Source organism: Acomys minous (genome assembly GCF_964271855.1).
Source record: "Acomys minous genome assembly, chromosome: 13".
Lineage (NCBI taxonomy): Eukaryota > Metazoa > Chordata > Mammalia > Rodentia > Muridae > Acomys > Acomys minous.
The window spans coordinates 27,302,844-27,447,022 of record NC_140495.1 but is presented as its reverse complement, the minus strand read 5'-3'; the positions used below and the strand labels follow the sequence as shown (position 1 = coordinate 27,447,022).

The following is a 144,179-nucleotide window of genomic DNA, read 5'->3' as shown; positions in this document are numbered from 1 at the left end:
AGGCCTCCGCATGACTCTCCTAAGGTAGAGTCTCTATTGCTGTTCCAAATCCTGAGGACATGCTTGTAACCAAAATAGATGCGGTCTGCACTCTTTGTGGGGCCTCTCATGCGGCTCCTTCGTGCCTGGTAAGCCAGTCGACACCCACGCTGTCAGACCAGCCCTGGGAAGACCGGGACAAGAGGAGCCCAAGTGTGAAGACAATATAGACGGCACGGGGAATTCCAGGGGAGTCTGAACAGAGAGAAGGGAAGGGGAAGAAGGAAAGAAGGAAGGAAGGAAGGAAGGAAGGAAGGAAGGAAGGAAGGAAGGAAGGAAGGAAGACTAGACCACTCAGTGGGAAAAATGATAGTCGTGCAAGTGTGAGGACCTGAGTTCAAATCCCCAGACCTGAAGTAGAAGCTAGACACCTAGTCAAGTGTCTGTAACTTCAGCACTCCCACATGGAAGTGGGAAGTAGACAGGCATCAGAGACCCTGTCTTAAAGGAAAAAAACCGTGAGGACTGACATTTGACTTCTACACCTGCGCTATGGTGTATGTGTGCCCTCCCACTCTGAAAGAAAGGAATTTCTGTCTGTCTGTCTGTCTGTCTGTCTGTCTTTCTGTACACAAACACATATAGATAAATACACAAAACAAAGCAACAACAAAAATAAAACAGAAAGGAAAGAGAGGAAGAAAAGGGAGAAAGGGAGAGAGAGAGACAGCAAAATACCAGGTAAAGTGTGAGTCATAAGGAAAATAAAATATAGAAGATGGATGTGACGCTGTGCATTTATAATCCTGGCATTCAGGAGGCTAAAGCTCAAGGAACGGCCCACATTCTCAAGGCAAACGTGAGCTCTATAACAAGACTCTTTCTTAAAAATGGAGAGGAGGAGAAGGAAAAGAAAAGGAGGGGAGGAGAGGAAAGAGAAGGAAAAGGAAGGAAAGAAAGAAAAAATGGAAGGAATTCACAGCGGGTGCCTGTGCGCTCAGAGAAAACACTCAGTGCATGGGTGGCCATAGGACACCTGAATGGCCAAATGGAATGCCCTGACATGGTGAAAAAAGCAGCCCAGGCAAGGATGCTCCAAGGGGAGTCAGTGCCCTGACCCCTCCCTATAGCCCACTCAGACCCACAGCCATGCCACGTCCCTGACAGCCAGGTCTCCAGGGCAATCTGGAGTGTGCGTCACACATGCCCTATCGGCTTCTTGGTGTAGATGTAGTGAAAGGAGATTGGAAAGACGCCGATTCCCAGGACGGTAGGAAAGTGTCGGTGCTGTATCCCAAATGCACAGAGTGAGCTCTTCATGGCATCCACCGGCAGCACCACGTGAATCAAAGCACAAGCGGAAAGGCCAGAGATGTCCGGAAGACAGCAGGCTGCATGTTTGATTTTGACGTGTTCTGAGGGATTGCACACCTTGTTGTCTGGAGTTGGCTGGGCCAAGCTGCCTTTAGAGTTCACAGCGGGTGTGTCAGGTTAGAGTGCATGGCTTCTGGGACACCATGTGCCTTCCAGCTCCTGAAATACCAACGCGCTCCATCAAGTGTGAGATGGTCAGGCCACTTCACGTTTCTCTGTAAGTTCTCTTAATAGGTAAGGAAGCATGGAAACTTAACAGGACAGTTGGTCTTAGACATTAATCTTGCATGCCCCATATAACTTCCAAACTTCATTGTATCCTGGCAACTACAACTGTATTGATCCTGGAAATTGCCAGTGTAGTCTGTTTCGGATAAAAGTATAAAAATCTGATGGCTATCAATAAAATTGTCACAGCCTCACTTGTACTGCGGCCCCTCTGAGCTGGCCTGATTTAATTCCTTGAAGCCATATCAGATGATCTTGGCCCGGTAAGTAAGCACAGGTGCTTATGGTTGTCAAGGCAGCTGATCTGGGTTAATCATAAGTTTTCTAAACTTCTCCTGATGGCCACCAGAGCTCCCTTTACAGAGCCATCCACCTCAACAGCAAGAATCAACAGGAAGGCCAGTCTCCTTGAGCCAGAAGAGAGTAGTTGACTTCCTCTATACCTCGGGCTCTCACTGAGAAAACGCTCCTGCTTAGGGTTGGGGCGGGGGTCGGGGCTTCTTGTAGCATCATGTTGGGTCTTTGGTGCTTAACACAGAAGACTGGACCAGATCTTGCCTTTGCAGAACACAGTGTTAAGTCAAACCTCTCACAGGGTAGCATGCTTCTGTGAAACAGTCACTTGGAGCATACAGAAAGCCTGTGAGATGCTGGGTGTCACTGCTTCCCTTCAGGAAGACAGTGTCTCCACAAGGTCTCCGCAAGCATCCTACTTAGTTGCCCCTTTTGAACAGTAAAGAGACCCAAAAGGAGTGAGTTCTATGCTGTTTCTATAATAGCATCCCAGGTGGGAGCATTCAGGAACTGGGCATCTTTTGTAAAACTGGCTCAAGGCAACTGCAACCCCCAAACTGCATCCTAAGAGACTAGATGGGTTTCCTCCTGCTCCTCCTTCCTGCCCCCTCCCTCTCTCCAGCTTGAACTTTTCCTTCTTCAACTGTCACTGGTAACAAAGTGTATCAAGAACAACATAGAAAATTCCTTGTATAAGAACTGAGTGTTCTGTCAGAATGGCTAAGATCAAAAACTCAAGTGATAGCACATGCTGGTGAGGATGTGGAGAAAGGGGAACACTTCTCCATTGCTGGTGGGAGTGCAAATTTGTACAACCACTTTGGAAAGCAATCTGGCACTGTTTCAGAAAATTGGGAATAGTGCTACCTTAAGGCCCAGCCATACCACTCCTGGGCATATACCCAAAAGATGCTCCACCACACAGCAAAGACATTTGCTCGACTATGTTCATAGCAGCCTTATTTGTAATTGCCAGAAACTGGAAACATCGTAGATGTCCCTCAACCGAAGAATGGACAGAGAAACTTGGTACATTTACACAATGGAATATTATTCATTTAATTCCAGGATTAATATTCATTTAAATATTCATTTAAAACCAGGAAATCTTGACATTTTCAGACAAATGGATGGAACTAGAAATGATCATCCTGAGTGAGGTAACCCAGACCCAGAAAGACACACGTGGTATATACTGACTTATAAGTGGATATTAGCCCAACATAGATGTCCTCTGAGAAACTCCACCCAGCAGGGGATTAGGGACAGATGCTGAGACTCACTGCTGGACTCCAGATGAGAGTGGAATGGAAGAATTGGGGGATGGAAGAACTTTTGAGTTCAGGAGTCCCACAAGGAGACTATCAAGGCCAGCAGATCTGGACCCAAGGGGGCCTGCACAAACTGTTGCACCAGCCAAGAACAATGCATACAGTAAACCTAGACCCCCTGTTCAGATCTAGCCAGTGGACAGCTCATTCTCCATGGTTGTGGGGAGAGCAGGGGACTGACTCTGACATGAACTCTGGTGCATTCCGATTTGATCACGTCCCCTTGGTGGGGAGGTCTAGTGGCACACAGAGGAAGGGGAAGCAGGCTATCCAGATGAGACCTGATAGGCTGTGGTCATATGGTAGGAGAAGATGTTCCCTTCTGTCAGAGGTCAAGGGGAGGGGAAGAGGGAGGAAGGGAGGGTAGGAATGGGAAGATACAAGCCAAGGGATAACAACTGGGATGTAATCTGAATAAACTATAATAAATTAAAATTTAAAAAAAGAACTGGGTGTTCTGGCTTGTATGATGGCTCTAACTGCATTGCCCACATAGGAAATTGTGGCTAATCAACATGGTTGAATTGTGTTCTGAGAATTTCTTACCAAACTGTGTGAGTGATTTTGATGAAGAACCCAGAGAAAATGAAATGAAGACATCCTGCCCTGAAACAGAATAGTTCTTGCCCTGGCGGATTGGGTCTTGGTGCTCATAAATTACCTGCTAATTATGCACATAAGTGCAGTATTCCTGCCGGGAGAGATCATGACAGATGTATTACCAAGCCATAAATTGAAACTTTGACCAAAGCTTACATTTGTGGCAACATTGTTGTTTTAAAGGATAAAAAGCTTTGTAGGCTGTGACAATGCCAACAACTGATCAGTCTGGTTTCTGTTGCCTCTGACTGAGCAGTGCTGTGAGTAAATGGCTGGCGTATTTGTCAGCTTGACGTCGCCAGAACAAAGCCTGGAGCCAATCAGGTCACTGTGGTCTACAGGATTGAACCTCAGACCGCGTACATGTTAGACAAAGGGTCTGCCATTCAGTACATCTCCAGCTGAGATAACCAACCTAAAGAAAGACTATGCTTATTTGGGTTCAGAGTTTTAGGGGTTTTAGTCTGTGGGTGATTTGGCCTCCTTCCTTTGGGCCTGTGGCAAAACAAAAACCACATTTCTCAGCCAGAATGAAAAAGGAAGAGACCAAGATCCCACAATCTCAAGAACATGCACCTTGGATCTATTACTTCTGATGGATCTCTCTCTCTCTCTCTCTCTCTCTCTCTCTCTCTCTCTCTCTCTCTCTCTCCCTCCCTCCCTCCCTCCCTCCCTCCCTCCCTCCCTCCTTCCATCCCCCCTCCCTCCCCCTCTCTCTCCCTCCCTTCCTCCCTCCCTCCCTCCCTCCCTCCCTCCCTCCTTCCATCCCCCCTCCCTCCCCCTCTCTCCCCCTCCCCCCTCTCTGTTTTTCAGGACAGGTTTTCTCCACACTCCACACACACTGGCTTCGAATTCATAGAGTTCCACCTGCCTCTGCCGTCCACATGCTGGGTTTAAAGGTGGGTACCACCATTGCTGGGCTTTGAATCTCAAAATATCCGTGATGCAATATCTGACAGAAACAACTTATGAAAGAAAAGAGACAGGAAAAAAATAACTTGGCTCATAGTCTCGATCTATCGAGAAAACAGAGTGCGCAGAGGCAGGAGCCTGTGAGGGAGGTTCCCCTTACCATGGGGGTTCCAAGAAGCAGAAAGGATGCCGAAATTATTACCTTCCAAAGCCTACTCCTGGCAACCTGTTTCTTTCAGCCATGCCTCACAAAACGACACCACCAGAGGGGAGGGCAAACACTCAGAACATGAGCCAATGAGGGACAGTCCAGATTCAAACTATCACACGTCCTGTTACCTAAGTAGCTCCAATTAGGTTCCACCTCTTAAAGTTTCCGCCCCTTCCCAGTAGCATCAAGCTTGGAACCAAGGCTTGGACATACTCTAGATCCAAACTAATAGCACTGAGGAACTGAGTCGGGGTTCAGTCTCTGCACGCCAAATGCAAAAGTGTAGAATCAGAGGTAGGTTTTCTTGAACCCAATGTCATCTCATTTATGCCCACAATACGTTTGGGTTGACTAGTCCAGGAATTGTCAGAAGAGTAAATATTTAGTCATAATTTGCTGCTACACGGTAAATGAAAGTAAATATGTATCCTGTTATGCTGTAGCTGTCAGAGTGGCAGCATTTATCTAGACACCTCACAGACTGCAGAAATAAATTCACAAGACAGAAGGAACTGAAAGGAAAAGAATGAAAAACGACAGCACCGGTGAGCCCGCCTCTACTGAGACGTAAAATGGTTCTGCCAGAATGACAAGATCCCTCTCCCAGATCTTGATTTATAAATGCCACTCACCAACCAAAGGAATGGGGGATCCTGGGAAAAAGGACTGGGTGCAAGTCAGTAAAACATAAATCTCAACTATTTTCAGCTAAGAGGTTAAAAAAAAAAACTACAGACACTAATGAGGATATATTAAGATGACACAGGAACCAAATGCCCAAATCTGGGACAGTTTCTTCAGTAAAACAAGTAATGACAAATACATAATTCCCTATAGGATACAATAAAATCCACTCATCCATACTGATACAAAAACTAAACTGACAAATAAATATGAGAAGAAAAGGATCTGTCTTTATGGTAGAATTTCAATTAATAAATATGGAAGGAGCAATAATCATTTGACAAGTACAATAATAAATTATTCCAGCAAGAATTATCAGCGGGTGCTAAAATTAAATGGGTACAGATAGATTGTCTCAAAGTATCTCCTCATGAAACACTTACAAATTACAAAGGGGGAAGAGAGTAGCTTTTCAATGGAGAACTCTTTTGGGTACCACCAGTATCAGTTAACATCACCAGTTAGTGGACAACTGGGCATGGTGCTGCACACCTATAATCCCAGCACTCAGGGAGGCAGAAATAGGCTGATCTCTGTGAGTTCGAGGCCAGCCTGGTCTACAAATCGAGTCCAAGATAGCCAAGGCTACACAGGGAAACCCTGTCTCAAAAAAAAAAAAAAAAGGTGTGTATCAGTTGGTGAATAAACTTCTGTGCTTCCTGATCTTTCCTGATCTGAAGGATGACATCAGTTCTGGGACATTTGCGTCCAAAACAAACCGCCAGAATTTACCCATCATGAAACATTAGACAAACTCTGATTAAGGGACTATGCATGAAAACAACTGGCCAGTAACTTTCAAAGGTTATCAAAGGTCATACAAAATAGAGAACAAACTCCTCTGTGAGGCTTTCAGACAAGTTCTTCATTATTCATTTATAAGATGGCCCAATAATAGCAGCCAAGTCGCATGGCTCAGGTGAAGGGGGGAAGAAATGACACGCCAAGCCCTTGCCGACACAGAGAGCTCATGATAAGCATTGGCTGCTCTTAGCATCTTCAGCATTGTTGCCGTTTTACATAGAAAGCAATACAGACGGCCTCACCTTGAGAGTGGCGACCCTGTCCAGATTTGTCACCCGTGGAAGAAGAATCCTGCTACTGCTGACCTCTTGAATTATTTAAAGCACGGACCTACTTGCTATGACAGACGCAAATTACCAGTGAGTTACGCAAAGGCAGGTTATTTTTGTCACGTGCCCACCTAAGCATGTCCAGACCATGGCTATTCATATGTCTTGGTTGGGGCTATTGCCAGAAGGCTCATGATGTGATCCCTAGTCTAATTGGTCCATGAAGAAAAAAAAAAAAAGGATGAGGAGGGAGGGCATACCCCTTAGGAGTGTAGGCCTGAGCCACACCCACTTGCCAGGAAGGTTGTGTGATGGAGTCTTTCTTCTGGGAGGCCAAGGGATTTGCTAAAGCATGCTGGTCCTTCCACTGTGGATGAATGGAGACCACTATTTGGAAGCTGCCAGCAGCCCTGTCCACTGCTCCAGATGACGCACTTACCACTCCTGCCTGATTCACTAGCCTGGCCCTCAGCCTTGCATGTTATAGACTCCCTCTTTTTTCCTTTTGGTACCCGAAGAGATAGATGTTCCTTTCTATGCTGAGTCTTCCTAAGCACCTGGCCACCTCCCAGGAGGGATCAGCTTCCTCCTGCCCCCTCCATAACTTGTCCAGCAGTGGCATTTAGCACACTGTACCTGAACCATTTATTAGTGTTCCCACTACATGATGGCCAAGAATAAGTTATACAGTGTCCCTAGGACACTGTAGCACTTTATATTTCTGCTGAGTATGACGTATACACTTCCAAAAGTCCATATTTGAATTTCCAAGCTAATGTTGCTCTGCTTAATGGAAGAATATTCTTGGCATAAATATAACTGCCTCACCCCAGATCTGGGTAGGTGGTAGAGAGAGTATTAGTGGAGCCAAACCCATGGCTTAGGGGGAAAGAAAGAAAACTCCAGGTGTTGCGTGGCCCCACAGAGCCCTGGAGACGCGTGGCCTGCTCCTGGCTTACGTTTGCACCTGCTGAGCTGAAGGACAACACGTCCCCGGTGCTTCCTTCAAGGAACTCAGCCAAAGCTGGAGCCACCTCCAGCCTGGAACGGCACACACCAATCTCCTGAGCAAAAAGAGCTTGCGACAGCATTGGTTGAAGACACAGCAGCGATGGCTTATGAACATGAAAAAGCCTGTTTAATGTTTAAAAGCCTCTGATTTTTTTCCCCCACATTAATTTCTCCTTTGGTATCTTGTGAGCAGTAGGCAAAACCGTATGAGCCAACGAAATGAGGCATTTCACCCAAAACACTTAATTTCCTTGGCTTCCTACCCTTTCCTTCAGTTCCAAATCAAAACCTTAAATACACATTTGTGGGTTGGGGTTTTATTTATTTAGTGAAAGCGGCTGAAAGATGCTTTTTAGGATGCTTCTCTTGCCCAGGGTTCAAATACAAAGAAGAGAATGGGTAAACCACAGAACCGTGACAGAAAAACAAAGAAAGGGGCGTCTACTGGATTAGAGGAAGCCTAACTGGACTACTACATCACACCCAGGGCTCTCTACCCTCTTTGCATTCATAATGCCTCACCTCTCATCTCCAAAGCTGAATCTTTGTATTATTATAATTTATTCACATCCCAATTGTAAATGCCTTGCTCTTATCTTCCTGTTCCCACCCTACTCCTCTCCCCTAGACCCCTGACAGGTGGGGTCCTCCTCCCCCACCGTCTGACCACAGCCTTTCATGTCTCATCTGGATAGCCTGCATCCCTTCCTCAGAAGCAGCAGTTAATGCGTTGAAGGTTTGCACTCACTTCTCTGCAGAAGTGAATGCTTACGGCATCAGGCCACTGAGGATTCTGTGTTCCGCTATCTTAGGAGTTCCGTCCTATTTGATACCTACCGAAATTCTGTTTCGGGGCAGGTTAGAGTGGCACCTCGCTGATGAATAAGACTATTTTCTCACCTAGAAAGAGAAACCAGACTTTCTTTTTCTCCCTCTGGAAACTCAGGAAAAGTTAACAGGTAGCCAAGAACTCTTTCATGAAGAAGTCGTAAACCAGAAGATCGTTTGGGACCATTGGCCTGTGAGTCCACGATGTCATCATCTGCCAATGCCACCATCACGGATCCTTGGACCTCCTGTTGTGTGCTGGTTGTTCTGTAGGCACAATGCTGAACCAGGTGTGTGCTCCTCGGCTATCTCCCTGACAGTGAGTACTGTGCTGTGCCACGAGTCTCTGGGAGTTGTCACACACTCGTGTATACGTATATGCACCCACAGGCAACATCCTAACCCTTCTTATTAACTTTTTATTTTATGTGTACGTATGTTTTGCCTGTTGTGCATCTGTGCACCGCTTGTCTCCACACCTGGTCCCTGGGGAGATCCGAATAAGGCATTGGGGGACCCTAGAACTGGAATTACGGACCTAGCAGCTGTTGTGTGGGTCCAGGGAATCAAATCCTGGTCCTCTGGAAGAGCAGCCAGTGCCCTTCGTTGTCAAGCATCTCCCTGGTCCTTTAATTCTTACTTTTAAGAGCATCCATCGTGGAAGATGTCAGGCTTAGAGTGCTTATGTCCCAGGCTACTCTGAACCCACAGGATGTCTTCATAAATGCCTTGAAGACCCAGTCTCTAAAGCACACTACCCACCTATAACTAAGTTTCAAATGTGTGCCTCTGCTGGCGACAGGCCACTATAGGTCAGAGCTGGACTTCCAGTTAAGAAAACAGGCAACTACGTCTCCTATAGTCAGTCGATACCAGCTGATTAGAAGTCATGCCAAACAAAAAAGATCTCTTTCCCCAGTCCCCTTAAAAGGACATTTCCATTAAAGTTGATAATTTGGTCCCAATTTATACATAATGATGCATAATGATGATTCAAATTAGAAATTACATCCGAATTGTGCGTTTGGATTGGATCACTTGAAGTGTTCTTTGAAAAAAAAAAGTAAAAATAGAAAGCCAAGAATCACTCAGTAATTACTCGGATGAAAGGAAGGAGGTATACCATGCTCTCCTCTTCTTGTCAAATGACCACACCAAGTTCAGGTCTTTTATTTGGCAGGAGCTGCTACTGTAGCCGCGTTGATCTAAATGAAAACAACTATCCACTCTTTATCTGGGAGACAGAGTTCAGGGGAGACATCATGTCTCTACCAACTACTAGCTGTGTGACCTTGGCATGATACTTCACATCTCTGACTGTTATCTGTAGACAAGGTTATGAGCAGTGTTGAACTCAAAGGCTGCTGCGTATCTATATTATTCAGTCTCTCAATGGAAGGATGAAACAATTCATGGCCAGTGGCTGGGCCCATGCAGAGGACCAAAGTTACGAATTATCATCCTCTGGATACCAGAGGATGCATGATCTTTCCATTCATCCATTGTAAAACATAAAGTTGATCCTGAACAATGAATGAACCACCAGCTTAGCCAATGTAAAAGGGCTGGTGCCTTTCTCAGGGGAAAAAAAAAGCATTTAACTGTACCCCACGCGTTGGATGCACTGAAACACTTTTGCTCGGTCTTGATATTCTGTGAGGAGGCATCCTTAGAAGCACACACAGACATACACATGCACACACATATGCATACACAGACACAGACACACACACACACACACTCACACACACAGCACAGCACAGAATACTCTTGCTCCCCAATGTTGACTATCTCCCATAATGTCTTCTGCCTAATATGCAATGGTTTGACTCTACAATTTATTGGAGTTGTAAACCATGTGACTGTCAAAAATATGTATAAATGAGGGCACCTGCCCCTCAGCAAAGGGACAAAGAGAGAGAACCTTAGTGCACCGGGACATCCCAGAAGCCCTCTGTTATTGGAGTGGGAGGCATAACGACATTTCTGTCACCAAGAGAACTGACTCACACCCAAGAGTGTGGAAGAGCCCAAGGCTAGAGGTCTGGAGTCATGTCAGGTGTCCTGAAAGGCCCAGCAGAATAGCTGCCATTGGCAATGCCACAGGGACAATGCTGAGTCAGTCATGCCCCACTTCAGCAGATGGCAGCCACAGGGCCACGAGAGTGTTCCTCTTCTGCCTCTTGTGGCTTAACCTCTCACATTCTAAGCTACGGAAAAGAAGTGACTCATGGTATTTGCCCTACATTCATTAGATCTGTACAAGTCATTTCTGTCAAGTGTACATGCATATAAATGTGCATTTGAGAGCCCTAAATGAGACCCTGTCTTTGCATCCAAGACTCATGTGTTAGGTTTGAGTGTAAAACTCCTTACAGCAGAAGTATATTCTCAGTGGGTGGACTGAACAGAACTCAGGGAGAATTTTCAAGAATGAGCTCTGTTTGTTATTTAGAGCCAAGTTTTGGTCTTGGAGAGTGTGACAAATGTAACGTTGATCACCTGAAAACAAGCTTTAAAACAAACATATTATGGTCTGGGGGCATGTTATAGTGGGTGCACTGACCACCATGCAAGTGTGATGGCCTCAGTTCAAATCCCCAGAATCCCCATAAAGCCAGGATCAGCAGCATGTGTCTGGAGTCCCAGGGCTATGATGGCAATATGATAGGGACAAGCAATCCCCAGAAGCTCAAGACCAGCTAGCTGGTGGGTCTGCTTCAAAACAAGGTATAAGGTGGAGGCAAAAGCAAAGTGTTGTCTTATGACCTCACCACGTGTGATCACACACATATATTATACACGCATGCACATATACATACACAAATAAAAATAAAGATATCCACTATTTTATGTTCTTTATATACTGCTCATTGGCCTTCAACCCTACTGACAATACATGCACAGAAATTTGTCTGAACCTCAAACTCAGCCACATGGCAAACATGGCTCAAGATAGAAGCCTAGGGCCGGAGAGATGGCTCAGTGGTTAAGAGCACCTTCTGCTCTTCCACAGGTTATGACTTCAATTGCCAGCAACAACATGGTGGCTCGCAACCGTCTCTAATAGGATCTGATGTTCTCTTCTGTCATGCAGGTGTACATGCAGATAGAGCACTCATACACAATAAATAAATAAATAAATAAATAAATAAATAAATAAATAAGCTAGAAGCCCAGCATTTATTTAACATGTAGCATTCCCTAGCCACTGACTGAATTTTGGTTTCAGTTAGCCTTCTCCAGGCTCCCAAAACCAAGAGGAACCTGGTAGGCTGTTGACATACCCATGAATAAGTAGATGCTATCCTGGCACCTGTCTTCCGGCACACAGAGCCAGAGAAGGACCAGACATCCAAGGGCTCCTTTGCCTCCCTCATCCCATGGGCAGAGACCAACCTCAGATGCCACGCCTAGCAGAGCATCTTCCTATGTGCACTCACAGAGCCCTAGGAGCAGATAGCATCTGAGAGAGCCTTTACTGAACTGGCATACACCAGCACAGCCTCTCCAGGCCAGGTGCTTGCAAAATTAAATAGACTATAGGTCTCTGGAGGAGTCCTTCCCCAAAACACAGGAATCCCAGAAAATCGTTAAAATACAGATTCTGATGAGGAGGTCTCATGCGTGGGCTCTGAGACCTTCGTTTGAGTTGCCCTGCTGAAACATGACACCACTCCACTCACAATGAAATAAACATAGTTTGGACACAGGCCAGGTAACCAGGCACTGGGCCTTCTGCTGGAGGCTCACAGATAACAAGGCTCCTGCCTTAGAGGAATGTGGCTGCTTACCACACACAAAATACATTCTGCACTGAATACCGCCCCTCACATCTTTCCCCATAATAAGTAAGCTTGCAGCCACCCCATCATGACACATGCCTTTAATCTCAGTACTCGGGAGGCAGAGGCAGGTGGGTCACTATGAGTTTGAGGCCAACTTGGTCTACAAAGTGAGTCTAGGACACCAAGGCTACATAGAGAAACCCTGTCTCAAAAAAACAAAAACAAAACAAAAAAAAGTAAGCTTGCTTCTCCCAGAATCTTTAACCAAAGCCTCTACTGGCTCAGGTGTTCAACACTTAGCCAATGACTGTGGTCTTAGGTAATCAAACCTCCAGCAGCAAACCTAGGGTTCGGAAGAACTGTGAGCACCAAGCCCGCAGAAGGCATGGGCTCCCTCAAGAAAATCATCCACTCCACAAAAATTTCACTCGCTATTTTGTGCGCAGATGATATGAAGTGGAAAGCATAATCTAATTGCTCCCAAGGAGATTACAGTCACACCGGAGTATAGACCATATCAACACATATCAAATGATTTGAAGCCAGTTACAAATGACTGTGCAGCCAGGTGCACGGAGGAAAGAGCCATGGGACATTGGCCTGGAATAGAAGCTTCCACCGGCATGGCCTAGCAGATGCAGTAATGAGCTGGCTGGTGCATTGAGACATGAAGAGACTAAGCCAATTGTAAGACAGCACATTGTTATCCTCAAAGAAAAGATGGCGGCCAGCTGAAATCCTTTGGTGCCTCTGCTATGGCCTCGTCTAATATGATCCATAACTACCATAGCCAGTTTGGGCATCTTGTCATCTGGCCTCCTGACCTTTCTGTTTATGATGGCCATCTTCCTTCCAACATATTCCCTCTACTTAACTCTTGACTAACAAATGCCTTCACATGTCACAAGTGGAGGTTTCTGGAATTCCTGATGCCCACCACGTCCACTTTCTTTTCTGCCAAAAACAAAGATGACAAATCTGTCGTCTCATGCTGCTTCCAAGCCTGTATCCCTCCTGCTTCTCCACTGTGCGCCATCAGCTGCGTGTCCTCTGCACACAGCCTAAAGCTGAAGAATATAACTAGGGAATAATTGACTAACCTTACAATTAGATGTAGCCACAAATGTCCAGGTAGTGATACCGACACTTGGTATCACTGGTACCAAATGGTAGTGATACCATTTATTAGTACCAATTGGATCTGACTATGAGGTCTCCTTATTTCTGGTACTGAATCAATAAGTGTGCAGGCTTATTTGGCTTAATTTATCTCAGTATTGCTCAGGAAAAGTGCTTTTGGCAATGACCAAGCTTTCATTACAAAAGACTGTTGGGAACAGGGAAAAAGACTCAATCCTGCTTTCCTACCCCAACCAAGATCTAGTAGTATTCTATAATTATAAGGAAATAATGGCAGAAGTCCTCCTTCAATAGTCTGCTCCCTCAACCATATTGACTTCAGGCACAGTCCCACAACCACATGAGGACTTCTGGCCAGTAGAAAGAGCCACTTTGGACATCCAAACAGAGCCTACTCTGCATTCTGTACTTGAAGAGCCCCTCAGCTTCCCCAAGTCTTGGTCCTCCCTAAAAGAAGACTCACAGTAACATTTCCACCTCATCATTACAAGTCTCGAATAGCCAATAAGATATCACCAGTGAATCTAATAGGAGAGATCCTTAAGATTGCGTTTGACTGTAACAGAAAGCTGGTAGCTACAGTTTAAGCAATTAGGTGTGTGTGTTTTTCCTACATCACTATTATTCTGGAGACTAGTGGTTCATGGCTGGTGTGGAGACCTCAGGACATCAAGAGCCCTGGCTCCCCCATCTTTTTTAAAGCTTCCACACTCAAATCTGTAGGCCATCCAAAAACAGGAAGAAAGAGAAAAGAAGGAGGGAGTGAGGAGGAACAAGAGGGATGGGAGAGGGGGCTGGAGGAAGGAAAAGAGGGCAAAATACAATATTTGAAAAATGCAAATGTCCCTAGCAGACTTCCACTTATGCCTCCTTTCTGTCATGTGATCATTTCGAACTACGAAGAAGACTGGGAAATATTTTTAGATAAGCATATTGCGTTCCTGAACAAAATTAAGGTTCTGTGAGTAAGAAAGAAAAGAAAAGAAAATGCATAGTGGGTGGGAAGCTGGCACTATCCTTGATAAACAACAAAGTACTGTGAAGTATAAGGTAGAGTGATTGTAAAACCTTGAAGAAAAATCTATCATGAAATATAGCACCATCAGGAATTTTATCACGTGAATTCCATCTGGCATGCCGTTTATCTGCTTTACTTGGGGACTAAGCAAATGATGATCTTATATCCAATAAGCTTGGCAGCCCAATTAGCTAACGGGGCACACACCTCTGCCCACAATGCAGAACACAGCTTGTGCATATCAGACTCCAAAGAAGATAAGGCCCTGGTTATTCGTGGCACAGAGAATAGTAACAAAACTGCGTGAATGAACATGAAGCCTTCGTGGGTTTAAGACCACCTGGCATCCATTTCACACGTTTAATTATTACAGCTCCATCTTCCTGCAAGAAAGCACTTCCCAGGCATGAGACACAGACTGATGGGACTATCAGGTGCCCTGCTCAGGTGCCCAAAACAAACACCTGAGCCAACCCCAATCAACCCAAGTCTGTCCCCAGAATGGCTGGACGTCCGAAGCAAGGAAGAGGAAAAGGTAAAAGAAAGCAAAGGGGAAGAGATGAGAAGTAAAAAAGAAAGAAAATAAATAAAAGAATAAATGAATGAACAAATAAAGGGAGGAAGAAGGGTAAGAGAGGTGGAGGAAGAGAAAAAGAAAAAAATTCAGCCTGGCTGGGCGGGGTGACGCACGCCTATAATCTCAGCACTCAGGGAGGCAGAGGCAGGTGGATCTCTGAGTTCGAGGCCAGCCTGGTCTACAAAGCAAGTCTGGGACAGCCAAGGCTACACAGGGAAACCCTGCCTTGAGGGAAAAAAATCAGCCTGGTTCTTTGTCTCTCCTCACTGGTGGGCTCCCCCATTGTTTTCTTGTTCTTCTCAACCAACTTGAGTCACTATGATGACCAATGACTTCAGACAGATGTTCTCAGAGCTGTCACAGGTGTAGGCTTCCAGGCAGACCACATTGCCCCCTAAAGCCAAAATAATCTGAGAGCATTCCTCTAACCCCCAGGTATTCCATAAATTCATCAGGAAATACTGGCACTGTCAAAAAAAAAAAAAAGGCTGCTAGAACCCTAAGAATAGAAAGTGTCCAGGCCATCAGAGAGTTCCTGGCCAGGACTTCAAGCTTTGGAATGCGAATCTGCACACATGACTCATACCTCAGCCTCCTCACCTGTGAATGGCAGCTGTCACCGTCGCATTAGCTTGTATAACATGACAACATGCCTCCTTCTGGCTCCATCGCTGCCTGCCGTTATCTTAACCTCCTGGTCAGGCCCTGCCCCTGGAACTGCACCAAGACCACTTCACCATTGGCTCACCATTTACCCACTTATTCTCAGAGTGGGAGACTTTCTTGGTCCTCCATAGGCCCAGGGTGAGCCCATACTCTTTTGTTTGGTTGTGAGTCTAGCCTTTAACGGCTGAGCCATCTCTCCAGCCCGGGTCCATACTCTTTACACAGACTCCAATTCTGGCTTTCAGTTTCCAGACAAGCAATAATGCTATTCCTCTCTGTGTTCTGCCTCAGTGGAAACTGCCCAGCACACAGACACCATCATGGAGGTTTCCTAAGTGGCTACATTGTGCCTCAGCCAGGCAAACAACTCCTGTCCTTCAAGACCCCGCCCATTCTTGGCATCTCCCTGTTGAGCTGCAACATTCTATCTTGTCCCTATTTTTCCTTCTTTTATCCAACCCCAAAACATCCTGTCCAGGTTTTCTGTAGTGTTACCTTCCACTCCCCAAATGGCCTGTTACAGTGTCTGTTAAATAAAAGCCATTGTAAGAGAAAGTTCCACCAGTGCCTCAAACAGCAATGACCATTTCCTTCTGTTATCTGTGAATGCTTCTCCAAAGAGACTGGCCCTTGTCCAAATGCAGCAGGCACTCTGGCTTCATCCCTCAGAAAGCACTTGGCTAGAACTGAGAGGGGAAGAGAGGGGTTCCCATTTTGATGGTAACACTTAAACTGCAAACAGTATGACCTCAGAGGTACTAAACAAGAAGAAAGCTTGCCCCTCGCTAGTGACCTTGGAAGTGACCAGCCTGCACCTGTATTTCCTTCTGTTAAACGGAGAGCCATCATGGCACCTGTCTTATAGACGCCAATGGACCCGATTTACAGGACATTTTTGCACAGTGCCTGGCACACCATTTCTCTTGACCTACAGGACATCAGAAAGTGAAATGGGACCATTGGTAGGAAGTTATAAAGAGCATTGTCCATGAAGGAGTCATTTGAGAAATGTGAAAGTAATAATGGAAAACTACATGCGCCAAAGGGAATTCCCAGTCCACATCCTTGGGAGAATACTGGTCTCACCAGCTAATAGGACTGCTTAAATAACAGGGCTAAAAGCCAAAGGTGTGACTGTCACCTCATGGAGAAGATGTTTTTTCATTTCTGCTTCTTCTTTTAAGAGGTAATCCCCAACACTCATGTAGGTGCTAAACACAAATATAAGAACAGGAAATGTTTTAATTCCTCCTAGAAGGTAGTTCAATCCTGAGAATTTTTCAGAGCTATTGGGATATCTCAAAGTGGCACTGTAACATTTCAACCTCAATAGTTCTCGAAAATTTTTCCAGTTCCTAAAATGCTTAAAAGATGATCCTATTGGCTTCAACCTCTACAGGTCACAAACACACAATAGCAACCAGCATTACAGTGACACTACAGCTGCAGACTTTAAAAGTTGTTATCTTTTTTTTTTTTTTTTTTGTAATTCACTTGTTATTTTTCTTTGGGGGAGCATTCAAATTTGTTTATTTAGAACAATATAGAAAAGACGACTACCTGGTTCCTCCTTGGGAGTTAACTTGCTGTTCCTTTTCATTCATCTTAGCTCTTCTTGCTCGCTCAGCTTCTGTTAGTTATGCAGCAGACGGCTGAGACAGGGAGGAATAAGGCTGGACTAAGTCTGAAGCCATTTGACAAATTCCCTGTCCCCAAATCTTTCTTCTGTTCTGTTTTCTTGGGCTGCATCTTTTATTTAGCACTCCCTTAAGAAATACCTATGTGGCCGGGCGTGGTGGCACACGCCTTTAATCCCAGCACTCTCGGGAGGCAGAGTCAGGTGGATCGCCATGAGTTCAAGGCCAGCCTGGTCTACAAAGTGAGTCTAGGACAGCCAAGGCTACACAGAGAAACCCTGTCTCAAAAAACCAAAAAAGAAGAAGAAGAAGAAGAAGAAGAAGAAGAAGAAGAAGAAGAAGAAGAAGAAGAAGAAGAAGAAGAAGAAGAAGAAATACCTATGTGCACGTTACTCCCAGTTGCTAGGAAACACGCACATATACTACTAAGATCCAGTCTCTTCCCTTCTGATGGAGCTGGCCTAGGGGAGGAAAGGAGGCCTCCCAGCAAGCCCAACTTGCTACAAAACACACCGGCAGATCTGTGCACCATGTGAGACTAGGGAACAGGAAGACATTTCTACATCTTGGAGCCGTGTTGATATATACATATAAAAGCTTCCAAAGACTCAGGACCTTCCATAATAAGCAGGGATTCACAAATAAAGAGACTGAGGCAAGAGGAATTCCAGACCAGCCTGAGTTACATAGCTCAGTCTTTGTACGAGAGGGCAGGGGGAGAAAGAAGCACAAAGAGTAGTAAAGACTAGGAAAAAAAAATGGTACTCAAGAGAAAATGTAAGATATATATGTGTATATACATAAATAGATAAATGAATGTCTCAAACCTATAATAGAAATAATCTCAGTCAACTGTCCAGAACACAGTAAAGAGGCATACCAGTTGCCTCAGTACACGTCATACCTTTGCCTTTTGGGTACATTGTAACTTGTGCTTTGCTTTTCCATGCTTGGCCATTCTGTCTATGCACGGTAAGCATACAGGGAGAGAGAGAGCCCTATACATGTTCTAGAAGGAAGGAAATATTATTAGCAAAACTTGCCAGCATCCTTGTTCTTCGTCTGGGTGAGAATTCTGGGTTGTCCTTGTAAAAAATGAACACAGAACGTGACTTGTTCTGTCAGTCTCCAAATGGAAAATCTTGAGTGCCCTTAAGCCCCACCAATGACTGAAAGGGCTTTGCCTGTAACTTGCCATAGTCACCAAGGGAGATTTGTCACGTGTACATTCAACAGCTGCTTAGAAGTTCATCAGCAGGGTGTGCTGACACGTACTGTCACACGTAGGGACTCGCATTTCTGCGGTTCCCTTTGCCTTGATAATTCATCTCTCTTGTAGCTAGACATGTCATTCTCTACTTCTAGAAACAGGAGCTGCAGGGGCATACGACCTGTACAACTAACTGCATGGTGCCACGCGCTCAGAAAGGCTTCGCGGTTGGCTTAATCTCCTGCAGTTGTCATCTTGAAAGGCCTACTAATATTGTTAGCAAGGAGAACTGCATTTTCTTTTTACACTGAACACTGCAAATTAAGCATCTGCTTCTGTCCAAAAAACAGCCCACTTCGGGGTGAATTCCTATGAAGCCTGTCCATCCGCCTGGCCTGAGAGCCATCACAAGGTGGTTCTGAGCCCACTTGTGTTACAGTGATAATCCCAGCCATCATTCGCTTCAAAGCAGAGTGATTGTCACAAGCCTGGGAGTTCAAGCAGCCCCCCTGAAATACTTGTGACATTTTGTTACAGTAACTGATGTTTGCCATGTGAGGCTTTGCCCTTGACTACATTTTATCATCCCATTAGGCACAGCCAGGCCTTTCTCTCTTCAGAGTTCCTTGTAAACACCTGCATGGCCAAACACTGGCTCACATTTTCCCATGGTGTACTCGCAGTGTGCTAGGTCTAATTTAACACTTTTTTTTTTTTTAAAGCACAATGTGGTTAAGGGTGTGCAGGGTTCTGATAATGTTAGGCCTTATGGCAGACTCCTCCCAGGCCCTGGAAACTGAGCTGGCCAGTGGCTCCTTCTTCAGTCGAAAAGGCAGCAGCTGAACACCCACCAGGGAGGGAAGTTACTTCCTTAGCCTTGACAATTCGAAAGAGCCTTCCTTAAGGTGAGTGACAAAGGAGGTCTGTAAACTGCATTTATCTCAGGACATCCCGTCACACCTCAAGCCATTTCTTCAGCTGCCATTGTCATTTTCCTACCTATCCGCGTTGGATCTTGACATAGAGCTGTCACCAGTTCTGATATAATGACCGCTCACTGCCTCTCCAGAGGCCTGAGATCAAAAGTGAGCTCATCGCATATTGTTAGCTGGTATTAAAGCATCCTCTTGAGGGCCAGGGATGCAGCTCAGGCGGTACTTACCTAACATGCACAAAGCCCGGGGTTTGATTACGCAAACCAGATGCAGTGATATACAACTATAATCCCAGCATTTGGGAGGTGGAGACAGGAGGTCAGACCCTTAATAATGAGTTTAAACCAGTCTGGGTCCTATGAAAACTTTTCTCCAAAAAGGAAAAAAAATATATATATATATGTGTGTGTGTGTGTGTGTGTGTGTGTGTGTGTGTGTGTGTGTGTATGTATGTGTATGTATACACACACACACATACACACACACACATTCAGCTTGGAAATATGGGTTCACAGTAGAGGGTTTGCCCTGGTCCTGCTGGGTTCAATCCTCAGCACCAACAAGAAAAAAAGAAAGAAAGAAAGAAAAAGAAAAAAGAAAAAGGAAGGAAGGAAGGGAGGAAGGAAGGAAGAAGATCTCTTCATTAGGAGCGCTCAAAGGCAGCTCAGGAAGTCAAGTATTGAGCATAGCATGGGCCTGTATGCTGGCAAAGGATGACAAGAGACACATCGTCCTGATTTACTGTGACTAACAGAAGCGGCACACATCTCTCTTCTCTGCTGCTCCTCCTGAACTCATGTCTAGAGACTGTGTTTCAAAGGTGATCTTTATTTAATCAGTTCCCAGGGGATATTAACTTAATAGTTTCACCCAAATTCACATTCATTTCAAGCCAATAGCATAATCCAGCCTCAACTATACAGTGTGTGACAAAAAACCTTGGACAGAATTTGCCTCACTCAGCATCCACGGTGGGATGGACCTTCCAACAGCGGCCGTTGCTCTCTGCCGGGCCACAGTCTACACGGTGACTCTTCAGTCTACGCATCTACAGCACTCAGAACAGTAAACATCGCACAGTTCCTTTTTAAAAAAAAATGAACTTCACAGACCACTCCCAGGCACCCAGGCAAGTCTGATCTACGGTCATGTGTGATCACTGCCCTTCTGTGTTTGTATTGTTTACAAAACTAATGCTGAAGGTTGAATTCCTTACTTTGAAATTTTTTTTTGTCTCCCCACATTAAGAAATTCTGCAGCTCTAATTCCTTGGTGGGAATTAAAGATCTGTATCACCTTGGAAACGCTACGGACGCACCATCGATTGCTCCGTGTATCTACTCAGGGCCTAAGGGCCACAGCCTCACCCAGAAGCCGGGCACTTCCTCTGTACAGGCTAGCACAGTCTTCCTCTCTTTCCCTCCAACTAAACATTTCCAGTATTTGTTACACATGTTGTTCACTTATTTAACAAGTATTGACCAAACACTCACCAGTTTCCCCTTCAGTGTGAATGGAGTCCTTGATTGGTGCTCAGACTCTTGAGACTCAAGCACCCAGCCTGTGGCTCTGTCTTGGTCCAAACTCCTATTTGTTGACTCAATGCACTGCCCGGATTTCATTCTCTACATGAGGCTTTCTAATTAAAAAAAAAAAAAAAGTACGTTCCAAGCTCTACGGGTTAAGCCAGGTGCTACCAGTGAGGCAGAACTTAACAAACAGCATCTCTCAGATAGATGAACTGCTCGGAGGAATGTTCCCTCCCACTGCTGGCCATCCTGCCAGGTTGGGAAATGTGAAAGGCTTGCTTTCATACACATTGCCTCAGAAATGGTCAGAGCTCTGTTGCAGTTTGTCGTGGCATGGGTCTGCTTGCACCAGGGGCTGACAAGAGCTTGTTAACGCAAAAAAAAAAAAAAAAAAAAGACAAAAACCGCTTTCCCCCTCATCCCAAGCTCCGGCAGCTAAATGTCACTGATACGGCTATCTCAGCCTCTAGTGGAAACAACATCCATCTCACTTTCCTAGAATGCAGCTAGGTACAAATCTCCAGGAGCAACAATTCACCTTTTCAAATTGCAGAGCCCAGGAGTGGCAGAGTGGAGAGAATGCAGCAGCTGCAAAACAAGGAAAATACAGACAGAAAACGTGCAAAACTGAGGAGGGGAGGGGGGTTGTTGGTGTTAGCTAAGACTTTGCTCTTAGCAGAGGCCAGGAATGTCCTGTAAGCTTCAGGGCTCTGTCAAGCATCCAATAAGTTTTAAATACAAGATCCAGATACATAATTCTACTCTAGTGCAATCCAAGTGTGTGAATATATACCAGAGAAGAATGAAGTCAACTCCGTAAAAATCTTTTGCTCAACCAGAAATGAATTTCACAGTGGCTGACAAGAGCTGATCCTGATGCCATATAAAATTTGTTTTTAAATGGTTATTTTATCCAGAGTCATTGTTTTTTAATGGCCCTACCTTAATTTGCTGCTAAGCCTTTTTTCATCTATAGGCACCCAACATTAATATTTATTTTGTTCATTTAATTTTAAGGTATTCTTAAATTAGAGCACTTACAAGGACTCCCCTGCTGCTGAAGGCACTACCATAAAAATATCATGGAAATCTTGATCACTGCCATCATGCAGTCTAGCTCAATAACAGCACATGGGAAACAATTTCAGTAGATTAGAAATAGCCATTCCAATACACCTTTTATAAAATGTGCTTCTTCTCCTTGATTTTCACATTGTAATGAAAACTAAACTCAAGAATGATCTCATGTTAAAACATTTCCTATGTATATAGTTTGTTTGTTTGTTTGTTTGTTTTTTAAGAAACTCCTCAGCATTTAACTCACATTTGTTGTCTTTCCGGGATCTCATGATAAATTACATTAAAATAAAGCAGCAACGATACTGGACTTGTACCGTATTTAATATAATATACAATATACAACTATACTGTCTTGTTTGCCCTATTTGAGCTTAATAATTTCTTATCGTAACATGACACCATACAGAATACTTCAGCACAATAAGAGTTCAGGACAGAGGAGAATCATAACCATTGCCAGGAAATTCAATGGTTTTTCTCACGGAAAAATACCAAATTTCAAAATCATACACGCTAATGCACTTTCATTTCCTCTTCCTCATACATTTTAGTATCTAGAAGTTCTTAGCTAAAGCCCTACACTGTCTACAACATGAACTTTGTTTTGCAAATTTGTCTCTAGGAAATAAAGAGAATGTCATATTCCCCAAGACAACCCAAGTTTCAAGCAAACTATTTCAAATTCCTGTCCTTTAGTATTATTAACTTGGATGGGACATGAAGAGAAAAGAAAGAAAGAAAGAAAGAGAGAGAGAGAGAGAGAGAGAGAGAGAGAGAGAGAGAGAGAGAGAGAGAGAAAGCTGTGAGTGCCCTTCCAGGCCTCAGTTAAAACTTCTTTGCTTTTATATGCCTCAGATCAGTGTGTCAAAGACAAAAACACTCCAGACAGACATTCCTGTTACTCCACTAATTACACAAGTTGCTGCTACCACCACCAAGACTGTTAACTCCCTTTTGAAACTTGTACTGTAGTCATCAAAACTTTTTTTTTTTTTGAGAAATTGTATGCTTTCAGATTTTCCTTTCTCTCCCTGCCCCCACCCCCAGAACCAACTTCAGAACAAAAACACCAGTCTCTGCTTTTGAGGTACCCTGTCTCAACTCAATACAGTAGTAATCAAAACCGAATGCCTTCAACTCTCAAGGGCATGTTTCTTCCTTTCTGTACTCAATGCTCAACAGGAGAGTTGTGTGTGTATGCTCTTTCTTCTCTGCCCTGTTTGGGTTTTGCCTGTAGACCATTTGTTCCATCCTTGGGCACCTGACAAGCAATGGTTTACACGTGAGAAAACAACTCTTCAATTATCCTGAAGACAGAGGTTCCTCCCAGCTTAGCTGTCCCCCAAGTAGACGGCTCGGAATGCAGGGAGAGGAGGGGAGCAGACTCCACCCGAAGCTACAAAAACAAGTAGCGCTGGTAAATCCAGAGTAATGGAGGCAAATATTAAAAAAAAAAAAAAGAAGAATATTATTTATTATCTTCTTTATTAATGCTCACATGTAACCTTTGCTGTTTACACAAAAGTCTACCTTTGAATAATGCCTCCTCGGTTTACCAGCCCAGTGGGGGCTTTCTGCTCTGGGGATCACTCCCCTTCTCCACCCACCCCACCCCACCCCACCCCACACATTCACAGATACCACGAAAATTTTGTAAACAAGATTTGGGTTACTGGAACTTGATTTATCAACATTCCACTTCAATATGGGGGGCGGAAAGGATGAGAGAGGGGGGAGGGGGAGAAGAGGCAAGGGCACAAGGCAATTTGTCAGAATGTTCAAGTCTTGCCTTTTCGGAGGTGTGTGTGTGTGTGCGCGCGCGCGCGCGTGCGCGCGCGTTGAGTTGAGTTGAGGCTGTTCCTTGAAATTCACTACCTCAAAATGTTGACAGCAAGTGCCTGTGTGGTTATTTATATTATATATCTATAATAGAATATGTAGGCTTCCTCAGCTTGGGCCTGGGCTGTGTTTGTTTGAACACAACAAAATCCTCTTTGTGGGTGTCTCCAGAGGGCGTCAGATCTCTTGGGAACCCTTCTCAAAGCCGGGGTTTCCGAAGCAGGGTCTTGCTGAGGTCTTTGACCTCCTCAGGGCTGTTGACCCGCTCATAGCCCAACACAGCCATGGGCTGGTAGCAAAACTCCTCCACCTGTTTGATCTGCTGGAAGGTGAGCGCGGTTCGCCAGGCATTGGCGGCCTGAGTGGCATTGCGGGCTGACACCACGAAAGGCTTGGAGGAGGAGCCCGAACCACTGGTCATATTCAGGGCAAACTGCTCCATTTCGGGACTCACCGTCAACCCCACAAAGTCGTACACCCTCCGTAGGGTCTTCACCGGGTCTCCCACCAGATCCTCGTACCTCACCACTAAGTAGTGTCCCTGCAGCCAGTCAGGGGGCTGCAAGGCTGTCTGCAGCGTTTTGGCCATACTGTTGCAGATGACCTCCATTGCACCCAGAGCATGGTAGTCTGCTGGTCCACCCATACCCTCCTTCTTGGCACTCAGCTTATGGCCAGCAGCCTCCAAGAAGGGCATGCGATGGGCTCTTGGATCCCGGCTTCGCACCACCTGTAGGCTTTCCCGGATGAGGCCATGGCGCGAGCGGATGCGGGAGCTGGCAACAGCACGAGGATCACGCACTAGGTGGATGACCTTGAGGTCCAAGGCTGGATCTCGAAGCAGTGGCGCTAACACAGCCACATCGAAGACACGCACGCCCTTGATAACCAGCGTGCGGTACTTGCGGCACTCCTCCTCGAAGCGTGCCAGGCGTTGAGGTGGGCACTTCTTGCACACGCGGTCATCCACAAGCCCGACGACCTCCTTGCGGTAGGCGGGACAGAGTGGCGAAGAGCATACCACCTTGTTGGTGGCTGCCCCAAAGATGCCCAGAGTGGTGAGGTTGCGCCCCCCACTGCCGGCGGGGCTATACAGCTGGAAAACCGAAAGATCGCAGCGGTAGAGTGCGCTCAGCATGTCCCGCGCTGCCCCCTGCAGGGAAACCGCGTCCCCGGGGTACAGTTTTTGCCACACGTGCCACACAGGCTCGTAGAGAAAGAACACCTCAGGGTTCTGGTTGAAGAGCTCGCCGAAGAAGGACGAGCCCGAGCGCCACGTGGTGAACACATACACCAACTGCCGCTTGTCCCCTCCACCCCTGGTGCCTCGGGTGCCATTGCCCGGGGAGGCCGGAGCTCCCACACCCCCAGCCGCGGCTGCGGGAACTGCCCCCAAGCCGGCGGCAGAAGGTCGGTACGGGGTGCGGGGGTCCATGCGAGGGTGAGCGCGGGGTTGTGCAGCAGGAGGCGACCCTGGTCGGCCCCAGCCGCCCCCGGCCGGCCCTGCCAAGGCACCCAGAGGCCCGTCGGGGTTGCACTGCTGCAGCGGCTCTTTATGCCACTTGTAGTCCAGGAGGTTGAGCATCGTGAGCACCAGCAGCAGTGCATAGCCCGCGCACAACACCAGCGCCTTCCTGCGAAACACCTTCATCCCGAGCGGGGACACAGGCCAGCGGCGTCCTGCGCGCCGGGGCCACGGCGGGAGCAGGGCCCGCTGCACGGCAGCAGGCGCGGCCGGCAGGGGCCGGGGAAGCGCGCCCGGGGGCAGAGCTCGCGGCGAGCTGCGGCTCATCACAGGCACAGCCGGGGCCGGCGGCGCGGCGGAGGCGGCCCTGCAGCCCAGGAAGGGGACGCTGCAGGCCGGCTGCGGGCGCCGGGACTGGGGCCGCGGATCCGAGGCGGGCGCGGCGGCAGAGGCGGCTGGTCCCCGGCGCCTAGGGCTGGCTCTCCCATGGCAGCGGCTCCGAGAAGGACCTGAGAGGAGAAGAGGAGTGAATGGGTGAACCCAGTCTTCCGCCCAGTTGCCTCCTCCGCCTAAGTAACGCCCACCCTCTGGTCTAGTCTATGGGTTTCCCCTACTCACCTGGAGCGGCTGGTGTGCCCCAGAGCGTCGCCGGATCACAGACCGGTGGACTGTCCGGCTAGCACTCTCCTCGGTTTCTCTCCGGTTCTCTTCTGCCTGAGGTCTCCAAGCCTTCGAGGGAGCCGCGGGACTCCGCTGCCCTAGCCCTAGGTAGAGTTTCCCAGCAGCGGGCGCCCTGCAGCTCCGGAGGGGAAACTTTCACCGGGCCCGGAGCTCTGCTCTGCGCTCTATCTAGCGCGGCGCGTCCCGGCTCCAGCGACGTCTCCTCCAGTCTCTCGGGACCGCAGCTTTCCTCCCGGTTCTGGGGCACGATGCAGGCTGGAGGCGACGGTGGGGGCAGGGGGGTGGCTTATATACGTCCCAGCTCCAGACTAATCTGCGCTCCATCGCTCGCTCTCGGCCTCCACATAGCGAACCTTCCCATCCCTTCGGCGGCGGCGGACGGGGTGCAGCGCGGCCCCGCAGCGGTGGCTGCTTCTTCCATCACCCGGAGGATGTCCGGGCGGTCGGCGCAGGCGAGCCCTGGCGCTCCGTGGCCGCGGACTAGCCCAGAAGGACTCTGTACACGTAGATGGAGGCCAAAAGAAAAAAAGGGGGGGACCTCTGGCACCGGCCGCTTCTGCCCAACGAGGTCCCGAGGCAGAGGAAGCCCCTGCCGCGGCCGCACTAAAGCGGCGCCCGGGAGGATGCTGCTACCCGACTCCCCTTACGCCGGGCGGCTGCAACGCACTCTCGGGCCGGCCTCTGCGCGGCTCCTGCCAGCCCGCTCGGGGTTGGTGCGCGCCGCCGTCTGTCGCCCCGGCTCCTCCCCTTCGCCGCGCTACCCTCCTCCTCTGCTTGTCCCACACCCGCCCTCCTGGCAGCTCCTGACTCCCGCCAGTACCTTCTAAGGGGCTAGAGATGCGACCGGGTTCAAGGCGGCGCCGCTGGGGCGGCCATCTCCTAGTCACAGAACAGAGCTCTAGGTGCGCGTGGCCAGAGCCTGATTCGCAGCTCTCCTGCACAGCTGCATGACCGGGCTCCAGGATTTGCTTTTGAGTAGAGTAGGTGATAAAAGTTTGGGCAGAAATCCCCCAGCAAACGCTTCGTTCGTCCCCAGCGGTCAGCACTGTTGTCCCCTCTTAGGGCGGGAGCAGCGCCCCTGAGCAGCCCTGGGTGTACCGGGAACACAGTTCTGAGGCTTCGACCCTGGTGCTCGCCCTTTCCAGCTGGTTTGTGGTTTCTCCCACAAAGAGGAAGTAATAAATCTTTCTGGCCCAAGGGTGACTGAAGAAGCTTCAGCGTGTGCCTCTCGGCACCCTATCCAGGTGCCCTGGACTTGGACAAGGCCACTCGGTTTCGATGACCGCCACCCCCACCCCCACCTCTCACCAGCAAATGCTCTAGGCTTGCGCTCCTATCGGAGCTACCACCTCTCCTGACATCCTCGGAGACCAGCTGCTGGGGGAGAGGTGGACGCTTCGTTTTAATTTCTGGTAAAATACTTGTCGGGTCCCTTGGCTTAAAAGAGAAATAAAGAGACCGAAGAACTTGATCGCAAAAAGAAAACGTCTTGGTCGTTGAAAGTTACTTTTTAGTTTGATCTGTGTTGGTTTATATACTTTTCCTTAACTGGTGAAAGAATAGATTGTAAAAATTGGACAGCTACAATAACCCTGGGAGATGACAGGATGGGTGAACGTTAGAGGGCACATAGGAAAGATTGTACGCCAGTTTCCACCTGGAAGAGCAGAAAGATGAGCCGTTGTGGCCCGAAGATTCAGCTCTGTGGTAAGCTGGCATCACTGGGAGACTGATGACCTCCTGTTCCTTTGAAGCTTTTACAAGTAGAATAATACAATTACTATTATTTCAAGGACCGTGCATGGTGAGGACTTAGACCCTCTCTGCTCAGATGTAGTAGATAGGCAGCACAGTCTCCTTGTGGGTCCCATAATATGGAGAGAAAGGACTACCTCTGACATGGACTCTGGCCCATACACGTTGATCACTTGCCCTTGGCCGGCGTTCTTTCCAGGCCACAGAGGAAGAGGATACAGACAGTCCAGATGAGACTTGATAGGCTGAGGTCAGATGTTAGGGGAGGAGGGCTCCCCTTCCTGAGGACCAGGGGAAGGAGGGAGGGAAGGAGGAAGGGAGGGAGAGGAAATGAGGGAGGAAGGTGGGACCAGGATGCTATGAGGGAGGGGGCTACAATCAGGATGTAAAGTGAACAATTTTTTTAAAAACTGCAAAATTATCATAATCTGGAGTAGCCTCCCTCTAAATTTAAAGTGTTGCCATTGATGACTTTTCCCTTTTTTTTGTTTGTTTGTTTTTGTTTTTGTTTTTGTGGTGTTGTTGTACAGAATCTTCTGGGTACAGAGATTCTTGGAAAATGACTTAATTCAATTGCCCTCTGCCTTTAGCTAGTTTTGTTTTGTTATGGTTTGGTTTGGAGTTTTTTGTTTTCTTTTGTATGGGTTTAGTTTCAGGGTTTTAAAGTTAAAAATAGTAAGATGTAGGACCAATGAAATGGTTCCCTGGGTAAAGGCTCTTGTACTGAAGCCTGAGCTCGGATTTGAACCCTGGAATCCACATGATGGGAGGATGGGATCGATTCCTACGCGTTGTCCTTTGAAATCCTTATGTGCTCCCTGTCACATTAGGCCTCCATTCCTACACATAGAGACAAATAAGTAATGCAAAAAATGTTCATGGTCTGACTTGGTCCTATTTTCAAAAAAAATCCAAAATGTCATGAGTAAGGTTCTAATAATGTGGATAAGACTTTCCTAGAGCAGATTTTACACATATTGAGATGGAAGAATGGAGCTTAATTTTTTTTCATAATTTGCTTATTTAATCACTTTACAGCCTGATCACAGCCCCTGCCCTCCTCTTTTCCCAGCCCCACTCTCATACTTCTTCCCCATCCCCTCCTCGTTCTCTGAGGAGAAGAGGAGACCCCACCCACCCACCAATGGGTACCATCCCAACCTGGCACAGCAAGTCACAGCACTAAGCACATCCTCTCTCACTGAGGCCAGACGAGGCAGCCCAGCTATGGGAAAGGTGTCCAAAGACAGGCAACAGAGTAAGGGAGGGCCTTGGCTCCAATTCTTAGAGGCCCCACATGAAGAACAAACTGCACATCTGCTGTGTGTGTGTGTGTGTGTGTGTGTGTGTGTAGAGAGAGAGAGAGAGAGAGAGAGAGAGAGAGAGAGAGAGAGCGTCTAGGTCCAGCCCATGCATGCTCTTTGGTTGGTGGTTCAGTCTCTGTGAGGCCCCTGTGGGCCCAGGTTAGTTGACTTTGTAGCTCTTCTTGAGGTGTCCTTGACCCCTCCTGCTCCCTCAATCCTTCTTTCCGCTCTTCCACAAGACTCCCTGAGTGGAGCTCAACTTTTTAAAAGATTCTTAGGTGCAGGGAGGTACACACAGTGCCAGTGGAGATCAGAGAACAACAGGCGGAAGCCAGCTCTTCGCTGTGTAGGTTCTGGGAATGTAACGCTCGTTGTTTGGCGCAGTGGCAAGGACCCTTTCAAGCTGAGCCCTCTCTCAAGCCCCTCAAATTTCACATGTACTGGTCTTAAGTAGATGCCTCGTCACATCCCTCTGGGTACAAGTGAAACCTGTAAATGTTGCCAACAGATGCTAAATGTGTTGCCTTCCATCTTCCCTTTTTACCCTCCTCCACCTCCTTGCAGTGTTGCTTCAAATACTTCCCCCCCCTTCCTTCCCCTCTTTCCCCCACAAAACCTAAAGCTCTATGTTTGAATGGCAAAAAAATCTGATGGAGAAAATAGGAATAGTGAAAAGCGAATAACACACCTACGGTCTCCATCATCATCCCAAGAGAAATACCCTCTAAGAGTCTGAGGTTAATATCTGGGTTTGTGCTTACCGAGAAAGCACTCGATTGCAGCTATTTGAGGTAAGGACCCTTTGAGAAAAAAAAAAAAAACAATTGTTTGCATAGAAACGGTTTTGATGCAATTGTGTAACACTTTCCTGAAGTTGGCAAAATAGTGACTCCATTTGTCAGCCGCCTCCACAGTGATGCTCCGCTGTGATGCTCGGCTGGCCTAAATTTATAGATTCTGGCTTCGCCACATCTCCCTGCTTGCAAATATTTTACCATTTGCACAGTGTCTTGATTAATTCCAAACTTTGTGACAGCTAATGATATCCAAAAACTAAATGATGCCTTTCCACCTGCATCTACCCAGGAATTTCTCTCCTTTTGGTCTAATAATGACCAGATTTATATGTGATAAATCATGTAGCCATCTCACTTGCAGAGGAGCCCGTCATGCCACAGGGCTGTCGTAAGTTTCAACATAACTTTTCAGTGCGTTATAATTTGATCTCTTCCAAGATGGCCTTTGAGCTGCCCTGTCTGCTGCTCCTTGCATGGGAAAGAGACTGCTCCTGGAAACATTCTAATACTCTGTAGTGTGGGAGGCAGAAGCCAGCCTGGGGGATGTGACAGAAATCAAGGGTTTTCTATCAGAATCTGAACTGGGGGATGGGAGGGAGATGTGAGGCTGCACTCAGGTGCTGGTACCCAGCTAGGTGTGTGTGTGAACACAGGGGGGCAGAAGATCTCCCTTTGGGAAAGGCTCTTCCTGGGCACTAAAATTATTTCCATCCTTTGTATTGTCAACAATTTACAAGTTTCCAGAAGAACTTGAGTATACACAATTGTTTTTTTTTAAACCTTTGGTTTAAGGCATACATTGTCCTCATTTGTCCAAGTGACTCTCTCATTTTATATGTTTGAGAATAATAGAGCTACATATCCGTTACATAGACCAAGAAGGCCCAAAGGTAGCCCCTCCTACTAAGTGTAGATGAGAAATTTAGGTGAAATGGTCACATCCCAAGGAGAACTTTAAAGAATGTTTTCCTTTACAATCTCAAAAGGAAATAGCATGAATAATCTTGAGATTACTAAGGAACTGGGGCAGTCACTTAAAATGTTCCCACGAGAAAAACAATGGGTCCAGGGGGATTTAATGAAAGTCTCTCGACTCTTTCAGAGCCTAGGGGCCTCTGTCTTAAACAAACTGATCCACGCAGGAGCTATCTGCCCCGCCCGCCAGCTCACCCTGAGAGGATATTTTCCAGAAGGAGACAGGGGAGGGAAGAGGGAGCATATGAGTGGGGATAAATACATACATGATTTGTATTATCGTATGAGAAGTAAGTCTAGTCTAACTGGGGAGGAGGCCGGTGCTCTGTAGCCAGGTTGAACTTATCCCAGAAGTATAATGTCCACTTGATGAATGTCAGGCGCTGGCCAACTTCCGCAGGATCCAAGTGTGGCGCAGACAAGCCTGGTCTCCACCCTCGTGGACCATAGAGGACACCAGGGCACAGGCACTTAAAGAAGTAATATTGTTCTCAGAGAGAGTGCTGTGATAGTAACCGCAAGCAGCTACTTTACACACGGAGGAGATGACCTCTGCAAAGGAGAAGGGATCCTTGCGAGGAGCCAGGATGGGAAACTGAGGAGGCTGAGAAGAGCTGAGGGGGGTGACCCAGCTAGTACAAAACCATGAATGGGAGTAAGGCCAATATCATTGAAAAGCAACAGGAGTGAGGCTGGAGATAGGGTTCCGGGGTTAAGAGCACTGGCTGCTTTTTCAAGAGGACCTGGGTTCAAGTGTCAGAACCTACGTTGGCAGCGCACAACCACCTGTAACTCCAGTTCCGTGGTATCTGGCGCCCTCTTCTGGCGTCTGTGAATACTACACATTCATGGTACACATACATCCAGGTAAAGCACCAATACACATAAAATAAAAATAACTATGTAATAAATAAATAAATAATAAAGCAAGCAACAAGCATTCTAGTTGGTCCAGAATCCAGTGAAGGGGTCATAGAGCCCCCCCTCATTGGGGTTTGCCTGGTTTGTGATACAGAATATTCTTTTCAACCTTAAACTTTAAAATGCAGCCTAATAAGAAGCCTTAAATGGATGTTGGAGAAATGAGCTCTGATTTACTTTTCTAAAAACATGTAGCCAGTCTCTCCTGGTGCTGTCCTTATTTGAGTGCACTCCTTCTCATGCCTCCTGGACATGCTCAACCGAACTGAACTTTTCCCGTTGTGGCCAGCTGTCTACCTCCTGGGCCTCACTTAGCACTGAGGGGTTAGCAGCGAAGCCTTGGAGTGTCGTTCTGTCTTGTTTCTGTTCTGTCCCTTCTAGACCAATGGTTCTCAACCGGTGGGTCATGAATGAGCCTTCCACGGGGTTTACGCCTGAGATCATCAGAGAACACAGACATTTACATTATTCATAACGGCAGCAAAAAAATTATGGTCATGAAGTAGCAACAAAAATAGTTTTATGGTTGGGAGTCACTACAATGTGAAAAACTGTATTAAAGGATCACAGCATGAGAAAGGTCGAAAAGTAGCTTTTAAACACTTTTTCTCATGACCCCTTTTTGCCTGAGAAAAATCTCATATAACCCCAGAAACACAGGCATATAAAATAGTATGCAAGTCAAACATTTACTGGTAGCAAATAACAAAGAAATTTATTTTAAAACAATTCTCTGATACACATAAAAGTAAATTTGCATGCTGTATTTGTTACGAGTCTTGCTTGGACAACCCTGACAAAAACAACTGAAGGAAAAAAGGATTGATTTCTGTTCACAGTTCTCAGGTACAGTAATGGCAGAGAAGGCACATGGGCAGGACCTGGAAGTGGCTGGTCACGTGGATTCCTCAGTCAGGAAGCAGAGAGAGTTAAACACTACCATTCAGTGCCTTTTCTTGTTTTTATTAGGTCCAATATCCCATCCCGTTGAGTGATGCTACCCCATTTAGGATGGATTTTCCTACCTGTGGAAAATCCCCCACAGGCATGCTCAGATGATGATTTCCATGGTGACTCTAAGGCTCATCAAGTCGACAAGGAAGGTCAACCATCACACACTAGCCATCTGTGACCATTTGTTTTTATAGAGAGCATTAAGTTTTGGCCTACTCTATACTGCAAGATAGACTGCATCGTCAACAATCTTCTGAGCTGATCAATATTTGTATCTTATGATCATCCATGCTAAGAAGCAGCTGCCTCTCTCAAATACATAATACAAATGGCAGAAACCTGCCTAGGACCATTTTAGAAACTACTAGAAACCCTGTCCTAATCCCAAGGCAAAATGACTGAACAATATTTTATGGTCAGCAATTCAAACAGCAAGTTTTAATATCAAACACTGTAATATAATACAAAGAGAGACTGATTTAATATATGCTGAGGAATGATGGTAGGGAAATTCTGTCTTTGTTTTTCCATAATGACAATATTCTTGTGTAGGAGCAGAAAATTTTTGCTATGCCGTAGAAATACTGCCATTCTTAACATGGGACGGTCTGAAGGCTGAGGAAGCTTATTTGAGCCAGCACTGGCTGGCATTGCATGAGGTACCTGGAAAGTGCTCAGGTTGTGAGTTCAGAGCCAAGCCTGCAGTGAAGTCACACAGAGCGACACAGACAGGTGCTTCTAGGAACACCTCGGATTCAGAAGCCGTTGGCTCTGAATTCTTTTTCGGTCACTGTACTTTGTGATAAATTTTCTTGTTGCCAAAAGTTTTGTGACTACCACCCCTATACAGAGAGAGAGAGAGAGAGAGAGAGAGAGAGAGAGAGAGAGTTTTGCAACCCACAGTTTAAGAAGCTGAGCATGGGGGAGGGGAGGCAGAAGCTAACTCACCAGAACCAGGAATGTTCCACTGCCAGCATCAGAGCCCTTGTGCTCATCAGTCTGGCAGCCATGCCCTGCGCTGAGGTGAATATCCCACTGCGGAGTGCTCCAAGCCCAGCCACTGTTCTCCCTTCCTGCAGTGGGTGGAACACCCTTCTCCGCCCTCTTGCTTTGGTGAAGTCTTTAGACTAGGTAGACAGGTGTGTAAAGACTGCTCAAGTCAGTTAGACGTTCTCTCCGCAGACCTTTCATTCATCCATCTCTTTACTCATTCATTCTTTCATCCTATATGTAGGGGGCTTCGGTCGCATGTCAAGCAGGGTGACTCTTCAGCGATGAGACCAAAACATGGGAAATGGTTACTTCTTTCTCATTTAAGCAAGGGAACCCTGAGATGGTGTTCCGACAACGATGTATTCTCAGAAAGGACTGAGTCTCTTTTAAGCCTGTTCACTGTTTGTCCTTTAGGCTCTGCCTGCTCCCTTGAGTTCCCTTCCTGTGCCCCCTCCCTTCCACTACACTCCAAAGGCCCATGCCTGTTACTGTCAGAACTTCCTAAGTGGCCTGCTGTTTGCTGCCTAATTAAAGACTTCGTTTCTGCCGTGCTATTGTTTCTGTCCCTTTTCCCAACTGTCCTTACAGTTGTGCCTTCTCCCTGAGCCCCCAGCGCCCCCCCCCCACCTCCTTAAGTTCTGGTGCTCTCTGCTCCAGCCCCACATCACTATCAGTAGCATCACCTCTGGCAACTTCCCTTCCACCCTGTTTCTCAGCAGCCCTGGCCCGCTGCTCCCTAAGGCCCTGGGCGTCCAGACTTACCTCACCTAACAGCATATTTTCCCAGCAGTGTTTACTTCCCAGGTGTAGGGGGAGGGTGTGACCGTAAAACATCTCACCACAAGTCTCTGCTCTCTGTCCCACAAGACTGTTGAGATCTCTTATTACTTAACTAAAAACTCCTGTTTAAAAAAACTTAAAAAAAAAAAAAAAGATAGGAAGGGATGTAAGGTAGCCCACAAAGACAAACCCAGGAAAACGTCATGACAGCAAAGGCATGGCCTATGCGAGTTCAGCCCATGAAAGCCTGAGCAATTGCTAGAAGTGAGGTATAAAAAAAACCAAAAAAAAAAAAAAACCAAAAACAAACAAACAAACAAACAAACAAACAAAAACCTTGGCTCTGAGCTTCCTGGGAAGTGCAGTGAAAAGGCAAAGGATCTTACAGGGTTGACAGCATACAGATGCAAGAGAGGGGAAAAAATCCTTCCCAAGGCTCATTCATGCGGTTCCTTTGCTCACTGCTTTATTTCCAGCAAAGGGAGACACAATGTCTAGCAAATAGATGTGTGACAAGTGCTTACTGCCCGGTTTATTGGGTGTCCCTCTAAATGACTTACGTAGGATAGAAAGCAGACTGTGTCCTTAAATATGTGTGCACAATCAAGTCAGTCCTGGGATGGAGAAGGAGGTTCTGGGTCTTAGAAGGCAAATGAATGCGTCACTGCCCTGATGGCGTGCAAACTCTTATCTCAGTTGATTCTGGTAGAGTGGGTGGGAAAGACTTCCTGGAGACACTTCTGCCTGGACGCAGGGGTTCTGCCTCTGTCGCTTCTTCCCACGTCAGAGTAGCTGTGCGCTGCCAACCTCAGCTACAAGTAGTCTTGAGGCATTTTGAAAAACCATTTCATTTCCCCCTGGACTCTCCTCCAGAACCTCCTCCATGAGTTGTGAGCCTGCTGTGTGGGGGAGGGCTGTCGACAGACTATGTATGTAGTGTGCCTCCCCACAGAGCTTTGGTCTGTAGGATTCCCTCCTAGAGGCGGGCTTCTGTCTCCTGTGCACCTGTCCCTGGCTAGGGGTGCTTAGAAGCCTGGCTTCCAATGCCCTGCACAGAGGTGGTGGTCCCCTGGCACTGTGAACATATTGGATCATGCTCCCCACCTTGATCCTGTCACTTAGAAGATACAACTCGGTATTTGGAGCCCAACATTTGAGTACCTGTGAGAACTTTGAGAGTGAGACTTCAGTTTATGATAAAAATAAATTAATTAACTAAGGTTTTGAACAGCTGGAGAGATGGCTCAGAGGTTGAGAGCACTGACTGCTCTCCTGAGGTCCTGAGTTCAATTCCCAGCAACCACAGGGTGGCTCGCAACCATCTATAACGTGATCTGACGTCCTCTTCTGGCCTGCGTGTGTACATTCGGGTAGAGCACTGTATACATAATAAATAAATTAATTAATTAATCTTTTTTTTAATGCTTTGAAAGCAAGTAATGCACTAATTGTCCCAAGGAAGTAGAGAAAATGTCGCCCCAGTGGGAACTCCATGACATGTTCCATGACCATTGGCTCACAAAAAGAGATGTCTGTTTAAGCCAGACATTTCCCATGGCACCCCCAGCCTTCAGTGTCCTACAGAACCTTCAACAAGTTGTCAATAGGAAGCTTCTCTCTATTGACGGAAGACATTAATGTCCTTACATTTTAGAAGCAAGCTGTAGATGCTCGCTGGCAGGATTGGGAATCAAAGGCAGCGCTAACTCCCTATGAGTTAACCTTCTAGATCTATGTTCTAGGCCAAAACCTGATCTGACACTGAGCCCGAGTTTCTGTCTGTAATGAATAATAAGAAAAGGCCTCACACAGGATGGCTGGGAAGAGCTGGGTGAGAACAGATGGCCTCGGGGTTAGTTAGTCAACAGCACTTCTTCTCCTATCCGGAAAAGAACAGGGAAGCCCCGTGCTGTCCAGGGAAGAGGGAAAGCAAGGGAAAGAAGGCACAGGGTCTCTCAGGCAGTGGGGTGTTCCAGCAACTTCTTTGCTGTTTCTTACAGGGACAACAGTAATGGTTTGGGACAGTTTCTGAGCAGCTAACTACTAGCTCTTGCATGGCCTCGTAGAGTTGAAAGGGATCTGTCCCTCTCTCTCTCTCTCTCTCTCTCTCTCTCTCTCTCTCTCTCTCTCTCTCTCACACACACACACACACACACACACACACACACACACAGATTTCTTAAAGCTCCACACTACTGTGAGAAGACAGCGAGAAGCAATTGGCTTTCAGAGCCACTTGCTTCCTACCCTAGTGTTGGGGGTACAAGACCCAACCTGTACAACAGTATGAGGCCCTTGATTGAAAGGCGTGCAAAACAAAGCTTGCAAATTCTCAGAGCAGTTCTGTCAGTCTCAACTTCCCACGTGTATCAAAAGCAATAGAGGCGATTGCTTTGCCCGCATTACATAGAAAGAAGGGGAAGTTATAGCGGCATTTATCTGTGGTCACGAGGCATGGCTATACCACTTTCCTGCGAAGAAAGATGTTCCTGCATGCCCTTAACCACAGAGTACACATGGCCACACACAAAGGCAAACTCCATTCCAAGCAGTGTTCCTTTAGTTCTGGAAACTTACATACAGATAAATCACTTGCTTTGCAGGGACAGACCTCTATAAGACACCCCATGCTTATGTGTCCAATTCCTATGAAACATGCATACTCTGTTTTGATATTATAAGAGAGAAAAAAAGGATGGAAGAAAGTAAATGCTCAGAGGTTGGAGAGATGGCTCAGTGGTTAAGAGCGCCTGCTGCTCTTGCAGAGGACTGTAGTTCAGTTCTCAACACCCATGTACAGAGGCTCGAAATTGCCTGTAACTCCAGCTCTGGGGTGATCTAACCTCATGTGCACACACACACACACACACACACACACACACTCAAACACACACACAGAGAGAGAGAGAGAGAGAGAGAGAGAGAGAGAGAGAGAGAGAAGAGAGTAGTTACATTTTTATTTCCATAACAAAACACCATGACCAAAACAACTTATAAAAGAAAGCATTTAATTTGGGGCTGATAGCTCCAGGTTAGAGACCATGGCCGTCATAGCAGAGAACATGGCACCAGGCAGGCCAATGTAGCACTGGAGCAGCTGCTGAGAGGTTACATCTGGTTCACAAGTACACACAAGGCACAGGGACAAGGAGAGGGAGCTAACTGGAAAAGACCTGGGCTTTTGAAACCTCAACACCTGCCCTCAGTGACTCAGCTCCTTCAACAAGCCACGCCTCCTAATCCTTCCCAAACAGTTCCACCAAGAGGGGACCAAATATTTAAATATATGAGCCTCTGAGGTCCCTTCGCATTCAAACCACCCACACACACGTAGACATAATTAAAAAAATAAAGCAAGTGCTCAACCCACAGGGTCTTAGCCTGTCTTCGTGGCTCTCTTGTCCCTTTCATCTTCTGCCTCAGTCTCTGGCTTCTCATTTCCCAGAGTTCTATGTCAACTCTTCCACTCAGATCTTGCCTTAGTTACATGCCAAAAAAAAGCTGGGTGCATTTTCAGTTCAAAACATAGATTCCATTTGGGGCTGATGCGCCCTCAAACAGCAGACCTTTCTTCTCCATCGCGACAGTACATGTGGTCCCACTTCCCTCCAAAGGGCAACCTTTCAGCCCACGTGTGGCTCCTGCCTCTCTCTCTCTCTCTCTCTCTCTCTCTCTCTCCCCCGCCCTACACCCCCCTCTGTCCTCTCTCTCTCTCTCTGCCTTGTTACTATTTTTGTGCCGCGTTTCATTGTTAGGACCCAGCTTCTTCTGCCACCTATTTTCTACTGCAAACCCATGCCCCACTTAAGAGTTTTTGGGAAACCATCTGCATTTTTTTTTTAAAGCCAGGGGTCAAATGCTAGGTCAACAAACACCTAAGCCCCTAGGCTCCCCTGGGAAAATATTTTGTTTTTCTTCATCTCCAGCCAATGTCCAGTGTGTAACTTATTTCAGAATCGAGCTGACATGGTGAAATGTCCGTGCAACGTAAGAAACGGGGAGTTTTGTGACACTTCGTTATGTTCTGATTTGTATGACAAGCATCTGGCCTCATCTGGATTCGCTTTCCTGCTATTGTTTTAACAATGGCTGTTTTGCTCCCACCCACCCCGGACTCCATCTTCTCTGACCAGTGGTCCTTAGGCTTGTTTTGGACCATTGCTTCATAGTCATTATGGAGAACAGTAAAATATTCCTTTCCTGGCAACACCTGGATCCTGCCTACAGAAGGCAGACTTAATATATAACACTTAGCATTGTGCCTAACAGCTGACAGTCACAACACAGAGACAGAGGGAAGATCTGCCCTCTGTCTGCTGATGAGAACGACATCTCCTGGTCCACATGGCCAACACTCTTCTAGAAGCTCTGACCCGACCCCCCCCCGACCCCCTGGGCTGTTCAGTTCTGTCTACAACAATGCTGACGTCATGTCTTTACATATTTGCAGGTCAGAGATACTGGGGACCCATCTCTCAAATGTGGCCTTTCGGCTTGGAGTGCCCTGTTACAGAGAAACCTAGGAGACATGGTGCCATTTGGGACGCTTTGGCTAAATGACGATTTCAGCAAGCAGCTGGCCTTGCCAGCCATGTTAGCCAAGAGTTTGGTGGTTTACAGCACTTGTGAGAATCCCACAGCACTCAGGCAGTCGATCGCTTACTTATGTTCTTCTGGAAACCTTTAGAAATGTGTGCTCAGTAGTTGCAAATGTGCCCACAGTTTGTCCACTGTCCCAGCCTGGGTCAGCAATCCTATATCCTCAAAACCAGCCCACGCTGGCATCCCCAAGCAGCATTCTCCATCTGGTGGTTTAAAGCAAAGTGCTGACTGTGCACTCTGTATTTGGGGCTCACATTTGGTTTAATCCCATGCTCCCTCCTAATTTGAAAAGTCTTTATTTACCCAGAAGCCCTGCCCACCCACCCCCACCCCCAGCACTGGATCGTTCTGCCAGTGCCAGGCAGACAATGACACCTACTTGCACAGCCATGGTTTACTCTCAAAGCAATTTACAGATGTTAGGCCTTCCAATTTCCCACTAGAGAAGGATGGAAGTTTCAAGAAGCTAGGAAATGTGCTACTAATGCTGCCCATATATAGCCAGGTCCAGCAGAATTTTAGCATCTTCATTTCACAGTGTCCTCCAGGGAGCAGTGAATGCCTAGCCATGTGCGAGGCTCGTGTGCGGAACACAGAAATACTAGCCTCCTGCCTCCACACATTCTGCTCCCAACGGCTCCCGCGGAAATGCCGGCTAATCGTAGCAAATAGGCAGGTGAGTCTCCTGGGCAGGATAAGGAGACAGAAACTTCCCGAAACAGCCCACCACTGCTCGCAGCCAAAGGCAGAGGAGACAGGAAGTCACCCAGCTGTCTCGCAAGTAGAAGACCACTTGCAGAGGGGCCTTCAGTGCCTTCAGCCAGCCCTGTGGGGCTCTGAACTGATCTTTGAGATGTGCAAGTTCTTTCTCTCTAGAGGTTCCAGGACGGGCTCAGAGCGAGGCTGGAGTGCTCCCCTCCCCCACCCGAATCTTCATCCGTCCTCCTTCCGCAGTCATCCTTGGCTCCCATGGATAGCCACTACTCACCTTACTGTGTGTTTGCTATTTGCTTTCATCTGACTCACCGGCTGAGCCTTAACCTAAATTGACTTTAAGTAAAAGCTATAAACGGGAAAGCATTACTATGTTACAGAAATAAAGGTAACTGTGAAACACAGAAATAGCGAAAACAAAGGGAAGGCATTAAATTGTGGGTTGACTTCACGGGCGTTCCCTGCGCTGTTTTGCGTTTAAAGGTAGAGAGGACGTTAGCTATTGGACAGTGACAAGAACACACAGTCGCTGACTGAACCGTGAAGCACGCTCAGGCAACTGAAAACAGTCTCCCGGGCCTTGAGTAGAAGATTAGGGAACTGTTCTTTGAGAATCATGCTCCGCAAGTTTAAAGTTTCATCAAAGACAAGGGTTAAGTGTTCGGGGGAGACGCAAGGATGGAGAAGTAGCCAGCCAGGTTGCCACAGAAGGACTCAGTGGCAGCACTGGATCCCGATGTGCGCGTTCCTAAGGCTGTCTCAGGAGCCAGCGTGAGCGCTTTGCATGCGGAGTGCGGTGGCCAGACATTTGTTGAGGAAACAAACACGCAGGCTGTAAAATTGATTTTGTACCTTTTCTCAGTTTAACTGCTCCCTCAACCACTAGCAGTTAATAGTTTCAGTGTTTCCTTAACACAACACAAAGTCTACCCTCACAGTTGCTGCTTCGAGTGTCCCGGTTCCCGGAAGCAGCAGGCAGCAGCTGATTTGCGTGTGGTGAGGTTGCAGCCCACTTGGTCATTCACGGAGGCCCTAGTGGTTTTGTTGTTTGTAGATCGCATTTTCTGTTTGGAGTGTCTCTACTCTTGTTTTTTCTTACACTGAGTCCACACGGCCCCAATATCCACCACCTGGGTTTGAAGTTTGGGTTTTTGGCTTAGGCCCTGACTTTCAGTTGTGTCTGATACCAGTCCTGCATTGCTTGTTTCATTAGACCTGAGGGTTGGTGTTTACAGAGAGGAAACTTAACATGATTTCATTGCATCTGGAGCCGGGACTCCAGCTTACTCAAAACAATCTCTCCACTGTTTGCTTTGGTTTTTTTTTGGGGGGGGGGTGCTTATTTGTTTTTTAGGCCACATCTCACTCTTGTGGTCCAAGCTAGCCTGGAACTTGCTATGTAAGCCAGCCTAGCCTTGAACTCACAGCAATCCCTCTGCCTCAGCTCTCGAGGGCTGGCATTACAGACACGAGCCATGACACCCAATACCATTTTCTTATTGTATTAATTTAATTGTAAATAGCTTCATTCCTGGCTCATGAACGTTGTAAAAGGTGCTAGCAAGCTTCAAGAACACTATTTTGAAATGTTTGTGTAATAAACACAAAACCTGGTCCTCATTTTGAAATGCTTGAGTAAACCACTTACTCACAGTCTTTTTTGGTTGTGACATTAATAGTTACAAAAGAACTTTTTGTTGTTTTGTTTATTTGTCTGTCGTCCGTCTGTTTTTCAAGACTGATTTGTAGCCCTGGTTGTCCTGGAACTCACTTTGTAGACCAGGCTGGCCTTGAACTCAAAGATCTGCCTGTCTCTGCCTCCCGGAGTGCTGGGATTAAAGGCGTGTGTCACCACCACCCAGTAAAAAAGAACTTTTCAACACGTGCACTTTGCTTTGCTTCTCAGTGTGTCTAGACCTTCTCTGCAGAATACTTTATAGTCAGTTGTTTTCTTATTGGAGCCACATAAATGTTAGTCTTTTATGAGCTGCTATACAAAAGCCCAGATACTGCGGGACTTAAACCACAGGTTGCTGCTTCCCATAGTCCTGAAGGCCGGCAGTCCAAGAACAAGCTCACTGATGAAGCTTCCAACTGGCTTGCAGGTGACCGCCTTCTCTGTGCCTCTGCCTCCTAGTGCTGGGATTAAAGGCGTGTGCCATCACTGCCCAGTGAGATAGATAGATAGATAGATAGATAGATAGATAGATAGATAGATAGATAGATAATGATATTATATGTATCATATATACATGTAACATATCATATTTTTGAGAAATTATTATGAGAGCAAACTACATACAGTCCATATACAGTCATTTCTTTCCCTTAATCCTGCTATAGTCAGCTCCTGGCGTGAACGACGGTCACCTTCCCAGAGGCTCATTTGCTGTGACATGTCAAAATCCTTGCAAACATTTGGCTCATTTTTAAGCATTTTTATATCCTACAGCTGTAGTTTTCACTTTTGCTAACATCAGAAGCATTTGTTCAGATTAACACACAACGTGTTGTATTATACAAAGGCCAAGAAGAGCTAAGAGAACATCTTGCTTTTAAAACATAATTTCCCACTTATGTGTACATGTCAAAGAACATAACTAGTTATGTGTTGGGGACCGGAGAGACAGCTGAGCAGTTAAAAGCTGTTCTTACGGAGAACCCAGATTGGGGTCCCAGCACCCATGTGCTGGTGTACAACAACCTATAACTCCAGTTTCGGGGACATCTGATCCCCCCTTCTGATCCCGGTGGGCACCAGGCATGCACATGTTGCGCATACACACACACAGGCCAAACACTCATATACAAACATAAATTCCTTTCTGAAATGCAGAATGTGCTTGCCACAAAAATCAGATCGTAGGAGGGGGTGCTACAGAAGAGCTTGGAGGCAGGAAAGAGAAGGGGAAGTGATGTAATTATATTAAAAATCTCAAACATAAAAACAAATAATTTTTTAAAGTTTGGATAGTGGCTTCCTTTGCAGACTTAGTAGGTGGCTGTATGTGACTGTTAATCGGGGCCGATTACTGGGTGTGTTTTCTGTGTAGTTCTCCCGTATGTAGCATGGTTTACAAGATAAAAAGGAATAAAGGGAGGAGGAAGGAGGAGGGGCGGAAGGGAGGATATGACAGAGGGAAAAGGGGTTACGGAGAGGGAAGAGGCAATAAAAGAAACGAGAAATAGAAAGACTAAGGCCTCTGATGAGCACCCTACTCCAGACACTTACACAGTAAAGAAAGGCTGTGTCTGAAAGTCTGAGCAAAAACGTTACAAGATTCTCTAACAGCTGGTAAGCGGAGTGACCCCCAAATTCAAGACCAAGAAAGCAAAGAAGGTCTAGGCATCATCAGCCCAAGGTCTGGGCAACAACCAGCAAAGGGATTCACTAGTGTGGTGGCCACAGAGACACACTTCCCAGATGCTGCGCCAGGCCGGGCTGCAGTCCCAGCTTCAGATTGCCCCTTCAGCCCTCGGGCTCCTTCAAGTTTACTTAAGCCCGTCCAGTCAGTAGAAGACAGTAGTAGCGCCCTCTGGGAACAGCCTTGGCCACCGAGTGTCCACACGCAGCACAACTGCCCCACCAACTTAAATTTCCGTCCTCTTACGTGCCAATGCACGTATGTCACTGCAGCTTCGCTTACGACGACCATCTACAGTTCAAATCGGGACATTCCACATTAAAAAGTCCGGTTTCTAGCTTGACGATCTGAGGAGATACCAACATGAAACTTTTTATTCATTTTATACGTTATGTATCTGAGGGTTAAGTGTGTGTGCATATGTGTTCATGGGTGAGGGGTGCATGCACACGTGCATATGTTTGTGGGGGGGGGGAAGCAGAGGTCAACACTGTCTGTCTCTATTGCTTTTGACTTTTTCCCTGATTTTGAGACAAGTTCTCTCAGTGAGCCTGAAACTTGCTGATTAGGTTAGACTGAGATCAGCAAACTCCAAGACCCTCTTGACTTTGCCTCCCTAGTGCTGAGACTACAGGCGCGTGTCACTCGCGTGATTTCTTTATGTTAACGCTTGAGATCTGAACTCAGGTTAGGAGGCCTACTGAACCAACTGAACCATCTCCCTGGCCCCCTTGAGCATTATTATTATTATTATTATTGTTCTTGTTATTATAAAACACACTGCTAGAGCTGAGTGGTGGTGTTTATTGGGGGGATGGAAGTCAGGTGTTTTGGAGGACAGTTTCTTGGTTGGTTTTTGTTTTGATTTTTTTTTTTTTTAAAGCAAAGTCTCAGGTATCACAGGCTGGCTTTGAACTTAATAGGTAGCCGGAACATAGCCTTGAGCTCCTAACCTTGTGCCGTCACCTCCCAAGTGCTAGGAGTACAAGAGTTCACCATTTGCGCCTGGCTGAGAGGCATTTTTTTTTTTTTTAAAAACCTAAACAGTTTGTATAGACACACACACACGTAAGTCAGTCTGTGAGAGGAGCATATTGTAATATGGTGCCACAGGTAGACTCACAGACAAAATTAATTAATACCCACAGTGACTGACCCAAGATCACAGATTAATCTAGCTGGGGCCTTGGGGCGGCGTTCAGCTCTCAGTCAGCATCTTTCTCCCTCTGTAGCTGCCAGCTGAGTCCTTCCTAACCATCCTCCCCGAAACGCTCACCTTGCCTCACTTTCCTGAGGTAGAAACGCTCGCACACTGCTTTTGAGCATTTAAATTGCTGCCCCCTTTTAAAAATATAAGCACCAACATGGTCTTGCATACTTGTTTGTTTTGTGCTTTTTACATCCTGGTGACAGGATTCAGCGGGCTACTAGAAGGTCGGCACCTCAACTGCCCTTTTATAAGCAGCCTTAAACTGTCTGTCGGTGGTCTTTTGGGGAAATGCGGCATTAGACTTATAAAAAAAAAAATGACCTCTCTTCCCACGTTTGCATTCTGGAAATCAGTATCCGGTGAAACAATAGCTAAAACTCTCTCTTCTCACCGCTTCCGTTCTTCAGCTGAGGGAAAGGAATCAAGTTCAGGCAGTTAAGGTCCAGCTGGGCCCCAATCCGTGGAGTGTGCAACCCGCAGGCAGTTCCCACACACAGGAGGCCCAATCCCAGCTCAGGCTCCGAGTTCCTCAGCTTTTGTCGGTTTAAGTTAGTGCTTTAATGCAATTTTAATAGGTAGCGATTTTATTTTGTATCCAATGAAACCAACAGAGCATGAACACAGACATCAGAATTTGGAAGATAATGAGTCTGTTAGCGCTGGAGAGCGCGTTGCTGAGCGAGGTGCGGCGCTTAAGGTACGGAGAATAGACTGCTTCCGGAGAGGTCTTTATTGGCTTCATTAGAGTGGTCATCAAGTGAATGATTTCATAGCAGATCTAATTAGCTAAATAATGTGCAGCAGTAGCATCTTCCTCCTGCTAATTAGGCATCTAGACACCAACACGTACCAGCTACCTTAAAACTCAGTCTGTAGGTATCCCTGACGCCCTCTGGGGGGAGGCGTTTCCCAGGGTGTTTAATGGTGGAACTAACCGGAACTAACCCTAGAGGAAGAACTCCCAGCCCGGGGCTCCTTAAGATGGGTCTCCGCGTTAGTACACCCACAATGTGCAACGCCCTTCCCTTACCACCAGGAAAGGTGCTGCCCTCAATCGCAGGCCAGAAACTGGAGGAAATTCTTGCCAGAGAACTTGGCTGAGGAGAAAAGAGGGAAGAAATGGCGGGGCAAGATAGTTAGGGCAGGTTGTATGTGAGAGAGTTCTGCCACAAAGAGCTGTTCTGCAGCAAGTGACAGCAGGGACAGTCAGCTCAGCAGTGCGCTGCCTTGACTGCAGAGGAGGCACATGGGTGACACTGACTGAAGACCTCCTGATGCTGGCAAATGGGGCCTCCCAGGAGCCCTACCTGTCGATGCCGCTCTTGCCGCAGTTTATTCAGGATCCTGGACTACCGGAGTGACCCCGGGAAAAGCGCCCACAGAACCTTTATAGTGTGCCTGGTCCTATCAGAGACTGCCACGTTGTTGCTCTTGGTTGGTGCGTTCGGATCACGCCACCTCACGCTATGCCTTGTTCGAATCACGCCACCTCACGCTATGCCTTCAGGCATGCGCATAAGGGGCTTGCTCAAAGGCGCACTGCACATGCGCATAAGGGGCGCACTGCGCCAGGGAAGCAGCAGGGGGCGCTGCTATCTGTGGCGCTCCACACCTACCAGACTTCTCTTGTCAATGTCCCTATTACATCGCACAGGCTCCCACTTCAAGGAAGCTCAGACGTCTAAAGAATAAACACGTGCCAGCTACTGGGTGCTGCGAGAAATGGTCAGTCTGAAAAAGAGAGAGAGAGAGAGAGAGACATTGACAGTTAAGTGTATGACCAAAACGGCGGTGGTGGCTCTTGCCTTTCATCGTAGCACTTGGGATGTAGAGGCAGGCAGGGTAGAGCTCCAGGACAGCCCAGGGGTATATAGTTGGACCTTGTCAAAAACATAAAAAGGGATAGATAGATAAATAGATAGATAGGTGGATCTTAGGAAAAAAGAAGGGAGGGAGCAGAGAGGAAGTGAGGAAAAGAAAAAAAGAATTAAAACACAGCAAGAAAAGTCCAGACATTAAAAATATATTCAGGAAGTCAGACAGCTATCAGATAGTAATTCTAGTAAAACTATGCAGTTCTACCCAAACAGAGGAGGGGCTGACTCAATAATCTAATGGAAGCTAATTTTCTACCAAGAATGTTGTACCTTTCTAAATAGTGAGTCAAGTATTAGAGTAAAACATAGTCCAAGTTAAAAACCAAAAGGCTGCTTCCATATCTTAGTTGAAAGAACTAAGTAAGCAAAACTCAGTGAACTAAAGCAACGCATATACGGTGCAGTTGAGCACACGCTTGTGGGAGCAAAGGGAAGTTTAAGGGAAAATTCACTGGGTTGAGGATTGGGGGAAAGTCTCCTTCCGCTGCAGAGAGGGTTGCTGTTCTGATTTGTTTTTATCCTTGATGGAGTTTTTCTTTTCTTGTTTCTTTTGCCTGGGTGTTTTGCGGTGATAGGAATTTAACTTGGGGCTTCATGCACACAGGCACATGTTCTAACTCTGAGCCACACCCAGCCCTGAAAGGTCGTTCCAGATTGTTGCTGTTGTTGTTTTGTTGTTTGTTTTTAAGATTTATTTTATTATTATGTACTACAGTGTTGTCTGCTTGTTTACCTGCAGGCCAGAAGAGGGCACCAGGTTACATTATTGATGGTTGTGAGCCACCATGTGGTTGCTGGGAATTGAACTCAGGACCTTTAGAAGAGCGGGCGGTGCTCTTAACCACTGAGCCATCTTTGTTTTTTAAATGATTGCTTTCCACTATGTGCTTCAAGTCATAGCTGGTTACAGTGGCTGGTACTTACATAACAGCGTTGTTTTTTTTGCTTTTGTTTTTGTTTTTACAAAGGCCGTTGGCAGGTTTTCACATTCAAAGTGAGGACAGGATGGAGATCTGTGTTTGAACCACGAGTGGAACACAGCCTTTAGTGAAACATGGTGCTATGAAGATGACAGGCATGTACTGAAACTCAGAGAGGGAGCGAAGAGGGGAGGGAGGGAGGGAGGGAGGGAGGGAGGAAACACTGTGGGAGTCATCTCAGATGACAAAGTCAGTCTCTAGAAGAATCAGGCAGAGTAACAAGCTGTGGTACTCATGATCTAGAGTGTACTTTCTTTTTATTTCTTCTTCTCCTTCTCCTTCTCCTTCTCCTTCTTCTTCTTCTTCTTCTTCTTCTTCTTCTTCTTCTTCTTCTTCTTCTTCGGTTTTTCAAGACAGGGTTTCTCTGCATAGCCTTGGCTGTCCTGGACTCGCTTTGTAGACCAGGCTGGCCTCGAACTCACAGAGTTCCACCTGCCTCTGCCTCCCAAGTGCTAGGACTAAAGGTGTGCGTCACCACCACCCAGCTCTTTTTATTTCTCATTTAAGCTAAAGAACAAATTTAATAGGCTCTGCCTTGACCTTCTCATACACACACACATCCCTGTACTTTCTTCCTGTTTGCTCCCATTGTCCTCTGAGCCTTCCTTCTTGGTAAAGGGACATTAAAAGTCTCCGTTTAAGGCTCATAAATCAAGAAATAGAGGCACAAACATATCACAGCAACTCATGACAGTAAATACTGGAAGAATTTAGGACAGAAACTACTTAGTGTTTGCTCTGGGGATAAACTCTGGCGGCTGAAGGAATTCTCCACTTTCCATCTTTCACTCTTATATATGTCTAAAATATATTATTTTACCATAGTTGTATCTTTCTTGTGGAATTCTTTTAGTTCGAAGGCAAATGCTCACCTTCATGGCATTGTAGTCTTTGGGGCTACTTTTTCAAGGCAGCGAATAGGAGCATATTGAACAAAATGCTGCACGGCTCTTACCAGATTGTAAACCCCACTCATCTTTTAAAACCTATAATTAGCTTGATGTAAAAGAGCAAAATAAAATCTCACAGGCTTTTCTCTTAAAAGAAAAAAAAAAGAGTTGTTTGTGTAAGAACGAACTCAAAGAAATGGACACAATACTATATACTTTTAATATACAGTATAAGAATCTCCAAAGTTGTTACTTCTGTCCCAAATAGCACATCATCATCATCAAGGAAATTCATAGGAGGAAGAGTTTATTCCGTCTGAAGTTTCCAGAGGGAGATTCCATCTTGGCAGGGAGGCGTGACCGCAGGCGTGCATAGCAGGAAACTGACAGGTCGCATTTTCAACCTCAAACAAAAACAAACAGAACTGACCAGAAGTGGGGCCAGACCGTGAGTTCTCAAGCACCCACCCCCCCAGCCCCAGTAACTACCTCCGCCAGCAACGCTCCACCTACTAAAGGTTCTACAAGACCCGCCCCCCCCCCCCAAACAGCATGGCCAACTGAGGACCAAGTGCTCAAATATCTGACCGAATGGGACGTTTCTCCTTCAAGCCACCACAGGGGTAACACTCCACACCCATCACTTTGTTGGAAGCAAGGGCATCTCTAAGCTCCCCCACCCCCACCTCGTCACAATTACCACTCTTAGCTGTTCGGCCAGCAAAGCCACAAAGGCCTGAGCTGGGGATGGGAGTGGTCGGGGAAACACATTATGACAAAGGAAGAGAAGAGGGTGAGGAAGGAGGGAGGAGAGGAACGTAAGGTGCCCACGGAGGGTTCTCAGAGCACCGCTCTCTGCCCTGTCCCCTTGGTTGTGCTATGCCCTTCAGGTCAAGGAGCAAGACAGTAGCAATAAAGGTGTAGTTGCATCTAGCCCAGCATATTAATCATGGTTGTTATTCTTATATTAATTCTCTAGAGGAAAAGAACCAACAGAATGACTAGCATCTGTTAAATCGGCTTGGCTGGTGCATTCTGGGTAGTCCAGGATGGCTCTTTATTACCGTAGAGGCTGAGACGCTGGTACGTGCTGCGTCCACAAGGCTGGAGGCCTCAGCACTCCTGATCTGGTGTGGGAGAGATAATGGAGGATTCCTGGAGTTCAGGTTGGGAGCCCAGAAAAGCTGAATCATTACCAGCGGAAGGATTCAGAGGTAGTGGCAGCAACAGCAACTGAGTTGATGAAGTCACAAGAAGGGTAAATGAGAGATGGGAAGGCAACCAGGCAGAAGCTAAAAGATTTTCCCTCGGACCTCCTTTGGTCTAAGTTGCCACCAGAAGGTACCACCCACACTGAGTCTTCTCACTTCAATTAACCTAATTAAAAAAAAAATCCCTCCAGGTGTACGCCCATAGGCAAGTCTCCTAGGTGATTCCAGTTAACAGTGGAGATGACAGCAGAGATTCACCATACATTAGGTCCTGAGGCAGATTCTCAGCACCATACAAAGGGATGTACGAAGAGTCATCCGGGGGGGTCTCATAGAAGTTCAAACCAGCTCAGCTCTGAACCTTGGACTCTCCCCAAGCCATGAGAGAAGCGCCCCCCAGTTTTGGCTGCCTCCAGTCTCTCTCTCTCTCTCTCTCTCTCTCTCTCTCTCTCTCTCTCTCTCTCTCTCTCCTCTAACATCCCTGACCCTGACAGTGGCCCAGAGAACATCCCTAAGCTAAATCTAGAGTTCTCTTTCTGATGTAGTTGTGGCGGTACCCCAAGATCTTCATCCATCAGATTTGCATTCCCCCTACCTGCCCCGGCACACTTCGTGATTTCCTCCAAAACAACATCTTAAAACCTCAATACATGATTTTTAAAAAGTCATTCTAAGCAATAATACCCATGATATTGTGGACTTCATGTGCTGGTTATAGGGTCTTATTTTTTTAGTGTGTCTTGTGATAATTATATAATTGCAAATGTGTTTATTGTCTACCAATGAGAGACCATGGTTCACATCTTCCCCCAACCCCTGTCAAGAGTCTATCAGTGAGAACAGAAAGTGCATTTGATTGGCAGATGGAAATAGATTCTGTTGAGGTGCTATGGGGAGGGGGTCACATCACCAGGCAGAAAAGAGCACAGCAGAGCCAAGCTCATGGAGGACAGAGTCAGGAAGTTTACTCCAGGTAGAGGGTCCAACAGGCTGCCCCAGGCCAATGCAGATACAGCCAATGGCGAGAATGACAGCTGAGTGTTGTCTGCCTTATGTCACTGTCTGATTCATCTTCCACAGAGGAAAAGCCTATCAACATATTCAAGTGCCCTGCCACCCCACCTTAGCTTGTTGGGGCAAGTACATTCATAAAATGAGTGTGTTCTAAAATGCTGAGTGGGTGGCCTTCTGGGTCCAAACACGGTGCTCTGAGCCAAGAGTCGCTCTGCGGACAGCAGCCTTGTGGGTTTTCACATGATTCCATTTCTAAGTCCACATGTCTCTCTTTTTTTCCTGGACTTGCTTTTAGGCAGTATTCTTTGCTTCTGAAAGCTTGAGTGCAAGTTTAAGTATGACACATGACAAACTGTGAAGTGTAGATGATGTCAAAGATGGTAACGACCATGAAGATGACTAACGCTGAGTCTACGCACGGAATGGAAAGGAACCGTGGCTTCTGGGAGCAGACGCCAGGAACTCCTAAGACCCGCGCATGAGGAAAAAGCCCTTGAAGCAGCTTGACCAGTGTAGCAAACCAGAAACACAACAGCAAGGTGGTCCCCTGGCTCTGCAGGCTCAGGGTAGGCAGCCCTGCTCCTCCCTGGAGTTCAGCAGCTGAGCACAGACCCTGTAACAGGCCAACCCACTTAGAAGCAAATGCTTCAAGGCTGGCTCTGTCTACATCTCCCTAATGACAGGTTGTAGTGAACGTTCAATACATTTCAACAGATGTGGTAGGAAAAACCAATTGTGCAGTTTAAAGCAAGCAGGCTGAAATTCTAGATCAATGAATTCCGGGTTAAATGTTTCTATTAAAAGTGCAGATTCAAATAACGAGCTCCAATTGAGAGGCCGCTCCTTAGTTCTTTGGGGCTGTGGCTTTAGAATACTGTCATTCTTTGAAAAATCAAAACGCACCAAGTAAGATTCTTTTATTTCCAATTACTCAGTAAAAACGAAGATGAAGGCATTCATGGCTGTACCCGCACCAGGCATTTCCAGATAACCCTACAAAACACAGCAGCACTCCCAACGAACATTTTAATCTGAGAAATAAATATGCTTAATATCAGCTGTATGGTTTGGTAATTAACTGGATCTCGTCTCTTAAGCTATTCATTGTTTTTTCCAGAAATTCCTCCAATGCAGATGAAAGGGGGAAAAAAACTTCCCAGAAAGAATAAGAAATGCAATGAGTTATCAACTCAAGAAAGTAAGGGGGAAAAGATTTGAAAAGACACTTCATTAGAAACCAGCACCTGTCTTGTGGGGAAATGTCATCAACACGCTAGAGCAGAATCCATCCGCCACCAACCCGCCCCTCCCCCATCTCCCCACTCAATAAGACCAAAAGGGGCTGAGAGGCTCCCGGCCTTTGACCTCAGCCTGTCTGGTCCCCGGTGCAGAGACCCGAGTAGCAGAGTACGGAACAAGCAGAGACCTTGAGAGTCTGTGGGGATAGTATCTGGAACTCTGCCATTCTCTCAGCCAGGCTTGCCCCTTTCCTAGGGATTGGAGGGCGCACTGAGCAGATGTTAACAGGAAGCACACGATAGTGACTGTTGCACGCAGTGAAGAACCCTAATTCGTACAGTTTCAAACCGTGTTCACCCACTGGGGTCACTGCGCCTTGCTTTTCCACCTAACATGTGCACCTGCTAACACTAACTTACTTCACTGAATTCTCTTTAAAAAAAAAAAAAATCAATTCTGGAAAAAAAAAAAAAAGAACCGTGGCATCGTTAGGTGACTCGGATGAAGCAAGTCTGTGCATGTGGTTTTGGCCCAGCTTATTTTACGGAAGAGAACACAAATGTAAGAGGCAGAGGAGGGAAGACTCTGCTACACAGCCCTCTCCACGCGGCAGTTCTTTCTGGCAGTAAGTGGGAACGCAGCGTGCAGCGGCCCGCTTGCCCTTCAGGATTTATAGGCACTAACTAGGAGAAGAGAAGGGCATGCTCCCTGAGCTACAGCTCTGCAAAGCTCGCTTGTTTCAGCTGCGTCTACCTGTATGTATCACAGGGCACCTGTTTTCTCCGCCTCGAATCTCTTCCTTGCTGGGGTCCGCTACAGGACCCCAGTTAGGATTTCATCTGGCAAGTCGTTTTCTGCTCACCAACTGCAGCCTCCAGTGATAGCGTCAGAGGCAGAGGCTGGGGACCTGTTAATCGCGTCCAAAAATAAAAAATAAAAAAGAGAGAAAGGAAAAGAATGAGTCCAAAAGGAGGAAAAGCTGCTAACGCAAGAAGCCTGTTCCTGGAAGAAAAGGTCACTCCATGAGGGGCTCGGGCGCGGGGGGAGGGTGTGGCTGGGGGGGGCCGTGTGTGAAGGAGTGTATCTCAAGAATATTCCCACAAACATTAGAGACTATCACACACCTTTCGCTGCAAACAGCATCATGTCCCGTCTCCCTGCACATGCACAGAAGATGAACAAGAAAGGTCTCTGGGCTGGCTGGCGTCCACAAGCAGGGAGCTCACAGCAGCTCCAGTTACAAGACCAGAACTTGCTGCTCAGACCGAAGTAGTGTTCTGTCGCCCGCCTGATGCCAGGGACTTGGAAAACCAATTCTGCTCTGCCCAGCCTTTGCCATCTACTACAGCACTTTGAACTCATCTTCCCCTCCCCCGCTCCCCCCCCCCCCCCCGTCCTCACCTGCAGCTTAGAGAAAATTCTGTCAATCAGCCTTTCACCCAGGCACCCTTGCCATGCACCCTTGCCTTCAACGTATCTCCAGTGGGCACAGATGTAGCTCTGGCCTTCTGGCCTCAAGGAAATTCAGAGATTTATTTTATGGGAAAGTGCTACCAAGAAAACCGCAAAATAGGATGCAGAGATGGAGCCCGGGCAGAGGGGCCGTCTTCGTGATCCCCGCAGAAGTAGAGGATGCCTGTTCTCTAGCTCTGTATGCTGTCTGTTCAGCATCCTGCCTCAGGGAGAAAGGTCCAGCACAGCTCATGTGTACCAGCAGAGTTAAGGCACGGGGGCGGGAGGGGAGGGGGGTGGGGGGAGGTCTCACATCCCCTCACACACAGCCCTCCACACAGCAAGGAAATATACAGGCAGAAGTGCTGGCCCTGCCATTAGCCTCAGGCCTACGCAGGGGTCTGGGGTTGCCCTCACTCTTGTGGTAGGAGAGGCTGGCCACGCCACATTTAACCTCTGCTTGTGCCACCGTCTCGGAGGGCAGTGAAAGGCCTCTGCCCACTTAGACTAGACGGCCAGTTTCTCTAGGCAGGTGGCCCCCGAGTTCCAGCTGCAGGTCCCAGCAGCATCTGCCCTGTCTACTGGGTGGAAAACCTGCCGACCTGGCTCATCCACCATGCCCCGCAAGCCTCAGGAATTCCATTGTGCACAATGCCTCCACGGCCCATTCTGCTAGGCCACAGCACAGCGGGCTAACTCCTTGGAGAGTCTCAATCATTTGTGTTAGCATTTTTCAATATTATTCCTAGATGAGACAAGACTTTATTACCATCTCAAGCTGCCCTTTTCAGTTCTAATATTCTCATATTCCCCGCATCCCATGAGGCCCCTTTCCTGACAAAGATATTTACCTTTGATATGTGTAACTTCCTGGACTCTAAAATACGATGGTAAAGCTATTAGCGAACCCGGTGGGTTTTATCTCCTCCGAAGCAGAGCTCAAACCATTTCTAAGACCGCTAGGCGATTCTTCTTTGCATGGCTCTCCCGTATCCCCGTATGTGGGAAGTGCTTATTAAAGCCTCTATCTTGAATCCACCAGGGGACCTACAGAATGAGGCCTGCGTGGCATTTTATTAGCCCAATAGATTACCTTCCTGACGGAGAAGAGGAAAAGCAAACTGACCTCCCAGAAGACCTTGGCACACCCACAGCGCCCTTTCCCACTGGAACAGGAGTGGGAAGCCCAGGCTGGGGAAGAGATATGTGCTGTTCCCAAGTCACTTCTGCCCCCAGAGAGGGCAGAATACAGACACTTCTCTGGAAATCAACTCTGCTGTGTCTTCCCCTCGCCCCCACCCCCACCCCCTCACCCTCGCCCTGGACTCTGGTGCAGACGGTTAGTTCTCAAACTGGAGCACTTCTTGGAGACACCTAGAGGACTGGGTTGCTGGTCCCTCTTGAGTTGTTGGCTCTGTGAGGGAATAATTGTTTCCCACGGCTGGTGCTGCTCCTAGTCTGGGGACCACACTCCAGAACTAGCGGGGTTCCAAAATGGAAGTTTGGGGAAGTCAATAAATGCTCTTGCCAACAAGCCAGTCAAGCTGCTCCCTGGCCCTCGGTGCCAAGAGCGCATGCTGAGAGCATCCCTCTCCTTAGGAAGTCAGCCTTCCCAGGAGGGGCCCAGGACCATTCGCTGTGATTCAGGCCAAGTATACCAAATGCTCATTACCTCCACCCTCAACCCTTCTTCTGGTTGTTTTAGCCTGTGACAGGATGAGCTACATAATTTGAGAATATCAGTGCAAAATGAAGAAGAAAGAAAGAAAGAAAGAAAAGACTCCAGAGCCAACTATTCACAAAATTAACAATTTCAATAAAGTGATAGTTGAATATTAATCAAAGATGTGTCCTTCCCCTTCAGGCTTGGTTCTTTCTCAGCTCCATCGCCCTGCCTCGTAGCCTCACGCATCAATTCCCTCCTCCCTCTCTCTTACCCCTACCCCTCATTTAAAAAAAAAAGAGTATTGGCATATTGGAAGAGGGAAATTTACAAGCCTGTCAAAACTGCAGAATGTCCCTACTGTTGAATACAGCAGTTCCACCTGGAGGAATTTTCTTCCCACGGATCCATTCCTTGCAGTGCTCTTACGATGCTCAAAGCCTGTTCATTGGACCACACGTGTTATAAAAACAAAATGGAAACAACTTAAATGTCTGTCAGTAAAGAACAAGGCAGATTTATAGGCAATGCCAAGAACATAGATCCCAGGCATTGTAAGGATAAAAAGCAAGTTAAGTGTGTAGGGGGAGGGGACCCGAGGAAGGAGCTGAGGGGGGCGGGAGGCTCAGTGATTAAAGCGGATGCATGGGATCTGAGCCCAGAGCCCACACCAAAGCCGGGCAGAGGATCCAGAGAGAAGGTTCAGAAATTCAGAGCACTGGCTGCTCTTCCAGAGGACCTGGATTCAATTCCCAGAACCCACATGGCAGCTCACAATTCCAGGGGATCCAACACCCTCTTCTGGCCTTCTAGGGAATCGGGCACATGCATGGGACACCGGTATATGCATATAAAAGGCTCATACATATAAAACAAATAGATAAATCTTTTCTAAAAACTGGGTATGAGTTCACTGTCTAGCAGGTATAGCCATCACACACACACACACACACACACACACACACACACACACACACACACATTTGCTTAAAATTTTAAGAAGTTAAACTTAGGGGCTGGAGAGATGGCTCAGAAGTTAAGAACACCGGCTGCTCTTCCAGAGGACCCAGTTTAATTCCCAGCAACCACATGGCGGCTCACAACTGTCTGTAACTCCAGTTCCAGGGGACCCAACCCTATCACAGAGACATACACGCAGGCAGAACATCCATGCGCATAAAAGACAATTTATTTATTTTTATTTTATTTTATTTTGGTTTTTCAAGACAGGGTTTCTCTGTGTTAGCCTTGGCTGTCCTGGACTCCCATTGTAGACCAGGCTGGCCTTGAACTCACAGAGATCCACCTGCCTCCGCCTCTCGAGTGTTGGGATTAAAGGCGTGCGCCACCACCGCCTGGCAAAGACAATTTTTTTTTTAAAGAAAGAAGTTAAACTTAAAAAATAAACTGTTTCCAACCAGAGACCCGGACTACCAGGCAGGACCACCCCCCTTCACGCTGTGACAAGTCTATAATCCTCATCCTGTTGCCATGAAGCCTCCCCCGGGAGGCTCCCTCTGCATATATCAGGTCTTCCAAAAAAGTGGGGCTCCTATGGAACCCTCATAAAAATACGTAAATGAGAACAGCTGTGCCCTCACCAGCACCCTGGTCCTTCTCTGCTCAGAGCTGTTAACCTCTCCCACTCAGTCACCTGCCCAGTATCTTTTGCTTTGTTTACTTTTTCACTCTAAGTTACCAGGTGGAGTCGTCTTCTCACGTTTGGACTCGGGGGCTGAGGCGTTTGGGGTTCTTTCTCACCTAAATTACAGGTCAGTTTATATCACTTCCCTTGTTCAAAACCCACGTGGTGCCTATAGAAGGGCATTGGAGAGGCTCAGCCTGCCGTTCCCGATGCTCTGTACCCAGCTTCCCTGCTGCCTTCCCATCCTCACCGCCACGAGCACCCTTCTCGCCAAGAAAACAAAACAAAACAAGCAAGCAAAAAAAAAAAAAAAACAACAACAACAACAGAGAGCTATGTGCCCTTAAGAAATTGCCATGGAGTTGGATCAAGTAGACAGGAGTAAGCTGGAGGCTGTATGTGGGCTTCTCCCCTTCCTCCCCTGAGCTTTGCCACAGGTGTCACCTCAGTCTAAATGGAGAAAGGGGAAGGCAGGGGCTCCGGCTCTTAGGAGGGCAATGCGAAGCAACACAGCGCTGGAGACTGTGTTCGATATCTAATCATTAAAGGGCAAGCCACAGCATTTAATCCATCACTACCATCCATTCACTACCCAGCGCTTTTCTATGCCAGGCTGTACAATCACCCCACTGCCAAGCCCCAGGGCAGACACGCTTGGAGCAAGACCCATTCCTCAAAACTCCACAGGGATGATGTGCCTGTGATACCCAGTGGGGACAGGAAGAGACAGAAAGAGCTAAAGTCACACTTGTAGCACAGGTGTGTGTGAGCACAGGGCAGGCGGGCTAGCGGCACAGCTGTGCCCTCACCTGCACCCTGGTCCTTCTCTGCTCAGGGCTGTTAACCTCTCCCACTCAGTTACCCACCCAGCGATGCTCCGTGTGCTGTATGCGCCATCCCAGACACCTGTTCTTTCCAAATTACATAGGCAGTAAATAAATAAAGTGGACTTAACAGAATTTTAAAATCCATATTTCAGTCAGTTGGCAAGAAGGAAAAAGGAAGTTAGGGAGGAAGGAGAGAAATCATATATATATATATATATATATATATATATATATATATATATATATATATGTTACCCTATGGCTATCACTTTGATATACTCCAGTTAAAGTTTTTCATATGTATATTGTGACATAACATCATAAATATCGGGCAGCACAGTCCTCCTATGCATTACTTACTGGTCTCATAATATTCTTTCCAGCAACCTCTCAGCATTCCACCAAACCACTTCTGTGCTTTTTGGCTGTTTGAACTACATGTTTTTATGGGGTTTGTTTTGTTTTTGTTTTGCAGATTCAAAGTGAAACTCTGATGAATTCATGTTTTTCTGTATTTTTTTTCCTACTCCTTTCTGAGGCCTACCTTTTAAAAATGGGATTTCTAGATCAGAAAATAATTAGGATGTGGAACCTATACCCATACTTCTTTTTATTTTTTTTAAGATTATATCAGTTTACAAGGCAATAAGCAAAGGAAAAGAATATACAAGTCACATATAAGTTTTGGCTTATATAAATTTAAAAAAATAATTTAAACTACATTTTTTGTAGCCAATTAGCAGGAAAGTCGATTGCATTATGTCCAATGCAGTCAATTATTATTTTGGAATAGGCTGGAGTAGGAAGTCAGATCCAACCCACAGTCCTTAAACTGGATGTCCTGTCAGAATCACCTGAGGAGTTTGTTTTTGTGGTGTGTGTGTGTGTGTGTGTGTGTGTGTGTGTGTGTGTGTGTGTGCGCGCGCGCGCGCGCGCAGGTCCCCCTCCAGATTTGCTGGACCAGGGATCTGAGTTTCTGAGAGCTGTGTGATTCTTATGGAGTTTGGCTGTGGGCTAGTGTCTGGGAAATTGAATTGCCCATGCTCAGTTCGTGGGAGAACCTAGGCCACCTCACTCTGACCCAGAGTCCTTAGTGACATAGCCGCAGGTACCCAGGAACTTTCCATTCCTAAGAAACACGATGCTTTGACCCAGCTTAAATGCACGCATCCAGGTCTCCCCGGAGTTGTCTGGCATCTTCTATCACCCCTGAAATCATCCTCATGTAGTTGCTTGATCTGTGGGGACCACGGTGTCTGCCATGTGTACAGGGTGACTCACAGGCAGATGATGCTAGTTCCAAACAGGATTACATAGGGAGGTCACAGCCTTGCTAGCCATCCTCCAGCGCCAGTGTGTAACTTTAGTGATACTTTTTCCGTATCCTCATCTTTTATGGGATTTTCTTCAGATAAACCTTTTTGAGGTTAAGGAAGCAGAGGGTTTTGCCAACAATGCTGGATTTGGAATCATGGACAATATAGGGAGTCCCATTGGTAATTGGGACACTGGAGATGAGGTGACAAAAATTGATTCAGTCTTAGTGATTGTCTTAGTTACTGTCCTGTCACTATGAAGAGACACTATGACCAAGATAATTCTTATAAGAGAAAGCTCGCTTATAGTTTCAGAGGGTTAGTCCATGATTATCATTATGGCAGGGAGAATGGTGGGTTGGCAGGCAAGCATGGTGTTGTGGAAACGTCAAAGCCCCACCCCCAGCAACACGCCTTCTCCAACAAGGCCACACCTCCTTAACGTTTCTAAACAGTTTCACTAGTGGGGGCCAAACACTCAAATACACAAGCCTTTGAGTGCCATTCTCAGTCAGACCACCACCACAGCAGTGTAATAAACAGGTTCAGTTGGTTCATGGAGAAGAAAGCTGAGCCCAATTAATCCTAAGAATGAGCTTCATTATGAGAGCAAGACTCACAACCATGGGACCACGATCAGGGCTTGATTTGGAGAATGCCACATCCTACTGGGACTCGAGGTAAGAGAAATATAGGAGAATGGGGAGATAGAAGGATCCAGAGGGTCCTAGAAACCTACAAGATGAACATCATGACAGGTGGATCTGGGCCCAGGGAGGTCTGCTTACACTACTGCACCAACCAAGGACAATACAAGCAGTAAACATCGAACCCCTACTGTGATCTAGCCAATGGACAGGACATTCTCCACAGTTATGTGGAGAGCAGGGACTGACTCTGACATATTTGACCACTTCCCCTTGGTAGGGAGGCCTGGTGGCACTCAGAGAAAGAATAAACAGGCTAGCAAGATAAGACTTGATAGCCTATGACCATATAGTGGGGGAGGAGGTCCCCCTCGGTCATAAACCTAGGGGAGGGGAATAGGGTGATGAGATAATAACAATTGAGATGTAATCTGAATAAATTAATAAAAAAATTAGAGAAGTAATAGCTTAAAAGAGCAGGAGAGGGAGCCCTCCTGCACAGCATGGGGGCAGGCAGGGAAAGCCTTCAGGGGACTCCCCAAGGAGACTTTCCTGACTCTCACATATTTTCAAGGGATGATGGGGAATTTTCCATTGCATGACTTAGTGTAGCATAGCCTATATGCCCAGGAGCCAGGTATTGGTAGAACCAAACATTTATCTTGTAGCTATACAAGGGAAAGGCTGAGCTCGTGCTACTAAACCACACCTTGAGAGCTGTGTCCTCTGACCTTCACAGCAGGGCCTGTGAGTGGCAAGGGCTGTGGCTTGATTTGACAGTGGCCCGGACCTAATAGGAAGAGTATAGGGACACAGTGATAGACCAGGCTGTGAAAAGCCGTGACAGGAAAAGGAGGTTTGAATGTCTGGTTTTCTCATGACCGCTGTTTAATGTGAGGGTCCCTTCTTGACTTTTGACAATGGGGATGCCACTATTTCTCTGATTACCTGACCACTATTTGGAAAGAGGGAACCCACACCAAAAGCTCTGTCAAGCTTGGGGTCGGCTCGCTCATGATGAAGGGAGGGATGCCTTCCTCCTCCACGTGGCCTCATTTGATGCTCGTTCCTGGTACTCTGTAGATAGTAAACACAAAGTAGAACTTGGAGGTAAGAATGTATGGTGTAGTTTCTGATGAGCTCTTAGTGGAGAGAGGCCTTGGAGCATCCCACCTCGATCTTCACTTAGATGCTCAAACCAAGCATCCACAGGTACACAGTACAAAGCTGGAGACTCAGCTGAGGGCTCTCTTTGGAAGAGGACAGATACTGCTGCTCAGCTTCGTCTTATTTTTTAAACTTAAGAAACGTCTTCCTTTAGCCCTACCTGGCAGCACACACATACATAGAGTTATATATATTTTCACATACACAAGATTAACCCGGCAAAATTACACGTGAAAATTGGAAACAGGTAAAGTCACTCAAAGCCTTGCACTGAAGTCATTGTATATTTTCTCTCTGTTCTATAAATAGTACAGTGGTTAAAAAGAGGGGAAATGGGCTGCCGAAGACTCACACTGGGTGTCTTCGGCTTTGTGCCCCAGCTGTCAGAGGAAATCAGTGAGCATCTCAGGACACAGCTTATGCAAGTGGGATTACTTTCTACCCACAGATCTCTCCAGATGACGAAACCAGTTGCCTCACTCATCTAGAGACTGCCCAAGCCTCCCCCAGCTTCATAGAGTGCAGAAATCGCCCCGCCCCCCCACCCCACCCCCCACCTCCCGAGGAGAACAAGTAACCTCATCCAATCTGAGTTCCTTTTTAAAGCAGTGCGTCACAAGTTCCCAGGACTGGCAGAGGTGTGGTAAATACTCATTTCTCAGCACTACAGGTCTAAAACAATGGTACTTAGAAAGAAATTAAGAAAGAAAAAGGAAGGAAAGGAAGGAAGGAAGGAAGGAAGGAAGGAAGGAAGGAAGGAAGGGAGAGAAAATCTGACAACATGCATCACTGAACTTTAAAATGTTTATATTATTTGACCCAGTAGTTCCATATCTAAAAATAGCTCCAAACTTTTTATGTGTGCTAACAAAGATATCAGACATAGTGACCGTCGTCTTGGCATTATAGAGAATGGAAAGAAAGTAGAAACAACCCAAGTTGCTAGCAGGGTATTGGCAAAATAAACTACAATAAATGATCTCATCATAAGTAAGTTCTCAACATTGATGGCAGGGGGGTGGGGGTGGGGCAGGGAGTGCAGTCCCTTCCTGACATCTGAACATCTAGCCAAGACAGAGACTAAAGAATGGAGCCTGAACCCTTCTTAGTGGGGACCTTCCGGCTTGTCACTGTGACTGGTTCTTAAGCCTGCTGCTCTCTCCTGTCCTGCAGTGTCTCACATCTGATTTTCCAGCTGCACTGTCAATCCTCTGCCCTCAAACAAGTCTTCCCAGAGAATCTTTTTTTGTTTGTTTGTTTGTTTATTGAGACAGGGTTTCTCTGTGTAGCCTTGGCTGTCCTAGACTCGCATTGTAGACCAGGCTGTCCTCGAACTCACAGGAATCCACCTGCCTCTGTCTCCCTAGTGCTGGGATTAAAGGCGTGCGCCACCACCGCCCGGCCAGAGAATCCATTTTTAATATAGATAGAGACAGTCTGTTTTTAATCAAAAGACACTCTGATACTTGTCCAACCACACAGTTCCAGAGTTTTCCTAAGTGTGTCTAGTGGTGCTTTAGCCTCCCGAAACCAGGGTCGGAATGCCATCGTGTGCGTGAGGACACACTTGCACACATGCATGGTCTTAAGAAGGCCTTCTGTAAAGAAGCCTGCTTGGCCCGACAGATAAATCCCACAACTCAGCTTTCCAAATGCTCTCTAACCCTCTGCAATGCGGCAGGAGGTGGTGGCCGCAGAAGGCAGGGAACCGAAGTCAGAATCATTGTGCAGTGTACAGCAGTTTCATCGTTTCCTCACGAGCCAGCAAGAGCAACAAACCCTGCTCATCTGCTGGCAGATCTCTTCATAAGGCAGCAAATGAAGTCAATCTGGGTGAATACTTAGCCTCTGTTGTGGGCAGGAACCACAGGATCCAAGGAAATGAGGAGAGGGCTTAAATTATTTAGCTGAGAGCTGCTGCACATTGGGGCGGGGCTAGATACCTGACTCACACGATCACATTTAACCTGCATAGCCACAAGCTCCTCTCTGGTTTCCCGGCTGCTCGTGTCTCTTTCCCAGGCTGCCTGCACAGTGGTCAGAGAGACCTTTTCAATTTGCGTCTCAGTTCCCTTGCAGGCAGGCTATACCCGGCCTCATCCATTCCTCCTGTACTCAGGCCTTGGTGCATCCTGTGTGCCAGTGCCCCATTAACACATGCTAACTTAGCCTGGAATTCTCTGTTCCCACCGCCAGCCCAGCCCAGGACTGAAGCCTTGGCTCACATTACCCTTTGACCACCTATTTTTTTCCTTACCTTGCTGCTTTCCATTTTCCGAACATTATGCCATCCAAAGCCATCCTGTGCAATTGTGGGCCTGGTCCCTGCCATTACTGAGTTCCTCCACAGTAGACTTCTCTGTGGGAGCCCATCTATACTAAGGCAATAGAAATCTTAAGTATAGCAACCAAAATCACTTTACATATGAGCTACCCAAAGAACTCCAGAGTTCTCAAGCCTGACATTTGGGTTCATCCATGCATGAAATCATGAGAAGCGCTAACTAGCCCTTCCATGCCTTACTCCAGTCTGCTTGCAACGGTCAAAGGATCTGTATACACTCAGCAGGTAAGAGACAATCCTTCTAGCCAAGACCAGGTAGTTGAGTCATTTTCCGCTTGTTTGCAACACACTCTGCAAAGAAAAGAGCTAAATGCTGCAAAGAAAGAAAAGCACCATGTAGGAATCTGAGGACAGGGGAGCAGGATATGTTTTCCACTGCCCCCAAAGGTACGGTAGATACATCTTTCATTTCAATGGAGATAACGCATGAAGTCACAGGAGCTTTGGCAAGGTTATCAAGGACCCGCAATTCTCCAGTGGGTGTTAGGCAAAGACACAGTATAAACTGACAAAGGGAGCAAGTGTGGCACCAGACACCAAATTAGATTACAGGCTTTCTTCCTGTCATCTGAGTTCTTCAAGGAGGTAGAAGGTTCTTGGAAAACTGGCAGTCTGTGTCCACTGTGGAGTCTTGGTACCAAAAGTCACCTGAACTCTTTGCTGCTTAGGAACTGTTGGTGTCTGTACCACGATTATAAAGCAAACCAAGGATATTTTATTTATTTTAGAGATGGCGATTGCAGACAGCCAAGTTCTGACACTTAAGAATAGGTGTGAAGAACGGAGGAGGCATGATAATTCTTACCAAACCCTCTCCCATTCTCTACACATTGTTAATTCTGGTTTTATCATTCAATATTCACCAAATAAAGGTTCCACTAGATCTTATTCCAAAATATATGCAAATATTCTGGGAAGCTTTAACGAGTCCTTATGTCAATCATGAGAACAAACAAGTAAAATGATCATTGCCACTTAACGACTTTCTTTAACATACCTGCTATTTAAGTCAAATTAAGCCCGATTTCAGGGCAATCAATTCAGAATTAAACCACTATTTTTAGACATGGATGTAGATGCTTCTTGGGAAATATTTGATGAGTGGTTATCTCTGCCTTTTGACACATACACATAAAGAACTGGTAGTGGTGGGCAGGCATACTGCAGATCTTTCTGGAGGAAACACATTCTTAGAATACATCCTGTGCATCCTGTAAAGCCTAAGCTTCACAGGCATGTCATTTTGAAACTTACAGGGCTCATCCTCATGTTAGCTAAATACTATGACAATTAGAAGATAGCGCCTTATTAAGAAAACACTTCCTGGTATCTAATGCCTCACTACACCCTGGGAGAGGCCTGTGAGGACTACACCAGCCTTTATTGGGACGGTACAGCAACAAACCTGATGAAAGGCAGTTTCCTGAGCCCTCCTTCGCTAGACTGCGCATCCCTCGTAGCTACTGCACACAGTCGTAAAATACACTGAAACCAAGCAACCAAGCAACCAATGTCACTTCTCATAGTGGAAATGTTCCGCTGCTATCTGCAGTGAAGTGTTCACTCGGTGAGGCGTTTCGCCTGCATGAAGCCACCACACAATGTTTTTAACCAGTTATAGCCTCTTCCAAATTCAGGTGTTATAGCTTTGAGAACTCCAAAGGAGCTTTACCAAAGTGCTAAGGACATTACCACAAAGCTGTTATTTCTGAATAGAATTTAAAGCACAATTTCCTTTTCAAATTCCAGATAACTACAGATCTACTCTGTAGATCTATAAAAGAGTAGTTTTAGGGCACATTTCTTCTTGCATAATCTGAAACTATATATATATTACAAGTGTGACCACACCCGCTTGGCCTTTTTTTTTTTTTTTTTTTTTTTTTGTTTTTGTTTTTGTTTTTGTTTTTCGAGACAAGGTTTCTCTGTGTAGCCTTGCCTGTCCTGGACTAACTTTGTAGACCAGGCTGGCCTTGAACTCACAGCGATCCGCCTGCCTCTGCCTCCCAAGTGCTGGGATTAAAGGCGTGCGCCACCACCGCCCGGCTTTTTTTATCTTATTGTCACTTTTATGAAAAGTGCACATTGTTGCTCAGCTGTTAATTTGTGTAGCCTTTTTAATTTTTTTTTTTAACTTTAAATTTGGACAACAAATCCCATGCTTCAAGATTTCAGACTATTCTTCTCCAGGTTCATCCCACACACCCTATTGCAGCTGCTCAGGGACAGATTTCCTTCCCGAAGTCTTGACTGGTGGAATTCCACAATAATAAACAACAACTGGCAGAAGGTATTTTTACTTTATATTGTTGTTATTTTGAGTTAGGAAACTGGCTGACCTGGAACTCACTGTAGACCAGGATTGCCTCTAATTCAGAGATCCACCAGCCTCTACCTCCCGATTGCTGGGATTAAAGGTGTGCGCCGCCACTACCAGGCAATAACAAGAACTGTTTTCTTCAAAAGGAACTGAGAACCAACTGTTATCCTGGGCTAGCAGATTCCCAGTGGCCAGTAAGTACTGTGTAACACAGATCACAGAGTTTAAGAAAAGTTAGCCACATGTATGATTTTTACTTCTAAAATACTTGAGTGCTTTTGAATGTGTGTTTTTATTGAACTACAGGATGCTTCCACCATCAGTTCCAAGGAACACTGAATGCTTACTTAAGGATCACTAACTCAGCCCTATGCTTATTTCCTGGTTGTACCCTTACAGTAACTAAAGTTATCCTCATCAGTTCCTAGGTGAAAAGAAACAAAACACGCACACCCAAGCATCACTCCACAGCCAGGCTGCTGCTCTTCCTCTACCACTATCTCTCACACCACACAAATACGAAAGACAAAAAAGGAGCTTCTTCATTCTAAAACGGCTTGAAAACAATATGCTTTCTAAGGTAGGGGAAAATATTAAAAAACAAAATCAGCAACTTATCCCTTCCTCCCTCTTCGGTGGTCAAATGAGTACCAAAGCCTACCAAGTATTAGAAAGTCCCATTCCTTTCCACAAGGCACTAAATAGCCAGGAAAACATCTGAGCATGGTCATTAATATTAACCTGCTGCAGTTTCAAAATCAGTTTGCTTCCTACATGCATTTTACTATGCCAGGCTATGATGTGCTGGTGTGAAATTACATCATACAACCATTAAAGAGACCACAGGGCACACCCAGTTGTACAAATGGTAAAGAATTTTAATTAAATGATGTTTTATATTTCACTTTCTAGATTAGTCAAACAGCAACAAAGCAGAATGTGGCTACATGGGGCAGGGCAAAGGGGAAAGAGGAACCGGGCAGGTACAGAGTTTCAGTTTTGCAATGAAAGTTATATAGGGCAGTTGCACAACAATTTGAGCATACCTAACACCTGCAAACTGTACAGTTAAAAATGCTTAAGATGGTAAATTTTGTCAAGAGCATTTTGTCACAACTAAAAATAAACAAAACCTTAAAAAGGAACCAGTGGGTTTTTAGTGTGATGGTGCTATGTTATCCTTTAAAGCCAAAACGGATACACTGACAAGCTGCTATGTACAGGTTGGTGGCCAGACAGCCGCTGTGTGTTGGGGGTCTCAAGTTTTCCTCAAGTGACAGAAACAGAACAGAATAAGGGTATAAAATTTCCTAATTAATAGGGAATCACCTATCATAAAATCTGTTGAGAGTTTAAGTACATAAAATGTAGTGGCTCTGATGCTACAACAGACAGTTGCAGCAGCGCCTCACAGCACTATTCTGCATGGGAGAAAATTGCAGAAAGCTAAATTATCCTGTAGGGTTCCCCATTAGAAAGTCATATGCAGAAAATTACATAAGCAGTCTAAATTTACTATGGAAACAATTATTTTATTTAAGTAATTAAAAGTATAAAAACCAACAAAAGTGAGTCCCACAAGCTTTGTTTGCGACTAATCTTTTACGTAGAAAACTGTAAGGTGCGAGTCTCGTCTGTAAAGCAGCTCCACTAGCCTTCTGTGGCACCTGTCCCACTGCAGAGCACTTCAGCTCAGCAGACAGAACTGTTATTCCATTTCTAAAAATCAGTCTCTTTTGCTATTTCAAATCACCAGGGACACAACATACAAGAGCCTGCTGAAGTTAAAAGGGTCAAACACTGATACTGTAACCACAGTTACATATGAATGAGGACATTTTATCTACAAAACTATACGAATACCAGTTATACATATAATCCATTTACATTAGAGCTCCGTGAAGTGGTGCTGAGTAAACAGAGGCGTTGAGAGTTGAGCAATGGAGCGAGGCTCATTTTGAGCAGCAGCACATTCCCACTTCTCGGTCTGTCATCACACTCCCTGGGAATTGTATTCGTGTATTAACTAAATCTTAGGAAGTTGGCAGTAAAAACAAGAAAAGCCCAAAATGGTAATAAACTCTCCCCAAAATCTATTCCAAAACTTGCATGTGAAATGTGACAACAGCAAACATTTTGTTAGTGTGAACTTTTAATCACGAGACCCTTTAAACTTATACTGTCTTCACAAACACCTACACTGAATTTTTCTTTTTTTGCAGTTAGGCTTGTCCACTAAAGTGAGAAGAGGGAAACAGCAAATGAAAAGCTTTAAAACACACACTGTTTTACAAAAGTGGTAGTTTATTTTTTAAAAACAACTTTCTCTGCTAAAGAAATTACACTGTTGTAGTTATCAGGCTAGGTTAAGTCACTTTGGCAACAGGTTTCTCCCTGCTCTTATTTTTAACCATAATAAACTATGGTCATGCAACTTTTCAGAACTTATACCACCACTAACGCAAAAATGTATAGGATATTTCTGAAAAACTGAAATTTGATCATGAACAAAATTTCCTTATTTTTTCAAGTACTCAAGAATATTAAAGAATGGAGAAAATACATGGGTCAGAAGGAAGTATTCCTTCCAACACAGAGTTGGAATACAATTCTCAGGTTAAGCCCATAGGAATGGTCTGCAATAAAGAAAATTAGGTCTTTTGCAAAATTTAGCAAAAGAGCCAAAAAACATTGTGAACCAAATAAAAAGGATCCTTTGGGACCAGGGTTTTCTGTCTCCCTAGTCTCTAACTGGCTACAGTCAGAAACCCCCACATGCTGACTCACAGCAATACAGAAATACAATGCCAAAGCAAACTACATCACGATCCTTTTTAGCCACAGGTCTTTCTTTATAAGAAATCAACCAACACGTTACTTTCTATGTGTATGCAGAGAGAAGTCAAATGGCATTGCCTTGGTAAGGAATTCCTGTTAGGAACTTTGTAGGATGGGCAACAGAGGATCTCCTTGCACATACAACCAGTAGAGAACAGCTGTGCAATACACAGCTGGAAACATCTTTCCTATAACTCCCAGATTATTTATAAATACTTATAAGTCAACTCACAGAAATTATGCCATGTATTCTTTAGATATGAAAACTAAGCTATTACCTTAAAAAAATATACAGATCAGCGTCCTTCTCGTGACAGGATCTCACTCTATTGCCCAAGCTGGTCTCAACTCCTCAGCTACAGTCACCTAGCCTCAATGCTGGGATAACAGATGTGTGCCACTTGAAGCCATTGTGAATTTTAACAGTTCATTCTAGATGTTTCCTCATAAAGAAAAATAGGAAATGACCTAGTTAATACTATTTACAATTAAAACAAAATTCAACACAACCTAATATATACATTAAAGAACTCCAGCTGGGTGTGGTGGTGCACACCTTTAATCCCAGCACTCAGGAGGCAGAAGCAGGTGGATCTCTGTGAATGCGAGGCCAGACTGGTCTACAAAGAGAGTCCAGGACAGCCAAGGCTACACAGAGCAACCCTGTCTTGAAGAAAAAAGAAAGAAAGAAAGAAAGAAAGAAAGAAAGAAAGAAAGAAAGAAAGAAAGAAAGAAAAGGAAAAAGAACCTGAGAAAATATTCTATCAGGTCTAAGTAATTTCCCACCTTTCCCAAAAGGAAGCCAGTTTTACCCAACTGTATTAATTACAATATGGATCCATTGCTGTAGAAAACTCTTCAAACAAATACCCAAAACCAAGCTAAGGTTTTGCACTCAAGAGACAAAACTAACTATGCTTCATAACCTGCCTGAAAAAAGAAAATTACTTTCTGGTCAATTATTTCCTTGCTTATCCAAAGACCCAGGAACAAGAAATACCACAACTAACCAGCAATTCAACACTATTTTTCTGAAAAGAAAGATGATATAAAATGTCATTCTCCCTGACAATGAACATGGGAGAAAAATGTGTTCCTTTTAGAATGGCTGTATTCATATAGAACTTTAAGTATCACCACCAAATGTTCACATTAATTATTCTGAGCAACTTTAAGGAATTAACATTTCCTAAGACAGTGGGTAAATGAAGGACTGAACAATACTTTCCATGTCAGGCAGTACGACTGGCTCCTTTCTAAAGCTGCTGTGGATGTGTGGGGTAAGGAAAAGACGCGCTGTGCTATACAACTGATGTGACTACTCCCCAAGTCACAGGTACAGGCTGCCTTAGTAAGTAAACAGGTAGTAAGATTTTTAAAATAAGTTAAATCCAAACAATTCATTTTTTTAGAGAAAAAATATAAACACTACATGAAGTACCTAAGTGAAAAACTGAAAGCAAGACGGGCAAATGGCAGTGTCAGTTCAAGTCTATGCGACCCTTTGCTGCGTTATACTTCCTGGCATGTTGACCAACGTTCACAAGTTTTCCTATTTCTTCCTTAGAACACTACCAAGGTCTTTCCTGTGTATGACAGAATGCAACTCCGTAAGCCAACTTTCTGCACTTTGAATTTATAAGCCACTCCTAGGTGTTAAAACTGCCCAAAAACCATTTTTCAATTTTTATTTAAAGCTGTACTTCAAACCAGATCTTTCAAAACAAAAAAAGTTGTTTCTAACAAGTTTGTATAATATCATGATACCAGTGTTTTAAAGATAACCTACAGGCAATTATAAAAAGGCAACTATTATACAAAAGAATTCTATGGCAAATATTTTTTATAAAATATTTTATAAATAAACTTGTTTCATGATAGAAGATAAAAATTAAGTTTACCCTATAAAATAGGTAATTGCTCAAAGATGGGTTGAGTGTTTTGAAATCAATGTTGCATCCTTGAAAAAACTGTTTTAACTGGGTATTACAGTAACAAACACCACATCAGACCCACTCACTTAAGTCCTCTGATCTCTGGGTATGAAAACCCCCTTACAGAAATGAATCTACATTGGAGCTTATGAAGTATACTAAGTATAACAGACAGCAATGGTGCCAAATTCACTTAGTAGGTCTTTAAGGGACTTGGTGTCAGCAATTGGGCAAAAAAACAACATTAAAGTTTTCTGTTCAGATTTTATTTGAAATCTAATTCAAATTGTCAAAGCTACAAAAGGAGGGAAGACAGCTGTATTATATGTCTAAGTCACAACACCCTAAAACAAAATACTACTACTGCCAGCAGATCCACTGTACACATTTCTGATGAAATTCATTAGCACAATAAAAATTTCATCTTGAGAAACAGCCAGAACAAAAGTAATTTATACAATATAAAACAATGACAGGTCTACAGATGCAGTTACTCATGAGTTTACACATGCATTCACAAACAAACAAACAAACAAACAAAACCCAGGAATGCTCTTTCATTAGAATTTTTTTTTTTGTTTGTGTGTGTGGTTTTTTCTTTTTTATTAAAAAAAAAAAAAACAAAAACAGACCATTCAGGCACAAAACAAACTTGCATTTCCAATAAGTGACAGCATCTTATAAATATGTGTCAGTGTTTGTTTTTCTTTGACTTTTTATGAGACCTGTGTGGAGACCGAGACTGGGACCTGGATTTCTTCCCTGATTTTTTAGGGGACCTAGACCGGGACCGTCTAGACCTTTTAGGTGTCCTTGAACCAGATGGTGACCTGAAGAGACAAACAAATAAGAATGAATGTTTAAACAACCAGATACCAAAGCTGCTTACGATCTTATATGGCTTAAAATGAGCCATAGAGCATGTACATACGCATGCACGCACGCATGCACACATGCAGGAAAGAAAAAAGAAAAGAAAGAAAGCCAGGCATGGTGGCGCACATCTTTAATCCCAGCACTTGGGAGGCAGAGGCAGATGGATTTCTGAGTTCAAGGCTAACCTGGTCTACAAAGCGAGTCTAGGACAGCCACAGCTACACAGAAAAACCCTGTCTCGAAAAAGCAAACAAAACCAAAAAAAGAGTATGCACACACACATGAGTGATCAGTAGAGAAACTGGGGTAAGTAAGAACAAGAGAGCTATCACCCAAAATAAGAATAGTATTTCTGTTTTTCTGAAATCTTAAAAAAAAAATTTTTTTTTAAAGGCTAGAAGGTAGTGGCACAACGCTTTTAATCCCAGTACTCAGGAGGCAGAGGCAGGTGGATTTCTGAGTTTGAGGCCAGCCTGGTCTACAGAGTGAGTCCAGGACAGCCAGGGCTATACAGAGAGACCTTGTCTTGAAAAACCAAAAAGAAAAGAAAAGAAAACTTCTGGCCATGTTCCTTTTGAAGCTTACAGAGCCAGTTAGCTGGCTGGTAACTGAAGTGGAAGTAAAAATGGCGTGCACTTACCTTTTGGCTTTTTTACTAGCATCTCTAGGAGAGTCCTTGTGAGAGGATCTAGACCGCGAGCTTTCCTTATGAGACCTTTCAGACCGTTCCGACCGCTCTGATTTTGGTGATGGGGATTTCACTCTTCTACCGCTGCTACTTCGAGATGGGCTGGGGGAGGTGCTGTGCCGTCTCTTCCTATAGAACAAAGCATGGAAACACTCTCTAAGTGACAAAGACTTAGGATTCATTTTCAAGTTTTACTAACTTAGCTATTAATCCCTCCCAGTGCACACTAACTTAACTCTCAATAGCCATACTGGTACTATTTTCTAACAAGTCAATGTCCTGCACTTCATGAACAGTAAGTTTTAGACAACTTGCACCAAAACAAGTAAATTCAACTTAATGCAATGTTCTTTTGCTCTAAGACAGTACTAGGAAGATGAAGAAAGCCTGCTGTTTCTGGATGGGATAACACTGAAGATTAATTTTTTATCTTTTCCTTTTGTTTTGGTTTTTTTGAAACAAGGTTTCTCTGTAGCCTTTGCTGTCTTGGACTTAGAGATCCCCCTGCCTCTCTGAGTACTGGGATTAAAGGCATGCAACCACCATGCCCAGCTAAGATTTTTTTTTTCCAATGCTGACTTCTTAATGTGGTTCTTTTACTGAAGTAAAATGAATACAACTCAAAGCACAGGGCACTGCACTGGCCAACTATAGTGCACTGTGTGGAGGTGACGTAGAACAGGAAGGACTAAGAGGAGAGGCATTTTAGTAGGTGGAGCATGCGGGTAAAAGGTGCACAGGCCGTACCTGTACTATTCTTATAACTTTTCTATGAAACTGAAATTATATCAAAATATAAAACACACAAAAATGGCACCTGGTTGTTAGCCAATCTGTGTAATTTTATTATTTATAAGTATCTACAAGTGACTGAGCAAGGTTTCTCATTTGCAACCACTTCTTTTTTGAATGTGGAAAGCTTGATTCTGTTAACTGAAGCAACTGCTTCACTACACTAGGCATTTAAAAACTACAGAAGAAGCACAGCCCAGTGAGATGGCTCAGCAAGTGAGAGCACTTAATCTGTGTTTGATCCTTGGGACCTACATGGCAGGAGAAGAGAACCAATTCCCACAAGTTGTCCTCTGAGCTCCACAGGACCCCCCCTGCCCCCCCCCCAACAAATTGAAAGTTAAAAAATGATAAAAACTCAAAGAGAAAAGCTAAACAAAAAACTTAACATGATGTGCAAGTCACTGCCTCTTCTATACAGTCTACTCTCGGGGGGTGGGGGGTGGGGGGTGGGTGGTGCTTGCAGTAGTGGCAACAGGCAGCTATAACAAGCTGTTATTTAAGCAGTGGCATAGATACCCAATAGTGTAACTGAATTCCTGCAGAGAATTAAGGCTAAGAATACCATATGAACCAAGTAAAAAGATGCCCTAATTAGTTAAGGCAGTGACAACTAACTGCCCCTCTCTGTTAGCTCTGCCTCCTACAGGCAGAAGCCAAACATGGTTATTGTAAAAACTACTTCTGGTTTGATGCTACTGAAGATGGAAATACTTTAAAACCAAACAGCACTCCAAATCTTGAGAGAAAGCAAATTAACTACGACATGCCATACCTTTCTTTTCTTGTTGGAGTACATTCATCTTTTTCCTTCTTGTCCTTCGACCGCGATTCCAATTTTTCTTTATCTTTTTTGTCTCTTTCGCGTTCTCTTTCTAATTCTTTCTCCTTCTCCTGTTTTGTGTTTGAAAAAAAAAAACCTTTAGTTGCTTTTTAAAAAGTCAATCTGGGTTATCCCATGTATTTACCCATACTTTCTCTTTTAGGAATTTTTAAAAAACTAATTAAGGTATGATTGCAGTTTCAAAAAATATCTACCCTTTAGTCATTTCTTATAAACTAAATCACCACCACCATCATCCCTGCATGGGAGCTAAATATTTACTGAGTGCTTATCATAGCCCACACATTATGGTAACTATTTGCATACGCCAAGTCATCACTCTCAGTCTAGATACAGAAAACTAGACTCAGAAAGATGAAGCACAGTAAGCACAGCCACAGCAGGTCATCAGTCTGAGAGCTCTTGTCCCTTCCCTCTACCACATCACAATGGGGAGAAGGAGGGAGGGAGGGAATGAAGGAAATGGGGAGGGGAGAGAAAGAAGGAGTCGGGAAAAGCTAGCAAGCAACATGCTGACTGACCTCCCCATCACACTGAAGAGAGCAATCTGCCTGCATACAGCAGGCTCACATAGGAGAAAGTTCTTACCAAAGACAGTGTAAGTAGCTATGAAAGGAAATTTAATCCTATCTTATAAACTAACTACATGACATAATTATAAACCAGAAAAGTAACTGTTTGCCACTTCCCAATAAAATTCTAACTTATGTTAATGACAGAATAATTAAAGTAGTAGCTAAAGACACTAAACCAACTCAAGTTCTTTAATAACAGAAATGAAATTTATTTATGATTGGCATGCATCAAAAATGTTAATTTAATTGCTTCTCATTTTTAAAAACTGAAAAATTTATGACTAGATACTGGCAAGCTTTTTACAAAGCCAGCCCAAAATAACAACTATTGTCTTATAGGTCATATATACATCCTTTTAACAACTGCTTAGCTGTCCCACGGCAACAACAACACCAGAGACAATGCCTAGGTCAAGAGGCCTGGCTGTGTTCTAGCTTATTTACAAAGACCTTCAGCACATGTCTTCTAAACACACACGCTTGTCTCCAGTAAACAGTCACAGCATATAGGAGACTAAACTAGTAATGGACATGTTGTTATCCATTTTTAGTTTGTGGCCATTGAGATACAGGGAACATCAACATGCATTCTCGCATGCAGACTAATCACCAGATACCATCGCTAAAGGGACTCAAGGGCTGGACAACGAGCACCATTTTACAAAATAATCTCATTCATCTTTTATCCAACTACAGCCACATTTAAAGAGCCACAAAGGAGTCTAACTTCCCTTAATGACATGTAGTATACATTTTCCTAAATGATATCTTTTTCTTGATTGCACATTTTATAGAACCTATACTACAATTAAACTGTCTTAAACATTCTGACTAACATCAAAGAGCAAAAATAACAATACTAGCTATGATCTAACACGAGAGAAAACTCTTGCGTCCACAAGTCTGCACAGTTACACAGTCCTATTACGAGGCAGCTCCTTGCCACCAATCTTGTACCTGTTTGCTCCCAGGTATGCCTTTTTCTTGTTTGATATCGCTATTATCACCGTAATAAAGGCCAAGGTACGGACTAAAGCAGCAGTTCCACAGAGGTCCTGGGCATTCAGCAGTCACCGTGTGGGGTCTCATCCTGGTATTCTGCATATTCCTAAGTGCCTGTGTGCAGCCCAGCACTCCCTGGTGAGGTAGGTACCCCACCTCTTACTCCAACTTCTTAGAAAGGAACTTCCCAACAACAGTACCTCCCAAAACTCATCTGTGTCATTTCCTAGGATTAACGGTTTCTTACTATGGTCAATGTAGTGACTTCCCAAAGGGTTTTCCAGTTCTTGAAAGTATGTTAACAAGATTGTCTAGTCCATGGGTAGTATCCAGAATAAAATGTTTCTAACCATCATTTAACGTTTATACATCAAAGGCTGTCACTGCAATACACTTCCCTTTAGTGTATTATATTAACAGTCTACAAAGCTAAATAAGTAACTTTGGAAATGCATGTTACTGAATAAGTGTACTCCTTACTCGCTGCAGCAGTTTATCTCTGTAGTGTTCTACTTGTTCCTGGAAGCTTTGGCCTGGTTTTTTAGGTCTCTTCCCAGATTCCAATTCATCTTGAAACTTCATAACTTTTAGCTGTAAAATAAGACATTTTAAATAAGAATTTTCTATCACAATTCTCAAGCATTGCTTTTCTCCTATAGCAAAGCATTGACTTATTAGGACTGGGTCAAAATATAATCTCAATATAAAGTCTGTCGGACAACCCACCACACAAAATTCAGGCCATCAAACACAGCACACATGTTCTCAGACAGCCAGGAGAGTATAAAAACCACAGACTGCGTCACAGCCTTAGGAACATATTTCTTCACTAACAGTAACAATGAATTTGGAATCTAGTTCCCCAAATTAGAAGGAAAGGTGAGTACAGGCAAGCATACTTGGAGCAAGATTAAAGTCAGCAGAAGATAAAAAGATAACATGTTAAAAGCAACACTAAAAACAGCTCCTTACAACAAAACACACAGATGCATGGTACAAGGGTTCCACTCTATTGCAGCGCAGTGTAAACACTAACCATCAAGACAGAGTTAAACCATGTTCAGCATGTACCTTAAGAAAATAAGAGTAAATACTGACTTTAAAAAGACCAGAGTTTCTTATTGCAGTTCTTAAAACGTATCACTTAGAGTGACCTAAGCTATTTATGTGACCACTGTTTGCTATAGCATGTTAGTAAGAGTGCTTATATATTCATCTTAAGATTTCTGGCTAATTATACACACACTTGCAATGGATTAACAATCTAAAAGCCTGTACTAACCCCCACTCGTCCCTCTAAAAAACAGTAATAATCTAACCTTGCTAACATCAGTAACAGAGAAAGGAAATACAAGAAAAGGTAAAATGTCACATTCTGGAGAGTTAAATATTTTGATCACTCCCTACTCCTGAAAACAAGGCCTTGAAATGTATTGGAGACTGGACTCAAACTTGTGATCCTCCTGCCTTGGCCTCCTGGGTGCTGTGATTTACAGGTACACATTACCATGCCAGACTAAAACTCTTTTATACAATAAAAACCACTAAAAAGATAAATGTGGGCCAGTGAGATGGCTCAGTGGGGAAAGGTGCCTGCCAAGCCTGATGATCTCTGTTTGATCCCAGGAACCCACATGGCAGGAGAGAACCACAAGTTGTTTTGACTTCCATTCGACTGCTGTGATATGCACAAGGTCAACAATAGTAAATGTAACTTTAACCCCAGGGCCTATGCTTTAAACACTGAACATGGTGACCTGCTGACAGTTATCTGTAGGGCTAGCACTCCTAGCACTACATGAGGCAGCCAGGAGACGCTCTGGGAAGTTTGCTGGTCCATGGCAGCGCTAAGAAGACCCTGCCTCAACAAGGCATGAGATAAATGGCTTCTGAGAGTTGTCCTCTGACTTCTACATTAGTAAAATAAAAACTGCCTGGAGTTTAAAATGTCCATAAAATTTTAAAGGCAATCATACTCTTCTGTTCAACCAAGGGGAAGGACAGTGATGTGGAGAGAAGCAAGCACATGGACATCCCAAGTTGGCTCGGCCTTGTTTCACAGAAGAGATGGCAAGAATATCTCCAGAGGTAACATTCCACTTTATTTATATTGATAAGCCACTTAAATAGACTACCTGCTCCTAAAGCATGTAGGAAAGGAAGCCCGAACATTAGAGGAAGGCTATAATCCTCCCCTGCCCCACAAATCAAAGAAATATTTTCAGTGTTTGAATTCATGACTATTTTATAGGTTCTTTGATTTCTTGTCCTCTTCCACAGCAGTATTTGATAAACTAGAGACTGAAGGTTCTCTCCATCTTTTCCCTCAAAAGCCTTAAAATTAGTCTTTGCACTTTTCACGTTTTAATGAAAAACTTAAATGTAAATGCTGAAGTTAAGGAGAAAAACAGGACTACGCAAATAGCTGACTTCACCACCATATGAAACCTCCTGCAACCAAATTCTGTTGTTTGGAATATAACATTGATAAACTGGTTTAAAAATCAAGTATCTCTGAGCTAAACAGCAATCTGACTTTGGAGGACACAATCTTTTTATAATTTTGTGTATGTGTAGGCTGAGGGCAGCCTCAGTGTGAGGCTAGCAACCTGAGTTTTTTGAGATGGTCTCTCACTGGAACCTGGGGCTCAGCAATTAGGACAGCATGGCTGGCCAGGGGACTTGGCAACTTCTGCTTCATGCTCTCCAGTACTGCCACATGAGGTGCACAGTACCAAGCCCAGATGTTTACATGAGTTGTAGGACTCTATCTCAGGCCTTCACATTTTCATGGCAGCATTTTACAGACTGTACTATCTCCTGGTCCTTTTTATGTTTTTGATAGAGTTTCCCTGTGTAGCCAAGCTAGAATCAAACTTTAATTCCTAGTGTCTATCTCTCAAGTACAAGGATTACAGGCATGTGCCACTACATATGGCTAAAATTATTTTTTAAACCATTATAAAATGCCACCTTAAAAGTTTCTGATAATAAAGTCTGAGACCCAAACACAAACTGGGATACCCATATAAAAAAGAGTGACCACGCTGTTCAACACAAAAAGAAATAGTCCAGGCAAAGGCTTAACAGTCACCCCTGCTCCCCTGAGACAACAAGCAGGCATCTCATCCTCCCTTGAACTGTCCTTCTCTCGTCAGGGCAGGCAGGAGAGGCCCGCCACCACCCGAGCTGCACCCTCCACTTGGCTCCTAGCCTTCTGCTCCCCCATCCTTTGTTGGCAGACACAGGAAAAGCAGCACAGGAAAAGACAGCACTAGCCTAGTTGTCACTCTTAAGTAACATCTATTTAGCCCAATACATGGCTATAGGTTTTTAAGCATTTTTGTAGAGAATATTAGTATTATGAAACACAAATGCATTAGTTTTTATTAATTGCAGGTTTAAAGAATGTTAAGCTGTTGGACATTTTTATTAGGACGCATTTAGGGAAAGGAACAGCTTTCAAGAAGAAAAACTATTGTATAAAATATACTATATACTAAAACTACCTAGAGAAACTAATTTAGAACTGTATTCTTTACTTAAAGGTTCTCTAATAAAGCCCCTGGGTTTTAAAACCAAGTATCAAGTGGCAGGGAAGCAAGGTAAGAAAGGGTGAAAAAAAGTCTGTGAGCCTTAAGTTCTAATTCAAATCTGCTACCCGCTGTGAAACTTTGTTCCCTGACTTAAATGTCCCAGAGTAACAATGGAGAAGAATTTAGGTAAAGCCAAGATGAAGCTAAGATCTACACTTAAACCTAGATGTTGGTTTATCTTCCAATTTATGAGATAGGTACTATGAGAGCTAGAGAGATACTTAGGGAGCAGACTATAACATACAAAAGATCATATACAGTGTACACACAAGGTATGCGTGCACATGTACAATATCACACATATACACAGAGAATTTGGAAATGATAATGCTCATAAAGTTCAGATAACAACCAAATGCTACATTATATGGTTTTCTTCTCTTTATATTAATAAGGAAACAAAACATTTTAAAAGAATTAGGCAGTCTATATAGACTTTTTTGTAACATTTGTGTGTGTGTGTGTGCGCACACATACACACACACACACACACACACACACACACACGCAAAAAGTTGTATCACAGCCATTCATGTGGAGGTCAAATCAGGTTCTGCTCCTCCACTATGTGTGTCATGGCAATCGAACCCAGGTCATCAGGCTTGGTGGGAAGTACCTTTCCTGACTGAGCCATCTCCCCAGCCCCCTGTGCGGACATTATAACTCCAATTATCAAGAAAATATATTTTTACAGTCTTTGTTTCTATTCCCTACTCCCTAGCCCTGAAGATTGAAGCATGAGTCTTTTACATGCTAAAACAACTACTCTAGCAGAGAACCACATCCCCAGGGGGACTCTCTCTCTCTCTCTCTCTCTCTCTCTCTCTCTCTCTCTCTCTCTCTCTCTCTCTCTCTCTCACACACACACACACACACACACACACACACACACACACACACACACTTTTACCCTCTTTCTGACACAATCTGGCTAAGACTATTCTTGAACTCTCTAGATAACTGAGGTAAATCTTGAACTTATAATCTTCCTTCCCTGCCCCAAGGATGTGAGGTTACAAGCACATGTCACTATGTATAACTTATTTCTACTCTTAGTAGTTTCATTACATTAGGAAGACAGAGGTATTACTGAGTTACAAAAAGACATACCCAGGATGAAAAGGTCCAAGTGAGTGTGCTTACTGTTACACAACCAACACCCTATTCCCCTAGCCAGCTAGGGAACATAGAGCACTACAAGGAAAGGAAGTAAATTACTAACTGAAAGCTTCTTGTCTCCACTTATAAACTGGCATCATGCAGACTCTGCATAGGGTTAAAACAAAACACTTTCTTTGATTTGGTGATACCAGGGGAAAGGTATTGAAAAAGAATATACAGGCTGGAAAGATGGCTCAGAGGTTAAGAGCACTGGCTACTCTTCAAGAGGTCCTGAGTTCAATTCCCAGCACCCACATGGTGGCTCACAGCCATCTATAATGAGCACTGGTGCCCTCTTCTGGCGTGCATTTGTAATTGCAGACACAACATTGTATACATAATAAATAAATCTTAAAAAAAAAAACAAAAAACGAATATTCCTACCAATGATTAAGAAGAAGGAGAAATAAGATCATTAATATAGTGTGTAAGAAGAAAGGTGCTGCCATTCAACGTCACTACTGAATGAGTACTACAGACTGAGAACTCTCACATTCTTTTCAAGCTCTAGACTGGCTGGCGATTTTGCTGACATTTGCTGGGAAAGTTTGCCGCCCTGAGCACTCAATAATACTTCTCTCCTCGCAGGGTCCCGTCCTTCCCGAGGATCTATAACAGTTGATGGTCACCATGGGAAGGAGAATCATTCCTTTAAATATGTTGTTACCACTCAAGATCCCAAATGAACGCTATAATGAAAACTCATTGGTAGATGCACACAAAAGCAGGCATGCACGCAACTGCTAGTCAATAAAGTACCGGGCTGGTTGGAAACAGGAAGAGGCTCACTGGGAGTATGGGAGCTAAAGGGGACAGACGAAGGTAATGGGGGTTGAGTGTGATAAAAAACCTTATAAATGAAAATGTCATGAAACTCATTATATATAATTAATATATGCTAATAAAAACTATTTTCAAGTTCCAACATGTCCAAGTAGCCTGGGATATAAAACAAAAAGCACTGTAAAAAAAAGAAAGAAAGAAAGAACGAACGAACGAGCAGACGGACTGAGAAGGGGAAAGTTTGCCCTAGATAGTTCAGGCTTGCTCACCTATTTTTTTTCTCCCTTCTTCTGCTTAATGTTAAGATTCAAGCAACATATCCTATACCCTATCACGAAACCTTTCAAATAAATCACTGTAATTAATAAAATGTAAACCTAACTTGAATGTGCCAGAAAACACTTTACTTTCTTAGTTATATGGTATGCATTCAAAGTTGAATGGGTTTCCTACATGGTCAAGACTATTCCTTAGCATCCTCTTCCTCAGAGGCGCTCCTGTATGCCATGCACTCAAACAGAGAACACACGCGTTCTTCATCCCTCACAGAAACAGCAGCCTAGTGGGAAATAGATGTTCAACAAACAAAGGAAGCAAGCAAGACAAACAAAACACACACACAAGAAGTAAACCACACAGAGATAAGCACACCAGGAAGTAAGTCTAGAGAAAGACAAGGCTAGCACTGAAAAAAGGTGACACTTGAACTAAAAGACAGAGTTAACTCATATGGAGGTTTTGAAGCAGAGAGAATGGGATGTATAACAACCACGTCAAGAGGGAGTTAATTTGGCATTAATCATTAAAGGCCAGAAAGGCAGCTTTAACTTCAATACAACACAAACCTCAATTTCACGAAGCTTAGCTCGCTTTTCTTCACTCATTTCAGAGTACTTAGAGAACTTGGACTCAGTCATCTCTTCTCTCACTGGGTTAGAATACAAATGATGTTCTTCTGATTTGGAACTCTGAGTGTCTTCTTCATCTTCACTTTCTTCTTCCTGACTTTAGAAACAGAGGATACACTGAATGTCAAGCAGAGAAAACAAAATGCTATACTTTTCATTTGGGTATTGTTTTTCATTGTCTTAGAACTTAAATGATATTGCAGAACATATAAAGCATTTCTAAAACATTTTCTGCATATATCTGGTCAGGTATTTTTTTTAGACAGTTCTGAAAAACATTTCCTCTACAGAAAAAGTTGAGCTTCAATATAATCACACTTTTAATAAATTCTGCATGCTAATGCTATCGTGTACTTTTCATTCTGCAACACTGTGGGCATGTGATGAAATAAAACGAATAACCAATGAGTGCTGCAACTTCAGTTCAGTCAATTCATGAAAGTTTGTGTTTAAAAAGCCAAATGTTGGGGCTGGAGAAATGGCTTAGAGGTTAAGAACACTGATTACTCTTCCAATGATCCTGAATTCAATTCCCAGCAACCACATTGTGGCTCACAACCATCTATAATGAGATCTGATGCCCTCTCCTGGCCTACAGGTGCAGGGAGAGCACTATATACATGATAATTAATAAATAAATACATACATACATACATACATACATACATACATACATACATACAATACAATACAATGTTTAGCCCCCCTTCCTCAGAAGCTGTAATCTAGAACATAAGATGAGTTAGCCACACTCCCCATAAAACAATCCACCCAACACAGCAGGCCCTCACCTGATCAGCACATTACTAGAATAGAAACTATACATGATGTTTGAGTACTGGGAAACTTCAACTATTATGCTGCAGCTGACCCTGAAAGCTAGCTCTTCCTTCAGCTTGTTTTCATATTTATAAAGTCTGTATTTTTTATTTTAATTTATGGGTGTGAATATTTTACCTGCATGCATATATGTGTATCATGTGCATGTTGCCCATGGACATCAGAAGAGGGTGTGGGAACCCCTGAGCTAAGGATGGGTGTGAACCTCAATATGGGTACTAGCAATGAAGCCCAGTCCTCCTCAATAGCACCAAGTGCTCCTGACCTTTGAGTTATTGCTTCCTGCTATACTTTGTGAAAAATGGAAATTCTAAATTATAAATCTGCACCAAATTCATTACAAATGCTACTATTTTTAACATTTCTCTGCAAGTATTGCAAGTACTAGTTTTAAATGTCATGCGTTGGGCAAATGCAAGAGTTTTATGAAGCAGCCATAAAAGGCAGTTCTGGTTCACCCACTAGAGAGCAGTAGTGAGCTGTAAGAAATTCTGACAGACCAGAAAGCTATATGCTAATCTGTGTTCTTGAACTACATGTAGTTTCATAAACCTATGCTTACATAATTTACTTGAAATTTTTTTTAAAAATTAAAAACATGAATTCCACTTCTACTGCCCCATGTTTCTACCAATGATTACTTCAACATCTATACTAAAACACAGTAATATAGTAACACATAAATCAATTTTATACCAAAAACCTTGATGTTTTCAGAAATAAAATGAGCATACAATGTATCTGGAATTCTTTGATGGACCTTCTACCTTTCACTGTAAATTAAAGTATTATTTGATCGGTAAAGTATGTATTTTAATGCTAACATTTTGAGATGCTGTTAATGATGGACATTAAATAAAGTCAACAAAATCAATTTCAAAGCAAACTAAATTGCACCATTCAACTCTAGTACTCTGCAGTTTCAGAGAGCTATCTCCACTGGTAAGCCACACTTCCACTTTCTAAGTATCTCAGCATTACCAATTTGGTCCATCCAGCCACACCAATGAAGACAGACACTGCCAGTTTCCTCAGGTCATCAGACTGTTGCTACAAACTGCTGATTGAGCAAGCATCCTTGCAATCCACACACCCATTTGCTCTTTATTCAGTGGGAAAAACCGATGGAGACTAAGGATGATTCTCTCACAAGGACCATTATTCCAACCAGATCTGTTAGTAAAAGATGGAGTGTACGTGTGCAGGGAACCGGGTATGTTTGAAACTTAAGATTCTTACTTTTGGTTTTCTTCTTCTTCTGATTCTTCATGCTGGTCAAATAGCTCCCACTTAGAAGTTGTCACCGCTGTACAGAGAAAGAGAATGTAATTCCACAAGGTAAATTACCACTTTTGCTACAACATAGTAGACACTCAGCTTTAGAGCTGAAAGTTTCTATTACAGGAGCTTTTATCTAAGCTTATCTCTTTTTCCAACAGCCAATTCAATGTGCTATACATCATCTTTTCTTGTGTCTACACTATAACTATGCAAATTCAGAAATTATTAAAAAACCTGTCACACTTACTTCAGACCAACAAATATTAACAGATACAGTTAAGTGTGAAGAGAAAGGTCAGTGTAAACTGCATCTAACAAGCATTATGGAGGGTCAAGGCTCAGTTTCTCTGAAACTGACCTTCTAGAGATTTCCAAATACACACTGCTTCCCATCCATACTTCTATGCAAACCCTTGAAAGGGTTTTGTGTTTTGTTTCTTTTGTTTCACTTTTTTGTGATTTCTCTCAAAGCTTCCAACTGAAGGAGCGAAGACAATTATTATAAGAGCACCAACAATAAATGTATTTATGATAGACCTAAAGCATGGTAACATTGAGTCTGAAGGCTGAAAACAAAGGTTTTATACACAAGGAATAAAATACACACAAAAATACAAACACACCAATAAGAACTGAATTCTCTTCCCCCTCTCCAAGTGTCAGGGATCCAACCCAGCGCCTTACACATGGTAGGCAAGTACTAAATACTACTCAATGGCACCACTATCCCAGTGCACAACTGTTTCAAAGTTCAGTATTTGCAATTTACTTACCTTGTGCTTCCAATTCAGATTCATCTACAGCCTCCCACTTTGATGGGGCAACTTTAAATATGGGTTCATTTTTCTTTGAGTCTTCAGTTGCATCCACTATTGAAGAAAAGATGAGCTATTACATGTATTAGAGGACAACTCAAACTACTGTGCTTATCAAAACCAAGTAAGTCCACATGTAGAGAAATATTGACAGTACCAAGAACAAGAATTATAATTAACTCACTTTTTTGCTTAAGATCCTTCTTTGTTTGTTTTTTGTTTTTCAAGACAGGGTTTCTCTGTGTAGCCCTGGCTGTCCTGGACTCGCGTTGTAGACCAGGCTGGCCTCGAACTCACAGTGATCTACCTGCCTCTGCCTCCTGAGTGCTGGGATTAAAGGCCTACGCCACCACACCCGGCAAAGATTGATTGATTGACTGATTGATTGATTGATTGATTTATTATACCGTGCTATACCCACATTTACACCTGCAGATCAGAAGAGGGCATCAGACCACATTATAGATGTTTGTGAGGCACTATGTAGTTGCTGGGAATTGAACTCAGGACTTTTGGAAGAGCAGTCAGTGCTCTTAACCTCTGAGCCATCTCTCCAGCCAAGATCCAAATTTTAAGCAGTGCAAAGTGAGCCCTTTTACCCACAGAGAACACATCCCAAGACCTCTAGTAAATGCCTGACCCTATGTCCATTTACTATGTTTTCTTGTGTGCACATACTTTTATAAATTAGACATAGTAAAAAGTAATAAACAATCATGAAAGAGAAAAATTGTTAGAATGTACTATGATACCTAAAATTTATGAATTTTTTTCGAACTATCCATTTAATATTTGTTGACCAAGTTGGCAGTGGGTAAATTTAAGCATCAATCAACAGCAAGGCAAAAAATGGCCATGGAAGAACTATTTGGGAAAAATTTTGGGTAACAGGTGAAGTATATGGAGGTATGAATTTAGGCAGGTGGAAAACAAACAGGGGAACAAGTAATACTGGGCATCTGACATTTTGACTATAAAATAAATGAAAGATGTTGCCTGTAACTTTCAGACAACTGAGACAAAAAGAAATATTTGAAATGTGAACTTACAAGGCACTCCATCCAAATCATCATCAAGACTTTTTATAGGGACTCCATCAAGATCATCCATGGGAGTAGCATCAATGGGAATTCCATCCACATCTTCCAGAGGCGCACCATCAAGCTCTTCCTCAATGGGAGCACCATCGAGATCATCTGGCACATCCTACAGAAACATGAACTACTGCAGTATTTTCTTTGACTTGCATAAGTCTCTCAATGTTAGATTAACTTAAAATCTAGTACAAATTAACATGGCTGGATATCCTTATTTCCAGACATAGTATAAACACACGTTTTATCTGATAAAGCAGCAATCATCTATACATGTATTTACCTAATATGTACTAAGTGCTTATTATTGGTGCCAGGTAGCAGGAGAGTCAAGGATGTAAAAAAAAAAAAAAAATTAAGCTTGGTTCTTCTTCAAAAAGCTTAATAAAGGTTTCCATTGTTTAAAAAGGAAACAGGTCAGAACTATTGCTAAGAGAGTTCATCACCATCTTATTATAATATTTAATAATTAAATTTCACTTGAAGAAGTCAGACGATGCTCTGAAGTTACACTTACGCTGCGCTCTGGTAACACAGAAGGTCCAGAAAGAGAACATGTACAAAGGAACATTGTACACTGCAGAAACTAAAACAGAAGCCGAGAAGATGACAGAAGAGTAGCTGTCCCTTCACCAACTGGTGAGGGGAAGAGTCAGAAAAATTCAGGAGGGAAGTGAAAAGATCCTGGGAAAGAACGGAATCAAACCTCTGCTGCACAAAGTGTAGTTCTCTGGCTTTCTGAAACAATTTGCCTCAATCTCACCAAAGGGTACTGGAGACTGAGCGCTCCAAAGTAGACTACTCAGTAAGGCTCTCCTATTATCCCAAAAGGATATCCCAGCCCCCAGATGCATGGGCTGCAACACAGCAACACGAGAAAGGTGAAAAGCAAAGACCTTCCAAAGTCCTCTCATCGGAACTGAAAGATAGTGATGTAGGTTAAACCTCAGAAGAAACTTTACAAAATTCTCTTGTAATCATGATGAATGATACCAAGCAGGCCCTAAAGGAGAGTCAGCAACAGAGAGGAAAATTGTTAAAAAATTTAACAATATAGGTAAAAATATTAGAAAAGTTAGAAATGAAAACCTCAATGACTCAAGTAAAATTTACAGTAGTGGGTCTGTAAGATGGATGGCAAGGAGAGACACTGCACATAGGCTTGCTTACCAGTCTGAGTTCAATCCATGGACAAAGTAAGGTGAGCAAGAGAGAATAAAGAACCCAGAGATTGTCCTCTGGCCTCTTCTCGAGAGCTGTAGCAAGCACATGCCTGCATGCCGCCCATACCATGAAGCTAAAGGGCGAGGGGTGGGGGAGACAGGGCGCGTTTTGGGAGAGAGGTAACAGACTGGGGAGATGGCTCAATGGTTAAGATCACTTGTTCTTGCAAGAAGACCTGGGTTCAATTCCCAGCACCCCACAGTGCTGACAACCATTAGAACCTTCAGTTCCAGGGCATTTGACTCTTTTGTCTCATCTGTGTGGGCACCCAACATGCATGTGGTGTACATGCACACATGCAGGTAAAACACTTATACACATAAAATAAATCTAAAGCAAAACAAACTGTAGGAAGCCTCACCAATAGATTCTACAAAGCAAAAGGAAGAATATCAGTTATGGAGGACAAAGTGAATGAAATACTGCACTCAAATATCAGTAAGGAAAACAAATGAATAAACAGTCATGACCACAAACATCAAAGAACTCTAGAATTTGGCAAAGCGCCCAAACCTAATCATCCATGGGATATAAGACAGTTAAGATAAGTACTAAAAGCACAAGGAACTAATTGATTCAATAAAATAAAAGGAACAGAAAATTTCACAAATCCAGAGACTTAAAACAAAACAAAACAAAACAATGCTGGGTGGTGGTGGCACACGCCTTTAATCCCAGCACTTGGGAGACAGAGGCAGGTGGATCGCTGTGAGTTCGAGGCCAGCCTGGTCTACAAAGTGAGTCCAGGACAGGCAAGGCTACACAGAGAAACCCTGTCTTGAAAAACCAACCAAACAAACAAACAAAGTGGTACTTAGAATCCCAACAGATATGACCAGATTAACCACCTCTCTGTGGGGCTGGAAAGATGCTTCAGAGGTTGAGAGCACTAACTACTCTCCCAGAGGTCCCAGTCCCGAGTTCAACTCCCAGCAACCACGTGGTGGCTCACAGCCATCTGTAATGAGATCTGATGCCATCTTCTGGCCTGCAGGTGTACATGAAGGCAGAACACTGTATACATAATAATAAATTAATTTAAAAAGAAAGAAAGAAAGAGCGAGCCTCTCTGTGGCATAGTAAAGACATCAAAAATACAAAGCAAAACACCAGTAGTAAAAACTTTAAGAAAAAAAACATCAGCTCATCTACAAAGGCAGATGTGTCAAGAGTAACAGGATCTCCATAACCCGAAAGCAGGAAAGCATGGAATGATACAAATCAAGCCCTGAAACAGCCAACCAAGAGTGCTATAGCCAACAAATTTGTCTATTAATAAGAACATTTCAAGGTGAGCATGAATGAACTAAGGCAGTTTACAAGAACCAAGCCAGCACTACAAATAACATTTAGATACATTTAGATATATATAAGAAGGGGAAGAAGTCTCAACCACAAGAGCTGGGAATAAATGAAACTTCAGGAGAGGATTGGATAAACAAAGAAGATAGGAAAGAATCCATCATGTCCAGCCTGATAAACCAGCAAAGCCTTGACCCTAGTGGGGGAACTCAAGAACAAAGGAACAGAACAAACAATGAACAATTAGAATTATTACAATTAGAAAACCTTTCTCAATAATAGCCTTAAATATAAGTGATTTCAATGCATCAACAAAGTGATCCGACACTACTACCAGAAACAAAGATAAACGATTTACAAACTAGGAGGGAAAAAGCAAGAGAATGATGATGAGCAGTTTGGTACCACCATGCTGCATCTTCCAAGCTTACATTTACTTTAACAAAATATAAGCTGTTATATAGAGATGATGCTCAACTCACCGTGACCTGACTTACACTTGTAAAAAATTGCAATGGTGCAAAGCAATACAATTCAGTAGTAACTATAGTTCAAATTTTGATGTTTTCTAGAGTATGCCATTTTCATCATGTTGGGTAGCAGCATTTAATCACATGGGTAAACAACATCTACAGTGTTGCACTGCCACCTTTTTTATTTTATTTATTTATTTTTTTCTTTTTCAAGACCAGGTTTCTCTGTGTAGCCTTGGCTGTCCTGGAGCTCACTCCGTAGACCAGGCTAGCCTCGAACTCAAGAGATCCGCCTGCCTCTGCCTCCTGAGTGCTGGGATTAAAGGTGTGCGTCACCACCGCCCAGCTGCCATCATTTTTTTAATACAGTTCTTCAGTTACATGAGATACTCAATGTTTTCTTTAAAGCCGTGTTTCCTGTTAGATTTGCTTAGCTATAGTGTAATTTAAGCTCTGTGAAAGTTCATGCTAGGCTAGACTAAGCTCTCAGGTTTAGTCAGATAGATGCAATGTCTCTTCAACTTAATGAGACTTACATACAGTAAGTTTATGAAGACCCCCCTCATTAGTTGAGGGGCTTCTGTGTATTATTTGTTTTCTACTAATATATCAGAAATAAAAACAGTCACTATCACATAAGAACACAATGAAAATCCCTGTCATATGCAACACTAACTCCTGGATTATTTAATGGTAAACAGAGATATTTTTCACAAAGACAAATTATATATGTAACATTCCTTCCCCCAGAACAATTTTAAAAGTGCAGACTACCTACTTCTGTTTCCTTTTCTTCAATAATATTTACAAGTCCTAAGAAAATATTTTGAAGTTTGATCAAAAATGGTTCTGGATAGATTGCCCAATCTTCCCAAGCTCTGAAGCAGGTCATTACACGTTGCTAAATAAATAGAAAACAGACAGTGAGTAACTAGTTGAGGCCGTACGTATCACACTTCAGTCTATGAGAAAAACCACTGTGATTTGCTGAATTTTTCTTTACATTGCTAGATCTTTTTTTCTAATTAAAGAAAATAACTACATGTCATTCTCAAAATTCTAAAGCAATTCAATGCTATTTCCAAGCAAACAGAATAAGGGTCTAAAAATACTGAGAAAAAACCCAACTTGTTTTTTGTTAAGAAGGTCAACTCTTATGTCATCAGTAGTGTTTGTGAAAAACAATTTCCCAGTACCACTAGAAACCCAAACAATCAAGCTTTATCCTGAATCCATTATGGTCCAATGAAGCACTTCCTGGTCCAGGCTAACACTTTGCTTTGTACATCGACCACATTTTCCTCTAAATTGTAACTTACAACCAAAATTTAAGATTAAAAAAGGTGTCAGTGGGTTTGTCTGCATACATATATAATGGGGTCAGGGATAGCTTCCCAAGCTAAAGAAATTTCTCTACACGATCTTTCCACAATAGCATTTTCATTTGTTCAATTCAATGTTGGGTGGAGGGTTTTGATTGGCTTTTTCTTAACAATGATCTACAACTTAAGGTCCTTGGTCTTTCTTTTAAGAGGTTATTTAAAAAATAAAAACAAAAAACCTTGAATAGTTCCTTTTCCTTCAAAGCAGCTCATTAAAATTAACAACCTGTCTTAAATGTGCATTCATTATTTAAACAAGAGCAGTGTCCAGCACTCTTCACACTCCTAGAAAGCTTACATCTTCCACACAACTCCTGAAGATCAAACTTTCCAATCATTACCAAGGGTATTTTTAAGTCACCTTGTGCTTCCGCCACTGTTCAGATAGTGGTAGTCAGCTGCAAGCACATCTGCAAACTGTGAAATCAGTGATGTCCACTCTATTTCTATCAAGCTCTGCACCTGGACACAGCTGTGAAGAAGTGTGTCTCAAATGGCACTGTTTTCATAGCAACACACTTCACATTAGGGCCTTTTTCCTCTGGTGGCATCCTATGGTAGACAACCACTACATGTACTTCATCTTCCCACTTCTGGGGAAGAGATTACAGGCCCAAGCTTCAGGCCCTCCCAAGACTCTGGAAGATGGAGCTGGCTGCTGCCAGCTCAAGCATGGCAGGACCTCAGCAGACTAGGGTCAGGTGGCACCTCCAGGACCTAGGCCATACCATGTGAGGCCACACATCATAGCCACTTGCTGTATTGGAGCCACTAATGCCCTGAAAATACTTTCTAAACAACCACGAGTAACCAAAAGGCATGTTTATAACCCAGACAAACTATATAATATATACCATCATAAAATAAATGGTCTTTTGAATGTGTTGTGAGGATGTGAGGAGGAAAAAAAACAGTATTAAAATATTTAAATAAGGTACAAGGACCTGAGTTCAGCTCCCAGCACCTATATCAGTTTGCCCACTATTCCTTGTAATTCCAACTCCAAGGAGATCCTATATCTCTGGCCTGGGTAGGCACCTGCACACATGTGCATTATATCCACAAAGAGATACAAACATATAATTAAAACTAATAAATTAAAGAAATTTTAAATAAAAACATTTAGATAATTAGCATAAATCTAAAAGCTACCTGAGAAGACAATTTTAAAGAATTTTAAGAGTAGTTTCTAAAAGATCCAAGTCTTAAATATTGTACTTGTCTCACGTTCTTTTATAGCCCTCTAATGCCATCCTCCATTTGACACATTGGGAAGAAACAATAAAACACACATACCTTAAAATTTTCAGATTGTAAATGGCCTTGAATTGTACGATAAGTAGCATTGAGGTCTGAAAATATCTGACATAGCTTTGTTTCAAAACTGAAATTCAAACAATATAGTCTTTAAAACAGAAATTGCTTAAAAATTCACACTTTCTTCAGCCCACTAGCCAATGAAAACCTTTCCTGGTCTTATAGATAAAGCAAATTAAGAAATTTAAAATACCAGTGTCCTTCTTTAGCAAGCAATTTTATATTCAGGATGAATTTAGCCATGTTGCCTGCTCCTTTGTGTCATAGAAAAAGCAAACTTAACAGGTAAGTTAAGTATTAAGGCAGAACTGAAAGTAGGGTGAGTACACATATACTCATATAGACACACAAACACACACATACAGGCTAAGCTAGCCTAGGACTTGCTATGTAGCCAAGGATAGCCTGGAACTTGTTATCCTCCAGCCTCTAGCTTCCAAATGCTAGGCACACACCACCACACTTGATTTCACACAGTGCCCAAGAGCTTCGGGCACACTAGACAAGCACGCTACAAACTGAACTCTACCTAGGTAGAAACTTGTATTTTCTTTTTTTGTTTGTTTGTTTTAGAGACAGGGTTTCTCTGTGTAGCTGTGGCTGTCCTCAAACTCACAGAGATCCACCTGCCTCTGCCTCCCAAGCGCTGGGTTTAGAGATGTACGTCACCACTGCCTGGCATGACTTGTGTTTTCAACCAGACCGGGAGTAGAAGAGGGAAAATCAGTTAGGAGATCGCTATTGTAATTCAGACAATGGCAGTTTGGGCTAACAGCCAGGAAAGTGGTGCCAGTCAGCTTCTGGATATATTATAAAATATATTTGTCAACAAAAAGTGTTAATGGGCAAGGTGTGGGGTTGAAGAGAAAGGGAAGTCAAGAAAGCCGCCCAAGTTAGGAGCTTAGGAAATGGAAATGCAAAATGAGTCTCCAGCGTCTTCTTCACTATGTAACTTCAACAGGATGACCCTGAGCTACCTCCTGCCTCTACCTCTAGATTGCCAGGATCAAAGTGTGCGCTACCACACCTACTTTTGAAAAGTTGCTGGAAATCAAACCCAGTGCTGCTTCATGCCAGGAAAGCACTCAACCAACTGAGCTACAATTCCCAGCCCAGGCCATGACTCTGAATTGCCTTTTAGAGTCAATTGCTCTCTCTAAGCCTGGTCTTGTAACAGACACAGAAGAGCTCTGAGGAACTCAAGATTTACATATGCATGATGGTGCCCACTACAACTGGCCCCTGCTTTAGCAAACAAGAACAAGGAAAATCAACAAACAGAGCTGGAGAGAGAGCTGTTAAGAGCACTGAATCCATTCAGCTCTCAGTTCTGACAACCAGATCACAACTACAATTCCAGGGGATCTGACACTTTCTGCTGGCCTACATGGGCACCAGGCACGTGTGTGATGCATATAATACATGCAGGCAAAGCATTCACATGGAAATAATAAAAATAAGTAAGTCTTTTAAAAAATTAATACAATGATTACCGAAAGAAAATAATGATGTTAAAGCTTTGCTTTCTTCTTTTACATGTCATCATTTGTGGCTAAATTGGCAAAATTATATGGTTTTTCCATTTTTAAAAAACTTCACCTATTTGTTCTACTGTCAATATTTAAGAAATAAAATATAAAGCATGGTAGTTTATACTAAGATCTCAGCACCTGGAAGGTTAGGGCAAGAAGATACAAGTTCAAGGTCAGTCTGGATTACACAGTCAGTTCTGAGCAATCTGGGCTAGAGTTAGACCCTAGTTAAATTAAAAAACTAATAATAATGACCAGCTACATGGTTCAGTAGATAAAAACACTTGTTGCCACACTAGACAACTTGAGTTCAATCCCTGGGACAAGTTGTCCTCTGACCTACATTTATAGGTCATGTTCCATGTTCACACACACAAACACACAAATGCCATTAAAAAGAAAAACTGGGAAAAAAAAGTTTTCAACAAACTGTTAATTTAGCGTACATTGGTTTAGTTTAATAAATACTAAGTGTACTTCTTTTTTTTTTAATTCTACTTTAAATAAGTAGATTAAAATAATCTTTTAAAATATTTGTTATTACTACTGTGGGGTTGAGGGATGAAGTCAAAGTCAGGAAACAACTTTCTGGAATCATTAATTTCCCTCCACCTTTACCTGAGTTCCTAGGTTCACTCATTCATCAGGCTTGCATGACAAGCACTTTAACCCACTAACCTATCTCAACAACCCCTAAAATTATATTATTAATGAAGAATGCTAACAGCAATCCTCTTTTTTTGTTGTTGTTGGTTTTGTTTTTTGTTTTGTTTTTTTTTTTGGAGACAGGATTTCTCTTGTAGTTCTGGCTGTCCTGTACTCGCCTGTAGACCAGGCTGGTCTCGAACTCACAGAGATCTGCCTGCTTCTGCCTCCCAAGTGCTGGGATTAAAGGAGTGTGCTACCACACCTGGCACAATCCTCTTTTTTGATCTCCTCATCCTTAAATACATCATTTCCAGAGTATCTGCTCATACACTATACTTACAATTTCCTGTAATACGAAGCATTGGCAACTTTGGCTGAAGAGTTGTATAAAACATCAGAAACCAAATATAATCTGGCAATCTGTAATACAAAATGAGGCAAAATGAAAACATTAGCTAACAGCATATCTAGAAAAAAAGCCTATATACGCATTCCTTAAGGTAGTGGCAGAGGCTAAGTTTAGCTATAATTTTTAAAAAAGATTTATGTATTTATTATATATACAGTGTTCTGCCTGCCATGAACACCTGCACTCCAGAAGAGGGCACCAAATCTCATTATAGATAGATGGCTGTGAGACACCATGTGGTGGCTGGGAAATTGAACTCAAGAAATCTGGAAGAGCAGCAAGTGCTCTTAACCCCTGGACCACCTCTCTAGCCCTATTTAGCTGTAATTTAATAGTAACTATTTATTATTAAAGTTATATGAGATCCAGCATCATTACAACCACAACTTTTGCTGGAATAAAATCTGTTTAATTACTCTTCAGCCAGTTTCTCAGACAGAATGAAAGTCTATACAGAAAAGATTTCATCAATCAAGCTTTTTAAATTAAAAAACAAATAACAACAACAAAAAAAACCTTTTTTCCAATTTTAAAAAGTTCCAATTTAGAATCAATTATTACCCCTGCTTCTCTTAACTAGATGTTCAGAAAGAGTGAAAATCACTTCTATTACCTTCTTGGGAAGAGGTGTCTTTAAGATGGACAATGACTCCGTAATGCAATCCACTATTTCTTCAGCAGCCTCAGCATTATTAAGACAGAAAACCATGGCATCTCCAATATCATTTTTCCTTGGAGTTAATCCTCGCAAGATTTCTTCTAATTTATCCCGCTGTCTGAATATAGATAAATTTTTCACTTATAAAGATTCAAACACCCCAAATGTCCCAATAGTTACCACCCGCAGACCAGCTTCTCGTGGCTGCTGCTCTAGTGCATCAGTTGCCACGCTCACCTCACAAAGACTACTTTGTTTAAAAGCCATTCAGATAAAATAGTTTTAAAGACTAAGTTTTGTTAGGCTCCCCAAATTTGTTACAAAATTTCAAAGAACTTATAGAGAGCAGAATACTTTTTCCTCAAACTATTAAAATATTCTACTGACTTTTTTAAAATTTAGGAGAACTTTTAAATTTTGGTCATTTTTTTTAAAGTCTCCAAAAGTGTTCCGCTCTTACTGTCCCCACCTAAAACAGTTTTCCCTATCTTTTCTTTCAAAGTATTATGTTAGCACGTTTACAAGCGATTGAGTAGGACAGGTTTTTTTCTGTAAGGAAAACATGAATATTTTAGGTTCTGCAAACCACATAGTCTCTGTAAGACAGTTCCTCTACTGCTATAACTCCAAGGCAGCCTTACATACATATATAAAGAAAGGAGCATCATCGTGTTTCAATAAAACTTTATTTACTTGGAAGGGAAGATGGTACAACATATAAAGGCACCTGCCTCCAAGCCTGAAAACCTCAATTTCATCTCTAGGACCCACAGGTGAAAGAGAAAAGAGTCCTACAAGTTGTTCCCTAATCTCCACATGTATACACAAATAAATGTACCCACACACAAAATATAATACGTAAATGTAGTAAGAACTTTAATTTTTATTTACAAAACCAGAAGACACTTAGATTTAGACTGTGGACTAGATCTGCAGCTAAACCTAAGGGAACAAAGGCACTCAACAGCTGAAGGACTCCACTAACAAACACCCTTGCCAACAATGTACTGATGCAATGGGTATTAAGCCTTACAAGCTGTGCAATGATGTAATACATGCTCAAATCTTTTAATAATCCATTTACATTTAATGTACATTGGTGTTCTGCCTGCACGTATGTCTGCGTGAGGGTGTCAGGCCTCCTCCTGGCACTGGAATTATAACAGACAACTGTGAGCTGCCACGGGGTTACTAGGATGGAGCCAAGGTCCTCTGTAAGAACACCCAGTGCTCTTAACTGCTGGGCCATCTCTCCAGGCCCCATGCTACATCTTTTAGCCAACATTTTTCATGAGATATGAAGAATCTCTAAACACTTATTAAATCCATGTGCTTTTTAAATATGGCTAACTCACTATACCTATTCTAAGTGAACGCTAATTATTTTTGTAAGATTAATTTTTATCTTGAGTTTGAGTGTTTTACCTTTACGTATGTATGTACATACACAACATGCATACCTAGTGCCTGCAGAGGCCAGAGGAGGACACTGGGTCCTTAGACCTGGAGGTCCAGATAGATAGTTGTGGGCTACCACGTAGGTGCTGGGATCTGAAGCTGGGAGTCATCTCACCAGTGAGCACTAATTAATGCTTTCCTCAGCGCCATCTCAAAACTACTACACACACAAACCCTATGGGAAGGCTTTGTGGAGTCAATGCCTGACCCAACCAGCTACATGGTAATTTTTCTTCTTTTATCTTGAAATCTGGCAAGAATTCTAACAGTCTCTGGGTAACATCTATAAGAACTTTAAGGATTGTAATACTAGAGAAAGACCTCGACTGTGTTTAGGAAATGATCACTAATTTCATCAGGAAGATGTCAAGTTTAATATAATTACTGTGTTTACCATTGTGTTTACTCACTATGTCTAAAAGTATATAATAAAACATCTTACTCTTAAACATATGCAAGTGAAAATACTATTTTATCTTAAGCTGAGACAGTCACTGCAAGATAACTAATGACAGCAACCATTAAAGCAACTTTCCTGAATACGTAACACAAAAAAAATCTTACTCTTCTTTGAGTGCTCCCTTTTTACTGGGCTCCTCTACAAAGGCTTCTGTCTCCTGCTCCTCTGACATCCCATGAAGGTATGGGTTTAATGGTGGTGGCCTCCAAAAGGATCCGTTTTTGAACATACGAAAATCTTCTGTCCGCCATTTCGTTGGAGAATCTCCCTAATAATAACCAGAATGTTATTAGAATGGTTTAAACCTCACAGTTGAAGTCAACAAAGTAATTGCTCCTACTTGCCTGCAGAATAGAATAAAGCTTCCATCTGTAGTAAACATGGGCTGGTGTCTGGTTTTCAAATAAGAACCTAAGTACAACAAAACAACAACAAAAAACCATTAAGTACCATATTCCGTGGGAGACAGCTATCTACTTATGAGCTGCTTGTCAGCCTCACCAATTTAAAAAAAAAAAAAAAGAGCTACTAACAATTAAATAAAACATATGAGAATTACTATTCGCCTCCTTACTTCTAAAGACTAAAAGTAAAGATCCTGGGACAAGAAGGTAGGGGAAGGGGTTGTCTTATCTTCCAGACCATCTTAGAGACTAATGTGAACACCAGGAATGTGTGCATCTCACTGAGTCATATGATTATTTTTAAAGTTTTTTAAAATGTTGTTTGGTTTTGTTTGAGACAGGGTGTCTCTATGTAGCCATGACTGTCCTAGGACTCAGGATGTACCCCAACAAGCTGCCCTCAAACTCAAAGACACATGCCTGCCTCTGCCTCCCAAGTGCTAGGATTAAAGGTGTGAGCCATAACACCAAATTCAACGTAACTGTTTTTATAAAACATAGGTCACAAGATGTATTAGAATAGTAAAAAAAATTTCTCAATATGTAAACTTGAAAAACCCTTTACCTCATTTAACATTTAAATCAATGTCTTAGATTAAAGCAATTCAGATGATAATTTCCTTTCTAACTACTTTGCTCAGTTCTAGCTTGCTTCTGACTCTTTCACTGAAAAGCACAATGAAACAGTTGGTCTCCTAGACAATGCTGAGTTGTTATACCCTAACTACGTAAGTGATAGAAAACCAACTTAAGCACAATCTAGTCTAATGACTAAGACACACTTCTTATGCTGCAAAAATCTTTGTTTTTAGAATTTTATTCTTGAACAAAAATACATGTTTATTTGTGTATGTGCATATGTTCATGCATGGCACAGAAAAAATGGCAGTCAAAGGATAACTTTTGGGACTCTGCTCTTTCTACCACATGAATTCTGGGGACTTAACTCAAGTTGTCTTAGAAATACTTTTAATACCAAACAAGAAAAAGAGCTAAGAGGCTTTAGAATATGTAGAATATAGACATAAATCATTACTATGACCAGAGAGATGGAGGTAAGGTACTCTTTCATGAATACAGAGTTTCAGTTCTGGAAGGTGAGAAGATGTCTGAAAATGAACGGATGAGTGATAATGTTGTATAGTAATGTGGATGTACTCGATGCTACTTAAAAATAGCTTATGCTTTATTGTTATAGATTTATGACCATAATTTTAAAAAAGCGCACCTGAACATAGGATTGTTGATTTCTCTGTTCATAATCATAGCTTCAAACATTGGCCCTTCACGTACAACAAATTCTATCATTCGGTGTATCAGGGCGAGCAAATTCCTACAACAACAACACAGTTAAAGAAAATGGATTCAGACATATCCCTATACAAAACTACACTTGACCTAAGTTACTATAATGGTGCAGTTAAGAGAAAAATCATTCTGCTAACAGAATTTAATATAAAAAAAAATAACCTGGAGCACACATTCAAGGCCTTGTGCATTAAGAGGGGACAGGGCAGTGAGGGCAGAGGAACGGGAAGGAAGGAGAGGTGAAGGAGTGTGGGAAGCCACAAGACAGCATTAGAGTTACAGAGTTTATTCTCTAAATATCACTTAACAATATTTTCCAAATGCAAAAATAAAATTATAAATCACAACTAACTGGATAGCTGCAAATATCTAAAATTAGCAACTTACAATTTGCATGTATCTAAAAATGTATACACTATGTCTGTTTTAAAAGAAAATATTCCTAATAGTTACTTTCATAATGATAATGAAATGTTATAAGTGTAACTTTAATCTGCAAAAATGTAAAACTATTTAACAATTTAAGACTTGACTTAATAAAAATCCCATCCAAACTCCTGGGTTTCTAGTACACACATACCAGATGGAGTTTTTACTAAACCTGATCTTTAATGAGGCAACATCCCTTTGAAGCACACTTCAAAATTAGTTTGGAGTTTCTAATGTGCTATCCTGCCTGTATATTATCAACCAATAAAAATTTAATATTGTAAAAACATGAGTAAATGAATTTCTACACCTTCCAAAAAAGGGGACGTGGTGAGGTACCCCACTGTAATGCTTATCTTTCAATATTTAAGCCAAAAAGACACAGGTAACTGTTTAAGTTACTTTATTGGTCGCATTCACATTTCTTAAATCTGGAAATAAAATCTTTAATAAAAGATTCCAAACTAAATTCAGACACTGACTAATGTGTCTGGCAGACATGACTCAGCCTAACTATTCATACGCTGCCCTTGACTCCTCTGTCTCCAGTCCCCAGGTAGCACAAAGTTGGCAAGTAACAACTGGGAAAAGCAAAAGGATATTGGCTCTTGGTCTAAGACACACATAAATTACATCTTGAGTATTTTCAGCTCAATAAAGTCCATGTAACGGCTAGATTATAAGAACAGTTATGAAGACAGATGTGTGTATGGGGGGGGGGTGCTTTCCTTCAATTCAAAGTACCTGACAGTGAAAAATCTCTATTACTGACTATATTTTCTAAAGGTTTCAAATAAGCCAACTTAAATGGCTTTTTATAGAAATAAACACTAATATTTATATATAGTAAAATAAAATTAATTCTAAAGACCAAAAATTTACATGGAGGTTTAAATCTGTACAAAGGGGAAATTATACACTTAGAACTATCAATTTAACCTCATTTTTAAAAAATCACTGAATTGTAACTTTAAAATGGTTTTACTTCACAAAAGTATTAGCTGCTATGCAAACTGCAGTACTGCTCCCTAGTGAGAAGGCACTCTCAGCACCCATGCAGTTCGTGGCACTATTTGGAAAGGGACCATGTTATTGTTACTCAGTTCTAAAATCCCCGCTGTTCTATGGCATTTTAAAACTCAGGGATGTTTTATGTGCAAATCATAATACACGACCATCGACCAGGTGGACAAATGGTATAGACCCAGAGACCTGTGTGTGTATGTGTGTGCACATATATAAATAAATAAAACAATTTGACTTCAGTAATTTATGGAGCATGAAAAATAGTTTATCAAGTTTAAGACCAAAGGATTCATTCTAATAGTAAGTCAAGACTTTTCAGCAAAACATATACACAAAATTTTGTTTAGAAATAAGCTAAGTCACACATAAAATTACTGGACTTGTTTTTTTGAATGCTACAAAAAATACGTTCCCTGTGAAGGTTTTAACAGTGGAAGAAGAACCCACTATAGTATCAAACAGGCTTGAAACAGATAAAAATTTTTATAAAATTACAAGTTTAAAGGAAGCTTAAAAATGTTTCATGATTATTTAAAATCAAAATCTGACAATTAGTTGGTGCTGATTTGGAATCAAGAGTAAAGCATTGTTATCTTACTCTTCCCTTAAGAATTATATAATTTTCTTATTTAAAAAAATGACTTTTCTATCAAAATGAAGAGTGTAGTACAAAAATATATTTTAAAGTGCATTATTTTATTTTTAAACAGTAATTATCTTATTCTGGGCAACCACAACAAAAAAAAAAGTCTCTCAGTTATAATAAAAACCACATTTATTGGAGTCGATCGTACCAATGTCTGGTCAAAAACTGTATACTTTCCCAATCCATCCCATGATGTTTTCCTGGTCCCCCGCTGCCGCAGACAGTTCAGCTGGTGTTGCTCACCAAGGCCAATGTCAAAGAGAATTTGGAATACTTTTGTGTTCATTTATTATCAACAGTGTTGTGTTCCTGTGTTTGGGAAAAGGCTGAGCTTGACTGAGCAAGAGCATACCTACAGCATGATTGTTCTTCATTAGCAGTGTATTAAAAAAGAAATAAAAGGGGGGAAGAAAGAAAAATAAGGAGATTCAAACGCCTTTGTTATTATGACTAAAAGTTCCTAATACATCCAGTGTCCATGAAAGCAACTGCAGTTTCTTCTTAAAATGAGTTAGGAAAAAATATATATAACTGCACCTTCAATAAGATCTAAACCCAAGATTATATATTAAATGTAGATAATCTAGAAACCAAGAGAAAGTAATAAGCTGAGTCAAATTATAACACTATCTAAAATTTAAAAATATGTTCTATTTAAAATACCTATTTTCCCTTCACAGTCATAACAAGTTACCAGACCAACAACTCCACATTAATCTATTTAAACATTCTAATTACTAAAGCTATTAAAAACTCTCTAAAATGATAATAAAAATAAAAGATGACATAAAATTGCAAAGTGTACTAAACTTAATTTTTACACATCCCCCCCCAAAAGTACTGGGAAGGAGCCATTGCTCAGTCAAGACATTACCTTTTCCTCAACACCAGTTCTTTTCAATTCAGAAGGGGATATTGTCTATATTTAGATCAGTAATAATAAAGAAAAACATGTACCTTTCTGTTGGGATAACCACTTTGACTATGGCTTGCGACAGAGTCTGTATATGAAGTCACATCAGATAATAAACATAGAATATGTGAGTATTGTTAACAAGTAACAAGCAAAAATATACATATGCATTGAAAATACTACACATCTAATCACAAGTTCTGCAGGCAATCACTGCATTTGAAGTAATTATACACTAAGCAATTACATAAATGCAAATGGACGTGTGCACAGTGAACAATTAATGTTCACCAAATGCAAAGAATCAGAACATTCCTGCTAGAACGCACATCAATGCACTGGAATAGGCACTACACTGAGAAGTATCAGACAAAGATTTTAATTTGTGAAGTAATTAACTGTTTGCCTCTGACCATAGTTTGCTACTTTGTTCCCAAGCCTTTAAAACCAGCCCTGCAATTTCAAGTGTAATTAACTCAAAATAGAACCAACAAATTCTTATAACTTGAAATTAAGTTGGTTTTATGTTTAATAAAGGAAAATACTCACCCTTTGTTTTTACTAGATTAGTTACTGTTTTTGAAATACCATAAATGTCATTATATAATCTAGTAACTCAAGACCTTGAAGACTAAGTTAGTTTGCTGTCATCCAAACAACTTAACTATTTAGGTGGGCTTTCTAAATTGAAATGTCACTTAACCAAATAAAAACTATCACGTTCTAGGAACAAAATAAATTCAAACACCGAATACAACACGGGATGGGGGGAGGTGGCTTACCCAGTGGTCAAAAGGGAATGGTAGCCACAAATAAAAATATGAAATATGACCTAATATTTCAATATAGGGTTTCCATGGGCTAAGGCAGGGAACATATCTACTTATTTATGAGTTACCAGAGTAACACACATTTCTAAAAAAATTGTTGAAAAGAAACACTACCACAGATATAGTATTTACATATTAGATGCAGCCCTATGTACATTTTTTTAAATTACCTTCTCGAAATCCTCCTTGTTTTTAGGTGGTGGTAACATGGGAGCATTGGGGTTTTTTAATCGTTCTCTAGGCTGCGCATTAAAAGGCAGTCCGGACGGAGGTGGGGGGAGTGTGTGTTCCATCATAGAAGGCGGAATGTATATTGGATGTGGAGGAATAGGTACAGCTTTACCCCAACCTAACTTCATTTCAAAAGACATAATCATTTTTCCTACAAAAGAAAACAGAGAAGAAAAAGAAAGGTTATGTTAAGCTTCCAGAGAAAAAGTACTTCTGGCGACTTGACTTAAATTTCCTTTATATGTTTTCAAATTTGATCCAAATTCTCAGTAGAGTTTTTATGAATGATTTTTCTACACCAAAGAAATATCTAAATTCTATAAATGAACAATAAAGACTTTACCATTTAAATTTTTTAGAGCTCTTTCTGCATCTCTTCTATTCATAAAAGCTACAAAGCCACAATTTCTTTCTCTTGCTCTCTCTTCATCAGTTCTAGGCCACATAATTTTTACACTAGCTAATGGTCCAAATCTTCCAAATTCTTGGCACAGCATTTCTTCATTCATCTATTAAAAAGATCAGAGTGCTCAGTTATGCAAAACAAAAAACAGGAGGCGCAAAGAATTCTATGCAGCACAGAAAGTAAAATCATATTAAAAAGTAAAAAGTAACATTTTGTATCACACTCAAATACTAGGAACTCTACACAGGTTAAAAAAGAGAAAAGAAACCTGTCCTACCATTTGCAGTATTTTCCTATTAGAAGCCTTCTATTTTATTTAAATAAGCAGCTGCTAGGGCTTAGGGTCTTAAAAGCTACTGGAACCAAAAGCATGTCTGAATTGTCTTCCCGTTTGAAGATCTTGGGATCTAAACATCTGTTTGACAGCAGCGGTTTGTCCATAAATTGAACAGCATTTCAGGGAAGAGTGGGGAGTGTATTTGTTGATGACGGAAGGAAAAACAACCCTATCACTTTCCTCTCTCTAGTACCCACAAACAGAATCAGAGAACAGTCAGTAAAACACAGAGCAGGGTCAAAAGTATAATTTTTCAACACAGTATCCTGCCTAACTACCATATCCCCCAAACAGACTAATCAGACTGAAGCAGAAGGACCACGGCGCCCACGCCAGCGTGCTGCCCCGTGCTGCAACCCCAGCGAAGGGGAGGTGGGCAATGGAAGGAGCCCGAGCAGCAGCTAAAACAAGCACACACTTAAAAAGGAGAAAACACAGGGAGAAAAAGAAACTCCGTAAGAAAACAAGCTACTTATCAGAAAGAGGAGCCTCAAGGAGTACAATCTAGTTACTAAAAGACAAATCTTCAAGTCCCAAATTTCCAAAACAATCATTAAATGCTATCTAGTTACATTAGACCCGCCAACTTCAGAAATTTATCTACTTGTCCAACAAAACAAATGAACATGAGCCACCATTTACTTTATTTTACGTATATTACCTGTGGATTAATGTTTCCAAGGTATAAATTAGTAGTGCTTGGATCTCCTACATCATGCGAGCCAGGTGCATAATCATCAAGAACTAGAACAAGGAGAAAAACAAATTATACCCTGCGAAATACAAAGTTGAAATAATTTCTATTAACTAAAAAAGCAAAGACACGGTATTACCACCAGATGATCTATTTCTTCTTGAAGGCACATCCACTTAAATGGGGAAAAAAGAAAACAACTCTTAGTTTTTAGGATAACGAATCATAAATATGTACATTAAGATAAACACCACTTACTAGAACGTCGCTGACCATCAGAATCTGACTGAGGAGGCTCAAATCGACTTAACCTGCCTTTTGTTTTATGTCTCTCATCACGTTCTTCCTGAATTCTGTTGAAAATATTTACAGTCAACTAAGAGTAAATCACAATATATTCATATTCAGTAACAGAGCTCATCTAAGTATCACCTTCAAATAATTTAATGCATTTGCATTACTAGTAATTATAACCAACAGTTAGCCCCTGGGTTACAGGACAAGAACAATGTCTTTTAGGCTGAAGAGGAAATTCAATATGAAACTACTGCTTACATTTTTTGCTCTTAATAAATTTGATGACCTCTCATCTCTACCCTAGAGAATAAACAAATTCCAGATAGAAAATAAACCAACTGACTTAAATTTACACAGTACAAGCAACAGACACTGACTCAACGCTAGCTGACCTTTAAGCACACGCTATCATCTACTGTAGCTACAGCAAGATCACACGTCAGCCAGCTGATACTAACAGGTATACGTACCGATAGCTGTAATTACCAGTCCAATGTGCCTATGACAGAGAATTCTTCTATACAACTTACTGTTTTAGTTCTTCTTTGAAAAGCTCCAAGTTGCTTTTCTTCTTTTCTTTCTCTCCTTTCTTCAATGGCTATGAAGAGTATGAAAAGTTATAGTTGAAACAGACAAAAAAAAGAAACAAAAATTTATGGTTTCTTTTGGTAGTAATAAAAATCTTCTGGAGTTGCAAATTTTTAGGCATGTGAATTACATAGCAATAAAGCTATTGTGTTTTAATTGCTTTCAGAGCTATTTTAACGCCCATACAAGAAAAATCAATCCCACTACTTAATGTAATCATATTTAATTAACCAAATTGTGGCTCCAGGTGACCTGATCCCACATTTAGCAACCTACTGTCTCCTGTAAAACTCCTATTTCCAATGAACAAAAAACTGTAATGAGAATTTAAAAGGCAGAAACATCTGCTCTGAGAATAATTCCTAAGACCATCCTAAGAGACATGTACTACATGTTATTAATAATTTTAGGATCTTAGTTCAGAATGTTTAAAGGAACAACATTACCCTACATTTACAACCCAACTTCTGACTTTCAATATGTAATATGAACACAAGTAACAAGTGTTCAGACTACCATTACCATGTCCTAACCAAACCCACCACCACTTGTCTACATGAATTATTGAGGTGGATAACATCAAAGAGCAACCTCTACTTCAAGAGTTACAAACCATAAGAAATTTCTTACAGGGGACGCACTCAAAGTACTAACGACAATGCCAGCTTCTAAAATAAGTGCTCAGTTACTTAATAATGACTTACGGGCTTTTTCGTCTCTATCACAAGAAGAGATGGTGGCCTTTCATTCGACGACTGATTCGGAGGATTTTTTTGATCTGCAAACCTTGAAGATGGCTTATAGATTTTACCTCTTTTTTCATCTGTATCATGTTCATCTGAAATTTAAAATACTAGGTTGTAAAACTAACTTCATATAATTTTGGTTTTTGTCATTCTTACTTAAGAAGAAAATAAGGATGCTTTTAGTATTAAGATTTGAATATGAAATTAAATTTACATATTACCACTCTACCTGAAAAAACAATTTGATCACTTTATAGCAAAACTATGAAACATTAAAAATTTTGCAACATAATTTGATCTTTTTAAACACGAAGGAGACTTTTTTAAAAAAACATTATTATATTATCTCCTTCATACAGTCTCGCTACCGAATTTAGTATCTCTTCATTACTCCATATTTGGTCATTCATACTGTTAATTATTCTAACCACTAGAGGGTGCTAATAGAAAAGAAATGTGAAATTCCATAATTAATCTGTTATCACATCATCCAAGGTTTGTTCAAATCCAGATCTTTCCACTTACCTTTAGCTGCATTAACAACCCCGCCTCGAACAAACGTTTTCACTTTATTACCATCACTTCCTTCAAAAGCAGCAAGAAATTCCTCATAAATTTCAGCAGCTGCCTTCTCATCCTCCTAAATATGTAACAAAATATTAGTGACATAAGAACTGCTGTTTGGGTATGGTTTGATCTGGTTTTACTTATTTATTTGCTTTGTTTTGTTTTTGTTTTGAAACAGGACTTCACTGTGTAGGCCAGGCAGACCTGAATTTGATACACAGAGCAGACTGGTCTTGGACAAGATCTGCCGGCCAAATGCTGGCATTAAAGGCAAATACCACCAAGTAGAGAGGCAGCTCAGCAGTTCTTCCTAAGGACCTAGGCAGGTCCCAGTAACCACATGGCAGCTGACAACCATTTGTAACTCCAGTCCGAAGGGGATCAACTCCCTCTTTTGATCTCTCTGGGCACCAGGCACACAAGGTGCACACAAACATACAGGCAGGCAAAACACCCATATACATAACAAGAAAAGAAAGAAAGAAAGAAAGAACATGCATAAAATCTCTCCCTTTTTACGCAATTCTAGCATCTAATGTTTGGTGGGCATTAGATATTAAGAATAATTAAATATTAAGTAATTAAAACAAAAAGGCTTTGTTCCTTTACTAGAAATGTACAGTTGCAGAAAAAAACTTACACTCATATTGGTAAGCAAGTAAATGTATTTAAAAACAATTCAAGAGTCAAACTATATGACAAATGACTATATGAACACATATTATCCTATTATTATTTAAGAAGTTCTGCAAGGCAAGATGACTTAATTCAAATATAAAAATTTCATTCCTTTCACTTTAGAGGTCAAGATAGGAAGACAGACCAGCCTAAGCTATATAAGAAGATTCTGCCTCAAAAACCCAAATCAAGGTTTGGAGAGATGGCTCAGAGGTTAAGAGCATTACCTGCTCTTCTTGAAGTCCTGAGTTCCAAGTCCTAGCAACTACATGGTGGCTCACAACTATCTATAATGTGACCTGATGCCCTCTTCTGATATGCAGGTGGACATACAGATAAAGCACTCATATACATAAAATAAATAAATCTTTTTTTAAAAAATCAAACAAAAAAAAATCAGAAAAGAAATGTATCTAATAACAAGTAGAAAAGTGTTAATAAAGGGGTAAGTACATCAATAAAAGGAGCATCTAGTATCAGAGGGAAACAGACTTTCCCGTAAAGGAAACTGGCGTAACTGACTATAATTGAAAAAAAGATAAAATGAAATCAACTCTTTGTACTATATATATACCAGGAAAAACTGCATAAAGATTAGATTTTCTTAAAAATGGGAACAATCCTAGAACTCAATGGGATTCTCCTAGGAATATAGATCCTAGAACAAAATAGAGGGAAATTCTTCTTTAAGCCAGAAATGGAAGAGAATGAGAAAAAAAAACTTGATTAGAAATACAGAAGTTATGGGAAGCAACTGACAACTGACTATAACAACAGTTTTTACAAGAAAGAGTAACACTAGAAGAAAAATGAAACAAAACAGAGGCAGAGGGCTGGTCAACAGTATTCCTGATGAAAGAATTGCAAATTTAAACTGAGGCATTATTTTTCACACTACAGACTGGCAAAAACTCCTTCGGTTAAAATCCACTACTTGCCAAGTGAACGGGGGGGGGGGGGGGGGGGGGGGGGAGCAGCGGCGCAGCATCACTAATACATTACTGATAGGGAACAAAATGTCACTGCCCTACAGAGAACATGCTGACAAAATTGACAAGTACAGCACATTTATTAATTTACCATTCACTCCTCAATTTCCCTTTCAGGAATATATCCCAAAAAGCAAACTAGGGAAAAAAAATACACCCATGTATAGCATTGTTTATAACAGCATTATTTTTAATATGCTGTCCAAAAAACAAAACCAGAAATTGCAAAAGGACTTTAAATGAATAAATTATTACAAAGCTATAAAAATGTAGACTGTTTCTATCCTACAAATAATCACAAAGGTTCAACATTAATTAAAAAGATAAATGGAGGAAAGTGCCTTCACTCTACAGCATCGTCTAAGGGAAATGGGTACAATACAGTGCACGTACACAAAACAACTAATCAGCTGAACTCATCTAAACATCTCTTGTGTTCAAGACTTGACTCCTGTGTGGAGGTGCAAACATCTAAGCAATCAAATGTTTCAGGAAACATGGCTTCTACAGCTCCCTTACCATTCACTTCCAAGGACAACCTAAAATACACCTCAAACATTACCTTTTTCTTCAATTCCTCTTGCTCCTTCTTACTTAAAGTTCGCTTCGCTGTGCTCATTTTTCCAATACTGAATGCTTTAAGCTTGTTTTCTAGAAGGGGCTGTGAAAAAAAAGCCAAAGATGATTTTGTCTTTACATACATACTTTAATGTTACCTATAAATTTACTATACTTTAATTGATAACCAAGTACCAATGCAAAGAAAAGCACAAATGCCAATCTCAGGCTGATTCTGATGTAAATACTCACTAATTAAGGAATTTATTCCTAAATCAAAGTCAGTAACAGGCAAAAGCCATTTTTTAAGGGGAAAGAGGTTTAAATAAAGAAATAGCAACCAAGGCTTAGAACAACAGAGGCATAGAAGAGAAAAAATATAGACACCTCTAGGCAAAAGTAGCCATGACAGAAAAACAAATCCTCAAATGGGAAGGGCATCCATTTCCACTCTCAGAAAGCCACCACTTACTTCATTTTCAGGTATGAACATCACATCACATCTGATTATAACTTAATTAAGTATCCCATTTATCAAAAATACTGATATTAACAAAATATCATTTTCTTTGCTAAGACTATACCATCTTCTGTGCATTTCAGGCTTCAACATACTTAAAACTTTATCAATATTTTTTGAACACCCAAATCTAAAATCTGAAACACTCAATACCACAAGTAGAAGTTTCAAACCTGATCTCAAAGAACAGCTTCAGTCAAACTCCAGGTGTAAAATACTGTGTAACAAATTACCTTTTGGCTGAATATAAAAGACATATGTAAGACAGAGATGAATTTTATATTTAGACTTGGGTCCCATGCCCAAGATACCTGAGGTATATGAAAAGATTCCAAGAGTCAAAAAAAAAAAAAGCTGAAACACTACTCCTGCCAAGCAGCTTAAATGATATTCTACTGTGCTATAAGAAAACTATCTGGCAGCACCAAGTAAACACAGTGGGTTTAAGCAACACAAACTGGAACTCCATTCCTCTTCCGTCCTGGCCCTTGCCCACTGACATCTCCACACCCACAGGCCTAGCTCCAGATCTGGAAGGAGGCTTCGGGGCTGCCTTTGCCTGATAAATAAAGCTCTCACCACTCAAAGAAGCTTCTCTTTGCAGCAGTGAGAGGCCATTACAGAAAGCTACAACTGTTCAAAATACAGGAAATAATTGATTATGGGGTGCTCTGGCGCAAGGCTGTATCTGAAACACAACTGCAGGAAGAGATTTTAAGAGCCAGAACCAGGAAGTCTGCTGTGAAATTGTCTCCTAGAAATGACAATCAATCCACACCCATGAAACCTTAACAACTTGGCTACCTAAAACTGACCTGAGACAGCAGCACCTACAGACATGCTAAAGTGGAGGAAGGAAATCCTCAGCGGCCTTCCTCTACACGGACAGGCAGCTAAAGACTGCTGAGAAAGAGAGTTAGTCTTCCCCATGGGTGAGGTCCACTACTGCTTATACAATACCAAGAGCTTCAGCCCTGAAACCATATCAACACAAGCAATACTAAAACCAATGCAACAGAGTGTGTGTGTGTGTGTGTGTGTGTGTGTGTGTGTGTGTCTACAAAATCAAAGAAAAAGAGGACATGAATTTGAGAGGAAGTCAGGAGGTGGAGACACAGGAGGAACTAGAAGGAAGAAAATGATGCAATTTTAATTAAACATTTTAAAATTAAGAAAAAGTAGGTGAAGTTGGGAGGAAGGGGGATGTAAGAGGAACTAGAAGGGGAAGAATAGAGAATGGATTTGATCAAAATGTATAGACACAATGAAATCTCATTTGTTTTAAAGGTATTTAGCACATTTAGTTTATTTTTATGTGTATGCATGTGAAGAACAGAACACATGTGCCAAAATGTGTGAAGGCCAAAGAACAACATAACAGAGCCAGTCCTCTTTATCCACCATGTAGTTCCCAAAGAGCAAACTGAGGTGGGTCGGGTTTGGTGGCCAGTGCCCTTACAACTTGAGCCACCTAGCAGGCCAAAGAAACATTATTGTAATGAAGTCTTCATCTGTACAATTCAGAAGCAGTTTCCTTCTGAAATCTGATCTAATAGGCCTTCAATTGATTCATGTAACTCACTTGATTCATAAATTTAAAAGGTAGGGGTGTTAATTAACTACAACCTAAAATACTGAACTCTCAAAGTTTTTTTCTTCTTCCTAAAATGAAAAGTTAACAAATTACTAAATTAAGACTTTGGAGTATAGTAGAGAAACACTGAGGACACCTATATGAAGGTTACATTAAAAGCCCTCTGAAAGGTAAGCAGCTAATAACACAAAAGTCAATTTCTCTCTCACTTTTTAAGATTTCTATTTTATGAGTGTTTTGTCTGCATGTACATATATGCACCGTGTGTGCCTGGTACACAATGAGATCAGAAGAAAGTTGTCAGATCCCCTGGAACTGTAAGTCACCTGTGGGGTACTGGGAACTAAACCTGGGTCCTGGACAAAAGTAGCAAGTGCTCTGAACCACTGAGCCATTTCTCTAGCCCCAAAAGTCAATTTTTCAAACAGATTCAAAATCATCTTTTCCTCAAAAAAGAATGAAAAATGTCTTGTCATCGTCATTCAGTGTCACTGGAGCAAGCTTTGAATTACATAGAAATTAGAGTAAAAACACAATTTTAAGAAACAAAATTTGGCCAGGCATAGTGGCACACGCACTTGGGAGGCAGAGGCAGGCAGATCGCTGTGAGTTCAAAGCCAGCCTGGTCTACAAAGCGAGTCCAGGATAGCCAAGGCTAACACAGAGAGACCCTGCCTCAAAAAAACAAAAATAAACAGAATTTGTAGCCAAGCATGGTGGTACACACCTTTAATCCCAGCACTTAGGAGGCAGAAGATGGCAGATATGACTGAGTTCAAGGCCAGCCTGGTTTACAAAGTAAGTTCCACGACAACCAGTGCTACAGAGAAAAACTTCTCAAACCCAAGAAGAGGAGAAAAAGTAGAAGGAATGAAGAAAGGAAGAGGAGAAAGAAAAAAAAAAACAACAACAACAACTTTTGTTTAGATCTAAAGGTATATTTGGATACCCAAAAGAGAAAATGGCAAAGAAAAGTACTGTTTACTCAAAGGAGCAATATAATATTTTATGTAAAAAATAGGTTTTTGCTGAAGAAAAATACAAGAAAAAGGCTATTTTAAGATACGTTGTTCCTATGAAATGTACATCAGAGAGGAAAAAATATTATTTATGCTTAGAAAAAAATAAATATGTGATCAAGCAGGGCATAGTGGAACCATTTCTTTAATCCCAGCACTCTGGAGGCAGAGGCAGGTATCTGTGAATTCAAGGCCATCCTGGTCTACATTAAGAGTTTCTGTCTTGCTGGGAGTGGTGGCGCAAGCCTTTTATCCAGCACTTGGGAGGCAGAGAGAAGCAGATCACTGAGTTTGAGGCCAGCCTGGTCTATACAAAAGAGTCCAGGACAGCCAAGATAACACAGAGAAACCCTGTCTTGAAAAAAACTAAAGAGTTTCTGTCTTTAAAAAAAAAAAAAAGTATGATCAGTGCTTAGTGCTGGCTGATGACAATATTTTCTGAACTTTTTCACAAGAAAAATTATTTAAGTTGTACACTTTAAAATAGTGCTAGGAATGGAACCTAGGGACTCACAAGTGCTAAACAAGTACACTAACTTGTATACCTACCTCAAGAACATTTTAAATAGATTTTAAACACTAGAAGACTCGGGAATGCTTTATAATAAAGAACTCATTTCTCAGGGGCTGCGGAGATAAGTCATTCAGTGAAATGCTTAGTCAATGAGGACTTAAGTATGGATACACAGCACCTATGCAGACAGCCAGTGGTGGGGTATGTCTGTAACCCCAGCACTGTGGGTCTGAGGCTCAATGGCTACCTAGGCTGGCAGAATGAAGAGGAACTCTAGATTCACTGAGGGACCCTAGTTCACAATAAACATGGTGGCGTGACTGAAATAGATGCCCATGTTGACCTCTGGCAAGCTGCTTGCACCTGCACACGTGTGCGTACAACATATACACACAAACATAAAAAACCTCTATGTTCATGATTGTCCTGGGAATCCACTTATCCAAGCAACTACTATCATCTATCTCCATGTTTCAGAGAGGGCATAAGCTCTCAGAACAATAAGACTGCATCCTTTTTATACTGCGTATATGTGCATGTTGTGGGTAGGTGGGTGTGCATGCCAAGGCATGTATGTGGAGGTCAGAAGACAACTCTGTAATTTCTCTCCATCCACACGTAAGAGGCTCTAGGAATCCAACTTGTTTCTACGTTTGCACAGCCAGCACCTCTACCTACTGAGCAATGTCAAGAGACCTAACGACTATCTTAAATGTCTGAATATTTCTAAGTAACTCAATAAACATGACAATAATCAGCTGACATTCAAAATGTTTATTTTACAAATAAAAGTAAACACCTTCAATGAAACATCTAATATGAGCTACACATTTTTCTTTGGATAAATAGGAGTTTATTGTTAATAAACAATATTAATTCAAATAGTATAAAATGAAACAAAGCCAGGCTATGGTGATGTACGCCTTTAATCCCAGTGCTTGGGAGGCAAAGGAAGGCGTGGCTCTGTGAGTTCAAGGCCAGCCTGGTCTACAGACCTGGTTTCAGGACAACTAGAGTTACAGAGCTAGACCTTGTCTCAAAAAAACAAAAAAAGGAAACAAGTACAAAACCACCATACTCAACCAAAGACAGAGTAAAATCATTAGCCGTCCCTTGTCATCTTTAGCAATACTCACTCTTGAGAGATTCTGATGAGGAGAATCACAAAGGCTTTCACGGGCACTTTCATTCCTATAATTGTGTTTTCTTGGGCTTTTAGGTCGTGTTCGACTTGGCATATCACTATCTGAGGGTCCAGATGCATCCATCTTCAGATAAAGTTTTAAAAATGGTTTCAAAAGTGACATCCACAGTACTAAAAGCTAGAATTAATCCAGTGTCCACATACTGACAAATTGCACTTATCTAAAAATACATTATTAACAATACCAAGTTCATAAGTAAATTGCTTAAGAAGTTCTCAAAAACTCTGACTTGCCCTTGAAAGCTCAAATATCACATTGGAAACATTTGTTACTCCTTAAGTAACAGGTTTTTCCCCCTTCACTTTCAAGAAATTATCTGTCAAATACCCAAGTCAGATAACAAGTTTATATATCAGTTATTCCATTAAATAAGAAGGGTAGTTCATTAAATGGAACTGCATCATCAACTCAGTCGCCCTTACTACAAACATCAGACTCTAGTTAGTAGGGACTTTGTGTGTACTTGTTTCATCACAAAGGATATGAAAATGAAAGACCCATACATGAGTTGAGTCTAAGAATTTTACCACCTCATTAAAAATAATACTCTTTTTTTTTTTTTTTGAGTCAAGATCTGTTATAATAGTAAGTCTGCTTCAACTTCATGATCCCATGATCTTCCTGTTTTATCCTCTCAAATACTGGGGTTACAGGCATGGCCCCCACGTAGGCTCACCCACTGAAACATTCCTAAGCTATAAATTTACTGCACAGGATGGGACTGAATACAACAGTGTCTCTGAATACTTCAGAGTCACTCCCTTGATGCATGCTTATGTGCCAATAGTTTGCCTATCAGTTGCTTCTGCACCGTCAGGGAAAATGTCAACACAATGAAAAAGGCAAATAATGCCTTGGTGTGTTTACAAAAGGGGTTTTATTTTGAACCACATGAGGCATGGGGGTGGGGGAGAGAGCACATATGCACTTGTTCGCGCATGAATTTGGAGACCAGAGGTTTGGGGCCAAGTATCTTCCTTAAGTCACTTGCCACCTAATTTTTTGAGGCAAGGTCTCTCACTGAACCTGCAACTCAACAGTTGATCGACGCTGGCTGGCTACAGTGCTCCAGGACTCCATTCCCAGAACAAAGATTAGGTGAAACCTGCACCACCATGCCCAGTTGTCACACAGGTACACTTTACCTACTGAGCCATCTCCCAAAGCCACCATTACAAAATAATTCTGAGTTCACGGACTCCCAATGATTTCAACAACTTGTAGTATGAATCTACACCGCATACATTGAGTATTGCTATAATAAGTGGAAAAAATATTTATTGATTACAAAATGCCAAAAAACTTTAAACTAAAAAGGTTATACACGCACTAAGAAAACAAACAAGTCTGCCTTTCTAATATAGAACATTGTACCATAATGAGAAAGAACCAACTGACATGCTACGGCAGCTGATTTGCAGGGATTTCAAAATGCAGGTACAATGCGCAGCAAGAAAAGGGTCGTTTATGTGTACAGAATTTTGTAAGCATAATAAAAAAATTTTTTAAACATACACATCAAGTTTCTAACATAACCGGAGGGAGTTTATGCAAACAAAACCCAAAGGAAGACAGAATTAAATGTTCACAGGTATAACTGCACTCATTTATCATGTATCTCGTATATACATAAAGAGAAAAATTTTAAAGGAAAAAGGAAAGGTTATCTTTTATACTTACATGCGCATCTGAAGATCCAGATGAATGAACATCTGATGATCGGCTCTACAAGTACCAAAACAATCAAAGTTAATATTTAAAGGATCAGAAAATTCTTTCTACATTGTTTCTTATGCTGCGGAGATCTAATGTTCCTCAGCTTTCAGCCACTGCTTTTCAGCTAATGAAACTAAACAGTGGCACTCTCTGGCTTACAAAAAAGTTGTGATCTAAGGTAAATGTGTTAAGTCAATCATTTAAAATTAGCAATGCATATTTCCAAATATGACACAAATGCTAATGAAAAATCAGAAATACAATTATCTTTTCATAGTACAGGCTGAAAGCAAGAACCACTATTTGTAATGAAACACTTGTACAAAGACTTCTCACAAGCCCTAGCACTGCCCAACAGCAACAACCTCTTACACACTGACTATCCTCCCTCTCTCTAGTCACTCAAGCAAACCTGAGTAACAGGCTGTCACAGCAAGAATGCACACACATTCAACCTTCACAGCCTAGCAGAAAGAAGGCACAAGACTCATTGCAGAACTAGTTCAAGGTAAAGAAAGTCTCAACATCAAATTTCCTAACAGCTGTCATTTTCAACTGGCTATATAAGAGCTGCTTCTGCCAGGCTGGTACATACTGCAGTCATTAAGACCCGGCACTTAGGAGGCAAAGGCGGGACTATCTCTGTGTGTTTGAGGCCAGCCTGGTCTACAAAGTGAGTCTCTGAGCCAAGGCCACATAGTAAGACCCTGTCTCAGAGAGAGAACAAACGCACTAGGCAGCTATTTTTTTTCCTTTCCCCCTCCCCCCCACCCCCGCCAACTTCTGGCACAGAAAAGAACTGTCTCCAAATAATATCACTTTTTACTAATATCAACTGTTAAAGTTTCACATATTTTTTCTTAAATGACACGTTTCAGAGTATACAGGCTTGATGAGTATTATTTTAATTACCTCATCTACAACATTTACTTCTCTAAAACCCACTGTATTGAGCCTTAAGCAAATACTAGTAAGAGGCAGCAACCATTGAGGAAGCCCCCGCACCACCATTTTCTATTTTTGTCCTCAATTTTTATTGCACTTTCGCCTGTAAATTTTCTTCTCTCAGCCAATCTTTCTCAAAAGTAAAGAAAAATGGGAGGGAGGAGGAGCCATCTAAACTCTATGAAACACACCTTGGAATCTGTAGTCATCTGGAAATTTTAAAATCTAAAACAACAAATACCTACTTTTACGAAAGATAAATTCAGCCAAGAGGTTAATAGAAAACACTTTCCAATACACTAATATTAACCCTCTAGATAACAATAGTATCATAAAATATCTGGAAACTAACTTTACAGTCTCCTTCCCACCCCCACCCCCACCCCGAGCAGAAGACCGAAAAATATCACAAACTTTATGAAAATATTCATCCATCCAAATTATTTTGTGACGACTCATTCCTGGTCAGGAAACACAGTATTAAAACCATATTAAAATTATTCAAAATTATTTATATATGCAATACAACTTTATTCAACAGCTCAAAACCCCAAAGGAGAATCTTTCCAAGTCGCAAGGGGACTGCCAAAATAGCCCTGGGGCTTACTTAGAAAGCAGCTGAAAAACCAGCTATCTCTTTAATCTATGTGCCGTAACCAAAATGGCCTTTTCTAGGATTTCTTTTTGCTTTTATTTCTAAAATTTAAAAATAAAAGCCACCAGGTACTCTGCCTGTTTCCCCATAACTAAATCTTTTCAGATTCCAAGACACTTGTAGTCTAATCATCTAGACTGTCACTTAGGGCCACTAAGACAGTAGTAGGTAAAGGCACTTGCCACCGAGTCTGATAACCTGTGTTCAATCCCTGATCCATATGGTGAGAGAGAACCAGCTCCCACAAGTGGTCCTCTGACTTCCACTCGATGCCTGGCATGTGGGCTGGGCTTGAGATGAGGTAAATAACAATATAAAACCAAAAACTTTAAAAGGTTATCACTTAACTAACTGTCCATCAAGTTGGTAAATAACCTCAAAACCAAAGGTAACCAGTTCAAACTTTAAATAAAGCAGCAGGACGTGAGAAGACGAATCAGCTGGTTTCAACTAAAGTATGTCAATGGTCATACTTATTGCAAACCACTTGCCAATGATATGCTCCCCAGCATTCAGATCAGAATAATTTCAAGTTTATGATAAAGAGATGCAAATTGAGTCTCGTAAGACTTTCTACTTTATGTGCACGGTATAAGTGTGTGTATTAGGAAAGTCTAATGCCCATGAACAGAAATTAGTTCTCTCTTCTACCACCTGAGTCGCAGGACTGAAGCCAGGCTTGACAGCAAACACCTTTACCTGCTGAGCCACACCTCTGGCCTCTTAAACACTAAAGAAAAAAAGACCGTTGAAACAATGTGGTTACACCACAAGGGCACATCTGGCCAGGCAAATCTTAACCTGGCAGGGAAAGGAAGATTTCTGGGAAAAGCTTCTAAGAAAGGATGTGAAGATACCTGAAGTAATCCTTCATAGAGCCAGCAATGCAATACTCTCTAATTTCTGGGCCTCCAACCTTCAAGTTCTTTCTAATCCATTATTTTGGGATATCGCTCCCAAAAGACTTCCCAGTCCCTCTAATTTTATTTCCTGCATTCAAACTCCTCCACACTTTAGCCCAATCGTTGTCTTTCCAGTCTTAGTTCCTTTTATTCTCCCCATGCAAGTGCACTGTATCAGCAACAACTGATTTCCTGGTCAGTTACTGCCTTCATCTGTTCTTTCCAATGCCTCAAAATATAACCTTCAAAACTCTACTCACTGCTCAAAGCAATCAAATTCCACTAAGCTCTGGACAGCTCCGAATCTCCATTCAAGAAGGCATCATTTCATATTCTTCCAACAGTTCTGCCTTGTTCTCTTATGGGTACTGACCTTCTCCTGCTACACAACATGCTCCCTCAAACTCGGGAAATTGTTTAAAAATTTGTATCTTGGCCAGGCGCAGTAGTGGTGCACGCTTTTAATCCCAGCACTTTGGAGGCAGAGGAGGAAAGCAGATCACTGTGAGTTGGAGGCCAGCCTGTTCTACAAAGTAAGTCCAGGACAGCCAAAGAAACACAGAGAAACTCTGTCTCAAAAAAAAAACAAAAACAAAAACAAAAAATTGTATCTCAGCATCAAGCTCAAGATCAGGCAAGAGAAGCAGCTTCAGTGTAACTATTATAACCTGTCTACACAAGCACCTCCACAGAAACCTGCACTCTAGACTATACATACCACTCTGCCTCTCATTAATAAGTAGCTATTCAAGCCAAACCAACTTTTCGACTTAAAACAACAAAAACCATACATACTTAAGAGATGATGGCTCTATGGTTAGAGAGCACTGGCTACTCTTCCAGAGGACCTGGGTTCGATTCAGGGCACCTACATTGCCGTTCACAATCATCTGTAACTCCAGTCCCAAGGATCTAACACCTTTTTCTAGTCCCAAGGATCTAACACCTTTTTCTAGTGCACCAGGCACACACATGATGCACAGACACATATGCAGGCAAAACACCCATACACATAAAATAATTTTTAAAAATTTTAAGAGCATTAAAACATTCTGTATAGTATAGTTAATTATTTATTCATACCCACAAATACTATCAATATAAGAAACGCTTAAATACATGTTTAATGTCTCTAAATTTTCTTAAAAGTTGAGAACCAACCTATAACTAACAATAGCCTCAAGTGTTCTTGGCTTTCAGAACTGTTATTTCCGAGCTGAAGCTGTACCTCAGTGACAGAGAATGCACTCAGCAAGTGCAAGGCAATAGGATCAATTCCCACCAACAACACAGTTTAAGAGGCAATCTGAAATATTAATTTTAATTTTTTCAAAAATGTCCTTTGTAGAAAGGGTTAGAGAAACAGATGTCTTCAACTTGTACACTAAATAAATGATCTCTTCATCCACCTGCCACTAAGGCAAATGGCTATATTTTCTAAGGTTACTTTCCAAAGGGAAGAGCTTCGAAAATAGAAGCCAAAAGAATTGAAAGATACGATTTTAGCAATCAGTCCAGTGAGATAGTATTTTTAACACCAACGATCATAATCTTGCAACAGTGCTGCAGGCTCAATAAAGCAAGATCTAGAGCAGCAATTCTCAACAGGCTATGGGTTGTGACCCCTTTGGGGTTCAAAGGGCCCTTTCACAGGGGTTGCCCAAGGTCATCAGAAAAAACAGATTTACATTACAATTCATAACAACAGTAGTAAAATTATAGTAATGATGTAGCAGCAAAGTAAATTTATGGTTGGTGTCCCCACAACATATCACTGCATCACAAGGGCTGCAGCATGAGGAAGGTTGAGAACCGCTGATCTAGAGAGACGGCTCAGTGGTTTAGAACACTTGTTACTCTTGCAGAGGAGCCAGGATACTCAGGTGTGTCTATAACTTGTAACTTCAGTTTCAGGGATCCAACACCTTCTTCTGACCTTGACAAGCACCAGACATTCACATCATGCACAACAGACTAACATTTATATACATAAAATAAAATAAACCTTAAAAAAAATGGAGGAGGGGAGATGGAGACATGGCTCAGCAGTCAGGAGCACTTGTTGCTCTTGAAAAGAACTGAGGCAACCATTAGTACAAGCATTACTAAACCCAGCCCCAGGGGACTCATCAGCCATCTTCTCACCTCCTTGGACATCAGACACACACATGATGTACATACATTCAGACAAAATACTCATATACATGAAATAAATAGATCTAAAATCAAGTCTAAAACATAAAAAAAAAAAATGGGAGCTCAGAGACCAAGAATGTAAGTCCATTAGTAGAACGTTTGCCCAGCATGCACAAGGCCCTGGGTTTGCTCTTTAATACTTTAACTACTAGAGGAGGTGACACATGTCTGTATTCCCAGCACTAGGGAGGTGGAGACAGAAAGATGAAGAGTTCAAAATCATCCAAAGCTACATACTTTGAGGCTAGTCTATTAGGTCATTTCTAAGAAAAATGAAGGAGGGAGCAAGGAAAATAGGGAGGAGGGAGTTTGTTTAATCTGGATATGATGAACAGGCCTGTAATCCTAGCATTCTAGAGACTGAAAAGGGCCCAAGGCCAGTCAAGTATACACAGTGAGGACAAAGCCAGCCTGGGCTACAGAGTAAGATCCTGTCTCAAAAAAAAGGGGGAAGTGGTGTCATACTTCCTACTTCCACTCAAACACAACCAACCACTAAAATAAGTTAACCATTTTATATTCTAAGATAAAGTTGCAATCATGATGTATTAAAAGTTCAGTTTCAAGCTGGTAAACTATTTTTCACACTTAAATCTCCATGTAAAACACACACATGGTGGCACATGCCCTTAATCCCAGCACTTGGGAGGCAGAGGCAGGTGGATCGCTGTGAGTTCGAGGCCAGCCTGGTCTACAAAGCAAGTCCAGGACAGTCAAGGATACACAGAGAGACCTTGAAAAACCAAAAAAAGAAAAAAGAAAGAAAGAAAAAAGAAAACACACACACACACACACACACACACACCACACGTACATCAGAAATAACAAATAGGAATATCAAGCCTTGAGTAGATTCTAATATTACTATTTTTTCCTAGTAATCAGCCTGTCAGTTCGTACTACATGTTCAAAGAGTCAGTAGTTCCTGATTTATTCATTCACCTCTATAAGAATGGTGGTGGGGGGGGGGTAGTGGGGGGGTGGCAGGGGGGGGTGTTGGGGGGGTGGGGGGGTTGGTGGTGGTGGTGGTGGTGGTGGTGGTGGTGGTGGTGGTGGTGGTGGTGGTGGAGGAGGGTGCTGCTGCTGATGGTGGTGGTGTAGTACAGCAATTTCCCTCAAGTTCCACCTCCATGTGGGAGAGCAGATTTGAAGAGACAGAATATTCTAAAGGAAGGTGAACATTCCATCCTGCAGAGACACTTAGAAAGTAAACAATCCACAGGCTTCAGGAAGTCCCTGAAACTAACCAGGTACTCTAGACTCCTACTTCCTCAAGAGAATATAAGTAATGAGGACTGCTAAGAGACTCTCAGCCCAGCCAAGCCACCTCCAACAGACCAGCTAAGCTACCCAGAAGACCCTCAGACAAGCTGAGCTCGCCGGAAAAAGCTCAGGCCAACTGCAAATAGCTAATTTTGAATCATTTCTGTTCCTACAAATAACCTTTATTTCATATTCCTATAAGTAAACCTAAATAAAACACATTGGGTCACCATGTTGGACTTCGCGAGTGTCCTTACTTTGGTCTGCCTGTCAGTTCCCTATCTAGAAAGTAGACATTTGTTCACATCTCCCCCAGAAAGTGTTACACAAGAGATGATTTTAAAGGCACTGGAGCAGGCAAAATGACTTACCAGGTAATGGTGCTTGTTGCCAAGCTTGACAAGTACTATCTCCAGACCCAAATGATAGAGGAATAAACCAACTCCTTCAAGCTGCTCACTAACTTCCACACAGGCCCACACAAAAATAGAGTGCATTTTTGAAAAGAGAAAGAAAAAAACAGGTACTGCCACTGCCATAGAGTGAATTTAGCATTGTCTTCAAATCCACATTTGTATGAACACGGAAACAAAATATGGTCAAAATAACAAAGTTTTTTCACTTCATTTTTTGTTTTTTCTGTTCATTTGTTTGTTTCTTTGTTTGTTTTTCAAGACAGGGTTTCTCTCTCTGTAGCCTTGGCTGTCCTAGAACTTGCTCTGTAGACCAGGCTGGCCTGGAACTCACAGAAATCTGTCTGCCTCTGTTTCCCCAAGTGTTGGGATTAAAGGTGTGGGCCCACCACTGCTTGGAAAAATAACAAATTTTTAATAAACTCGCTTTTTTAATGTTTAGAAATATCTCAGTTCTGTCTTCCCACTCTGAAACAAAACTACAATATGACTCCAAAACCCCTCCTGAACTCAAGCAATACTTTAGTAATAAGAAAAAAATGCAATAGAAAATTTTGTTCATTTCTAAAATACATACTCAGTATCTACCAGGAGATACTAAAATGAAAAGTATAGAACAACCCCATACAATAAAAGGGAACGTAGGAGGTCAGCCCCTCTATCAAGTCCCCTTAACAGGGACAACCATATAGACTGTGTATATCACTTGATTATACATACATAAAATTAATTATAAAGCTAAAAGCTCTAGTGGTTTATGTATTTTGTAATTAGGAAGTACTAATGGGTCCAGAAACATGGCTCAGAGAATACAGGCACTTGCCACACAGCCTGGAGACCTGAGTTTGAGCCTCAAAACCCACTTTTTTCAAGACAGGGTTTCTCTGTAACAGCTCTGGTTGTTCTGGAACTTGCTCTGTAGACCAAGCTGGCCTCAAACTCCAGAACCCACTTTTTTGTTGTTGTTGTTTTGTCTTGCCTTTCAAAACAGGGTTTCTCTATGAGCCTTGGCTGTCCTAGAACACACACACACACACACACACTCACACACACACTCATATTCTCTTCCTCTCTCTCTCTCTCTGTCTAGACCAGGCCAGCCTAGAACTCACAAAGATCACCTGCCTCTGCCTCCCGAATGTTGGGATAAAAGGCATGCACCACCACTACCCAGCTGTCCTCTGACTTTTACATATGCACTGTATCATGAGGATACAGACACAAACACACACACACTTTCTGTAAGACAGACTTCACCACTGCCAATGGCAAAATTCCTCTATCTTGTACAAAGGTAACATATTCTTTTATATCTAGAAATGACTAACAAACACCTCTATCCATACTGATGGAAATGTAACTACCAAGGAAAGGGCACGAAACACAAGTATCTATTTATTTAATGTACAGCATAGAATACAAGGTAAATACCTCTTATTTCCAGAAAAAAATGAAATCAGGTCATATTAAAGCCTAGAAATTCCAAACACTGTAGTACTAGCCAAAATGGTCTGATAATCTAGTTATGTCTGGATTTATATTTGGAAAAAAAAAAAACCACCAATTGGAATAGTCATTATGACTTAAGAATCCAAATCACAGGATCACTGTGTACCCGGACATTTTGAAAAGTGCTTCCTAGCTCTTTAAAAAAGAAAAGGGAGCTGGAAATGGTTGACATACACCTGTAACCCCAAATTCTGGGGAAATGGAGGGAAGAGCCAATGTTGAAGGTTATAGTGCAAGCTCAAGCCTGTCTGGGCTACATGAGGCCCTGTCTCAAAAACCCAGTAAGCAAGATGGGTGGATGACATACAGCTTTAGAAACTGAACTAAGGTTTACTATACATTTACAGACATTAACTCAATCTTTATATCAGCCCTATAAAAAAGATTTTATCTCCAGCACTTGGGAGGCAAAGGCAAGCGGATCTCTTTGAGTTCGAGGCCAGTCGGTCTACAAAGCGCCAGAACTACAAGAGAAGCCCTGTCTGGGGGGAAGGGGCAGATTTTATCTGAGAAAAATTGAGGCTCAAGAGATTAGGCAATCTACCTCAATATTATCACAAATATACTTAATTACCAAGTCAGGATTTGGCTTTTCCAGACAGGGTTTCTCTGTGCAGTGTTGGCTGTCTTGGACTTACTTCGTAGATCGGGCTGGCCTCCAACTCAGAGAGATTCCCCTGCCTCTGCCTCCCAGAGCGCTGGGTTTACAGGCCTGCACCACCATGCCCTGTTCACCCAAGTCAGGATCGGAATCAAGAGGTCTTGTTTTCAAAGCCTATAACCTTGCCACATAATTACAGCACTTCCACACTAATAGAGAAATTGTGGCAAAGCTATGAGTCTAAATATTCCCTTTACAGACACCATAAGAAACCCGTTAGTGACATCTAAAGGACTATAAACTGACGAAAGTATTCATGGAAGAAACCTGACAAGTTAGTTACTACTCAAAAGGGAGCAACAACACTTTAGAGTCATGAGAAGTATTCTTTAAGACGGAAGCCTGAACGCATACTTTGAAAAAAGCCTCCCCCTGCCCCCCAAACAGGGTTTCTCTGTGTACACAGCTCTGGCTGTCCTGGACTCACTTTGTAGACGGGGCTGGCCTTGAACTCACAGAGATCCACCTGCCTCTACCTCCCAAGTGCTGGCATTAAAGGTGTGCCCGGAAAAGTTTTCAATGTATCCAGGCTTCAAGGGGATACATACGTAATACTTTGAGAAGAAAAAACAAGGAATAATTATGGATGTGGCTAGCTTTAAGAACAGCCCCCTAATACAGTGAGAAGCCGTTCTTGTCATGGGTCTGAAATTTAGACTGGCAGCATGAGGTAGCCTTCATTTATCTTCTCCCCAAAGAAATCCACTGGAGAGAAAAGGAAACTGACTTACAGTGTAAGTTTGGGGTAAGCACACCCCAAAACTGACCCCCTACCATACTTTCACCTAACTACAGAACGTCTAATAAGGCCACTGCTATTTGCAAAGGAAATAGAGTAATTCGGCAAAATGAAAAAAAAGAAAGAAAGAAAGAAAAAGAAAAAGAAAAAAAAAACACAACTCAGCCTTATTAGAAAGAGAGCAAATAGACAATGTGTTATTTCTCAAATCAAACAGCAAATACAAGCTGATCATGGTACACTCTGAAGTCCTTACTCTTCCGTGTTTCCCAACTCTTGTCTCTGCCTCTAAAGCTTCACAATTGTTTTATGGCAGTGCTTACATCTTAAAGTTCGGGATGAGAATCTCAAAGCAAAATACAAAAAATAAATTTTTTTTTTTAAACGCACTGGCCAAAATGGCAACTAATACCAGATGTTAACACAAACCTTACTAACGTTAAACTACTTTTACGGCTCAACGGTTTCCCGAGCAGCGCACAGGGTTCCCTATAAACTCAAATGCAAGACGCTCTTCTCCAGGTCTATTGTAGTTTTTTTTCCCTTTCCAGTGGCAACCCCACATAGTGATGGAGACCCCAAAGTCTGCGGCCCTCAAAAGCGGTGTTCACTTTTCATTCCCTAAGAAGTGAGGGAGAAGCCACATGTGGAGGGTGACACTAAGCCAGGGGACACAGAGAGCGGCTCGCTCCGCACTTGCCACCCCCAAGGCTATCCACAGGCGGATCTCTCTCTCACACACACACACACGCGCGCGCGCGCGCGCGCGAGCGACGGTCCAGGCTAATTTCCTGGAAGGTGTGAGAGAAACTGAGTAAAGCCGGGAGCGAGTGAGATCCAAACTAAGGAGGAGGGAGAGAGGGTGGCGTGAGGGGGTGGGGAAAGAAATAGACATTTAAGACCCGGGAACCTTCCCGCCTCTCCCAGGCGCTAGTCCCCGGCCTCCGAGAGCAGCGGGCTGCGACACAAGGACGTCGCACCATTATCGGAATCAACTGGTCTGACCCTCCCGTGCCGCCCCCCCAAAAGCCAAACGAGGGGCGAGCCGCGCTCGCCACCGCTCCCCGGGCACGCTAATGTGGGGCTGAATTCCGGCTGGGACGGACGCGCGCTCTCGGGCCTCTCAAGCTGCGCACCTTGGTGCAGCGGTGCCGGGCCCACTGTGGCGAACAGGCCTTAGCCCCCTCACCCCAGTAAGTTCTCGAAGGCCAGGGGTTTCTGTAGGCCCCAGACCACAGCGAAGAACCCACTGACCGACGGTGATCTCCAAAGAAACTACCTTTGAACTGGCCTTCTGAGATCCGCCTGGCGTTTTGTCGGCCATCTTGAGCTTTGCTCCTCCTTCAGCGGAGGCAGCAGCGCGGGTGAGTCGAGCGCCGAAAGAGCCAGGTACCCGGCGGAGCGCGCCAGACGCCTGCCAGGCTGAATAGCCGAATGCCGAAAGGCAGATCTCAGCAGCGCCGTACCGCGTGACTTCCGCGTCACGCCCCCTTCGTGCGCCCCGCCCACTCCTCTCTCTTCCGGTGAGGTGCTGCGTCTGGTCGCGTCACCGGGCCGCGGAATTTAGGGAATCTCCTTGACCCGACTTTCAAAGCTAACTGATTTTTCAGTCGTTTTTCTTACTAAAGCCGACCGGGTGTGAGATGCGAGTGGCTTCTACTTCCTGAGTGGGCAAAGGAAGCTGCTCCTTTAAAAAGAACTTTGCGGTAGCCACGTGGGCCGAGCGTCTCGGCTCAGAAAAATAGGTCTGACCGTCCAGACACTTGTTTGCGTCACGGCCCCTCGCGGCCACAGACCTTGGTGGAAAGGCAAATTTGCAATCTGCTCATGTGAACGTGGTGATCAGTGAGAAAAGAATTGTGACCTGAGGGTAATCGAATAAAAAAAACTGTTTAGTACCTGCAGAGACCAAAAAATAAAAATAAAAATCATAATATAGACGCTGTTCTAAATCGAAACATATGTATACATTTTTATTATTGCCTATTCATTCATTTATATTTGTTGTTATTGTGCAGTGCGGGCACGCCCTAGCAACGGTGTGGAGGTGAGAGGGCAATTTGGCAGGAGCTTGTGGGATCTGGGGGTCGAATTCAGGTTGGCAGGTACGCTCGGGGGGGGGGGGGGGGGCGCCGTTTACCCTCTGAAACATCTGGTTGTCGGTGTCCGTTTCTTTGAAGCATAATCGCAAAAAACTCTGTAGCAGAAGATGACTCTCCTGCCTCAGCCTCAGGTCCTGGGATTACAGTCTCCAGCCACCACGCCCCTGATTTTTGTTAGTGTTTTGTTTTGGTGGTGAGGGGGAATGCTAGTTTTGGTTTTTTCAAAACAGCGCTAGCTGTCTTAGAACTCCCTCAGTAGACCAGGCTGGCCTCGAACGCAAAGAGAATCGCCTGCCTCTACCTCCCAAGTGCTTGGATTAAAGGCCTGTGCTACCTTTAATGCCTGGCTGAGAGTGTTTTCAAAACAAAACAAACAAACAAACAAACTAGATTTTGGGTGGGGGTGGTGCACACCTTTTATTCCAGCACTCTGGAGGCAGAGGCAGTGTCGTCTCTATGAGTTCAAGGTCACCCTGGTCTACAGAGAGAGAGTGTGTCCCAGGACGACCAGGGCTACATAGAAACCCTGTCTTGAAAGCCAAAAAAAGGAAGGAAGGAAGAGTGGGCTGGAGAGACCACTCAGCAGTTAAGAGTACTGGCTGCTCTTCCAGGGGACTTGTGTTCGAATCCCAGAACCCTCTAATTGCTGACAACTGTCTATAATCCAGTTAACACAGACAGACATGCAGGCGAAACACCAACACACATAAAACAGCTAAGTCTTTAATTTTTGTTTTGTTGTTGCTCTGTTTTGTCTTGTTTTCCTAGACAGAGTTTCTCTGTGCCATCCTGGTAGTCCTGGAACTCTCTCAATAGACCAGGCTGATCTCAAACTCAGAGATCTGCCTACTCTGCTTCTGCCTCCGCCTCCCAATAGCTGGGATTAAAAGTGTGTACAGCCACCGAGATTTCAATCATAGGTGAGGGTCAGCCTGAGAGGAGAGGCTCGGAACTGGAGATGTGTGACAGGATCTGAGAATAGAAATAAATTCGTTTGGCTGGAGGGCACAGAATTGTAACTTCATGTACAGCAACCGTTACTTCCTGATCATTGGCTTGCTGTTATTAGTGCTTCTACCTCTGCTGCCTAGCTTGTTTATTCCTCAGTGCCTTACCTAGCACCAGATTCTGTTGACCTTTTCAGAAGGTTCAACAGTGTAGCCTCCTAAGTGCTTCCCTGCTTCCCCTCCCCCACCCTCTTTCACTGTATCCCCCACCAGCCAAAATGCAATTCAACTTGTGCATGGTAAATGTTCCTGCTCCTGTGGATCCTCCATCTCCTGACGCCATTCCTACTCTCTGAGTTAATTCGTTCTTTGAGTTCCCTCCCCTACTGATCCTTTCTTCAGCATCAGTTATACACAGGGTTACTTTGCAGTCGTCTTGTTTGCTGTCCTTATTCCCAGGTTTTACACTGTACAGCATTGTGTTGATCTGTCTTGGTAAGTGACAGCGCTGTGGAGGCTTTCCCATATTAAAAACAAGAGGGTTCAAGTAATGAAGTTGGAACACATCATGAAGCCTGCCCTATAGAGGAGTTTTCATTCAGAGCATGGCTGTTCTGGCAAGAGATCACATCCAAAGACCTCCCAGCTCTGTGATCCAGAACATGTCTTTTTGTTTTGTTTTGTTTTTTTGAGACAGGGTCTCTCTGTGTAGCCTTCTCTCTAGCCTGACAGCCAAGTCTTAGTGTTAAGACAAGACTAAAGGAACAAATGTAGAAGCTCCTACACCGGACCAGTGAGAATCAGCCATGTGGAAGGCAGAATAGGAAGCCGGGTAGATGCGTGTATAGGTTTCTATTGCTGCTATAACAATTAACCCCCAAAGTGTGTGGTTTATTAGCAACTAACCCCCAAAGTGTGTGGTTTATTAGCAACATGAATATGCTGTTCTGGAGGTCAGAAGTCTAAAAAGTACAGGCAGGCCTGGGTTAATTTGGAAAGTTCTGGAAGAGAATCTTATTCCTTGCCTTTCCCAGCTTCTGAAGTTCATCTACACCCCTCAGCTAGTGACCCAACCCTTCAGCTTCAAAGATAGTGGTACAGCATTTTCTAACATGTACCTTCTTAGCCAGGCGTGTGGCGCACACCTGTAATCCAGCACTCGGGAGGAAGAGGCAGGCAGATCGCTGTGAGTTCCAGGCCAGCCTGGTCTATAAAGCGAGTCCAGGACAGGCAGGGCTCTGTTATACAGAGAAATCTTGTCTTCCTCTTTTAAGTATCTTATAAGAAGTCAAGGTCACTGTGACAACCCAGGATCATCTAAAAGAACTTGTCACAGGTACAAAGTCTCAGAATTGGGGCCATGCGAAGAGCCCTACTTGAACCCTACCAGAGGACTGACATGAAATGGCCGTCTCTAACCAGCTAGATTCTGAAATCATTTGTCAAAGATGTGTTCCAGGCAAGATGAGGAGAGACAGGTTCATGTCATCAAAGGGCCTACTGGGATCAAGAGGACAGCTGTGTCCCAGTATGGTAAGAGTGTAGGATGTGGAGTTATCGTCTATGGTCCAACCACCGCTGGGTCTGAAGGACCTAGAAGCTACATACCTCACAGACCAGCAATGAGCATCTGTTATCAAATCAATACCAGAGAACGGTTTGAAGATGCAAAATTAGAGGTAGGAGAAGTGTGTTGAAGGGCACTGCTGAATTTCAGGGGGTGTCTGTCCGCCTCTCAAGTTTTTAACTCTAGGGGCTGGAGAGATGGCTCAAAATCAAGAGCCTGCTCTTCCAGAGGACCTGGATCTATGTGGCATCTCCCAAGCATTTGTAACTCCATTTCTAGGGACCTGATACCCTCTTCTGGCCTCTGTGGACACCAGGCATGCACATGGTTCACAGACAAACATAGAGGCAAAATGTTCATACACATAAAATAAAATATTTTTCAATGTTCAAGATTGTATCTCTAAGGAGAAATCTTAGCAGGTAAAGGCACTTGCTGAGCCTGATGGCCTAGGCTGATCCCTGAAACCCACTAGTAGAAGGAAAAAAACAGCTCTGACAAGCCATGATATATGCATGTACACATATAAAAAGATAAATAAATAGATATATAATGAAATTTTAATTGCTCTCTGGGAGCTGGTGATATAGCTCAGTTGGTAGGGTGCTTGCCTAGCATGCACAAAGTCCCAAATTCAATCCCCCATCTCACCAAAGCCAGATACTTTGGCACATGCCTATAATCCCAGTACTTGGAAGGTAAAACAAGAGGATCAGAAGTTCACGGCCATGCTCAGCTACATAGAGAGTTCAAGACTGGGTTCAGTAAGACTCCATCTAAAAACAAAACAAACAACAACACAGGGATTGCATACATAAGGATTGATTTACAGGACCTGCTGCAAGCCTCCCAGAGAATGTTGGAGACCCTGGCACAATACTGTCTCGTTTTTTTTAAGAGCTCATATAATGCTAATTTAAAATAATTTAAAAAGTCTCCATGTACAAATACTACAGATCTTGTCACTCTGAGATTAGTGTGATTGCTACAGAACACATTCCCCCCTCTCTCTCTGCCCCTCCCTCCCTCCTACCCTCCCTCCTACCCTCCCTCCTACCCTCCCTCCTACCCTCCCTCCTACCCTCCCTCTCTCTCTCCCTTCCTTTCTTAAGGTGAGGATTCACCATATAGACCACAATGGGCTTGAACTCACAGAGATCCTCCTGACTCTGTTTCCTGAGTGCTGGGATCAAAGGCATGTGCCACCACACTCAGCACCCCACCCGATTTTCTGCAGACACCAAGAACATCTGAGAGAGAGAGAGAGAGAGAGAGAGAGAGAGAGAGAGAGAGAGAGAGTTCGTAAGCCTGATGCTCCTTGTTTTAACTCTGCATGTTCCTAATATCCTATCATTGTCAGCCATGCTTTCATTGAGTAACTGGGCCTAAAATAACGTGCTTGAAGGGGGGGGGATAAAAGAAAGAGGGAGGGGGGGGGAGAGAGAGACAGAGAGACAGAGAGAGAGACAGAGAGAGACAGAGAATGAAAACCACAATATACTAGGTGTTCATTTAGAACAGCTTATAAAATAGTCAGGGTAGCAAAGTTATTTGAGAGAATCTGAGGGACCAGCCCCTCCACCACCCCACCGCCGCCAGCTCCTGACCTGACCGTGGAGCCTGTTCTAAGTCACCAGCCACCAGGCACGCCAGCAGGGCAGCAGTGCTGCTCACTGAGTAAGGACTGGCTGTGGAAGGAGATGGCTGTGTTAGCGTTCCCAACCATCTGTCACCTCATTTTCACCCCTACACAAAAGCTGAAATCAGGCTAGTTGCTCATTTGCAGTTTGTTTATGTCCAGCAAACTAGTCCTTCATAGTATAAATATATCTAAAAGGTTCTCTTTGGAATAAACAAACATTTCAGGACAGGAAGAGGTGGTGAGACAAAATTAACCACAGACTGACTGTATACAGAACAGTTTTCAGATAAAGGGCAGACGTTCATCTGTGTGTGGAGATACTACTAAAAGTGGTAAGATACAATTTGACTGTGGTGAAAACACATAATGGAATTTATCATTTTAACTTCTCTTTTCTTCTTCTTCTTCTTCTTCTTCTTCTTCTTCTTCTTCTTCTTCTCCTCCTCCTCCTCCTCCTCCTCCTCCTCCTCCTCCTTCTTCTTCTTCTTCTTCTGTTTTTCAAGACAGAGTTTCTCTGTGTAGCCTTGGCTGTCCTGGACTCACTTTGTAGACCAAGCTCGTCTGGAAACTCACAGAGATCTGCCTGCCTCTGCCTCCCAAGTGCTGGAATTAAAGGCATGCGCCAACATGTCCAGCAACTTGCCTTAAAAAAAAAAGTTTACTTTCAATGACATGTATATGTGTGTGGATATGCCAGTGCCGTGTCTGTGGAGCTCAGTCTCCTGGGAACTGCCTGATATGGAGTCTGGGAATTGAACCTGGGTCCTCTGGAAGAGCAGACAGTGTTCTTAACCACTGAGCCACCTCTCCAGCCCCCCCATTTTAACTAAGAGGCTGTGAGTACATTCATAATTTTGTGCAACTGTCACCACTACTCATCTGGAGACCTATTTCTCCGTCTCTCCACCCACTCAGTGATAACTACAGCAAAGTGTTGCGGGGAATGCCTGGAGTCCCAGCTACTCGGGGAGCTGAGGCAGGAGGAATGCTTGCACCGAGGGGCTTGAGAGCAGCCTGGCAGCATAGCAAGGTATCCTGTTTTTAAAAAGTAATAAGCAAGCAAGGTAGCTCAGTGGGTAAAACCAGCAGTAATCTGAGCTCAGCCCCTGGGATCCACAGCGAAACCACCTCCCAAGGGCTGTTCCCTGACCTCTACACATGCACCATGCTGTGTAAGCGCGTAATAAAAGTTAATCAAATAAAAAATTAAAATAAATTTTTAAAAAATCAAGTCCTATTCCCTTCCTGTTAGCCCACTGACACCCACCACTTAGCCTTGTGTGTCTGTGAACATGGTCACTGTAGATACCACATGGAAGTGGGCTCTTACAATATCGTCTCTCATTTATTTACGTATTTAATTTTATTTTTGAGACAGAATCTTACTCTTTAGCCTAGGCTGGCCTCAAACTTTGGATAATCCTGTCTTAGACTCCTCCTACTGTAAATACTGCAGGTGTGAGTGACCCTGCTTAGCAAGATCTGTTCTTTGGCAATTGGCTTATTTCACTTAGCACAAGGTCCCCACCCTACCTCTCTCTCTCCCTCCCTCCCTCCCTCCCTCCCTCCCTCCCTCTCTCTGCCTCATGGTTGTTGCTGAAGGTGTGAGCTCTCAGCTACTGCTTCAGCATCATGGCTGGCTGCTCTCGTGCTCCCCTCCCCACCGCGATCCACGCCGCGCTCCCCGCTGAGCTCCCCTCTCCACCTGAATCCCTGCCGTGCTCCCTGCCATGATGGTCATGGACTCACCTCTGAACTGTAAGGCCCCAGTAAACTGTTTCTTCTGTGAGTTGCCTTGCTCTGGTATCATAGCAATAGAAAAGCAACTAGGAGAGTCCTACTATCATCTTATAGGGACCCCCAGAAAGATTGGTACTGTGGGGGTCCTCAGGCTCCACACTTTTTTGGGTCTTGGAAGTATGTTCGGAAGAAAGGAACCAGTGTGACCCTGCACTTAGGAAGTGACTCCTGCTAAAACAGGAAGGAGGGAATGAAAGTCACCCCGTAGGAGAAGAGCACAATGCAGGAGGCCACAGGAACCGCTCACAAGGAGCAGACATTCTCTCCACGTCCGTGAAGGCTCAGAACAACCCATTCCATATGAATTCAAGGCATAAAATGCTTTTTAATCTCTGGGAGAATTTAGTGATGGAACAGCTAACTAGCACTTCTCCACGTGACACACATGGAGAGGCTGATTGTAGAAAACGTTCTGAAACATGAAAGACAGTTGGAGGATCTGTGGTGTCCACCCTGCAGCTTCTGCCCTGCAGCCTCTGCCCTGCAGCCTCTGCCCTGCAGCCTCTACCCTGCAGCCTCTGCCCTGCAGCCTCCGCCCTGCAGCCTCTACCCTGAAGCCTCTGCCCTGAAGCCTCCGCCCTGCAGCCTCTACCCTGCAGCCTCTGCCCTGCAGCCTCTACCCTGCAGCCTCTGCCCTGCAGCCTCTACCCTGCAGCCTCTGCCCTGCAGCCTCTACCCTGCAGCCTCTGCCCTGCAGCCTCTACCCTGCAGCCTCCGCCCTGCAGCCTCCACTGTTGCTCTAATGCCTCAAAGATCAGGAGGAAAACCAAAACTGGCCAAAGGCACATTTCCAAAGTAAACATTGAGTATCAACTGGATGGGACGGCGTCTAGCATCACATCCCATGAAGTCTGAATCTAATAAACTGACTGTGGTGTAGCCCTAAGAAAGCCAACAACCTCAAAAAGAACTGTTATCTACAGTTATGTTCACTGGAACAGAGAGATCAGCAGGCACACCAATGCCTGCACTGAAGGCTCCTTACTAGTATTACATGTGTTCTTTATATCCTATTAGTATTAGTATTATTTTGAGATAGCTTCTCACCGGGTAGCCCAAGCTAGCCTCAAACTCCTCACCACAGCCTCCTACATGCTGAGCTTGCAGGTGGGAGCAGGTAAACCCACCTCCGAGTAAATGAATAACAGACCCCTGTCTCTCTTTTAGCTAATAAAACTTAAGGCTCCAATTTGTCCAATCTAGGAGCTTTGAAGTTTAGTTTTCATTTTTCCCCATGGCATTGAAATTTGTGCAGGGACACTGTAGATAAAGCAGGCAGACCTTGCTGTGGGGTTGCGGTTTGGCGTCCATAGCTATCAGAGTGTAGTACACACGCAGAGAAGGTGCTCTGTGTGGCCAACAACCCATAGCATCTGAGAGTCCGCCAATACGGGACTCTCAAGTCTGGCCACACATCCAAACAACGCCGTGTGGTGTGGGCTTGAGACGCTGTGATGGTGTTAGAATGCGGGGGGTTGCACAGCTGCCTGACGAAAAGTATGGAAGGCAGGGCATGTACATGGGGGTGCATTTGTTTTTAAAAATGCATCTGTAGATAAAAAAAAATACCGTCCAAGTGTGGCAGGTGGCCTCCGATGGCCTCCAACCTAGATGAGCCCCTCATTTGAGTCTCTTCCCTTCGACCAGTGCTTCCACTTCAGATCACAACAGTGACAGGGCTGTCCTTCCAAGAGCAGGTTTAAAACAAATCCCTTGGCTTCTTGTCCTGTCTTTTCTGGCTCCTTCCTCTCTCTCTGTGCTCACTCTAACGTAGCCAGTTCCTGTGCTCCCATTGAGAGGCCCGCACAGCGAAAACCTGAAGGGAAAGCTCAGGCTCAGAGCCAGAGCCCAGATGAAGCTGCCTGTGCAATAATAGCCTGTGAGGAGCTTGGCCCTGCCAGCAGGGGGCTCAGCAGACCTACAGAGGAGCTGCGCCAGCTGGCAGCCTGCCACCAGCAAGCCTCAGGAAGTCCCCAGGAGAGCCAGCTCAGCTCAGGGGAATGGGAGGTTTAAAAAAGAAAAAAATGCTTGTTGTTTGGCACTAAGAAAATCTTGGGTAATTTGATACACAACAAATTACCTGATGTAATAGAACAGGTGTATCTGTGAAGGCACACACATGTACACAGTGTGTTCCTTTTAAAACCAGAGCCTCTATTTGTCACTAAAAAAGAATACAAGATTCTGGGGCCCAGAGTGGCAGGATATATATATATATATATATATATATATATATATATATATACATACACACACACACACACATACACACACTCTTTTCCTCTAGATCTTTTCCACTGTTTCTTTGGGGATATGTCATTGCTTCACATGAAAACAAAAACCATGTTTAAATAACATTATAGCGGGAAGTGATTGCTGTTTTCTATGTTGATATACATTCATTGATTCTCAGGGGTATTCCTGAACTGTGTGTGTGTGTGTGTGTGTGTGTGTGTGTGTGTGTGTGTGTTTTGCTCCCGCTGTTCATAATTCTAGTGTTTCATTTTGTTTTGTTTTTGAGATGATTTCTTACTTTGTAGCATACATTGGCCTTGAACTCACAACTCCGTTGTCTCAGTCTCCCACATCATGGCAACTTCACTGACCCCTCCTGGGAGGTTGATGAACCTGCCCAAGAGCTGGCCCCAATAAACCTGCATTTATATACTCTAGTTTGGCTTGAATTGGCTCATTTCATCAGCGTAGATAACATGTATGTATGTATGTATGTGTGTGTGTATGTATGTGTGTGTATGTATGTATGTATGTATGTGTGTGTATGTATGTATGTATGTGTGTGTGTATGTATGTGTGTGTATGTATGTACGTATGAGTGTAAGCCATTTCCTTCCCACTTCTTCATTTCAGCAGAGCCTAGATTTTATTTGGATAATGAATTTCCAGGTCAGCTGTGTGTTCCATATAATCCAATCCCAGCTGTGGTGGTTTGTGTGAGAATGGCCCCCACAGCCTCGGGTGGAACTATTTGGAGGTGTGGACTTGTTGGGGAAGATGTGTCGCTGAAGACAAGCTCTAAGAGTTTAAAAGACTCAGTGTCATTCCTATTTGCCCTCTGTTTTCTGCCTGTGAGAGGTGAGCTCTCGGCTGCTGCTGCAGCTGCCTGCTGCCGTGGCTTTGCTCTGCCGTCCCAGATTCCAACCCTCCGAAACCGTAACCAACACGACTAAATGCTCTCTTCTAAAGGTTGCCTCATAGTGTTCTGTCACAGCAATAGAAACCCTAACTAATACAACATCTCAAACGAAACTTCACACATATAAACCGTAAAGCAAGAAATGGACGCGTTTGATCACATTAAAAATGAAAGAATTTTACTTTTAGAAGCCGTCTTAGATTAAATATAGAGATTACAGCGCAGGGTGTGGTAGTGCATGCCTGCAATGCCAGCACTGGAAAGGCACTGGAGGTATGACCCATGTGAGCTAAGCCTCACCCACAAAGCTAGGCCCTGACTCAAGGGGGAACAATAGACACAGGGAGATATTACAGGATAGAAGAAATTAAAAATGAAAAGGAATTGAGGGAAATAAGCAAGGGGTATCTGAGCAACTTTCTTTGCTTGTACTATATATACACGTTTACCAAACCGCTCAGCAACAGGACCCCACCACCCCCACCCCAGCTATGCTGGACTGTACACAACCCCCTCTCCAAACTCTGACCTGTAGCCCCCCATAAACCTATACCTACTCTCCATTTGTGGTCAAACACATCTTGGAACATATACTGGAATTAGGACAGTGGCTTGATCCAGTCTGGACTGGTTTTGGTCCATGTGCAGGAATGCAAACTCCATCCTCTGAATGAATTTTTATGGACAATCCTTTACTTGTCATCTCATGCTTGTGCCTGATTGGACCGTCATGTGATCAAAATCAGATGCATTGTGGGAAAGGATATGGAAAATGCTTGCATAACCTAACCCTGTCAATCAAAACAGAAAGCCATCCAGCTCTCCCCTGAGCAAGCAACTCTTCCCGGACCCAGGAAAGGAAGCCCCTGTGCAGTGTCTACACACCAGTCCAGAGCTACACCAGGCTCTCACAGCCAGCTGCTCTCTCAGTGTGCATCCTCTGTACTCCAGCTTTGCCTTTGAGTAAAATCCTTTGTTACTCAGCCTTTCGTGTGTACTTCTTCAATTTGAAGACGATGCCCAAAACCTGGAAACACCCAGAATATACAGGCACCCCAGCAAACCACGAAGGAACAATAGGACCGTAATAAGAAAGCTGAGCAAAGGATAGACAGTTTAAGAGGAAAGGGCCCAAAGCCTACTAAAAATGTAAAGAAATCGATAACTTTGTTAGCAATTTTGGAGAAATTATTATTAAAAGGTCATCAGGTTATCTCTGTAAGAGGTGTGAAAATTAGAAAGCTGGCCAATTGCCAGGCAGCTGTGGGAATGTGGGAACCATCAGTTCTTGTGATGGGTGCTTATTACATATCTATGGTTATAGAGAAAAGCACCTCCAAACTTACTGACTTAGAACAACCAATTTTCCTAGCTCACAACTCTGTAGGTAGGGAATCTGGACCAGGCTCTGCCCGGCAGCCACCTTCTGCTCTAGTGTCCTATAGCTCACTCAAGTGTTTGGCATCTCCGCTGAGGAGGTTGACCCGACCAGGTCCTTTCTCCATGTGTCTCTCTGTCTGTCTCTCTGCTCTGTGAGGTTAGCCTGGGCTTCTGCGTGCTGTTGAAAGGGCTTGGAGCTCAACAATAGGAACTGTAACGGCTCCTGGGTTCTGATGCAGACGGCACAGGATAGAATTAGGAAATGCTGTTGCTGTTCAAAAAGTGTACAAGAGAAAGGGCATACGGAAAATAAGCTCCCCTTTTCCTCAGGCGTTTTAAGTTGTATCCTTCTGTGGGAGTTGCTACAAAGAATTTATAGACCTTGTAGTGACCTTCGCAATGGAAGAAGACATTGGCTGGTTCATCCGCTCTGAGAACAAAAGGATACATATTAAACATATTACAATTACTGCCATCAGATAAAGTCTTAAAAGGCAGTGAATGGGGCCGGGGGATAAATAATTGAATGAATCGATCAATCACAAAGAAATCTGGCCAGACTAACAATGATGTAATGTACCCTGAACTGAGAAGTGTAATTATCTGAAAGTCTTTTACTTGAGGTCCAGGGAGAAAAAGGGGCACAGTCACTGTTCCTTCCTTTTTTTTTTCTGGTCTTTCCAGTACTCGTGTCCCATAATATATAAGAGCATGGTCAACGATAGGAAGAAAAACAGGCCAAGAAAGAGGAAGGGCCAGCCCATGGTGTGAGCTACTTTTGCCAGGCGGTAAATCTAAGAAATCCTGTTGAGCATCTGTGAGCTTCTGCCAGAGACCAAGGATAACGGGCATAGAAACGAGATGCTCTTCCCTTAGCACTGGTGTGTAGTACTCTGCAGGTCAGTCTTCTGCCTGGCCCTGGGGCAATCTACTGGCCCTGGGGCAATCAGCGGTCACCTTCACAAAGATGACCACCACTCATTCTGAATGGAGCTGACCTTCCTGCCCACTAGGATAAAAGTGCTCTCAGAAAACCTCAACCAGATTCTCCTTAAGCTTGTTCAACAAGAGCCTGATTTATCGTAGCCAGACACAAGGACACTACGAATGACAGTTTTAATTTTTCTCTCTGACTCCAATCTATTCTTAGATCATTCACCAAAATGAGGATTTTTTTTCCATCACCCACTCCAGTGATTGGTGGGTTTGTTTGTTTGTTTGTTTGCTTGCTTGCTTGCTTGGTTTGGTTTCCTTTGGTTTTGGTTTTTGGAGACATGGTTACTTTGTAGCCTTGGCTGATCTGGCCTCACTTGTAGACCAAGTTGGCCTCGAACTCACAGAGATCCACCTGCCTCTGCCTCCCGAGTACTGGGATTACTGGTGAGCGCCACCATGCCTGGCTATGGTTGTGAATGTCATGCTGATTCCCTTGCTGCTTTCACAGGCAGATTAGATTGTAGTTACTTTAGGATTCCACTCCCAAGTGAGTGAAGGAGGCCGCATACCTAGGTCTAAACTGAAAACCACTTTTGACCTGAGTATCTGGCTTGGGAAAGGGGAGTAGCAACCAAATCATTTTTTTTCACAATTATACCATATTCTTGACATACATATTTGTGTATGCCCACTTTTTGTTTTTGTTTTTTAGAGTGTAAAGAGTAATTAACTTAAGCCAGGTGTGGTGGCTCATGCCTTTAAACCCCTGCACTCTGCTGGAAGCAGAGACTAGGTAGGTCCTGAGTTCAAGGCCAGCCTGGTCTAAAGAATTTCTGGACAACCAGGACTACCCAGAGAAATCCTGTCTCCAACAACAACAATGAAAATTATTTATTATGCATTCACGCTGTGTTGTATATGGGACGAGCATGCTATGAGGAGAGCAACTTTGTAGAGAACAGAGTTGTGGAGTTTCTCTCCTTCCACTTTTATGTGGGTTCTGGGGATCAAAACCGGATCCCCAGGCATGCCCAGCTAGCACCTTTACCTGCTGAGCCGGCCAAGGAGCCCCAGGACTTATCCACTTAGATTTTTAAGCTTTGCAGTCCTTGAGTTTTGACAAACCACAGAGCTAATGAAAGAACAGTTTGAGCATTTACCACTAGAGGGCATATCACAGAGGTGGTTTGGGTTTGGTTCACTCTCCTCACCCCCTTCAATTTTATTTTTTTTTTAATTTTTAATTTTTATTTATTTAAAGATTTATTTATTTATTTATTTTATTATTAATTTATTCTTGTTACATCTCAATGGTTTTCCCATCCCTTGTATCCTCCCATTCTTCCCTCCCTCCCATTTTCCCCTTATTCCCCTCTCCTATGACTGTTCCTGAGGGGGATTACCTCCCCCTGTATATGCTCATAGGGTATCAAGTCTGTTCTCGGTAACCTGCTGTCCTTCCTCTGAGTGCCACCAGGTCTCCCCCTCCAGGGGACATGGTCAAATGTGAGGCACCAGAGTACGTGAGAAAGTCATATCCCACTCTCCACTCAAGTGTGGAGACTGTTCTGACCATTGGCTAGATCTGGGTAGGGGTTTAAAGTTTACCACCTGTATTGTCCTTGGCTGGTGCCTTAGTTTGAGCGGGACCCCTGGACCCCTTCAAGTTTATACAATCAAAATGTGGATTTCAAAGCGTTTCAGAAGACAAGAAAAAGAAAATGAGATAAGTGCTCTTCATATAAGATTCAGAAAAGAAGAAGGAGGGGGAAGGGGAAGACGAGTCCATAGGTATGGAATGAAGACTTTTTGTCCTGTTGTTTACTTATGGAGCAGGTTCTCATGTCCACAGGGGCTGCAAACGCCTGGACTGAGATGGAGGCTGGCCTTGAACTCCTGATCTCTCAGCTTCCACTTCCCAGGAGCTGGGAATATGGACGTGTACCAACAAGACTGGCTGTGTGGTAAATGTTTAAGTTTGCAGAAAAGGATGAAAGAGAAGGGGGAATCTTAAGTCTAAAGTAGGGACCATGCCTTATGCAATCAAATAGACGCACAAAACCTTCTTGTCAGGACAGAATTGAGGGAAAGAACTCCAGTTTGCTCATAAGTAACAGCAGGCCCAGGGCCAGGGAAAGGCTGCGCTGTGCATTGAAGGCAAAGGAAACGGGAGGGAGTCATGCGTGGAAAGGGAAGTTCCTGCTTAAAGAGAAACATTCACAATTCTTAATTAGATTGTCTCATTAGCAACATATTTATATCATAAAAACTTTAAAAGTACAAAGCAGCAGACACTGAAAGACCAACTTTCCTTCCCCTTCCTCTGCCTACAAGAGCTTCCCCACCTCAGGCAATGCCTACTAATTTCTCATATGCCATTAACAAAAACATGTATTTATTGACCTTTAGTTCAGCTGATCTATGACTGTTTCTTTCTCCACAGAATGCCTCTCTGCTTTGACCCCTTCTCCCATCACCTTCTCCTTTTCCAACTTAACTCCTCGTCATCCCCCTGCAGCTGCCCATGGAACTTGTCAGCAAGCTGCGGGCCATTAAAGTCACACCACTTTTAATGAAGTGAGGTTGTCTCCCAATTCTACTTTTTCTTTTTTTATGGGGGGGGGGGCGGTTGGGAGATGGGGTTTGGGTTTGGGGTTTTTGAGACAGGGTTTCCTCTGTGTAGCCTTGGCTGTCCTGGATTTGCTTTATAGACCAGGCTGGCCTCGAACTCACAGATCTGCCTGCCTCTGCCTCTAGAGTACTGGGATTAAAGGAGTGTGCCACCACACCTGGCTGGGAACAGCTAGTGTTAATCATGGAACATTACTATGTAAAAGGGTTTATTTCCAGGTATTACTAGCCAATTAAGACTAGAGGTGGGGCGGGGAGGGAGAAGGCACATTTGGGTGAATTAAGGAAAAGAGAATCTAGATAATTTCTGAACCATCCCATTAGCAAAACTTTCTTTTTTAATTTTTTATTAATTTTCATTTCTTATATATACATTTATATTATTACACATATATAAAACAAACTACATACAGCAAGAAGAACCATGAAACAATCAGTAATTATATAAATGTTACATTCATAGTGTCTTGGCTATTTGTATTTGGCAACCTTGAAGAAAACATCGTTCCTTTCTTGGTAAGTCTAAAATTCTGAATGTAAATCAATATCTATCAGCTGTTAAAGGCCAGGCTCACAACCAAAAATGAGACTTTCAATGTCACCCCTTCACCCAGCCAACTGTCAGGCTCAGACTACTCACTACTTTGTATTTTGGAAACCAGATCTTCCCAGAAAGCTGAGAAAACGCCAAATACCAGCTGGGACCCCCAGGTACAAAGTGAGCCTATCATATCCAAAATGCTTCTGGTGCTCTGATCTCCAGCCGTGCACTGAGCAGATTCCCTGGGGCCTTTCCCCTGGGTTTTAAGACCAACTCTGCCCACCAGAAATAAAGTCTTAGCCACACATATAACTTCAATTCATCTTGTAGCTACTACATTAAAAATTAGAAGCTGTTGTAGGGCTGGTAGCACAGGCCCATAATTCCAGTTATTTGTGAGTATAAGACCAGTCTAGGGCCCAAGGGTGGCAGCACGCACCTTTATTCCCAGCACTCAGGAGGCAGAAGCAGGTGGATCTCTGTGAGGTCAGCCTGGTCTACAGAGTGAGCTCCAGAACAGCCAGGGCTACACAAAGAGAAATCCTGCCTCGAAAACCAAACCAAAACAAAACCAAAACAACAAAAGACCAGTCTAGGTAACAGTAAAATCCAGTCTATAAAATAAAGTAGCAACTAAATTACTTTTAGTAATTTGACACAATCTCTCCAAATGTCATTTCAACATGTAGTCAGTACTAAATATCATCAATGAATTTTTCCCCCCAAATCCTCACAATCCAACCTGTCTATTTATACTCATTGTATCTCAAATCAGACTAACAACACTCCAAGGCTTTGGTGACATCCTGTGTCTGGACCAGCACCATTATGTCCTCTTGGAAACTGACCTTTGATCTGCTTATTAATTAAAGGCATTTTTGTTTGATTGTTTGCAATTAACTGATTATTGGATATCAGGCAAGGCACTTGCTCCATCACTGAGCTACATCTCCCGCTCCTACAGTCTTCCTGAAAACAAACTTGAACCACACAACTAAAAGGATAGTCCTTCTTAGTCCAAGACCTCTTTCTCCAGCCTTTCCTCTGTGTACACTAGGGACAAGATTGGTGCACGCCTTTAATCCCAGCACTCAAGAAACAGAGGCAGGCAGATCTCTGAGTATGAGGCCAGCCTGGTCTACAAATCTAGTTCTAGGATAGCCAGGGCTACAAAGAGACCCGTCTCAAAAAGAAAAAAAGTGGGGAATAAAAATTCTCTATATTTTAATACTTTTAGGCTTTTAAGCATATGAACATATTACCTGGCCCCTATAAAACAGAATTAAAAAGAGTTCTGTCTACATATAGTGTCCTACAACAAGAAGCCCACCTAGCCTTTATAAAGGCAGATTAAAGATCACACAAACACACACACACAAAATCTGTTCTCTATTTCCATGAGAGAGTTGGTGTGTAATGCGTGTTTCTCTCAGCAGGAACACACCCTGCAGTGTTCTGCAGTTCCACATACCTAGTATTCTGCCAAATTTTCCTTCCCATTCTTGTCCCTCATGTCCACAGATCCCACACCAGTTTCATAGGTAACCTGCTATTTCCTATGTCAACTGAGCGTTCTCATGCATTTTAACCGAATGTGACTAGAATCCATGTTCTGCCTCCCATTTTATAAATATATTTATTATGTGCATTTACAGCTGCTTTCATCTTGAAGTGTCTTCCATTTGGTTTTGGTTTTTTGAGACAGGGTTTCTCTGTGTAGCCTGGGCTGTCTTGGACTCACTTTGTAGACCACGCTGGCCTGGAACTCACAGAGATCCACCTGCCTCTGTCTCCCGAGTGCTCACATTAAAGGCATGTGCCACCATGCCCAGCTGAAGTGTCTTCCATTTCAGTCAGAACGCCTCCTAGGGCACCTTTGTTTACATCTGTGCTGGCTAGTTTTATGCCAACTTGACACAAGTCACTGGAAAGAAGAGAACTTCAATTAAAAAAATGCTTCCCAGCACACGGGAAGCAGAGGCATTCAGATCTCTGTGAGTTTGAGGCCAGCCTGGTCTACAGCCAGGGCTGTTACACAGAGAAACCTTGTCTCAAAAAACCAAACCAAAGCAACTCCATAAGACCCAGCCCATTGTGGGTGATGCCATCCTTGGGCAGGTGGTCTTGTGTAAAAGAAACTTTTATTCACCTGCTTCAGTTGTCTCGGAAGACTACTGTCTCAGTCTGCTAACCTAGCTGGTTCTGGAAACTTCTAGCCTCTGTACAACCTAACCTAGGCCTAGAATGTTTTCAGCCTCTGGGACTTACTGCTTAATAAGCTCACCCTTATTTGTTCTTTCTGAGTTCTGGGCTGGCTGGTTCAACTCAGCTGTTCTGGTGCAAACTACTCTTCTCCCCGCTGACTTATTTAAGCTGGCTTCTCTCTCAGCCTCTGAGTTGTTCTCCTTGGCCTCAAACTAACTCAGCAATCTGCTCTCGTCTTCTGGCTTCTCATTCTCTGAGTCATTTCGTCTTCACCTGAATTCTGTCTGTCTCTGCAGCCTGTCTCTCTGTTACTGTCCTAGTAAAACTGCCTGCTCTCACATTGTCTGTGCTCCCTTAGGCAGCTTCCCTTTCCTCTCTCTTCTCCTGAGAGTTGGGTGTATCCTATTCTGTCAAATCTTTCTCTGATTTGACAGATGTCTCAAGTAGACATCACTTTCAAACATGGGCGCTTCCTTCTACAAACTATCTTTGCCTTCATTGTTTGGAATTAAAGACACGTAGCACCACACCTGGACCCAAGCTTTCCTTTCCCTGAAACTTGCTCTATACCAGGCTGGCCTTGAACTCAGATCTGATTGCCTCTGTCTCCTGGATTAAAGGCTTGTTTGTATTCCAGCCGGATCACACAGACCTAGAAAGTCTTTGGATGTGATCTCTTGCCAGAGCAGCCATGTTCTGGATTGACATTCCTCTATAGTCCTGGGTTCTACCAGGCTGAGCAAGCCATGAGGGGCAAGCCAGTAAGCATCACCCCTCCAAGGCCTCTGTGTTAACTCTTGCCTCCTCCAGGTTCCATTCCTGCTCGAGTTCCTGTCCCGACTTTCCCTCGATGATTGACTACAAAGTGGAAATGTAAGCCAAAAGAACCCGTTCTTTCCCAAATGGCTTTTGGTTATGGCCATATGGTTGTGCAATAGTCATAGCATAGCCCTGAGGCAATATGGAAGCGTGGCAGTCCATGTTGCTAGTCGGTAACCTAACCAGGTCCTTGTCAATCAGTGTGTACTGTTACGACCGGTGCTAGACTACAGCCTTGTACTCAGCCACTCTCAAGTGTTCAAGCATGTCTTCAGGATAAATCTCTCAATGGAAAACTAATTTTGATAGGCATTGCTAAGCTGGCTAACGTTAACTTACACTTTGTATTTTGTTTCTTTTGCTTTTCCATTGCATGTTATTCTGAAGCTCAGATGTATGGGCCCCTTGTAACAATGACCAACCTTGATTGTTAACTTGATGAGATCTAGAGCCCACTATGAGAGGAGGCTCTGGGCATGCCTGGGAAGCATTATGTAGACTGAGGCAGGAATATTTGTCTACTGTAAAATGGCACAATTCCATGGGCTGGGGTTGCAGACTATACACACAGAAGAAAACCAGTTAACTGAAAGCCTTCATAGCCTCCTGTTTCCCCGACTAGATGTAATGTGGCCCAGCTGTCTTGAACTCCTACTGCTGTGACTCCTTGGCTGTGATTGACTAAACCTTGGAACTGTGAGCCAAAATGAGTGCTTTCCACCTAAGTTGCTTTCATGGGGCAGTTTGTCACTGCAGAGAGACATGTAACTGATTGTGATGATTTGAATGAAAATGACCCCCCCGCCCCCGCTGCCATAGGCTCATCTATTTGAATGACTGGTCCCCAGTGGGTGGAACTGTTTGGGAAGGATTAGGAGGTGTGGTCTTGTTGGAAGAGCTGTGTCCCTGGGGGTAGGTTTAGGTTTCAAAAGCCCACATCATTCCTAGTTCGCTCTGTCTCTGCCTTGTGCTTGCAGATCAGGATGTATGCGCTCAGCAGTGTCTGCCTGCTGAC

The 144,179-nt window shown here is 43.2% G+C and overlaps 2 protein-coding genes and 2 long non-coding RNA genes across 8 annotated transcripts; 1 reads left to right on the top strand and 3 right to left on the bottom strand.

Annotated features, from left to right (window-relative positions):
- Positions 1-22,408: 22,408 nt before the first annotated feature.
- CHST2 (carbohydrate sulfotransferase 2) lies at positions 22,409-26,746 on the bottom strand. Its single transcript, XM_084751758.1, has 2 exons — positions 26,028-26,746; positions 22,409-25,918 (listed from the first exon to the last, which is right to left on the bottom strand). Exon 2 carries the CDS (start codon positions 25,734-25,736, stop codon positions 24,144-24,146), a length of 1,593 nt encoding a protein of 530 aa, XP_084607884.1. The 5' UTR covers positions 25,737-25,918; positions 26,028-26,746; the 3' UTR covers positions 22,409-24,143.
- Positions 26,747-43,183: 16,437 nt separating this feature from the next.
- On the bottom strand, positions 43,184-45,985 carry LOC311580658. Its single transcript, XR_014773545.1, has 3 exons — positions 45,950-45,985; positions 45,768-45,918; positions 43,184-43,597 (listed from the first exon to the last, which is right to left on the bottom strand). It is a non-coding gene; the product is annotated as an uncharacterized lncRNA (long non-coding RNA).
- Positions 45,986-46,054: 69 nt separating this feature from the next.
- On the top strand, positions 46,055-51,451 carry LOC311580657. Of its 2 annotated transcripts, XR_014773543.1 has the most exons (4): positions 46,055-46,185; positions 48,476-48,830; positions 50,728-50,998; positions 51,368-51,451. It is a non-coding gene; the product is annotated as an uncharacterized lncRNA (long non-coding RNA). The 2 variants fall into 2 exon arrangements; XR_014773544.1 differs by having other exon boundaries at positions 50,728-51,422.
- Positions 51,452-67,336: 15,885 nt separating this feature from the next.
- Positions 67,337-124,897, bottom strand: U2SURP (U2 snRNP associated SURP domain containing). Of its 4 annotated transcripts, none has more exons than XM_084751743.1 (28): positions 124,720-124,896; positions 114,122-114,166; positions 112,373-112,504; positions 107,594-107,692; positions 105,323-105,437; positions 104,756-104,889; positions 103,994-104,061; positions 103,425-103,519; positions 103,309-103,341; positions 103,134-103,216; positions 102,073-102,238; positions 101,669-101,880; positions 100,713-100,756; positions 97,575-97,679; positions 96,283-96,353; positions 96,047-96,206; positions 93,980-94,142; positions 93,298-93,377; positions 90,757-90,844; positions 88,857-88,979; positions 85,035-85,191; positions 83,944-84,039; positions 83,129-83,195; positions 80,987-81,146; positions 75,082-75,192; positions 72,956-73,074; positions 71,341-71,517; positions 67,337-70,654 (listed from the first exon to the last, which is right to left on the bottom strand). In XM_084751743.1, the coding sequence occupies exons 1-28, from the start codon at positions 124,762-124,764 to the stop codon at positions 70,516-70,518; spliced, it is 3,087 nt and encodes a 1,028-aa protein (XP_084607869.1). In that variant the 5' UTR covers positions 124,765-124,896; the 3' UTR covers positions 67,337-70,515. The 4 variants fall into 4 exon arrangements, with proteins under 4 accessions (XP_084607869.1, XP_084607872.1, XP_084607870.1 ...); XM_084751746.1 differs by having other exon boundaries at positions 103,306-103,341; positions 124,720-124,895; XM_084751744.1 differs by lacking the exon at positions 112,373-112,504 and having other exon boundaries at positions 103,306-103,341; positions 124,720-124,897.
- Between the last annotated feature and the right edge of the window lie 19,282 nt (positions 124,898-144,179).

Coding starts and splice junctions, on each gene's coding strand:
- CHST2 (XM_084751758.1), bottom strand. CDS start 25,736: ATGAGCCGCAGCTCGCCGCGAGCTCTGCCCCCGGGCGCGCTTCCCCGG.
- U2SURP (XM_084751746.1), bottom strand. CDS start 124,764: ATGGCCGACAAAACGCCAGGCGGATCTCAGAAGGCCAGTTCAAAG. Junction 97,680..100,712: donor GTGGTTATCCCAACAGAAAG/GTACATGTTTTT, acceptor TTGTTGTTGTAG/GAATTTGCTCGCCCTGATAC. Junction 83,196..83,943: donor ATCTGAATTGGAAGCACAAG/GTAAGTAAATTG, acceptor TTCTCTGTACAG/CGGTGACAACTTCTAAGTGG.